General features: G+C 40.1%; 1 protein-coding gene across 2 annotated transcripts; it reads left to right on the top strand.

The window, feature by feature from the left end:
* The first annotated feature begins 44,382 nt into the window (after nt 1-44,382).
* NDFIP2 (Nedd4 family interacting protein 2) lies at nt 44,383-93,197 on the top strand. 2 transcript variants are annotated; one of them, XM_086611468.1, is made up of 9 exons: nt 44,383-44,500; nt 64,698-64,854; nt 66,376-66,503; nt 70,375-70,434; nt 73,547-73,634; nt 82,720-82,844; nt 85,971-86,037; nt 89,674-89,779; nt 91,368-93,197. In XM_086611468.1, exons 1-8 carry the CDS (start codon nt 44,465-44,467, stop codon nt 89,775-89,777), a joined length of 765 nt encoding a protein of 254 aa, XP_086467594.1. In that variant the 5' UTR covers nt 44,383-44,464; the 3' UTR covers nt 89,778-89,779; nt 91,368-93,197. The 2 variants fall into 2 exon arrangements, with proteins under 2 accessions (XP_086467594.1, XP_086467584.1); XM_086611458.1 differs by lacking the exon at nt 70,375-70,434 and having other exon boundaries at nt 44,408-44,500.
* The last annotated feature ends 13,252 nt before the right edge of the window (nt 93,198-106,449 follow it).

The following is a 106,449-nucleotide window of genomic DNA, read 5'->3' as shown; positions in this document are numbered from 1 at the left end:
GAGAGGTCTCTCGGCCTCCCGGGTAGTGGGGAGAGTGCTGTGATAAGGACACGCGCCGTGGAGAAGCGGAACGGGAGGCAAAGCGAGTGCTTTATGGGGGTGGGGACTCCCATAAACGTTTGCAACTGACAGAAAAAAATAATTTTTTTTTAAAAAAAAAAGGCCGGAATAAAATATTTCTCTGAAAGCATGGAAGTTGGCAGCGGAGTCCCACGTCTTCCCGACTCCAGGCCTGTGTGGGGTGGGGCGGGATGGGGCGCTGCTGAGGGTCGGCGGGTGCCGACACTGACCTGCGTGTGGTGGTTCTGTGGTGTTCAGGCCTCGGAACATGGACCCGATGGAGGAGCTGAGCCCACGGGGCTGCTCAGTCACTCCTAGAGGCAACGGCAGCAAAGGTGCATGGACTGGTCCCCCAAAAGCTGGTGCCCACCAGTGCAGGGTGGGCACCAAGAAAAATTAACGTATGCTGATGCTTTTGCCAGTACCCTGGGTTGACCAAGCTCTGAAAGGAAACGTCCACGGTGAATGTACCTCAGTCAGTTCAGAGGGCTTCTGAAAGACAGGCTTCTCACCTGCGCTGCTGAACGAGGCGTTTTGCAGAGTCAAACAAAAGCAAGTATTTCAAGGAAATAGTTTGCTCTGCCTTTCTCGAGGCAGAGCAGAGGACTCTCGAGCTGCCTGCCTGGTTTTCTCAGATGGAGAGGAACTTCAGGTAATTGAATTAGATTAGATGGCAACCGTGGTCTTGGCTGGCTTCTCAATTTATGAGCATCCTGAAGTCCTACTTTTGTCATGTGGAGTCAGGATAACAGCAGAAGGAGCCTTCGAGATCCAATCTCAGTTTCATCCTGCCCATGGGAACCCACTACGAACCTCTAGTACTTGCTTTGTTTCAAAAAGCTCAATTTTGCTGCATCTGTAACAGAGCAAGGGTCATTGGCAATTACGACCCTTATTTACAATTTTCCATGCCACTGAGAAGCACTTGACCTCAGCAGAGAGGCTGCTAAAAAATCCAGTATCTGAGACGGCTAAATAAGAGCTGGCGGAGGCTAAGGCTGCCTGCACTCGATTATCTGTAGCTTGATTATCATTCTTGAAAGTTTGTTGAAAACTGGAGTAGCAAGCCAACCAAATAAACTGCCAGCCTGGTAGGTACTTCAGTGGGGACTACTCCGTTACAAGATATATTTTGGTTTCCTCGCATAGTGGAGAGTGAACAGCACATCCAGTCAGTAGACGGGAAATCACCAGAGCCTGAAATTCTCTGGAGGCTGCTCTGTAGCCATGTAAAAAGTCCTTGGCTCACAGTCACCATCTTGTAAGCCAGCTCCTCCTGAACATGTAAAAAGGCTCAGTAAGCTTGGGATTCTGATAGGTCTTTGAACGGACAGGCACATAGAAATTAGGCATTGTGAGAAGAATCTAAATTTGGTTTTGGATCTGGTCCTTAATCCTTTGCAAAAGCCAGTGTCTAGTGGAAATAATTCAGGCAAGCACTGTGTCTGTCCGCTTCACTCTCATCTTTGTAACTACCTTTGGTCCTTGAATGTACAATGGCCAGCAAGAACACACAGTCTCTAAGGCTTCCACACAGAAAATTATGGATATAATCATGATAGCAACTTCTCTATGTTTGACATTTCATTTTCTTAACTGCTTTCCAGCCATTCAGAAGCACAGAGCTATAAGTAAATGAAATTTGTGATCACCAAAACGATTTCACAAATGCATTTTATGCGCTGCATAAGACTTGTCTTCATGTGGTAATTTTTAAACATTACTGTGTTAATGAGTATGCTGTTATCACACTTCTGTGGTGATATTTGGAGTATCTATAATTAATAAATAAGTAAATGAATAAATCAAAGCTGCTGACCCAATTCCAGAGTTCGCAGACTTGAAATCTTAAGGCCATATAAAGATTTAGATCCCATGTCATCAGAAGTGACTGCAATGTTCTGTAGCATCTTTTGAGCAATTTTCATTTCATTTCATGGCAAGAATTAGAGGAGTACAAAGTAAAACTACTTATTAGATTGAAGGAAACCATTTCCTCTGAAATATAAAGCAGCTACTATCCATAAGGTCGCTTCTGTTTAAGACACAACATCTTTTGGTTCTTAATGACAATTTTAAAGCACAAAATAAGGAATAGTCTTTACTTAAATCAAACTTTATTCACACGTGAAATCAGTACTTTAACTGAAAAAAATCCTGAAGATCATGTTTTGTTTAATGTGACATAATAGACAATCTGTGCAAAGAGTCAAAGTAATTAACTTCTACAATGTCATTTTTCCGTGAGACAAATGAGTTTCTATTTATCCTATAGCTGTTCAGTGTAAAATTCCTAAGCTGTCCAAGGAAAAGTAAAACATACCCTAAATTTCATCCCTACCTGTACAATTAAAGCCCTGAAGAAGATAACAAGGAGAAAATGAATCTTTGAAAAAAAATGGAAAGCAGCAAAGGAAGAATTGAACATGCTCTCCTTAGGTTTGAGCGTTTAAAAAATCAGTTCCTGTTGCTAAATGATAGTGATATTCTATATCGTGTGTATGATCTATGGATACCAAACATTAATAGGTACTAAGTAATAGAAATCTCAAAAATACAAAAACAGACATGTATATTCTGTGGATTAATATAAAAAGTGCATTTTAGCTTCAATAATCTTAAAATACAAATAGATTGTTCTGATAATAAAGTAATACAAATCTAATTCCCTTATTTATTCATGCATCAGAATTACAGATTCCTAACAGCCCTTTTGGCTTATACAAATGTTAAATTCTTCTGAGTAGCATAGATGTTTTCATATATAATAACTCCTGAAGTTATGGGTTTGGTGTGCACTTAGTTTGCAGTAGTCTTACCTAACTCGATTTAGTGACCTTTGTTGCCTAAAAATAATGGGTTGTATTTATTTACATTTTTATTTTTTCACCTACTCATATGAGAGCTGAATGTTGCCAGCCGAGACAGAGACATCAATCCTTCGTTCAGTTTCTGGGATTTTATTTCCACTGACTCCTCTCCAAAGCCATTGGACTTGTGCTCATAAGTAATCTTTGTCAATGTGTCAAACTGCGACTTTTAAGTGTTAGAGGTTTTTCTTTGAAAGCTGATGCTTTCTTAGACGTCCATAGATCTCTTTTTAACTCAGATTTATTCCTTTAATTTTTTAATATGAGAAAAGTAGTTGTAGAAGTGAATAACTTTTGAGCATATCCATTTGCCAAACTTATTGTACCTTCGTTAATTCTTCTTCTTTTTTTATTTGTGTGTGTTTATTTTTTTGTTTTAAGTGAGTTTAAATTTTTTTTGCAGCTGCCAGACTGGTCTATGGCATTATGAAATTCTTCAGTCTATCCTTCTAACACTTCATCTTTCTATTTAGGAAAATGCAATTGCACTTGCAATTGGATTTAAGCATTCGTCTTTGATTGTAGGTTTTCTACTACTGTTAAATGTGATTCTGGTTTTGCATAGCAGATGTAATGCACCAGTTCCAGACATGGGGCTTCTAGTGTCTCCCAGAAAAAGCATTGAAGCATTACAGGCCTCAGATGTATCGGAGTGGATGATCTGGAGATCAAGGGTGCCATGTCCTTCCAGTGTACCACCAGATGACCTCCAGAGGTCTCTTCCAACCTCCACCATCCCACGATTCTATGAAAGGCTTTTGGCAGAGTGTCCAAGAGCCACAGGTGTTTGAAGTATTTGTAGCTGGTGCGTGTAGCATTTAGCCTGAGATTGCAAGTCACAGAATAGAGCGTCGCTTTTCTGAACTGACATAGCAGTTATTCAACAGGTTTTCTTGAAAGCCAAGGTCAGAACAAGTTGTTAGAGTTGAAAGTCAAATCAAACTCAGTGTTTTTTATTATTGTTTAAATATAGAGACATTATCAGTAGCGGATATTTAACAACTTGTATCACGCTTCTGAAGTCACACTATGCTAAGTCTATATTGTGTATCTCCAAATGGCCTTGTGTTTTAAAAAATAAAATAGGTCAGTTTTGTAATACAAGATGCTCGTGTTGTGGAACATCATTAGCTTGGACTAATGCGGGGACAGCTTGTTGTGTACTTGCTCATTAGCTTGTGCTAACGCAGGGGCAGGATTGCTCCGCTTTGCCAATAGCAGCAAAATTAAGCTTAGGCTCTGCTGATGCCTATGGGAAGGATGACTGGGAAAGGGCCCAGGGTGTAATTAATACCTCCTCTTCTTCTGAAACTGTGGTGGAGCAGGAAAGGAAAGACATTAACTCCTAACTCTGTCCCTGTGACACCCACCAGCAGAGCTTCATCTTCCAGAAACCTTTTTAGTGCAGTCAGCAACTACTAACTGTGTCATACTGGTCTGCGCGAGCAAACGATTACGGGGCAGAGCCACACCTGGATTTGTGCCTTCGCATGGGGCAGGTGGCCGCCCAATGTTCCTCAATTCCCTCGGGCAAAACGCTGCTGTGACAGAGGTGGATGCGAGGCCCTGGTGCCTTGCAGGGACGCGGTGGCTCCATGAGCCTGGCTGAGGCTGGAGGCAGCTGTGACACCGATGACGATGCTGCGGTCTCAGCTTTTGTGTCATGAAGCACATGCAGCGTGTGCAGTTTACTGCTAGGGAAGAGAGGCTGGATTCCTAGTAATTAAGTAGGTCCATCCCAAATATTATTTCCAAACTCCCGTCTACTGTGCGTCCTATACACCAGCTAATGCTCTGCCCCATTTTTGGCCATAAGCCTACAGTTTTGGGCCACTTTGCACAGCATGTGGACTGTTGACTCCTGGAGTGGGACATTTTGAGTTGGTGCTACCCAGTGTATTTTGCTGTGCAAATCTCACGCAGAAATAGAAGACAAAAGTATCCTTTCTGTTCCAGGTGTTACTCATACACAAACCATAGGAGGAAGCAAGCAGGATCTTGATTTTGCCCTTCCTGCTACCCCTTATGCCCAGCTCGCCTTCCTGTTAAACTCAACAAGTGTAGAGAAAAATTATTTTTCCATGCCAGCGCTTGTGGAGGATACACCATGCTGGAGATAAGGCATTCCTGAGCCATGGGATGAACCTCTTTTGCCTCTGAGATGGCTCAGCTATCTAAGATCATAATTGAACTTGTAGTAAATGAAAATAATCATAGAATCATAGAATGGCATAGGCTGGAAGGGACCTTAGAGATCATCTAATCCAACCTCCCTGTCATGGGCAGGGACACCTCGCAACTAGATCAAGGCTCTGTCCAACTTGGCCTTGAACACCTCCAAGGAGGGGGCATCCACAACTTCTCTGGACAATTTATTCCCAAGTCATACCACCCTCGTACTGAAGAATTTCTCCCGAAGATCTAATCCAAATCTGTTCTCCTTCAACTTAAACCCATTTCCCATTGTCCTATCAGTGGACACTCTTGTAAAAAGTCCCTCCCCAGCCTTCCCGTAGGTTCCCTTCAGGTATTGGAAGGCAGCTATTAGGTCCCCCCGAAGTCTTCTCTTTTCAAGGCTGAACAATCCCAGCTCCCGCAATCTGTCCTCGTAGCAGAGGTGCTCCAGCCCCTGGATCATCTTTGTGGCACTCCTCCGAACACGCTTCAACAGATCTATGTCTCTCTTACGGTGGGGACACCAGAACTGGATGCAGTATTCTAGGTGGGGTCTCACAAGAGCAGAGTAGAGGGGGAGATTCACCTCTCTCGACCTGCTGACCACGCTGACCACGCAAGAACAGTCTGCAGTGGCGGAATGTACTTGATCCATTTATCTTGAAACCACTAATTTAGTTTTAATTACAAATAAACAGTCTTTGCAGTTAAAACTGAATGCCAGCCATTGTTGAACACTGCTCTGACAAGCCACGTGACTAAGCCAGCAAGGATGGCCTCGTACTAGAGACGTAAGAGTTCCGTGTTGAACATACTAGAAGCACTGTCAAAGAATTTTAAAGGATACCTCCTGCCATATTTGGGGTGAAAGTTGCATTGTTTACACTATCTGTTCTTCACTATAGACTACTGTGTTCGGAATCACGAAAGGTGTAGCTGTGAAGTCTTGGTTGTGTGAGTTCTTCCTATAGAAATATACAAATAAATCGTTCCGAAGAGGATGAGGCTATCTATTTTTTATTTCCAGTACTGTTTCTTTTGAGGGAGTTGTTCGATTTACAATTAGACAATTAAAAAGGTCATTTAAATCTTCTTTGCGAACAATTTATTAGATAAACTATTATTTTAACGTTTTCAGATTGCCCACCACAGAGATCCAGATTTCTATAAGTGGTTGGACTATTAAAAATTACTGCAATATTACAAATATTGAAAAAGAGCTGCTGTGCAAGGCATTTGTATATTTTTCAACTGTCAGATCTTGGAAAAAATCTTTAAGGAAGCTTGGAAATAAAGTATTTTTTCAACCGATTTAATTTCCACTTGAAGCAACTTTTAATTTTTCCCTGTCGGGAAGCTGGCACAGTGCGGTGCTTCCCGTTCCTGTTCTCTCTGCGGTGCGCAGACCTCAGCCCCGGCGGCAGCGTGGTCAGGATTTGCCATGGACAATGCTGCTGCAGAGCCAGAAGAGGGAGCACAGGCATTGCTGCTGCGCTGTAGAGACAACTTGGGATATTTCCGCGAGGAAAAATGCTAAATCTATTTTTAGAGGAGGTATTGTACAGTTCTTTTCCTCCTTTAAAAAAAATATATATTTTTAATAAGATTTAATTAAGGGAAGATTAAGAACTGGATCTTTTCATCAATTCTTATCAAGCAAAAAAAAACCTTTGTAATTTTATGAATGGCTGGTGTAGTATTTTAACATTTCTAACACCTTTAACAGAGTATTTTTACATTTTCTTCTCCAGCCACTGAGGAAGGTGAAGCTTATCAGAATCCAAGTATAGTTGAAGAGCCTGATTCACTTCAGTCTAGTATTGGAACGTGTCTTTAAGCATGTCATTGTATTTGTATTCTAACTTCAGATCATGTATTTACTCAGTAATTTTCAGATATATTTGTATTAAAGAGGTGATTTTAAAGACACGAAGGATACATACATTCTCTCCAACTTTTTAATAGTAATTGTTAGAACTTGTGATATCTCACCTCTGTCATAATTTCTTCTATTTCTCCGTTGTTCTAATTTCTCATACCTCTTAGATGTTCCTGACTTTGTAGAGAAAGTCATTGGAAAGTGCCTTGTTGCACCCTGACAATCATTTCTACATGAAACGCCGCCCGGCCGGGAGCCAGGGAGCGGGGGCAGTGCCCTCCTCCCTTCTCTCCTCGCTCCTGGGCGAAGCACCTTTTCCGGTTCCTTTGTCCTGACTTAAACAGGGCAATTCGCAGAGGCACCGATTGGCTCAACCCCGAGGGGAATGGGAGTCCGATCTGGTGGCCAGAACCAGGTCTGACCCGGTTCCAAAACCAGGGAGGACACAGGGAGCAAAGCCCCTCTCCTGCCACCAGAACCCACTCCCCACCCCACCCCCCTCAAACCATGACACATGACTCGTGTGAACCTTTTTTTAAGACTTCCCTGAATAAAATTAAAATGTATAATATCTGTGATGGCTTTGCGGTCCTGAAGGTTTATGATGCACTGGGTGAAAAACTGGCTGAACGGCAGGGCTGAAAGGTTGTAGCGAATGGCTGGCATAGTAATATAAAGTAAATGAAGATTTTCCATCTTCCGCACCTGTTACAGAGCATTTTGACGTTTTCTTCTGCAGCCACTGAGGAAGGTAAAGCTTGTCAGAACAGATGAATCACAGTGGGTGAAGGGATGGTGGTGGCTGTAGTTTTTCTGAATTTTAAGAAGACTCTTGTTAAATGCTGATACAAGAACATAGAACTTTCTTAGAGGCTAATGAACTTTCTTAGAAGCCTCTTTCTTAGATGCTTTCTTGAGAAGCTCAACATGAGCCGGCAATGTGGGCTTGCAGCCCAGAAAGCCAACCGTATCCTGGGCTGCATCCAAAGAAGCGTGGCCAGCAGGTCGAGGGAAGTGATTCTGCCCCTCTACTCTGCTCTCGTGAGACCCCACCTGGAATACTGTGTTCAGCTCTGGAGTCCCCAACACAAGAAGGACATGGAGCTGCTGGAGTGGGTCCAGAGGAGGGCCACAAAGATGATCCGAGGGCTGGAACACCTCTCCTATGAAGACAGGCTGAGAGAGTTGGGACTGTTCAGCCTGGAGAACAGAAGGCTCCAAGGAGGCTTTCTAGTAGCCTTCCAGTACTTACAGGGGGCCTACAGGAAAGCTGGGGAGGGACTTTTTACAAGGGCATGTAGTGACAGGACAAGGGGAAATGGCTTTAAACTGAAAGAGGGCAGATTTAGATTAGATAGAAGGAAGAAATTTTTCACTCAGAGGGTGGTGAGGCAGTGGAACAGGTTGCCCAGAGAAGTTGTGGATGCCCCATCCCTGGAAGTGTTCAAGGCCAGATTGGATGAGGCTTTGGGCAGCCTGGTGTAGAGGAGGATTTCCCTGCCCATGGCAGGGGGGTTGGAACTAGATGATCTTTGAGGTCCATTCCAACCCTAACTGTTCTATGATTCTATGATTCTAATCTGAAACTGAATTACTTCCTAGAAGAATCAATAACTATACAAAGATTTTTTACCTGCTGTTTACGCAAAGATGTGCAGGAGTTTGCTATATAAAAAAAAGATGCCGCACATCTAATACAAGAAACCTGTTGGCTTTTTTTCCTCTAGGAAAAGAGGAATGAAGACACACACAGAGAAGATGACAATCACATTTTATACAGTTCCATAAAGCACTCTGACCTGGCCTGTTCTACAAGGATTTTTTTGCATCTAACTTCTGATTGTTCTGGCAAAATCTCTTTTTTCCTTTCCTCTCCCCGTATGGCAGCCCATCATGTATTTCAGACACGTGGTGTAACAGAAAAAAGCCTCTTCCAAAAACCCTCCTCTTTTCCCAGTTGAGGGCTCTCCCAAAATACTCACGGATATAGTTCCACTGACAGAGACTCTCCTACTCTAGCTAGGCATTCAGAGGAATGTTCTGGGCATGGTAATGGCTAGCCTGCAATGCAATGCAATGCAATGCAATGCAATGAAATCTCTTGACAGGTTTTGCAAAAAGAATTGGGTATTGATATTTGCTTACTTTTTTAGTATAGGCATCTATTTGCTGGGAGGGTTAACTCAAAAAAACCTTGTGCACCTTCTAAGGAGTGAAGCTGGCAGAATTTTAGGTATATAAATGCTCTGGTTTAAGCCGTCCGGCAACTAAACAGCGGGCAGCAGCTTGCTCATCCTCCCCCACCCTCAGGGGATGGGGAAGAGAATCAAAGGGGAAAACGGAAGGAGACTCATGGGCTGAGATAAGAACAATTTAAGAACTGAAATAAAAGAAAAAAATAATGATACAATAATAATAAAAATTATAATGACATAGACAAACAAGTGATGGGCAGTGCAATTGCTCACGATCTCACCATCTGCTGACCAACACCTGTCCTGTCTCTGTCTAGTGATGCCGAAGAAGACAGATCCCAAAACATCAAACCTCAAAGAGAGAATGAGCCCCAAAGAGAGTGCCAGCTTCCCAGAGGACCCTCATCTATATATTGGCCATGATGTTGTAGGATATGGAATATTCTCTTGGCCAATTTGGGCCTCAATCGTAAAACTAAGCTCAAATCCTAACCTAGGAGTTGTGGGTCTGTTGCTCCTGCCATGCTCCCTCCCAGCTTGTTGAGCAACTGCACACTGGCAAAACATGGGAAGCTGAAAAATTCCTTGAGATCTTAGCAACAGCTACAAACATCAGTGTGTTATCAGTGTTCTTCTTATAACAAATCCCATATGAAATCCAAAACACAGCACTCTTCTAGCTACTAAGAAGAAAACTAACTCTATCTCAGCTGAAACCAGGACAATAAGTCTTGGAAATGTAAGAATAAACACAATTTGTACACAAGGATTTGACATCTTATCACTCATAGTAATGTGTCCATAAAGCTGTTGGCTCAAGAAACCTTGATGTGTTACAAATCTGAAACTAAACACTTGCACCAGCGCTCCATAAATATGTCGTTCAACTAAAAATAGAAATTACTGTCATCAGCAAAGGGTATCCACGAGGGAATGATATTTCCTATAAATACACTAAGATACATGTGGTTTAGTTTAATCTGAAGAAGATGTAAACAACGCAAAGGACAGGGCTTTGAATGGAGGAAGTAGGATGCATAGAAAATGTTCAAGGGAAAGTTTCTGCTAGTTAAAATCCTTAATATTATGCTTTGTTTAAAAGAAAAAAACCCCAAACAACAACAAAGTTTCTCGTTTGTTGAGCAACTGTTACATTAAGAACTTGTAAAATCCTATCCCCCAAAGAAGTCAATCAATTTTGCAAAGAATTTCAACAGCAACAGGATTTCTTCTATACTCATCTTACATTTTCAAATATCAGTCTCTGGTTTTAAGTATCTAAATTTTAATTTTCTGCCTGAGATACCTGAAAAGGGGCACATTTTCAGAGGGTGATTGCTTAGTATTTTCTGATTGTAGCACTTTCTCCAAACAAGGCACATTTGTAACTCAGGTGAGTGTTCCAAAAACGCATTCAAAATAATTGTTGATGTTTTAAAAATTGGGCCATGGAGTTAGAGACATAGAAATATTTTATAAAGAATAATTTATTTGCCTGCTATAACCCTTTTCATGTTTCCATATTTATCAGTAATCAGAAAATGATGGCTAGAAATTAGTTTGCTATTGAGAGAATTTTGGCAAAACTCACATAAAAATAACATCAGAAGTTTTAAAGATATTATTGAGGATAATAGTATAGATAAAAATACTGATAATAATTCTCTTTACAGTCACAGGTTACAACAGGACTTCCACAGGAATAATTCCTTTGAATTTATTTGCCATGAAAGCATTGAGACAAAGTACATAAAGGGAACTCTTTCAGCTCTAGAATTTGACTCATATCAGCATTTCATATAGTCTCATTGGTTTAAAAACCAGTGCTCCTCACTATTTATTCCAAGAGGGTGAGGGGTACAGAAAGCCGGTGGATAAATGCCGTGTCAGATTATGAGGGAGCAAGAGGAAGACCCAGCTTCACTGACTGAGGAGTTCTCAGCTCTGGCATGTGAGGAAAATGCCAGCTGGCTCTGAAGCCCAGCCAGATTTAAACGGGTTAAATTAGTTCACGTATTTGAGTCAGTTTGTATTGGAGTCAGCGGGCAGCCTCAGCTAAGGGCACTAAATAATTTTGGAAGAGATAATCTAATTGTTCTTTGGCAAAAGCTATAAAGCTAACTAAACTGTAACTTCAGTGGGGCACGGTTAATCTCCACACACACAGACACTAACCAATTCAATAAGTGAAATTAAAGTAGTGGCATCTTAGCATTTAACACACTGCAAAAACCTGCAGCCGTTTTCTATTGATTTTCTCAAGTGTACAGCCCAAGATTATGTTGGGCTGTATGTAGCCCAAGATATGCGTAGCCAAAATAATCCGATATATATCAGATAATTGTTCTTCTAAAGGATAATGAGCGGGAAGAGAAGACAAAGGACTTTCATATAGCTAGACAATCAAAAAATTGTTGGCCAGATACACTCTCTACACTTGGCTTTTTTTCACCGTAATTTTGTCATTTTCTGGTTGGTGGAGGTCATACTTCTGTTTTTTATTGATCCTCAAAGGCGTGTTTGGTTTTGTACAAATACATAGCAAGTAGCCATGTTCCTGCTCAAACAATACCCAAAACATTAGCTGCTTATAATACTTTGAGGCATACATGAAGCAGTAAAGTACAAGGCCATATTGGGGAAAAAGAAATATATCAAAAATGTATTTCAAGAAGAAATTTGAATGAGGAGGGAAGGTTATTTGGCTCCTAACAAGTTACAAGCAGTTCAAAAAAAAATCTGTAGCACCACCTATAATAAAAGTGACTGTATGCATCTCCTGGTGCTCAATATACAGTTATGTTTTTGACTGCTTTACAGCTAGGCTCTGCCAGGAAGCAGCAACCGTGGGATGCTCCACAAGGGCAGGGTGGCTGGCAGCTGGGAGTGATGGTGGGGCTGGAGGTCTAGCTGTCTCCAGGCAAGCCCAGAATGATGAGGTAAGTCCAAGGTCAGGGTCCTGGCATGGTGAACAAACAGATCAGGAAAGGATTCTGGCAGCCATCCAAAATAATGATATATTGCTGGTTTGGGTTTTTTTAATTAGTCAGTGTTTCACCTCAAGAATTGGAACAGTGTTGTTGCCAGCAACATGCTTAAATGCTACGTTGCTGTTTTCCTCCTTGATTGTTTCTATTTTTTAAATACCTACAAACTCCGGATGATGCTGAGAACTTTGTCAGTCACTGTGGGAATGCATACCAAAAGACTGCAGTGGAAAAGCTTACAAGCTAAACAGAAAATACCAGTATTATTAGCTCTGTTTTCCAAATGAGCAGCAGAACTTGCTCAAAGTTATACAAGAAGATCTGAACTCAGTTTCGCGATTTCTGTGCAAGATGGGTCTTCTGTCCATCACGGGGCTGATGAGTGGTCCAGGTTCCCTGGTAGTGATGAGCAGTTGCGTATTCCTGGCTGGAAGTGCCCATGACACAGAACTGGTGTCAGTACTGGAGGGTTTCTGTGCTCTGACCAAACTGGGTGAAGCATTTTTGCTACTTGAGCAGAGGCGGACTGCAACGGTAATATTTACGTTATCAGACCCAGGCATATTTTCACATTCCTCAGGGCAGATGCACTGTCAGCTACGAGACACAGGCACGTGCTGGCATCCATATCTACCCATAGGCCCTCATTTCTGAGGGAAAGAAAGAGGTACTGAGGCTGGACGGAAAGCAGAGAGCCACTGCTGCCTCCATGTCTGTTCTCTCAAGGGTTCAGGACCGCATGGCATGACTCCAGCAGGTCAGCCCAGACATAGGCATGGAGACTTACATGTCTGCTTGAGTCCTATCCTAAACAGAAAGGCTTTTCAAATTGAGGCATTTCCTGCCATCATTTAACCCTCAAGTGCCTTGTTTTTCCCACTACCATATAGTCCCGTCCTGCTGCATGCACTGATCACTGGGCAATGTGGAGCATCAATATTGTTATTTCCAGCCAGGCCTTTTCCTCAAATTTCTGTGAGAAAATGTTACGGTGATATTTGCAGCGACCTGGTCCTGAGTAATGCAAGAGCCATCACTGTGCATCGTGCAAGAGGAGCAAACTGTTGAGTGGTCATAGCTTGATCTTGAAAAAACACATTGCTTTGTAGCCTCAATTTATTTTACACATACACAGTGGACTTCCAATTAAATGCAAATGAACTAGCTGATTTGTTTAATAACTGTGTGTAACCAAACTCTCCAAAAGGTAAAATATTTGCATATTTTTCATCTTAACAGTATATGCTGAAATTGAAAATGTAAGAATAGATGCTGACATGTTATCTTTGATGTAGAATATTTCTAGATCTCGTAGTGTGTTTTGTGCATTGGTGCTGCCCTGCAGATGTTAAAAAAGTGAGCTAATTTTGGAACAGTTTATAGCCTATAAAAGCTGTAACATACTAACTTCGCATCTCAAATTAGCCTATAGAGGTTGGTATGTACATGTGCTATTAATTAGATATAATATTTTATAAATTTTAATGATACTGTAAAACAGTAACAAAAAGTACAAGTAGCATAAGTGATAGTAGTTTATTAAATGCATGCACATTTGTCATGGTTTGAAGTGGGGGGGGAGATCCGGGTGGCGGAAGCTGTCCATCAGACCGGACTCCCATCCTCCTCGGGGCTTGAGCCAATCGGCGCCTCTGCGAATTGCCCTATTTACGTTAGGACAAAGGAACCGGGAAGATGTGTGCCCTTTGCCCAGGAGCGAGAAGGGAGGGGGGCACAGCCCCTGCTCCCCGGCGCCCGGCCTGGCCGGCGGCCCGGGCCAGGACAGTGCCTGCCCCGTCGAGGATGGCCCCGACGGAGCCGCTTGAGGAACTCGGGGAGAGCCCCACTACCGGGGTGCCCACCGGGCCGAGTTCACCCAGAAAAGACTGAGATCTGAGAGAAACGGCCACACAGATCATCAAGGTCAGTGAAGATGGAACGGAACAACGTGTGCCGCGGCTGAGTCGCCCTTGCAAGAGGCCCCTTTGCAACCAGTCCTCGGTGGAGCAAGCAGAGACCCACTCTCAGCCCGTGGAGGATCCACGTCAAGAAGAGATGCCAGAGCCTGAGTACGGTACGCATCTAGAGTCCGTGGGACAACCCCCACCGATGGGGAGGTGTTTCATTAAAGGAGATGCCTGAGCCTGAGACTGTTGTGAATCATGGGCACAGGTCGAGGTGCATTTATGCATCTAAGTCTGTACGGAGATGCATTTAAGGTCGATATGACAACCCACGCCAGAGCGAGTGGCAATAACTCCTTAGAATTCCAGGACTGGTAAAGCCCGCACTTGGGGCAATCCGATGGGGTAAGGATTGCCTCTGAGTCGGTAGGACCTCACGCTTTCCCCGTGAGTAAGAGATCCACTGGAGCAAGGGACAATGGTGTAAGGACTCCTTCTCCTTTAAGAGAAGCGGCAGTAACAGCATGGAATGAACTGACCTGCACTCCCCCATTCCCTGCCCCCTGGGCCGATGCGGGGAGGAGGTAGAGCCGGGAAGAAAAGGCGAAGGGGGGGAGTGGTGTTGTTTTTAAGATCTGGCCTTGTTTTCTTGTAATCCTCTTAAGTAACCATTTTTGTGTGCTTTTCTCTTTGTAGGTAGCTGTTAATAAACTGTTTTGCTTTAAGAAAACAGCCTCTTTTGCCCAGGACCGTGGTTGGTGGGTGCTCCTCTGTTCCTGTCTCGACCCTCAGCTCTTTTATTACATTTTTCTCCTCTCCATTTTACTGGAGTGGGAGAGCTGCGTGGGGTTTAGTTGCCGGATCAGCCTAACCCACGACAGTCTCTTTTTTTGGTGAGACTGTTAAAATCACTGTTGTGATTTTAAAGTGTCTAGAGATCCCAAATGACTCTGGGCTCTGAATAAATACATTGTATGTGATGGTCCGTGCTATTAAGGCTGTAAAGTGCAAACAGAGAAAAGGTTAGAAGAAAAGGAAAAAAAAAAAAAAAAAAAAGACAATAGAAACAGATTTCCCAAAGCCATAGACCAGCTGCTTAGAATATCTTCAATGTGCTGAACATTTCTAAGTCCTTTAAGACTTTCCCGGTCAAAATGGAATCAACAAATGAAATAGCCGTACATTTGTAATGCACCCTTCATCCTGGACTTAGCTATTTTTAAGCCCAGCTCAAGTCAGTAAACTTAAGCTTTTCCTGTCCTACAAGTAAACAGGTTCTGGAGCCCTTCGAGAAGGACAGCTGACCAGTGCTCTGCATAACTTCCTACACCCATGGCACTCTCACGGCATCTTTACATTTCATGAGATTATGCAAAAAATGCTCTCAGTTTTGTGTCTCACCCCAAAGACTGCTGGCTTATGCCCTTCTCATAGTAAGGAAAGGATCCACTGCTGCATCGCCCTGTTAAGTGTTGAAAGGGTGCAGTGGATAGAATAACCATTTTGATTTAGTCAAAGAAAGTGCAAAGGTATCTACTCTGCAGATGTCGAAACACCAGAGCTGGCACCATCTGTTTTACAGGAAATTAGACCCAAAGAGTGCACAGCAGTCATTAAGTACATCACAAGATTGGACTTGAGAACCTATACTTTTTTTTTTTTCACTTTAGACTCCAAAATAAAACTTTTTTTAAAAAAATATCTTCAGTAGTTCAGTAGTCAAAGACACTTCTCTTTGTAAGGAAATACTTAGTTGACTAAAGCTGCAGTAATGTAGGCATCCACAATACTACCATTTTGCACACCATACTTAACTCCTTACTTGCCGTTGACCTAAAGGCACGTGACATTGACAGGAGTTTCGCTTCGATACACCTAGCTTTACGTCTGTAGCGTCAGCAAGAAAACTGTGAGACTACAACCAGAAAAACTTGTTAAAACTGTAACAAGCTGTTGCACTTGTTACAAGTTTTGGTTACACAGTAACATTTTTGTTCAGCCTGGAGAAGTGACAGCTTCAGGGACAGCTAGCAGCAGCCCCCAGTGCCTGCAGGGAGTCAGGAAGGAGATGGAGCCACGTGCTTCACAGTGGTGCGTGGTGGATGAGGAGAGGCAGTAGGCACAAACTGAGACAGAACGGGTATAAGGAAGATTTTTTTCCCCATGAGGACAGCTGGGTGAGGGAGCAGGCCCAGAGAGGTTGTGCCATCTCCATCCTCAGAGGTGACCAAGTCTTGACACAACCCTTGAGCAACGTGGTATGACCTCAGTGAGCTGAAGGCTTGACTGCAGACTTACTAAGGTCCCTTCCAGCCTGAATTATCTTGTGTATTTATGATCTAAAAATTCACAAAATTTCTAGGGTGAGATTAATTTGACCTATTTATTGTGAGTATTTATGTTAACCGAGACGAATGGTGCTATACAACTGCCTGTTTCTTCGCTATGAAGATAGCCCAGACAGCTAACTCAGATCTAATTGTCAACATGTTAAGAGTCCAAAATTAGGTAAGGTGGATCCCATCCTGGGTGTCTGTGCTCCCTGAAGGGCCCAGTTGGATACCAGGGAGCAAAAGGAAAAAGTTATTTCTGTACAGTGTCATACAACAGTTACAACACTTGCCTCAAAAGAAAGATATCTGAAATCTGGGCTGTATTCCCCCAATTCTTATTTTTTTAAATCCAAATCCTCATTGATAAAAAACTAATTAATATGTAGAGTGAGGATTTTTCCATCTCTCTGTTTGGAGGCTCCGGGGTGACCTTATAGCGGTCTTCCAGTACCTCAAGGGGGCCTACAGGAAAGATGGGGAGAGGCTGTTCAGGAGGGCCAGTTATGATAGGACAAGGGGTAATGGTTTTAAAATAGAGGGAGGTAGGTTCAGGTTGGATATTAGGAAAAAATTTTTTACTATGAGAGTGGTAGAACACTGGAACAGGTTGCCCAGAGAGGTGGTGGATGCTCCATCCCTGGAGACGTTCAAGGCCAGGTTGGACAAGGCCCTGAGCAACCTGATCTAGTTGGAGATATCCCTGTTCCTTGCAGGGGGGTTGGACTAGATGACCTCTGAAGGTCCCTTCCAGCCCTAACCATTCTATGATTCTATGATTCTATGATTCTCTCTCTTTTCTTGTCTGATTCTCTCTCTGGGCCCTTATGCCTTGCATGGGGCTGGGCCCTCTGCGCTGTGCTCTCTCTTCCAGTGACAGAGCTGTGGCTTCCTCCTGAACAAACCGCAGGGCCAGCTCTCCCTGTTCCTCAGGAAATGCTCCAGCTGCTATGAAGCTTGTCTCAAAGCCAGCAAAATTAGAAATAGCTCATTTAGGTGCTTCTGCTTGGACTTTGATTTGTGGCAAAGGGAAACATTCTGATTTTTGAATTGAATTGTTTGAAAACACCTTTCTTCATGTAATTTGTAAATTGGCTACAGAAATAACATTCAGGCTATCACAGCACCTTGCCCCTTTTTCCAGCGTAACAGTAACTCTGACATCATCTGTTTATACATACATTTTGTAGCTATATATATAGACATTAAAAACACTGCTACGTTTATTTATGTTATGAATAATGTGTTGGCAACAAAAAATACAATTAAGTACATCAATAAATTATCAACAAAAAATACAATTAAGTACATCGATAAATTATTATAGGCATAATACTGTTGATTTTTCCCTTGAATATGCTATTCAGGTTATATGTGTAAAATGTACAGTAGTTTTCAATCCATTTCAATGTCTGGATCTCCTCTACAGGTGAAAAATACCCCAAAGTTAAGCTTGCTAGAAGCATCCTTCCTGTTCTTGGCTATTTTTATTACAAATAGTCCACAAATCCCATGGTGTGTCAATACCACTCTGATTCCTAGACTTTTCAAAACTATGTTTTTAGCTTAATTATAACCAAGGCTTTTCATGCCTCGTTAGTATTCTGTGCTTTTGCACCTTTGGCTTGTTTTTCATGTGTATTCATTATACCAAGACACTTCATGTTGCTTTTCTTCTATCACTTTGCATGTTAGTACCCCTTTCCTTTGTGATTCAAGCAGCAACATCTTTCCTCTTATTATTTCAAAGCAAGAATGTGATACTGCATTTGAAAGTGTAGGTGTTCCTGACACAGCTCTTGCTTCTACATGGTGTATTTTGTCTTCAAACATTAACACCCCAAGGCACATGCGTGATTGAGCCTGGGGAATGTGTATTTCCCTTTGAAGTTTGCTTGCATTGCTAATTCACAACAGGGAGCAAAGTTAAGATTTCTGAGCACTGAAATGAGGACTGATTACCATTCTTTTATTTTTGGCATCTCATCCAGAGACAGGTACGTTTGGTTTCCATAATTATTGCAAACTGTAGGCTTTGTACTTGTGGGCAGATTAATTTTGTACTAGACTGTTACAGACAGCTCAAACTTAGAGACTGATTTGCATCTATTTTGCTAAATTATTGTAAGGAAAATACCTCCTAAATAACAAAATTGGTAAAAAATCATATCCGCTGAAATAACATGCTTGTTGGTGTATACAATATAGATTAAACAAAAAATACTGAGTAATAAATGTGACTCCCGTGACTCATAGAAATTAAGTGAGTGCTTAACTTTTAGGCCTACTATGTGTCTCAGATTTTGCTAGTTTGACTGCTTGCATTGATTTAAACACTAGTTACATATGCAGTCCTACTGCCAATAGAAGCTGAGAACCCTCAACACCTTTCCATAAATGTTCAGCTCTCCTTAGGGTTAGGATGCTACTTGGACTCACGCGTGTATGTCTCTAGAATGAGGGTGTATTTCATCCTGGATTAGGTTGTAAGGGATAGGACTTGTTTGCTTGGGCCTATTCTTGTTATGATTAAGAGGAACAGAAAGATAAAGCTAGGAAAGAATTGTTTTAAAACATGAGTGTAAACATAACTGCCCCCAAAGTCTTTAACAACTGAGTAGATAAAATCACGTCTCAGATACTCATCCAAATAATGTTGCTTTCCTCCTTCACTTTGTGAAAATGCTCTCCTTCAAAAGTTTAATTGTCTTATTTTTCTGTCTTCAGTCTTGAAAACACTTATAGATGTTCTTTCTTTTCAGACATCTCAATAGAAATGGCATAAAAAGTACTGTTCCCATGTAAATTTTCCACTTGGGAAAACATGCAGGATAAGTTTTGATGCAGAATTACCTGAAAGAATATTTGAGTTATATTTTACAAATTTCCCTCCTACCTGCTTCACTCAATACCCACACTTTATTATATGTCAGAAGATCTTCTATATTATGTCATAGATCTGTCGCAGAAAGCAAACACCATTCAAAATTATCTTTTTTATTGGAGTTACTCGGCAACATTAATGCCGTCACTGTTGCAAGGTCTTGGTTGGAACATCTGCCGTACATAGAAGTCTTTTTGTACTAACATGCTTTAGTTATTTGCCTGAAAACTGCTGCAGAAGAGTCACATTTCTTTTGTAGGAATCATATTTATCACTTTGCAAAATTAATTACTGTTATGTCTCCAGACTTTTTCTTTCAAATATTGACTCTTGACCATGAGTGGCCCAGGAAAAGATCTTGCTAGCCTAGCCTTAGTTTTTTTCATGCTGGTATTGTTACAATTACCCATTTAGGACTAAAAGACTTCTCTTCCTCCTTTACATTTTCTTACAACTGTAGTAGGTTAAATAACTGAATGTATTTCCAGTAGATATGCACAGATGAAACTATTAGGATTTACAGCAGTCTTTATTCATGATTTTTACCGACCTCAGTCCAATGATTAATTTGAGCCATCTCTAGATATGGAACTCTGCAGCTTCTCTTTCCACTAAACCGAACCAGTCAGTACTTTTGTGGACATATGCTAAACGATCACCTACTTGAATGGCAAAAATGAACACAGGTAGTATTAAAATGTGCTCTCATACAAGCCTTCTATTTTTCTCATTAAAAGCCTGATTAGTAAAATTGATATTCATGTCTTTAGTTATTAAGGCAGACATTGCTCAAGTATCGAAGCAATTACTCCCAGTCAGTTGCTTATCCCTTCCCTGCACAATATATGCTATGATAAAATAGAAAGTGACTGTTGATCAGGACACTATCACTCCAAGTCCTATGACTATTTGAGAGATGAGGGATGTTTAGAAGCATGGATTTCAGTCCTGATATATATGGAGAAGCTCACTGAACAGTAAGCTGGAGCATCTACCCAGATTTTTCTGTCTGGCTATGAATAATAAAAAAATCGTATCAGATTCTTGCTTGTATCATTTAAAAAAAACCACAGTATTTTTATAATGACTGTGACTGTTACTTATAATTTCCATTAAAATGTCCTAATAACCTGTTCAGTTTTGGTTTTTGATGTTGCCCAAATAAAAAAATCCAGAAAATTAATATAGTGCGTTTATGAGAATGTGTAACCATTTTATGCACCTATTTGTAATGCCTCTCTACATTTGCCAGTTACTCCTTTTGTAGTAGAGTTACTGATGTCAGACACGCATTTTGAGTTTCAAATGGAGTTTGGAGTCTCAAAATCAATGTGCAGCTCTTTGCACAGCCTGAACATGAAGACTTCTAGATGAAAAAATGATAATCGAGATCTCAGTAGTTCTTACATACATGAAGTATCCTTATTAGCCTGTTTGACCATGGTACAGTCTATAAGGAAGTTTTCAGAATAAACATTAAACATTTATATGCTTTGGGAAAAATAATCTCCGTTTCAGTTCTGCTTACTTCACTTGCGTAATAAAAGGATAGATTTTACCCTGCATGTCACCTCAGGGAAAAATAAATAAATAAGAAAAACCTTTCTGAAGAACAGAGAAAAATATACTAAATATTTTCCAGCTCCTTTTCTGTCTGTGTTTGCACAGCTGATGTATTGAGGCAACTCAACTGGAGATGTAAGCACAACAGGCAGCCACTCTAATAATTGTACCAGATGCTTAAAAGCTTCTCCTCAAAGTTCTGCTTGGATTTTTTTTTCCCTTTATCTGAGGGATCCTGAGGCTTGCTGCACTCTCAATAGGGAGCAGTGTCTTTTTACTCGCTTACGGAGGAAACCGATGCCTTAATCTTACCTTTTGCTGCCGTTTGGCTGCTGTCTTGTACAGTATTTTAGAACTGAAAAACCTAGTTTCAAGATCTCATGTGTAGATAATTTCCTCCTTAAATTGATACCAGAAGAAGTAGACAGCTCTGACAAAATATACTTTTTTTATTTTTTTTGAATAGTGAATCAGGAGGAATAGGAGCTCCTTTTATGAATTTTTGCAGTCTTCATCTAAATGGAACTTCAGAAAACTTTGAAATTAAATTTTAAATGAAAATTATTAAACTCAAGTTGAGTCAACTTTCAGATTACAATTGCCAGTTACGGGAGAATTAGATATGTCCTCATTGCCACTTTCTGTGGCATACTGTACCACAGTACACTTTAATATAGGTAGACCACTGTTTTCTTTCTCAGATTTTCTAAATACTAAAAAGAAGTAACCTCAAAATAATCTGAGGACTGAAAGAGTATTGTTTTCTTAAAACATGTGATTAGACTCTGACCCTACTCTTTAATGACAATTAAATCTAGGAATTTTCCTGTCCCTAGGTTTCCTTTCATACAATCCTGATGGTAGTTCTCTTGACTAGTTCTCTATCCTAACATGCCGCAACCCCATCAGTACGTCTCATGCCACCCACTCGTGCTGCTCGTTGCCCGAAGATAACTGAGGAACTAAGGATACAATCCTACTTACCAATGAAACCGAGAAGTTCACAAAGGTAACTATGTAAGAGTTGTCTTTGGAAAATTCGTGACGTTTTGTCACTCAAACCAAATGACGATATGTTTATTTTTGCTAGAAAGCTTAAACAGGCATGAAGAGATGCAAATACTTGGCTGACTCACCTTTCTTCCTTTTTATATGGATTCAGTCTTACCATGGACATCTCTGATTTTTAACTTTTGAACTAGCATTGTGATCTGTTTTTCCTTTCCTTTATTGATCTACTATGTTGTGAAAAGGCTCCAAGTTTCAACTGCTGTGTGACAGAGACCTAAATCAATCATAAACTCATGGAAAATAAGGTGGGAAGTGACTCCCAGGAACTACCTATGCCAGTGTTTTCTGCCATTGTTATTTATTTCCATCAGAAGCAATCGCACTGGTGTCAGTGGACTATTTAGAGTGAGATATTGTTTAACACAAGCAAGAGAATCACAGTCTGGCTGCCTAAAAGGTACAGTCCAAGGAAAAGGACTGAATCTCCACAGTACTGCACCAGGCCACGTCTAACATGGGGTTACACATTAACAGCTTAATGTGTAATCCCACATCTAAGAAACTGAGGTGGTGAAAAGCTGGAAGGAACATCCCCATGTAGTAGAGAAGAAATAATGGAAGGTCTTTTCTCACTGATACTAGTAAAGAAAGTGGCTTAGGCTAATACTTTCCAAATGGGAACAGTAAAAGAGAAGGGAAAAAAAAAAAACATGAGGCCTTGTTTTTAGAAATCCTGAGCACCTAGCAGTGCTTACTAGCCATGCCTGCGTTAGCAACTTAAAAAGACTGATAAGAATCCTCAGGCACTGTAATGTAATGGTTTATATCATTAAACTCCAGGTACAATTCCTTGGAGAAGTCTGGGCTTTGCCTAGCTTTCTAACAGTTCCCAGGCATGGTTTGGGTAATAACATGGATAAGACACCATTCCCAACAGGCAATTTAGGCCAGAACATCCTGTTCTGGAAAGCCTAGTCACATAGGTATGGGAGTGGGGGGCTGCTCCATGCCAATTGCCTTTAGTGCCAAAGAACAGTCCTTGGTACATTTGATTTCTTAATATAGACCAGTCAGCTGATGTGGAAATTTCCAGATGCCTGACAATTCAGAAAGTCTGATTGCTTAAGTTCAATGTATGGATTTAGGGCCTAATTGTAGACCTATTTTTAAAAAGAAGTTGGCCTGAACAACTGGACAAGTACAGTGCAAAGAGTTCTTCCTTAATGCTGAAGGAAACTTGATGGCTAGGAGACCTGCCAGCTGCCAGCTGGATCACTCCCCTCCAGCATTGTATTGGCTTTCCTCTCCTCTGGCTGTTCAGCAAATGCCCAGAAATGCTCCTTCCATTGCCCATTTGTACATAATTTATGCACATGGAAAGACTTAGGTTGTCACCAGCAAACAGTTGTGACAAAAATAGCAACATGACTGACTTGACTTGGTTTGCTTATACTCCTCCACTCTCTGTGTTACAGCCCCGTGTTTTCAAGCAGGTTATGTCTAAACACTAGTTGGTGAACCAAAAACTGTCAGGCTGCAAATATGTAAAACAAATCCTCGTGTTAGATGCTCAAAGAGGGGTAAAAAAATCCACTGCCCCAAATTCATTCCTTGAAGTGCACAGCTTCTTCTGGCTTTAATGAACCACAAAAATATCAAGGGGATAACTTGCACCTAAGTACTTCTGTGTTCATAAATCCTCAGATTGCTTTAATAAGAAAAACAGTTTTGTCAGTACTTAACAGCATTGCATCGGACGCTTCTACTTTAGTTTTTGGTAGGTATGAACTGTCTCAAATTTTTAGTTCTGTTAAATAACGCACATTTTTCAGCACTCACTGCAGGCCAATGATCCTTTAAAAACCCACAGTGGAAAAATGTGCAGGGAAAGTGAAAGAATCAGCCTGTTTCCTGGGAAAATGACACATGAGCATGTCCTTCCTTTTCAAACTATTTACTATTTCAAGGTATTCTGCACGAAGGGATGGAAAATTCAAATGACAATTACATTCCTATAAATGTAATGAAAAGAAAAATATTCACTATTCCAAACATAAATTGGTACTTTATTTTGTAATATTCTTATTCAAATGTTCTATCCACAGAAAACAAAGCTATTAAGAATCTTTTATATAAGAGATGGTCTATCACAATTCATTTTTTGAGCTAAAGCTATCTGAAGAATAATTATAAGCATTCCATCTGTGCACTCCATCCCCAGGTAATTCTCAATTAATGCTTGTAGGTATTTAAATTGCTTTAACTTACTGATATTCATGTTTACAGGCTGGTGGCTAATATAATTTGTCAGTTTATAACAGTAAGTTTGGTTTTCTTCTTGTTGAACTTAAATCCTTTTTCTTAATCCAATTCCACACCTTATGTAAAGCCAAATTATTAGCATATCAAAAAAGACAGTAGAACTCTTCTGTGGCTGTGATAGGCTGAAAAACTTACCTTCTATTAAACCATTTTTTCAGCAGTCATTTTAAAGAGGATAGAGTATATCACAGAGTATGCATGAACTATTACAAAATTGAAGAGAGATTACCCCACCTACCTTTATAGTACGTTTTTCAGTTTCAACCATCTAATTTTGTAATTCAAATGATATTTGAGACTCCAAACTTTTCATCAAAACCCAAGGCTATTTTATGGGATGTCATGATGTTATTTTTTTTTTCAGATTTTATAAAATCAATATATTTCACAGTATTTTCCATGTTTTTCTTGCGTAGCTGACAAATGTACAATACTTGATGCCGCAGGGGTACCTCTATTCTAAATCCCATATTGATCTTCCTTTCTCATTTCCTTTGATTTGGGCATAATGTACTAAAGATGGCGTTAACGGTAGAGACACTATGATAATCTTTCGATTTAATCTCGTCACGCTTTCTCATAATTTGGTATGTGTTATTGTTCATCTGTTCCACTGAGATATTTCCAGACTACAAAGTCTCGCTTGTAAAGTCTTTTTGTTATCTTATGCGTTTAACAATTCATCAAGAGATTTACCAGTATCTGTTATGTCGCTATTCCCAAGAAACCTAATTTCCTCTTTCATCTCTTTTAAAAATTATTTCTCCCATATCTGCTTCCAGAAGAAGTTGTTTGCTTTTAAGATCATGAAGAAATGTACTCAAATCTTCCCTCAATTGTTCTATAACTGTATTCTTTGAAAGGAAAGATGCCCGTTTTTGTTCTTCATCAAAACTTCTCCAGTTCAGCGGAATAAGTTCCCATATTCCTTTTGCCCTACTCCTTCAGAGAGCTACATAAGCAGTGCTTTTACTACCAGCTCTTCACTGGCTCTTTCAATACCAGACCCAGGATGTCTGAAAAAAGAGAAGACCAAAAAGAAAGATGACAGCAGTCTACACAAACAGGGTGGACAGTGTGAATAGAAATCAATTGCTCATTGCCTTTTCAAGAAAAATAAATAAGGGGTATCAAATAAAGGTGGTGGGTGACAGATACAAAAACAGAAAAGGGGATACTTCTTCACACAATGTAGAACTCTTGGCCACGTGGCACCAGAATATTAAAATGTCACAAGAGTTCAAAAAGTAACCAAAAAATGTATGGAAAAAAAGCCTACCAGGGTCTGTGAGATATAAAGATGGTGCATACGGTTTGTACCCACAGGTTGCTGGGGCTCTGTCACTATATGCTTGTCTTGTTCTTACCCTCTTCTCTGCACATCTACTATTGGCAGCTTTTGGGAGCAAGATCCTGAGGGAGCGGAACATGTTGTGTGACCTAGAGGCCAAGGCTGTCCTCAGCCTCTCCTCTGCCTTATCATGTTTTCCAGAGATTTTGTTTCTGAAGGCATATGATCTTTGAGGCACATCAATTATCAGTTGTTCTTTTCCAGTCTTTATCAAAACCCTGTTCATATCGTTCCTGATACCTGACGGCCTCCTTGTTTGCATCAAGATCAGCCATAACATGGACACGGTTTTAAAATCCACAAGCCTGTTTTATTAATATTACCTGATATCCCTATCTTTATTTGGATTCTTTCAAAGCACCGTATTTTATGAGAAACTCAGCTATTTTTTTTTTCCATTCTTCATTGTGCCAAGGAAATTCTAGAGGCACAGGAGCGAGCTGTCCCTGTGTGCCGGAAGTCGAGCCGCCGGGGTAGAAAACCAGCTTGGATAACAAAGGAGATTTGGGAACATCTCAAAAGAAAAAGGGATGTCTACAAGTCTTGGAAGAATGGGCAGGCATCCAGGAATCAATACAGGGAGGAAGTTAGGGCATGTAGGGAGATAATCAGGGAGGCAAAAGCCCAATTGGAACTTAGACTAGCCAGCTCCGTAAGGGACAACAAAAAGTCTTTCTATAAATATATTAATAACAAAAGGAGGGCTAAAGATCACCTCCAGCCCCTACTGGACTCAGGGGGTACGTTAGTCACTAGGGATGAAGACAAGGCTGAGGTCCTTAATGCCTTCTTTGCCTCAGTCTTTAATACTAAGGTCAGCAGTTCCCAGGTGAGATGGCCTTCGGTGTCTGAGTGCAGGGAGGGAGAGCAGATCGAAGCTCCTGTGATCCAAGAGGAACGGGTCAAGGATCTGCTCCTTCGGCTGGATGCCCACAAGTCTATGGGGCCTGATGGTATCCACCCGAGAGTCCTGAGAGAGCTGGCGGATGTCATTGCCAAACCCCTGTCCATTATCTTTGGGCAGTCTTGGCTCACTGGGGAAGTTCCGCTGGACTGGAGGCTGGCGGATGTTACCCCCATTTACAAAAAAGGGCGGAAGGAGGATCCGGGGAACTACAGGCCTGTCAGTCTGACCTCGGTGACAGGCAAAGTCATGGAACAGGTTATCTTGAGTGCTATTAATGAGCACGTACAGGTTAACCGGGTGATCAGGCCCAGTCAACATGGGTTTATGAAAGGCAGGTCTTGCCAATCAAACCTGATCACCTTCTATGACAGGGTGACCCGCCTGGTTGACGAGGGAAGGGCTGTGGATGTATTTTTCCTGGACCTCAGTAAAGCCTTTGATACAGTTTCTCATAGTGTTCTGGTGGAGAAACTGGTAACTGCTGGCCTGGATAGGTACACCCTCCTTTGGGTTAAAAACTGGCTGGATGGCCGGGCCCAAAGAGTGGTGGTAAATGGGGCTAAATCCGGCTGGAGGCCGGTCACCAGTGGGGTTCCCCAGGGCTCAGTGCTGGGTCCAGTTCTGTTTAACATCTTTATCAATGACCTGGATGAGGGGATTGAATGTACCCTCAGTAAATTCGCGGACGACACCAAGCTGGGAGGCTGTGTCGATCTGCTCAAGGGTAGGGAGGCCCTTCAGAGGGATTTGAACAGACTGGATCGTTGGGCTGAGGCCAATGGCATGAGCTTTAATAAGGCCAAGTGCAGGGTCCTTCACTTGGGGTATAAAAACCCCAAGCATCGCTATAGGCTCGGGGAGGAGTGGCTGGAGAGCTGCCTGGCGGAGAAGGACCTGGGGGTGTTGGTTGACTACCGGCTTGATATGAGCCAGCAGTGTGCCCAGGTGGCCAAAAAGGCCAATGGGATACTGGCATGTATCAAGAATAGTGTGACCAGCAGGAGCAGGGAAGTGATCCTGCCCCTGTACTCGGCACTGGTGAGGCCGCACCTGGAATATTGTGTCCAGTTTTGGGCCCCTCGCTTTAAGAGAGATATTGAGCTCCTGGAGCGAGTCCAAAGAAGGGCGACCAAACTGGTCAAGGGGCTGGAAAATAAAACTTATGAGGAGCGGCTAAGGGAGTTGGGGCTGTTTAGCCTGGAGAAGAGGAGGCTGAGGGGAGACCTGATTACGGCCTATAAATACTTGAGAAAAGATGGTGGGGAGGTAGGGGAAGGGCTCTTTACATTAGTGATGGGTGATAGAACAAGAGGAAATGGGCATAAGCTTAGTCAGGGGAGATTCAGGTTGGATGTTAGGAAGTATTTCTTCTCTGAAAGGGTTGTCAGCCACTGGAATAAGCTGCCCAGGGAGGTGGTTGAGTCCCCATCCCTGGATGTGTTTAAGAATAGGGTGGATGAGCTACTTGAGGATATGGTTTAATGGGGATTAGGGATGGTTGGACTTGATGATCTCTAAGGTCTTTTCCAACCTAGAAATCTATGAATCTATGAATCTATGAATCTATGAATAAGGCTTTTTTTTTGCCACTGCCTTTCAGAGCCTTCTGGCTTTAGAGTCAACTTCTCTTATTAGTATTCTGAGAGACAAAAGTGACCACCAGCTGGCATCATAATATTTCAAACCAACTTCTGAACTTATAATTTTGCATATTTAAAGCACATTTATAAATTCTACATATCTAATATAGAAAAGAAGTCTATATAGTCTATATGAGTAATACAAGCTAAAGATGTTCCTTAAATATGAAATGGCTGAGAGGCAAAGGCTATTAGACCAGTGTAATTACTGTTCATAGCCTTTCCTTTTCATTAATACTTGTTTGGAATCCAGTCAGATTCCAAGAAGGAATACTATAGGACCAAATTTTATTATCCAACAAATCCCAGGAAAAAAGATATTTTGCAATGGAGCAAGATAATGGCTAGGCAACAGAATCTGACAGCTCAAGTCCTAGACCTTCTCAGTATTTGTGCTCTCTTGCTAGATCTCTAAAGTTTACCATTTATTTGATTTATAAAATATGTGTGAAAGTAGTGTTGTAATTTTCATGATAGGCCAAGAATAGAAATGAGGCAAGACCTGTGGGAGAGAGATTTTCATTTACTAGATAACTGCTAGTACTGTGAAAAAGGCAAGCTCTGAAGCATGAAAGTCTTTTTTCAGGATATTATCTCTCCCTACATACCTCTCCTCCTTTATGTAACATCCGCATAATTTAAAATGATTAATTATTTGCCTGGGCATTTTTTTTGTAATAACAAATTATTAATGGAATTAGTTATGGATCCATAGAGTATTTTACTCATCTGCTGGGTCTTTGTTGTTAGCCTGTTGCTGTTTCATTTACTAATCATTTGTTTCTGTGACAATTTAAGCCGGTCTGTCCATTTTTAATCTTTGAGAACTCTAAAAAGGAAAAAAAGGTATCTGAGAAAGATAATTTTACCAATTAAAAAATTAATTGCTACTGTGAGCTCCTTGTTTGTTTTGTAAGAAGCTGCCGTGAGGGCTTCATGAGCTGGGTGGAGAAGGAAGAGAATTAGATAGAAAAGATGCAAAGAATTGGTTTAGTTGCCTCAACTTTCAGTTGCCATCTCAAAAGCCCTCAGGTTTCTCAGACAGATGCCATGCAACACATCATAAAGCTCAGGTATCCCCTAGGTTCTGCCAGCCCTATTGGGATGCCTGGAGTATCCCAGGGCATTTCAGATGACCCTCACCTAGAGTCTCAAATGATGGAAAAAGCATGGGATTTTTTATTTGTTTCTTTGTTTTTTCAATCTAGCATTTCCTGTTGATTTGGTAAGGTGTGTGGCACAACTATAATGTGAAGGGAGACAATGAAAGAAAATATTTACAGCAATTCAGCCTTACTTTCCCATGAACTGGGGCAAGTCTGATAACTGTCAGAACGTAATAGCGTCTTACAATTACGTTTCTTTAAATTCCACTGGTCTCTGTTCTGATTCATGGGATATCTACTCTATTCCAGAAAATAATTACTTAAAAAAAAAAGTTTTGGAGCAATAGTGCAGCTTGCTGACAGCTGAGAATTTATTTCAGAGAGATTTGTGAATCCTGTTTTTATAGCTGCTTCATGCCTTTGGGCATATCAAACAGTTAGGGACACACAAAGTATCTGGCCCTTACGGTTCAAAGATGTTTATTTTAGCCTTGTTTATTTTAACCTTAGGAAGTGCTACTATTGTGGTATTAACTGTTGTTGCAAAAGGCACTATTATCTTATTCTAGGCTCATTTAAAAAGAAAAGACAGTGATTCACTGAATGAATTATTCATACTTCGCTGAAGTGGCAATGTGTTATTGTACCAAGATACAGGAAAATATAAAACTGTATTTGTTCTTTAGTTTTGGACACACTGATATTTTTAAAAAATCAAATACTAATGTGTACTTTGGCAAAAGATCTTTAGCATTTGTGCCTCCCTCTGAGAAAAGGTGATGCAAGAGCTTTCATCCAGCCCCTGTGCAGGCAAGGACACTGTTTCAGGGGAATGCCAGACAACAGTAGCTCTTCTATAGTAGCCGGGGAAAGCATACTTCCCCTTACAGTTAGCTGCTAAGTAACCTTGATTTTATCCTCTTTCCTTTTTTAAGTACCCAATTCTGCTATATTGAGGGGAATGAGAGCTTTTGCAGGAAATTTGCTTTTGTTCCACAGAAATTTACGGGAAGGAAATGGTCCTTCAGGAAGAGTTCATTCCTGTGCCTTTATGAATTTTTTATAGCAAGGTTCCCTGCAACAGAATTTCCACTACGTTTACCTGCAATTCACACATAACCTTAAACTCTCATTGCTGTCAACTACGTATACGTGTGTTTAGCTGTCTAAAAATCAAGGCAGACATTTAAGATCCTCCTATGGCCTTTCAAGAATAACTTCATGTGCTTTCATAAAACACGCAAAAACTTCTATTTATGTCTTTTTTTTTTATTCATTGCCACTTTCTTGATGAAATATCTCATGTTGAGGTGCTGCACATCAGATGACTCTTCTGTTTTGCTCTCATAAAGGGAAACTGGATAGTTTGTATCCTTGTCTGTCTTACTGTGAGAGAAAATCAGATTATACCTCGCACTTTGAAGCAAAAAGAGGAGAAAGTTGTGGCAGATTTTACGTTCTACAAGAGATACTGAGTCATGGAGGGATTATTCAAAAATCACAAGCAACTGTTACACTCACTTTCCTTTGCTTTGTTTTGTGAAAACAGCAGAGAGCAGTTGTGGTTCTGCATCTTTTCTTGGTTATCGTGGACAATTTTAAATCAACCACAGATTTGGAGGCAGGTATTCCAAATCCTGAACTCTGCATGACATTCAGTACAAAGTCAACATATAGTGGTTTATTCTCTTGAAGAACCAAGTCGAGCACTTGCCTGTGAATATTCCAGCTGTGGTGTACATATGCACATATTTAAAACATATTCTAGTTAGCAACGTCTGTTGGGATTGTGCTTGTGTCCAGAATATTGCCAGACTTCTGTACAGAAGACATGAGGAATGAAAAACACCTAGTCACCAGTTAGTGGGTTTTTCTCCTATTCATGCTGTTGGGAAGTAAGCCAGTCACTCAGTGTTGGGGCCATCGACAGACTCTAACTCATTGACATTTTTGCCCAAGTCACTTGTTTTCGCATAGAAAGTCTTTTTTTTGTGGTTTGGTTTTTGGTTTGTTTTTGGTTTTGTTTTTGTTTTCTGGTATAGGTATTTAAGTCTTTCAGATTTAAGAGCTCTTACAGCATGGCTATGAGACGATGATCACATAAATCAGTTCTAATGGGATTTACAAACACAGGCACTAAACATAATTATTCGCCTTTAGTGGCAACAGTATTAATAGCGAAATGAATTAGCAACTTGATTTATTGGATATATTAATTTTTCAGATTGGACAATTGTAGTATAAGAGAGTGTGGTATCAGCCTCTTTATCCTAAAAGATAAAGGATACTAGCACTGATTTCCTGAATACTGACTGATTCACTAATATTCACTCTGACATATGAATTGCTACATTTTTCAGTAATAAATGTAGGTATAACGTTTAGAAACAGCAGAGTTACAAGTTACAGAAAAGGTCTGCTTTTTCGTTTGCTAAATCTCAATGTTGTATCAGTTATCTCTACCCTGGTGATAAGTAGCCTTTTCAGAATCAGTAGAGGCTAATTCTGAGACATATCCCTAGACTCCAATTACAAAAATATCTCTCTCATATTTAAGCAGTACCTTTGTTTCTGAACAACAGCCTGAAAAGCTATCTTTTTTCTCTCTTAGCTCTATTCTTATGGGCATCTGGTTCAGATGGAGTTAAGGGTCTTCTAGCTCATTCAAATATCTAAGTGCTCTAAATATTTGTGCCTTGGTAGGATTCTAAATTTTTTGTGTTCATTGGCTTCTTTTTCTAAAATATATATGAGGAGTTTATATGAAGGGAGCTTTCTTCCATCTGAGTGCTCACTCAGAGTTATGACTGTATCTCCAAAAACTGCTGAAGGAGGCAGAAAATTGAGGTTGTAAAAAGCAGTACAGCTATACTGAGTCAGACAAAAAAAAACCCACAAACATTTAGATCAGCATCCTGTCTCTGACACCAATCAACAACACATGACACATTCGACAGTGCCAGCATGATTATACATTGGGTTCTTCAATGCTTCATTAAGTCTTGTTTAAAGTTAGCAAAGAAGCTCTTTTTACAGCCAACTGAGAGAATGGAGTAAATGTGGACTCCACCTGAAACAGATTCTCCACCCTTGGAGATACCCAAAATTTACCTGGGCAAGGCCTAAGTAATCTGATCTAATTGGGCCTGCTCTGAGCACAGAGTTGGACTACTTGACCTCTGCATCTCCCTTCCAACCTACATGATTCTGTGACTCTGATGCTGTATTTAGCATCCATGAATCCACTGCTCATCCTTCGGTAGGAGAAAAACAAATCCTTCTTATGCTTATCTGGGATCTTTCAGTTAATGCAACGAGAATGTCAAAACACGCATTTGGTAGATTTTCAAGGCACACAGGGTATAGCTAGATGCCTACACATGAGCTAGATTCCTAAGCTCCCATTACAGTTTGTGGAAATCAAATAAATAGAGTCAATAGTTGCACTAAACTTTAAGAATCTAGGTTGCCGACATTCTCCACAAACTTGATACTAATTTGTTGCATTTAAATTACAGGTTAGGTCAAGTCTGCCAATTTGGTGTGCTACAACTTGTGCAGTTTATGTGGGTCACACATGCTTTATGCAGAATGGGGAATTTGCTGCTTGTCTAATTAAAGTCTTGACAATCTAATCAAAGAATTATTATTAGTCTAGGCACAATGATACTAACAATTATAATTCAAATTATCCAAACATTATAGCTTATCCCAATAAAGATACAGTATAAACCAAAATACCCAAACTTTCTAGTAATTGTCCCTTTCTCTGGTATTATGCTCACCCTTTCACTGTCACTCTGGTGACACAGAGATCATGTCCTAAGGTTGATGCCTTCTGCCTAGGGGGGAGGGTGTCATAGAATCATAGAATGGTTAGGGTTGGAAGGGACCTCAAAGATCATCTAGTTCCAACCCCCCTGCCATGGGCAGGAACACCCTCCACTACATCAGGTTCCTCAAAGCCTCGTCCAACCTGGCCTTGAATACTTCCAGGGATGGGGTATCCACAACTTCTCTGGGCAACCTGTTCCAGTGCCTCACCACCCTCAATGTAAAAAATTTCTTCCTTATATCTAATCCAAACCTGCCCTCTTTCAGTTTAAAGCCATTGCCCCTTGTCCTATCACTACACGCCCTTGTAAAAAGTCCCTCTCCAGCTTTCCTGTAGGCCCTCTTTAGGTACTGGAAAGCTGCTATAAGATCACCCCGGAGCCTTCTCTTCTTCAGGCTGAATAGCCCCAACTCTCTCAGCCTGTCTTCACAGGAGAGGTGCTCCAGCCCTCAGATCATCTTTGTGGCCCTCCTCTAGACTTGCTCCAACAGCTCCATGTCCTTCTTGTGTTGGGGACTCATGTCAAGTCATCCCTGGAAGAGGTATGATGTTGAGGGGTTCCTTCCTTCTCTTTTCTGGAAATATCATGTTGGTGTTGATGGTTTCTTCCTACTTACTCTTGGATCTGCTTAGTGTCATTATTATGTACTTGCTAATGCTCCTTATTCATTGGTTCACAATTCCATATTACATCCAAATCTACTATGTATAGTATGTTTTACATGTATCAGATACCTCTTTTTTGTTCTTTTTGTTTCTCCTAAATTGTTCTAGCCAGCTCCCAAGGCTGCATTCCTTTGGTGGCCAATAACTGACTACTGCTGAATTGTTTATGACCCAGGGGCCTCTGTTATCATCCCATGTCTGCATCTTCAAGGCTCCAGTTATAATCCTCTGCCTGTACTTCTCTACACTGCATTTTTATTCTAACATCATAGATAGATCACTAGAGAAAGAAAAACTACAAGTTGTATCTACTACTTATAAAAACGTATATTACAATAAGCCTTACACCATTCAACTGTACAAAGCTAAGCCAAGGCTGATGAAAATCAGGTAAGTCACCTGGTTATCAGACAACTGCTGTTACAGCTAAACAAACGAAACCCAACCTCCAGGCAAGTCAAGACAAGACCAGATGAATCTTGATGTGTCCTAAAGCCTGTGTTGTCAGCTTAACACAGAGCCTGCAGCCCACTACTCATAATGGTGGCCCTGAACATGCTGGACTGTAACGCTGAAGAGCCTGCAGAACTGTTCAGCTCACCTCGTAAGAGATGTCACCACTTGAAGAGCCCAGTCCCACCTATAGTGTCCTGAATGTGTTTTGAATCCTGGCGATGCATTCCTTGATCTTCAAGGAGAGTGAATTATTAACATTTTCTTTACCTAGTTCTGATAGTGCTAAGATCAAATAACGTTTGTAAAAGTCATCCTGAAAAGCACATGGTTGGCAAAACCGTTTTGAAATGCAAATACTATGGTCTTATCTACACATGCACTACCTCTGCGAGAGCTCATATGTCAGAATGACTGGTACATTATGCATTTGGAAGCAGCTTCTCTATCACTTGTAACTCTGATGTCCAAATGAGCCCAACAAATACCATGCTTCCTTCATGACTGAGACATTTGCCTCAGAGTAGGAACAGTCGAGACCAGCAAGTCCTTCCAAGTGCACATTTGTGTGCTAAGCTAAACAACATTGTATTGCTTGTTGACACCTGAGTTGCAGTCATATTCCTGTAGTACTTGCTGGCTTGTCACTATACCTGCTACACCTAGATTCACTTCTGCTGGGATTCTTGCATGAGACCCAGATCTTCATCTCCAGTTGTAAATATCAGAAAAAAATGCTGGAAAACACTATGGGTCCCATTCAGATCACAATTCTGGGCTTCACTTCTGTTGAAACTTGGTATGGTATATATCAAAGGCTAGGAAATTTGGTATGATGAATGCCCGAGTCTGTCCTTCAAATGGAGCTGGGACATGGTCAATGGAAATAAGATCCAGGAAAGCAATCTTAGATCCATAAGTATATGGAGAAAAGGACTATTCCTTAGGTCCTCTCAAAATTTCTCAAAGTATCAGCCAGCATATTAGGCAACATAGTTTCTCACATCTGTTGGTTTCTAAGTTTGCAAAGGCTCTTGCAAATCATTTTTCACCTGTTTCCCCTCTTGTCTGGTGCCTTCTCTTCTTTCTGAGACTTAACATTACCTGCAGATTTTACAGAGGTTCCATTTTTAATTCCCACCATCTGGCTTCTTATTATATTTGTCAGTGCAAACAGCTTAATGGCAGTATCATCAGCATATGGTTCAGCACTTCCGAAGCTCCCACTGCACAGTATTCCAAATGACAAGGAAATAAGCTCACTTCTTACACAATGCAATTATTAAGTTATAGACTTATGGCTATAACATGCCCTATTCCTGATCCTCAATTACTCATTCTGCTTTCTGAGATGGGCACCTGCTTGTTTGTTTTTTTTTTCTATTACGGCCACATTGCTGAACTAGTATGGTGGCTGATGCCAACAAGGGTTTCACCTCCAAGAGAATACGGCTGGCATGTGAACATTGTTCCAGAAGTACGGGAGACAAGTCTCCTATGCTTAGATTAACCTCTGAATATCCTTTCCCTCTTTCATCTTCTCCCCGTTTTTCCATGATGAGCAAAATTAGCCCTTAAGTGGCCTTTTCCTCACCTTTCCAGCCAGAAAGGGCTAATCAATGAGACATCCTAAAAAAAGAAATAAACTAAATAAAATGAGCTCCAGCACTAAGATTAAGTACCTTCTGCTATTTTTCTGAGAAACTTACCCTCTGCACACCCCATGGGTCACCTGCCAGCTTCCTCATCTTGTGCACTTCCTTTTCATGTCTGAATTCATTCAGGAGCTCCTTGCTCCTCCCAGCAGGACTTCTGCTGTCTTTGTTTGATCTCCTACTTGTTGGGATGGACTTTCCTTGAGCTTAGAGGAGGTGATCACTGAATATCAATCAGCTCTCCTGGATCCCTCTTCTTTCCAGGGTCATATTCCATGGGATTCTTCGAAGCAGCTCTCTGAAGAGGTTGAAGTCTGCTCTCATGAAATGGAGGCTTGTGGTCCTGCTTTTTGCCCTGCTTTCTCCTCTTAGGATCCTCTTCTTCCTGGATCCATCCTAGTCATATCGCCACTGCAGTCATGGCTCCCTCCAACTTTCATACCCCTGGCTAGTTCTTCCTTGTTTGTAAGTATCAAGACCAGGAGATCACCTTTCCTTGTTGGCTCCTCAAGGCTGAGAGAGCTGGGATTGTTCAGCATGGAGAAGAGAAGGCTGAGGGATCCCATCCCTGAAGGGAGGGAATGAAGAAAAGGCAGCCAGGTGCTTTTCAGTGGTGCCCAGTGACAGGACCAGAGGCATTTATCTTAGAATGAGATGAATTGCAGCAGGAAAGTGCCTGTTTTTCTCCACCACTCACTATAAAAACCATCCAGATACCTAGATCTGATGCAGACATCCGTATCAGAAACATCTAAATTTAGGTAAGCTAACCGCTCTGTTGTGGAATAAACCTGGGTGACACAGCTGACTAATATTTCAAGGTAAGTGTTCCTCCTTTCCTTTAGCTGAACTCACATAACAACGTGCAGGACCAAACCCTTACTGAACTGCTGAGTTTAGATCACCTCTGCACATTCCCAGCAGCATTTAAGACACTCAAGCATAGCGGTATCTTTTTTTTTTTTTGCCTCAAAACTGATATGAATGCTCAAATATCACACACGAAGCTATATACATGCACCACACAACCGAACAAAAGCTAGCTTCCGTGGAAATTATCATTGAAGATTATTTCTCACAATTCGTTTTTACTTTCAGCCACTGCAGTCCTAGGCCAGCTCAGATGTTGATGGATACTTCCACTCAGATTCAGAGAACTAGGCATTTTTTCCAGAAAGCTACATGCTTTTGAAAACAACAGTATGGAAAAGTCTTGAGCAATTTTAATTACAGTTGTGACTATGGGTTTGCATTTTACCAATTCCCGAGGTGCATCAGGATAAAGTTTGGGCGACCGCCTCTATTTTGCTGAAATAGTACAGTGCATTCCGACAGTGGGATACATGTTGTTTGGCCGTCAACGTGCCAGTCCAGTGAAATAGAACATTTTTCTAAATGTCTAACAAGTTACCTGTTGAGGTAAGCGGCCATATTCAGACAGTTTTAGCTGCCATCTAAGCTTGTGTGTCTAGCTAACAGGTGAACACTACGCATGCCAGAAGTCCTCTGAAAGTCACTTGAAGGGCTTTGCAAGATACCGAGTGCTTACTCAACAGGAAACTGGAGGCACAGGGCCTGAGACAGGATTCAGGCTGAATCAGCGTTGGAGCTGGCGAGGTTTGGTTGGCGATATGGTGATGAATGGCACGGTAATGCTCTATTTTTGTTTCTCTTCTGACTTAACGTTCAAAGGAGGCTAAGCTAGCATTACAAGGAGCCACTGGAACAGTGCAGCACTCTGTGGTTTTTAATGCAGTTGCATTACAAAGATAGAATAAAAGGGTGGTTCCTAATCCAAGAGGTTTATAATTTCTGCAGAGCTTTATTTTATAGAGAAGAAAATCAATTTGGGCATAAAGCCTGCTCAAGAACTGTATATATGAGAAACATATATAATGATGAACAGACTGGAAGTTTTTTAGAACAAAAACATTACCTACTATGCAGGACAGTGTGTCACGGCACATCTAATTTGAATGATCAGCATCATCTTGACACTGCAAAGATAATTTTCACTTTATAGCTTTTTCAAATAGATTTTTATATTGTGTTATAAGTGTTAGGAGAAATGCCAACACAGTAGACTTACTGACCTATCAGTAACTTACCCTGAATATATACTCAGATTCCCTCTGTTCCTGTAGGACAGAGATGATGCATTGCAGTTAATATTTTAAAGCAATATTGGCACTACAAGAGCACGGGTTACTTGTATATCTATTACTTGGTCTTTCCTCTTCTAGTTGTGTAACAAAATGATTTTCAGATAACATCCAGGCTTTTACTGTTTAGAGTTTTTGCATACTTATTCTCATATAATTTCATTCAAGGTGTTTTAAAACAGAGGCAATATTCACATGGCTCGCAGAAAACTTAGAAGCATTTTTTTTAAACAAGTAGCTTTCAGGTTAATGGCTGAACAAATATTTGAATAAACTATTTCCTAAGGAATACACATTACGTCAATTTCTACTTAAACATACTTTATTGATAGTACAAAAATTGCAAGTATTGCCAAGATCAAAGTGTAAATGTCTTGCCCACACAGGACTTCATAATAGCAATGGATGTCTTCCTGCAGCATCCGTCTGTATTGAGTTTCAATGCACAAAGCATATTGCCATCTGTATTTTCTACCATTTCCTCTATTTTTCTCAACAGACCTCAAAGGTTTGGGGATTTTTTTTTTGTTCTTTATTTTTCTAACTGTAAGTATTTTCTCACATATTTCCCACATTCTTTCATAATTTGGCATGTATTTACATTCTTTATTCTGCATTTCTACTTTACTGTCATCAGTTTTATTGACTTTGCCTGACTTCTGCACATTCCATTCAACCCCATTTGTTAAATGGGAACTTCAAAGCCATATGGGGATTTTTTTTTTTTTTAAACATTGTTTATTTCCATAACAGCACACGATAGGTACTGTCAAGACTAGTTTTTTAACATCAGAGCTGTATCTGAAAAAACACTGAAAAAACATACTATACACATTTTAAAAAACTGTAATTAATCCAGGTGGGGTTTTTTTTTGGGGGGTTGTTTTTGTTGTTTTTTCCTTCAGGCAGTGTCCACCACTGGTGTTTGTTACACACAAATAATTAAATTATTGCATGTTATTACAAGGCATTTTCCAAAAAATAGTTATAAAGAGAGAAGCCAGCTTTAAAGAGAACAGTTTCAAAAACCGGCACACACGTGTTTGCTCCTGTGGTTCTTCTGCTTTGTACTAACTTCTCTCAAAGGACACATGCCTCTCCGAAGAGGTGAGACTTAGCAGATCCTTCTCACTCACTGTCAGACCCTCCTCTGTCGCCTGTGTGAAACGCCGTCAGCCTTTGCATTCATTCCTCATAGCAACGTCCAGTTTGTGTCACATTATGTGGAAACAGGACTTTTTAAGAAGAATCCCCTCTCAGAGACAAGTACAAACTGCCTCAGCCTTTATTTATGGACTTGGTACCTCTGGATTCATAGCTCGCTCCACAAAACCGGCTAAGCAATCATCTTGCAGTGGCAGCTTGCTAGGCTCTTTTTTTTTTTCTTTTTTCTGTGAAAACAGCAAGCTATACTAAAGAAGCGGTACTGCTGCTAATACAAGCGTTGGCTCCCTGAATTTGTCTGAAGTGTAGCTATGTCTGTTTGGCACATAATGTTCCTTCATTTCTATGGTCTCCTGTTTTAACCGTGCTCGTGGCCAGCACAGGTAACTCTGCGAGTTGTCAGGGAGACAACAGAGACACAGGAACCCGACCACACCACCATTTTAGACCAAGTACAGCCATGCACAGCTGTGACCAGCTTGGCAGAATATACCTGAACTAGTTCAAAACTGTCTCTGTGACTAACAGGAAATAGTTGTGGCAGTACAGAGATCTCTGCAGACTGCAAAATCCATCCTAGACCAAGGCAAATATTTGAGATGTTTCCCACCCTGAGCGCTGTGCTCCAGTAATGACATTTAAAGCTGGTTCACATATATTCGCACGGTGTTTGGACATCTCCAAGGACCAGATTTGCAAGTCTAAACACATGTATATACACACTGAATAAGGATGACAACAATGTAATTGAAAATCCGTATTCAGCTACGAAATCTCAGAAGTAGCCCAGTGTTCCTGTTAATGATGGCCGTGGCATCGCCTGTGTTGCCTAAAAAAGGAGAAGAAAAGATGGAGAAAACCAAGCCAACCTCCCGCTGTTTCTTTCTAAGAAGTTCAGTCCCAGTGGTTTCTGTAAGTCAACTTCCTGCTTCAAGCAGCTATCTAAACCCATATAGAGGTCAGAAATTTTGTGCAGTTTACATAACGAAGAACACAGAATTAAAACTAAACAGTTTATAAACAGAGTTTGAAAACAGCGAGGAAAACAGACAGAATCAGTAAATTCACAGCCTGGTTTCAGATTGGTCCAGGAGTAAATTAGGTACATTAATTTCTGTAGATTTACATTTGGAAAAATATATTTATTTCGCACTGGCATTATCTGTATTAGAGCTTTGAAAACCAATGCTCAAGATGCAAAAAGAAGTTAGAAAAACTAATTTTTTTTTGTTGTTCAGTTTTTGGATAGAAATGTACAGCTTTTAATCTAAATTATTTATATGGTACAGCAAGCAAAATAGGACAGCAAGAATAACATTTACTTAAAATAGTACAAAAAACGTAGAATTGTAGAATAACATAAATATGCAGTATTCGTTTTATGTATGTCTATTAAGATAAAATTAACCTACTTCTGGAATCTACCTATTACGTAAGTTCCATCAGAATCCTTAAAAATTTGAACAGCCTTATGCAGGTGAAGAAGTGCAAAGTGAAATATAATGCTTCCTTATTTGCTGGCCATTTATCAAATAATGAAAAACAAGTTTAGAATTGCTAACAGTCTTGCGCTGCTTGCTTTTGTGCAATTACGTTCAGACTTGCCTGAATTCAGATCACATCCTTCAAGTCAAATTTTTGCAGAACTGAGCTTACAACAGTTGTTACTACCAAGAAGGTTATTTTCTTGGCTCATTCAAATTGTTCAAACTCGAGCAAAGTTCAAACTGTTGTAAACTTGCTGACTAACAGCAGTTAAGTTTCTTCTTGCCTAAAACAAATCTGAAGCAATACTTTTTTTTAAAGGTCATTTTGACACAATTTATGCTTCCTTAAATACAGATCTTTGACAATAAACAATTTACTGCGGGATCCAGAAAACAGTGATAACCATTACTATCACTGTAGGCTCTTAAGGTTTAAGGTGGTCAAACTGAAACAGTAAATCTTAAAGCTGCTATTAAAGTCTTAGTCAACAAGACTTGTTCGTCTAAGTAATAAAGTCCTAACACTTCTGAGATACACATTTCTCACATTTAATATATATTTTGTACAAGACAGTATGAGAGACATGGGCACACTGGAGAGAGTCCAACAAAGGGCTCCCAAGATGATAAAGGGACATCTCTCCTGTGAGGAAAGCCTCCGAGACCTGGGACTCTTCAGCCTGGAGAAGGCTCGGGGGAAATCTCATCAATATATACAAATATCTGAAGGGAGGGTGCACAGAGGACAGAGCCAGGTTCTTTCCAGTGGTGACCGGTGACAGGAGCGGAGGCAACCAGCACATACAGAAACACAGGAGGTTCCCTCTGAACATCAGGAAATACTGTTTTTGGTGGTTGTTTTTTTTTTTTTACTGTGAAGGTGACTGAGCACTGGCACAGGCTGCCCAGAGAGCTTGTGGAGTCTCTATCCTTGGAGATATTCAAAAGCCGTCTAGACATGGTCCTGGGCAACAAGCTTTATGTGGCCTTGCTTGAGCAGGGGGGCTGGACCAGATGACCTCCAGAAGTCCCTTCCAACCTCAACCTCTCTGTGGTTCTGTGATTTAAAGCTGTCTTAGTGTTTGCCAATTACTTTGCATTATAAATTATTATGCCATAGTCAAAACCTGTGGAACCAGAGAGTTAACTTAAAATATACAGATAACACTATTTTGAAAATACAAAGATCAGACAGAAATGCATGACCTTCCTTTATTAGTCTTCTACCAGTACAATGACATAGCTTCCTATCCAGTTACATACTTTAAAAAAATGTTACAATATTCCAGAAAGAATAAGAACTGAAAGATGGACATATTTAGGGTCTAAAATAGCCACACTTTCTGCTTTGATGGTACATCCCACAAGTGCACTGAAGAAAAAGAAGCTGGGTCTCTCTGCAGCTCATAAGTTTTATCACCCATACAAAGTTTGCCCATAACAAAACTCCCTCCCCATACACACCTTTACTACCTCTACTGAATCCACCTCTGCCTCTACTGACTCTTTTCTCAAGCTCTATGGAATTTTTTCTAATCTCCCTATTAAAGACATTCTGGTTCACGCCTACTGTCCTTTCTTCCTTTAAAAGAAGTGGTTTGCACAAGTTCAAAACCAAAAGTTACATCTTAATAAATGCTTATGCAATTGTATTCCAACATTTACAGACTGAAATGCTATTTGGTAGCTATTAACTAGTGCCCAAGTTGGCGTTTCTAGGAGAGTGTATTCCCCAGAGCTGAGACACAAAAAAACCACTTACAAACCCCATGGAGGTCAGGTGACATTTTCAAAATTTCAGATTAACACTCCATTTCTGATTTGCATACCATTTTCAGGAAACATCTTCCTGGGCTGAGATGTCACATGCAACACCTCAGAAACAGTTTATTTTGGGGAAATTCATTTCTAACAATACAGAAGACACTAAAAGTTAAACCTATTACATGAATGGTCCAAATTCCATATCCTGTGAAATCTGGTAATAAAATTTAAGAGATTTTCCTTCTATTTGGTAACAGAAGCACAGTGTAGGTCTCTGTACAAACTATTCTTAAACTCAGTATGACCTCTACTAATAACTGTTCCTTTTAAGACACAGAATAATTAAACATAGAAACTTTCATTATGTGTAGAGGGAAAGAGGAAAAAAGAGGAAATCCTGTCAGGAAAATAGTAACATTAATCCATTTCTAACCCATATTTCTCTGCCAGCTTTGTTTACTAACTACTAGGGCTTTTGATGTGCAACAGAGTTCTTGTATGAGCAACATAATAAAGGCAATGAACAATAGCACAGGTCTGAACTTCCCAAACTTGTTTTGTTTGGGTAGCATTAGTAACTGCTGCATTAGTCAGATATTAGCAAGCAAGGTCCTGGGCTCACGCAGAAAGCCTCACGCTTCCAACTCCTCCTCCCTCATAACCCTGTGTATCTTCACTCCCACTCCCATCTAGAAGAAAAACTCTGAGCTCACTCTCCACTTCTCTGCCCTTCTCTGCGCACATACTGAACTCCACTCCCTCCAGTTCTCACCCAGCTTATCAGTAACTATTGCTTGCATGAAAATGCTTACCCTGCTGCGCAGGTCAGCACCCCCACAAACAAGCAGCCTGGATAAAGGCGATGATCTGGGCTGCGGGATAAAGTTCTGTGTGTAAGGCATTAGTGATAGCAAGAAGCAGCTGTCATGAGAGCATTTACCTTGCGGATCCGTTATACTCCACTACATGTACAAACATTCCTCTCCATTGCAGCTAGCAGCTGTATATACAGCTATTTCAAAACTCTTTCATATCACAGCTATGTCTCTGGCAGTTTGGGAATCTAGGACTGAGTCATCCTCATCTGATACGCCACTACGGGTGAAGGTGTTTTTCACTCTTTTTACCTCAGGAGGTCATAAACATTTACAGTTCTAGAAAGACAAGAAGAAACCCACATCTTGTCAGTGAATGGTGCTTTGCCTTCAAAGGAGCAGAGGGCAAACAGGCTCATGACTCAAAATTATTTTAGGCAGGTGCCTATCCACACTCACTCTCCAGGCCTCCAAGACGTCTTCTGTGCCGTATGTTATTTTCTCACCTCATGGAGACAAGGATCTACACAAGGCATGGATTTGGGACCAAAGAGCTTCACAGAATAGTACTGCAGAGAAGAGCAGGGACAGGCCTGAGGTGCAGGCACTGGGTCGCGCCGAGCGCCATGTCTGCCACCTGGGCAGCGGCTGACGACGGGCAGCCAGCATGGCCAGCGGGCTCAGCGCCGCACAACGTGCGGGCCAGCACAGCTGGCCCGGGGCCTCGAACAGCCCCCGGCCTAGCGGGCAGCGATGCCCACGGGCGAGACGCCACAGGCCAGATCGAAGGCTCAGCAGCAACAAGGGCAGACGAGCGACGCCGGGGCGCCAGAGGAAGGCGGGGCGGGGCGGGGCGGGGCGGGGCGGCACGGCACGGCACGGCCCGCGTGCAGCAGCCAAGGAGATCGCCCGGAAGACACGGCCCCACCGGCCGGGGCGGGCCCGGCAGCAGCTGCGCGCATGCGCATCTGCCCAACGGCGTCCGGGCGCAGGGCCGAGGGGCGGTCCCGCCCCGCCCCGCCCCGCCCCGCCGCTGTGCGTGCGGCGCAGCTCGCCCGCACCTCCCCCGGCGGGGGCGGTGCGCCGGGACGGCGGTGCCTGGGCCGGCGCCGGCTCCGCCTCCAGGGTGGGCGGGGGGCGGCCCCAGCGGGGGAGAGCCGGGGCGGCGGCGGTACCGGTCGAGCGAGCGAACGAACGAACGAACTAACGAACGGGGGAAGGGCCGAGGGGCCCGTCGGAGGAGCTGCGGCAGCCCCTGTGCGTGTTGCCGGCAGCCAAGATGGATCATCACCAGCCCGTCAGCCGCTACCAAGTGGTGAGTGCGGCGGCCGCGGGGCGGGGCGGGTCGAGTCGGGCCGGCGCGAAGGAGGGGGCGACCGGGGCGCCCTTCTCCCCCCACCCCTCGGTTCCCACGCGTGGCGGTGAGGCAGCGACCCCGTTGGCGTTTCTCCAGCGCCGGTACGGGCCCGAGCTCGGCCTCCTCCCCTCCCGTACCCCGGCGGCGGCGGGGCTCTGGCGGTCGGGCCTTGCCCGGGCGGCGCGGCCCCGGCGGGAGCTGCCCCTCCACCCCCGGCGGCTCCGAGGGAGCGGCTCGGCGGCCTCGGCCTCGCTGCCGGCCTGCCCGGGAAACCGCCTTTGCCCGCCCCCCTTCCCCTCCCTCCCACTCCCCCCTCGGCGCTTGGTCGCGGTCTGGGGGCGGCGGCGGGTTTTCCCGAGCGCGTCCCCCGCCGGTGAGGGGGCGGCGGGGCTCTCCGGAGAGCGGATGGAAGCGGGACGGCGGCCGGCGCCTGCCCCAGCGCGGAGCGGGAGAGGGGCCGGGTGAGGTACCGCAGGTTTTAGTCCGTGTCTGCGAGCGGAGCGGAGGCTCTGCTCCAGCACCGTACTGGGTTTAATGGTTCGCGGCCGTCCGGCACGGGGGTAGAGCGTCATGCGGGTGTGCGTGTTGTCGTCTTTAAGCCAACGCGCGTGTGTGCGCACACATGCGCCCGCGGGGGCTGCCTCGCTGGGATGGGGTGGATGGGGCTGTAAAACGCGGGATGGGGTGGAGGGGGGTGTAAAACGCGCCGCGCTGACCTTCAGCGGGCCGCTGCGTGTGTCTGTGTGTCCGTACACATACACAGACACACACAAACACACACACACGCGAGCGCACCGGCTTCACTGGAAATCCGTCTTCAGCCCTTTCCAGTTCATTGAGTCCGATTTAAAGGTCCGTTCTTTCCTTCCTCCCTCCTGAACTTCACGAGAGAAAGGAAAATTTAGGATGCCAAGACACTCATTCTGCTCAAATTGATTGTACTGCTTTGTTTCTTGTTGTCGTTAGTTTGACATCATATACGTTCATCTTGTGGTCATTAGCTTAATGCCAATTCTACTCGAAATATATAAGCTTTTCTGGTGATGGGTTGCAAAAATTAATTAGGTGCAGTGAGTCTCCTCAAAAGCTTCGCTTTTATCCTTCAGCTTCTTGGACTTCATGGCTTTGCTGTGCATCTAAGTTGTACTGTAAAAGTCTGAAATCCTTGCTACTATTTGTCTATAACTCAAATTTCTGCTACCATCTTCTAGGTAAATCCTGAATCATTTATCTTACTGTTTGTGTTTTACGGCTTGAGCAGTGAAAACAATGTTCCCAGAAGTAATTGCCTTTACTTCTGTGCATATGTAGAAGTAAATACTGATACTTAAAATTCAGGTTGTTCCTAGGCTGTGATCTAAAAAAAAGTAATAGGAAATCCCTTGTAATACATTTGGAATATTTATTTTGATAGTCTTACAGCGTGGGAAGTTTCTGTATGCTCTTGGATGATGATATACTGGGATTGTCGTATAGCTGGTGAGCACAGCTAGCACCCTGCGACTTCTCAGGAGTGATGTGTGCCTGTAGGATGATAGTGGGTCGCCAAGTGCTTTACGGGTCAGTGTCTTCCAGCACACTTCTCTTCCTGCGCTGCACTACCATAACTTAGGATCAGCAGAAGCACTCAAGTCATTCCTCCTCCTTTGTGACGGAGAATGAAAACGCTGGCAGAGCGATTTCTGAAGAGCCGACAAGTACTGTCCTTCATGAGGCCTGAAGTAACCTGGGTATGTTTGAAAAGGCCTTAAAACTATATGCTGTTAAACTTGAGACAAATACAAGGGAAGCTTTTTAATTCCGTTACTCAAAAGGAGTAGAAAAAAAACACAGTAGGATGGAACGAAGAAATCGCTTGCCTCTGTAATATTTTTATGTTACCTTTGATTAGGAACTTCCAGCGATGGTGCTGGTGCCCAACTTTTGGGTAGATGCTCTGGTGCTGCCTTCCAAAAGGGCTAATCTTAATATTTGACAACAGGAGTTGGCCTAGTCAGTTTCCTGTGCATATGAATCTTTGTGGTCAATTTATGTCACTGGATTTTGTTATGGAAGTGTTCTCTGAAGCCGTCGCAATTACAGCACCATTGGATTTGTTGTTCAGTCACAATGAACAGGCTTCCTTAATCTCTCATGTACTCCAGAGTTTAGAATACGACCTCACAGATTACTGTCCCATAGGAAAGACGGGTTCTCTCTGTTTTATCCGACTGCTAGATATTGAGATTTTTGTAATGTTATTTCCTTACTGTGTAGGATCAGAGAATGGAAAGAACAAGGCAACTGCAGATAGACTTAATTAGCACCTGATTATTCAAGCATGTGATCTTAAGTGTTATGATGTATTTGCTTATGTAATGGTTGTGATAGGTAGTAAGCAATAGATTATTGCAGATTTTTATCGTTGTGTCCTCATTTTTAAGGACAAAATATAGGAGAAAAATATGACTGAATGTGGCTGATACCACATTAGTTTTGTGGACGTCCCACTCCCTAGTGCTAAGCTTGTGAAATCTGACCAGTTCTGCTATGCTCACTGTAGGGTTTTTTCTTTTCTTTTCCATGAATCACAGCAAACACTTTTTTTTTTTCCCCCCCAGTTGCTCTCATTCTGCCTTTGCTTCTAACGGATCTGGTTTGCTCTATTCAGGGCATATTCTTCTAAATAGAAAGAATTATAGGTGTACATTATTCTCAAAAGAATTACTGCCTTGCGTTTCTGTTCCTGGCAGGGACAGTAGCGCTTCACTGAAGTTGAAGGAGCTGTCTTGCTGCTGCCTCTTTTTATTTGTGGTTTCTTCAAGTCAGTTCAACTAAAAGACTTGAGGAACGGCAGGCAATTCAGGTTTGAGCTTTAGCACAACAAGCCACTTTTATGACTTCTTGGGAGACGGAAAACGTCTGATCATAAAGCTAACCCTCTGCTTCTCTTGTTTTCTGTCTCTGTCAGAAATAGCACTAAAGCTTCGTTCTAATCTTGTTCTTCCTCGTGTGTCTCTGTTTTAAATGAAAAGCAGTTTAAAAATGTACAAGCCAGGCAAGTGTTAGAAAGCTGGTACTGGGAATTGCAGCAAAGTAAGCGTTGCAAGCAAAGAGCAGGCGGTCTGTCCGTCAGCATTACGTAACTGTCTGCCGCCGGCATGTGGGATTTGTATTGCTCTCTGCCCCTCTGTTTTTGTCCTCTCTTCCTAGGGCAAAAAGACAGCTAATTGATGGGTAAGAATTTGTCATGCTTCCCTGCCGGAATATGGCATCAGAAGTAAACGAGCCAACCTTTCTTGTCTTGCTTTACTTCCCCCCCCCCCCTTTTTTTTTTTCCCCTTAGTCACTTGCATACTGCAATCCTCTTGGTAAACGTGTCTTACATTTTACGTTCCTTACAGGTACAGTCAGTCCGGTTGTGTCGTTTCCTTATTGTTGTATTTTTTTTTCTTCTCCTATTCTGCTTGTTGTTGGATGAGGGGACTGAGGGATCAACTTCAGGAACTGAGGGATCAACTTCAGGAAAATTATAATAAATATCCTTCAGTGATCGTTCTCCTGATTCTTTTTACCTAGTAGCTCTTTGTCATCTGACCTCAATTTGTGTGTTACTATCTTGTCTGAAGTGTCTGCTCCTAGCCCAGCTTGTTTGCAGAAAAAGTGATTTGAATGACGGTTGATGAATCTATACTGAAGCAAAGAAAAAGAAATGCAGCCGTTTTCTGTGGTGTGTAAAACTGGGTGAGCAGTTAAGTGTTAAAGCCCAGGATGGCCTTTTTTTTTTTTTTTTCCTGTGAAATGTGATTTTCCAGGTAACTGTAGCAGCTGGGCTTGGTGGGGTTTGTAAGTGATGTGTGATGCAAGACTCTGAGACTGTAGTCTCAGCTATTGTACAGCACTGTACAGAGATAAAGAAATTGTGATTTTTTTTTCTTAAAGGTGTATGAACCTTGTACAAATGTATGTTGTGCCTGCTTTTTAGAAACAGGGTTAAGAGATGAAAAATGCTGCTGTAAACACTTGATTCCAATCCATTTGCCTGCATAATGCTGCATGTTGTGAATAGTTTTACAGTTACCTTAGATAAGGCTCAATTTTCTGTACCTCAGCTCCATTGTCGTTGACTCTTTCCTCTCACAATGCTACCTGGTTCAAAACCTTAATCAAAGTCGAGTTGTCTTTGTAGCTTTCAAACACATGAAAGTCAACCTACACAGGAAATGTGCACAAAGAAAAATCTCTTCCTCCTTCCTTTCTTTTCACAGGACTGAGCCTGGTAGTGATTGGCAAATAAAACCCCCAATATTGTTTGTTCTACTCCTTTGATATAAGACCTCTAGCTTATATCTAGTGTATTTTCTATAGTGTTTATTGTCTTTGGAGAACTCTTATGGAATCGGTGTTACTGAACAGATAGAGCTAGCTTACCTTAGGGAAATTCTGTTGCTTTCCACAGATCTGGTGATGGTGTCGTAACTGGAAGATAAAAGGGGTTTATGTTTATAGTGCTGAAAATTATTGAGTAGAGATGTATTAGGTGATAAGCTTTACTGTTACTTGCCTGTGATGGTTACACTGATATTTTTAGTGGTACCAACCTCTTAATCATTGAAGATAAAATTTTTCAGTGCACTGGCTTTTTGCATGTGAAGCACCTAGCATAGACCTTTAATAGTTTAGAAGGGCGAATGAGGATCTTCTGAAATGACGTAAATGAAGCTTTCAGAGAATGGGCTGTCCTTGCATCTTAATTGGTGGTGTGTTTTTTTTTAATTTAATAATAAACATTTTAAATTTTGAATTTATTTCTATAATGTTTTTACCTGTGACAAATTTATCTGTTAGTGTTTTTTCTCTTGAAAGAATAGCTTTAGTATTTTTATAAACACTTTTCCATATTTTTTATGAAGTATCTTGCCACAAATGAAGAAGAAAAAGGTTGAATGTTGAGTTGTTTGCAGATACAGTAGTGATGCAGATAACGCTTAAAAAGTAGTACATTTTACAATTTTTTCTACTTTTTAGTTAAGCTTTTAAGCATTTTAGTGTTTCATCTGAACAAGGAAATAGACCTGTCTCTGTGTGTTCCTACCAAGTCAAGGTGATGAGGTACTGAACAGGCACAATCCTTTCTGTCTGTTCCCCTTTGCAAATTTTCAAGCAGAGTGGTCTAACTTGGTGTGTTGCCAGCACTGTCTTTTTTTTTTTTTGATCTGTCTTCTGGAGGGCCACAGATCTAACAGCTGTTTCACAGGAAGAACCGCTGACTTGCTGGTACAACAGGAGTAACAGCGACTACAGCAGCTTTCTGGTTCTTGATGTGGGCACAGGTTGTGGCATGTGGGCAGTTTCTTTTTGGCGTGGGCACAGAGGGATGTAAGGTGGTTTTTATCAGCCTTGCACACAAATTGGTTTAGTTATATAGGACACCAGTTTTACTGTGCTGAACAATGTAAAATGAGGAGTGAAAACCAGCCAGACCTACCTGGGTTGTTCCACTTGGGTTTTTCTCCAAAGGTCTTGGTTGAGTCTGCATGAGGGTGCTGCGGAAGGAGAGGGTAGGAACAGGACTGTCCTTTCTGGTGGCAGCAAGCTGTTGGTGTGGCTGATCCTCTCTTGTGAAACTGTAGGGTTTTTAGATTCTTGAAAGACGCAGAACGCCGAAAGAAAGATGTACATGATGTGTGCAGTGATGCTACGTCCTGTAATGTAAAAGGACAGCTTCAGGCTGTGGCATCTATACATGCCACATCCAGTAAGTCTTTTAATCCTGTTAAAACAGGCAGAAGATCAGGAACAGGAATGAAATGCCTTCAAATAGCAGGGTTAGCAGTAGTCAGCTGTGATGTGGCCAAGCTGGATGTTCTTTTCATGTTACTTCAGAAAAAAGAAAATCTAAGCACTCTCTCAGCTTGTTCGTATCTGAAAAATGTGGTAGGAACCACATCAGGATCATCTCCGAAATCAAGTGCTATGTTAGTACAAAATGGTAATAGCAGTCTTCTAGGTGGGAAAATGAGGTACTTCTGATACACAGCTAATTCTAGGCTTCTTTTGAAACTTCTTCCCAGTGCCAGTGTTGACAAAACAAGGAAGATGTGGCAACTGGTGAGATCATCACACCTAACTTTGAGAGATCTCAGTGCTCCATTTATAGTCATAGATTTGAATGTTGTGTTGAGTTTCATAGCCTCAAACCTGCTTCTAGACTTCAGGTGCATCAGCTACATTGGAAAGAGGAATGAACAAATGGACATAAACCAGTACACCGACAGCAGGCAAGCTGTTTTCAAACGGAAAAGAAAAGTAATACTAAGAGTTTAGGATTAGAAAAAAAAACAGGTTGAAAAAAATTGGCAACTTGTTAGGTTGGAGAGACACTGCTGACTCTTCCTACTGAAATGGAACTATTGCACAGACAAGACTGTGGGTTTGAGCTGCCGCAGGCTTAGGTCTCCCACTTCCTGCACAAGCCCTGTCACAGCAAGCCGATTTTAGTGAAAAGGGCACCCCCTTTGCCAGCTCTGTGTTTAAGGAAGAGGACTCACTTCTTCTGTTTTGTGGTGAAGTCATCTCAGACGTGCACAGCCAAGGCTTGCAGCACGTGTCAGGATGCATATGCCTTATGACTTTGAGATTTACAGTGAAAATGGAAAATATATTTCCATTTTAACATTTCAGTGTTTATTCCCCTTAAGCATTGTTTCCGATATCGTAGGCTAAGATTAGCCTAAAACTGATATAGTGTAATTTACTTCTCAGTCACTCAGTAGCCAAAACATTAGATATTGAGTCACCCACCAACTCCATGCCTAGCTGTGCCTCCTCCAACTGTGTTTGGAATGGACAAAAGCGTTTAGAAAACAAGCCTCCAAACTTTGAGTGGTGTAGACACAGAAAAATGTGATCAGGAACCTGTATGTTACTTTATTTCTGTTTGTAGTCCCATTTTTCTTTTTCTAAAGTGACTGTTCAAGGTGTTTGGCAGAGATTTGTCATCTTCTTTCTTGTAAAATGTGGCTTGCCAGTAAAAAAAAATATGAGGAAAACTTTTGATCTCCAGCTATTGTATGCTAACTGAATATATTCATAAATGTAGTTTATCCCTCTTAGCTTTGAACAACATTTTACCTTTTGACAGTAATGCTATTAATATTGACTGATTATTGTAGGAGAGGTCAGAATCATGTCCTTAGTAAAGGTGTATATGTAGCTTGAATTATTAAATGTGGTTTTGCTTTTCCCTGATTAATCTGAAAAGATTTTGTAGAGCAGCCTTGAGGGAAAGTTATTGACAAGAGGATGCTTACCGTATCAGTTATCTCCTTATTGCAGAAAGCAAAGATTTGAGCTTTTTTTTTTGTATAGCACAAGCTCATGTTTAATTATTGCCTTGGTAATGGTTATGTAGTTAACCCTTGTCATCTTTGAGGAGTGAGTGATGCTTTTTGTAAAGCATGAGACCATCTGGATAAGAGTCCTGGGTGATACTGAGGCCAATCGTCCATTTTGATCATGGTACTTTGAATCAATTATTGTATTTTGGAATTTAAGGGAAACAAGGTATTTTTAAGGAATGTCCGGAAGCATTAAGACTCTTAATAGACACTTCGGAGTAGTGGTCACAAAATTGACTTTGATCAAATGCATAGAATAAGTGATTAGGAAAAAGACTTGCACAAGCTGTTTACTCTTAAAAAATGTTTCCAAATTCTAGAATGAACGTGCACAATTTAAACGAGCAGGCCGCTAAAGCCCTGCAGTGCAGGACCACAGCTGATGACGAGCAGTCTGACCTCATCTTCCTTTCTCACATACCTCAATGTCTGCTATTTTTTTTTTATTTGAAATACTTTCTATGGTTTACAGGTAGATCTAGTTTGGTCATCTTCTACTCTTCTCTGAAGAGCTAAGCTTCTTAGACTGCTTTTTTTTTTGTTTTGTTATTGTTGGTTTTGTTTAGCTGCCTTATAAGCAAAAAAGCCTGACCTGCTGGAAAGTGCCTGCCTCTAGATGTGTGCATTATCTGTCTAGCAACTGAGAGATCCAGGGAATTGTCCTTTGGGCCACATATTTTGTAGGCCTGCTTTAAAATGCTTAGTTGACACTCTTCAGCTCTAACAGTAGGGTTGAAAAAACTTGATACTATCTGTTGAGATATAAAAATGCCTTCTTTAAAGAAAGGGCCTTTAACGTTCGTTGTTGTTGTGTGAGTCGTGTTTGTCTTTACTGCTAAACTTTATGAAAGCTCTGAGTCCCATAGTGGATGGGAGAGAAAGAAGACTACAAATCAGAATGAGAATCTTTTCACTAGAGCCTGTTCTTCTGCATGCGATGCACCACAGTGTGTATAGTTGGTATTGTGTATGTGTGTGGGTTTTTTAAGCCGTTGAAATTTCTGTCTCTATTATCTCTCTAATGATTTGATTTACTGCTATCTTAAATTGAGGAGCTTAAGTACTCCATTTTCCAGTTACTAAGAAAATGAAATATGCTGAAAAAGTCAGGCACAGTTGACCCTCTAGTAAGAATAAAGAGGGTTTACTCTTACTGATTAATAATATCCTCCAATTTATGTATTTTTAATTAGTGATTTCATTTTGAGCTAACCAATACTGTAGAGTAGGAAACTGTTCTTGCTTGCATAGCTTTATTCAAATACATGTTGTCAATGAAGTTGAGACATTTGAAGTTTTTCTTAAGAGTTTTACTGCAGAATTTTCGAGGATGCTTAGTTACCTGTGATATAGGAGACATAAACTTGAGTAATTTTTCCCTACCTCCCTCAAATCAGACACTTAAGGTGAAACTGTATACTCCTTCTGCGGTCCAGGTACCACAATACTTCTCCAGGAAGGCACTCCTCTTTTTCTCTATCCTTCCCCCTGTAAAATGAATTTGCCCTTTTTAGCATCTTCTTGTGTTATCTTCATTAGGAAGCATTGTGCATGAACCTTCCTGCTGTACTTGGGCTCTTAAGTGAAACATGCATAATATATTTAGAGAAAAACTCAGCTTTTTCAATCAACATTGAATTTTTCAGCCTGTATGAATGTAGGCTAAAATGGAAGCTGGAACCAACTGTTGAATATTGAGTTAGCTCTTGGTGAGAGCCCTTCCCATTTCTGAATTTGACAGGCTTTCCTATTCCTTCTTCTTTTACAGTTTACATGTTTTGTATGTTCTGTGTGACTTTAGAGCAACCGGGATCTGCTTTCTGTACTGATTCTAGAAAGGTGCTGGTAAGTAAAACCATGACCTTTCAACTTGCAATTCTTGGAGCCGTCACTGATGGTTTGCTGGAGCTGTTGGTTAGTGACAGCTGCCAACAAATGCTTATAAAACATTATCCGTCGTCAGGGAAGGTAGTGAGAATGAACAGGAAGCACCATTGTGTGAAACCTGGGACCTGCCCATGTGTTGGATACTGTAGGCAGTTTTGGGGTCTCACAAGAGGAGCCTAGAGGAGCTACAGGAGATAAAGGGGAGCAGCCTTCTTAAAAGTGGCATCTGAAATGGGTGGTGGCAGTTGGAAGTGATCGATGCTTACAAAGTCACCAAGGAGGTAGACAGAGCAGTTGTGGAGCTGTTATTCACCAAATCGTGCAATATTAAGACTGGAGAACACTCGCTGAAACTGGGTTTGAATCACAGAAAAGATAAGGAGAAGCGAACATAAGCAGTTTGATAATGCACCGGACCGTTGAGGCTGATAGTGCTGGCAGATTCAGGAACACAAATTCACACGCATCAAATCTGTTAACAGATGCAAATGCAACAGGCAGAGATGTACGCTTTGCCAGCCGTAATATAACGGCTGCGAACGTTGGGGAAGTCTGTGGAAAACGGAGGGCAAGTAAGTAGCAAGCAAGGCCTGTGTGCTCTCCATGTATCTCCTGACGATTGTGTTGGTGACGGAACGCTTCTTTAGACTGACCACCGATCTGAATAACATGCCTCTGTTTGATTAATGGGTCTGTATTATACGCACTTACGTCTAAATAGAAGGTCTTCAAGGAGGAGAACCTCATTTTGTATTTTGCTTATAGAATTTCAACCAGTCCTTCAAGCTGTTTTCAAGTTACCATTTGACAGACAGAAGGGTACATGGTAATCTTTTTCATAACTTCTAAGTTCTAGAAGAGCTCAGAGTAACTCAGAGTTGCAGTACTTCATAGTGTGCAAGCTTTGAAGTAAGCTTTTTGCCAGCTTTTGTCAAGAAATATTTTTTATACTTGTGCTTAAAGATTTGAAAAAATGTTGGTCCCGATCATCATCTGGATTAGCATTAGAAACTTCAGGCTTTTGTTGACAAATTCCACAATTAATTTCTATAACATGCAGTAGGAAAAAGCTCTTGGAAAATACACTTGATTTATAGTTTTACAATCACTATGAAGCATATATCTGTTTGGATCATACCAAAATTCCAGTATTCAGAATTATTTCTGAATAATTTTTTACTAGAGAAGAAATCTAAAAAATAAGTGGAGAGAAATGAATGTATTTTAAAGGATAACTCTACATTCCTTGTGGTGTTAGTTACAGTCGTCTTTGAAAGAGTTCTCATGCTGACACGTGGTGTGTTACTTCCTTTACTAATAGCTCCACTTCTGCTGTTAATGTGGGGGATTGGAAAGAAGAGAGGTGTCTTAGAAACCATAGGGAATAAATGCAAATGTGTATGTTGTGCTGTTAAATGTGTAATTGATTGTTTAAATCTGGACTGTAATCCATGAAAAGTGAAAGAGTGAGTAAAATGTTCTGTGTAGGGTTGCCATTGGGATGGAAATAGAGATCTATCTACACACACATACATTTTATACATAAAACTTTTTTATATTATTTTTTTCCTTCACAAGTTCTGATCAGCATTGTTGTGTGGAATTTTTGTGGGTTTTTTTTCCGATGTTCTTACAAGCATCCTCAAAAAAACAACTTGAAAAATCCAGTAGGTTAAGGCTCTCTAGTTAAAGAGAACTGACTAAAATGATTTAATTATCACTTAAGTGAACTGCATATAAAACACCTTCAATTGCTATAGATCACTTAATTTTTACATGAAGAGTCTCATTTTAGCAGAAAAGTCATTCTGTTGCAACCTATTTTTCAATAACATTCAGTATAAATCTCTTTGGATTCTTTTTGGTAGAAGTTTGCCTCCAGAGGTTGTGGGTTTCCATGGTACCTAATCTTATTTAGCAGACACACTTGGTGTTTCTGCACAGCTGTGGAATGGCAGCAAAGGGCTCCTGTTCTGCTTTCCTGCTTCTAGTGCAGATTTTACACCTTTGACCTTCTAACCTATTGACTGCTGTTGGAAACTTTCTGCAGGGATGCATCCAGGAAAAAGAAAAACCAACCCACTCCACTGTCAGGAAGAGCTATTGCTAGATCTGAGTATGGAATAGCTGATGCTTGCCAAGCAATGGGACGATGTGGAAAAAAAAAGATGCGGATCCATTCTGTGCAGTAGGGAATTCTGATCAAATTTGATCAGTTAGTTTTGAATATGCAAAAAGTAGCTGAAAATTGCTGGACTCTTGTGTTTTACTGGAATGTCCTGAGGTGCCTTATAAGCTTAATTGCATAGTGCTTTAGTAGAGTTTTTATGTTTTTATTGATCTGAAGGCTGCTCAGTCTCTAGAGGATGATGTTTCTCTGGAGTGTTGTGGCTGTGGCCAGGACTGTGTTTCAGGAGAGGTTGTTTGGTGCTGAACTGCAAATGGCTGAGAATGTAACAATCTGGTCTGCACGGATTGGTGGTAAATTGGTGTTACACCAGGAGTTTGAAGAAAAAGGCACGATGTTGTTGTAAATTACCTTATTGGTAAAGGATAAAAACTGATTCGGAGGAGAAAGGTAGTAAGTTGAAATGCTATGTGGTTTGGTGTTTGTTTTTTTTTCTCTAGAATTCTTGTATTTTACAAAATGGTAAAATACTTTCAGAGGCCATTGTGGATATGTTTTCTTCCTGATATAAACGAGAACATTTATTTTGTAGAAGGATTTATTTATCCCTTGCACTCTTGTAATTCGTATCTAAGTGTAATGAGAGACGATTGGTTTTAGTTTTGATTATTCAGTGGCTACTAGTGACCTACATTAGGGCTGATTCGAGGGCTGGAGCACCTCTGCTATGAAGACAGGCTGAGCGAGTTGGGGCTGTTCAGCCTGGAGAAGAGAAGGCTCTGGGGTGATCTTATAGCAGCCTTCCAGTACTTAAGGGGGGCCTACACGAAAGCTGGAGAGGGACTTTTTACAAGGGCGTGTAGTGATAGGACAAGGGGCAATGGATTCAAACTGAAGGAGGGGAGATTTTGATTAGATCTAAGGAAGAAATTTTTTTACATTGAGGGTGGTGAGGCACTGGAACAGGTTGCCCAGAGAAGCTGTGGATGCCCCATCCCTCAAAGTGTTCAAGGCCAGGGTGGATGAGGCTTTGGGCAACCTGGTGTAGTGGAGGATTTCTCTGCCCATGGCAGGGGGGTTGGAACTAGATGATCTTTAAGGTCCCTTCCGACCCTAACCATTCTATGATTCTATGATTGATCTTAGAACTTGAATGGCGTTTATGGGTTAATCATATAGGTTTTATGGATTTTTCCAAAAATAAACCAGTAATAGTCAGTAGTGTGAGCTGTTGAGACTATTATGTATCATTCAGAAACAATGGGGAAACAGGTCAAAGCTGTCTCCAACATGAAGTACTTTTGCAGCAAGTTCAGAATTAAATTTTCTTTTGAGATTTCCTTTGGTCCTTTTTCCTTGAAAATTCCAAGATTGGTACTTAGCTATGTACAGATGAATAAACCTATTTTTAGACTACTGAAGCTGAAAACATGCAAAATGTGATTACAAAACAAGCATTTAATACACAGCTTGTATTAGTTCAAGTGAAATTGTTTTTATGTAGGTAGATGTTTCTGCTTTCCAGCCTCAATCTCTTACGAGTAGCGCCTCATTTTTTTAGTAGAGTTTTACAAATCATTACAACTAGGCAGGTGTAATAGACCTCTGAATTTTTCCACGAATGAAAATATCAGGTGTAACATACAGAGAGAAGAAGCTTCCTGAAAGCTTAAGGAAGATGATAGCAATTTTCTTTTTAACTTGCTGTTGGTTACACCTCTAGTAGTTAGTATGGTAGAATTTTGGTGGAATAAATACCTGTGAACCAGTATGGAAGATATGATGAATCTAATGCAGAAATGTTGGAATGCTTTTTGCACAGGCAATCTTGAGGTGAGTCTTTCATACTGTTTCCTCCAGCACTAGAAGCTGCAGTAAGTGGCTATTTTTGGTTGACCTTTTGGCATAGTCTGAAAAACTGTCTCCATAAAACCAAAGTGTTAACTTTTGCAAAGTAAAGAAGATGAGTCTCTGTTGCGAAGAGTGTTGCTTTTTGTGGAGGAAGCATACCAGCTGACTGGTTTGACATACAAAGGTTGGACTTGCATATTAGCTTAGTTGTCTCCACCCTTTTACTTAAAGCATCCCATTAGGTCCAGCTTTACAAGTTTCTCTTCATTGTATTTTTTCTAATGCAGTTTGAAAGAAGCCATGAACTGCTTGGTGTAAGGTCAAAACTGGATGAGCCAAGCTTCCTCAAAAATGTAATATCATTGGAAAGGCTAGAGAGGAGGACGTGTTAATGGTGCTCGTAACTAACGATTGCTAGTGAGAATGCTGTGCAGCTCTGTGGTGCCCCAGACAGAACCGTCAGTACTGAAACTTAGGCAAAAGCTTCCTTGTGCTGGGTTTATATGGTGAGGTTTTGGTACCAGGGGAGGGGCTGCAGAGATAGCCCCTGTGAGAAGCTGCAAGAAGCCTTCCCCGGCTCCAAAACCATTTGGACAGGTCTCTGACCACGTTGGACCCCCCATCCCCTCAGGCCGGGGCTGAGCCATCAGTGCCTCTGCCAATGCCCTATTTAAGATGAGAACAAAGGAGCCTGAACAGAGGCTGGACCTACACTGAAGAGAAGTGGGAGGCAGAGGGCTGTCCACACTGGGCCACTGCCACTTGACTGGAGATAGCTGCGGCGGTGTGACTTGGAGAGCTCCAAAGCGCTGTGCTCCTCGGGTGCCCGCTGGGTGGAGTTTGTCCTGCTGCCACTGTTGATGTTCGTCAGGCTGGTCGGGCCCAGCATGGCTGCAGCGGAGAGAGGACTGAGATGTGAGAGAAACGGTCATGCAGGCACCAAGGTCAGTGAAGATGGAGTGGGAGGAGGTGTGCCGGAGCTGAGATTCCCCTGCAGCCCATGGAAATTAATGGTGGAGCAGAGATCCACCTGCAGCCTGTGGAGGACTCCACGCTGGAGCAGAGATGCCTGTGCCTAAGGGAGGTTGTAGAGTGTCTCCATGGGAAGGACCCCACGCTGCTGGAGACTGACAACGAGGCAGAGATGCATCTGAAGTCCATGGAGGACCCCACGCCAGAGCGGGTGGCTGCATCCTAAGAAGCCATGACTCTATGGAAAAAGCCCAGGCTGGAGCAATCTGATGAGTAAGGATTGCATCCTGTGGGTAGGACTCATGTTAGATAAATCTGTGGACTATATCTCCTTTCAGGAGGGCATCCTTTGGAGCAGTGGAAAAGAGTGTAAGGAGTCCTCCTCCTTTAAGGAAGGAGCGGCAGAAACAACATGGGATGAACTCACTTGCAGCCCCCCGTTCCCCTGTGCTGCTGGGGGGAGAAGGTAGAGCCGGAAGAAGGGAGGTGTGGGAGGGAAGGTGTTTTAAGATCTGGCTTTGTTGCTTGTTATCCTCTCAAGTAACTGTTAACAAATTAAATTGATTTGTCTCCAAGCCAACCTGTTTTGCGCGAGGCCATGGTTGGTAGGTGATGGTTCTTGTCTCAACCTTCCGGCCTTTTGTTACATTTTTCTCCTCTCCACTCCATCGAGGGGTAGGCGTAAGTGAGGGAATGTGTTGGTAGCTTAGCTGCTGGCTGGGCTAAACCAAGACATTCCCTAAAAGTCAGACTTTGTCAAGGCTGGTAATAAAGGTGTAAAAGGAAGCTGGCTAGTTGTTTGGGTTTTTTCCTTTGTATGGCAGTATGTTCTTCATAATTTTAGGCTACAGTAAAGAAGTGATATAAATAGCATGAAAATAGTGTATATTTATAAAGATCTTTTAAAATGCTTGCAGAATGCTGTTGAAGTTGATGATGCTTTCAATAATTTTATAAGGTACTGATTTCTGCAGATTGTATTTTATGAAATGGGAAACAAGCAGCTTCTGAAGTGTGCATAAAATCAGGTAACAGAAATAGCAAGTGCTGGTTAAGTGTTACGCAATCAGTATGACTAGGGCTGGCGTGTGCTACTTCTGTGCACTTTATCAGAAAACATCGTTCTCGTGTATGTATGTTAGAGGTGACAAGACATCTGATTATATCCTTTTCCCCTGATTTAAAAAAAAAAGACATATTTTAATAATTTAACTATATTGCCATCACAAATGAAGCAAACTGTTTATCCAAGAAAGCAAAGTTTTGTAGGTGAGACAGAATTACTATCTGCAGGTAAATGAAAAGTGTAAGGAGAGAATGAGATCTTCGTCCTAGTTTAAGTTTTTATTTTGGAAAGCTTAAAGAGTAAAAGCATCCACATCGGTCCCCTCAGTAAGGGTGTCTGTACCAAGGACTTTCTTGTGGTTCATGTTCTTTGTAGGCTGTCAGCTGATTTCAGGCATTGCATCTGATTACTTTGGAAATAATTACACAAACAAAATAGCAGACTTCAGGAAATAAATTACAGGAGGAGATGCAGTACTTCTTTAAAGAAATGATTCCTAATATAAAAAAAAAAATAAAGGTAGCTGTATTTTCCACAATATTTTGACACTGACAGGTCTGACTTCATTTTTTTAAGCTTCTTCTGAAATGAAATCGTGAATCATTGTTCTATAAAGCTTTTCTGGGAAAGAAACTGAAGGTAGTATAGGGTAAAAATCATATGAAAGAAACTCATGTTTTTTCCTGCTCTGTACGCTGTCTAGTAGTCACCATGAGGCTTTGAGTCATTGTGTCAGAAGAGCCATTGCTCCTCAATTGAACTTTGAATTTTAAGTGTCCTATCATAGATATTTCTTGAGACAACAAGTGTCATGACTCTCGAGCCTGTAACATACGGTAGTTCAAGGGCTGTGCAAGCAGGAATTGAAATACTTGTGTAAACAGTTTGAGTAATGTGTCTGATAATAAAATATTTCCTTTTTTTCTAATTGTAAAGCTCCATATAGTCAGCCAGATATCCTGTATACAGGCTAAGATGTAAAGGGGAAAAAAAAAAAGTCCGTGTCCTGCTGTTAGAATGTTGGGGTTCGGGGCAGGGGTAGATACTAATTTACAGTTTACTGTGGTTTAATAGTTCTTAGCAATTGTTTTGGCCATAATCTCGGCAAAAGCAGCTGTATCACTCACTGCTGTATAATGGTTCATGGGGGGCCTGGGAGGGGGTGGGTTGATGAGCTGTGAGTTCTGCTTAGTCCTTAATTAAAAAAGGAGGCAAAATAATCTTGGATACGTTTTGTATCCTTTTAATGTTAAATGCTCTTTCAGGTAGCATTTAAGTGCATAGTGTAAGTAATGCCTTGAAACAGACATTTTTTGTTCCTGAGTGTTTTTAGCTTGGTTTCTATGGCAATGAAACCTATGCAGTGTCAGGCTGCTTCTTCCTCAGTCTCCAAAAATAACTTCTAAATTTACCAGCCAGTATAAGCCAAAATTAAACAAGAAGGGGGAGGCTCAAAGGTAGTTGAATTCCTACTGGTTTCTAGCAAACTGGTGACTTTGCAGAGGAGAATCAGTGCCCTGTGAAGATGAGGTGGAGTTGCTACAAGACATAATGATATAACCACCACTGTCCACCCTGCTGGCATAGGCAAAATTTCCAGCTTGCCGGAACAAGTTCTGCTGCAGTTGTGGGTTTTTGTTGTTTTGGTTTGTTTTTTACCCCAATGGAGTCCCCTGAGAGCAGCTGAAGTTACTGCCTTGAGGAGAGAGTAAGAGACAGGACACTTGAACGAGAACTAACAAAAGCTGGTTTATGTTCATGGAACAGCTTGTGTTCATTATTCTAGCTGTAAATACTTAAACTGCTTAATATACTTTTCATAATTTTTATGATGGGGTGTTCCGTAAGCAGCATTACGATTTTTCTTCAAGTTGCTGCATCAGGATGACCTTGATGCCTTTCAGAATTTCTGAAGGGTCTGTATAGTAAAAGACAGGATAAATAGTAAAGCTTCGTCCCTGAATTTAAGTCCTACAAAATAAAGACCTTTTGAATGCACTAAAGGGCATAACAGGACTCTTTTGTATGGAGCCCTTAGGATGGAATTTTTCTGTTTCCTAATTGCAGTTGCTATAACAATTGAATGACTTGTTAACTGGGTCTTTGAAAGCAAGAAGTCTCACGTGTGTGTTCTTCTCCCATCCTCGCATTACTATCTATCTTTTGTGACTGTTACTAAGTTACAGATAATTTGAGAAAGGTAACTTCAAGAAATCATGTAGAAGACCAGAAATTAGTTTCCTCAGTAATGGCAAAGTGGGTTTTGAGCAGTAATATACTCTTTGACCAATGAGCTGCTGCAGATCTCCATGTGTCTTCAGGGTAGTGATAGCACATGCTATGGCTTGGTTGCAAAAAAAGTTGCAGTGATTGATGTGGAGGGCGAAAGGAGAGGAAGAACAGGGGTAGCAGACAGAAATCTATTAACTAGGCTTTACTTCTTCCTCTGCTTGTAGACCACATTGTTGTGGTGAGGTAGTCAGAACTACACACACATCCCAAACGAGAGCGGGTGTACCAGCCGTTAGTGTAACACTATGCCGGTAACGTTCTGTTATTTGTCTCATTGCTAATGAAATTACAGGTTTATTCAAAAATTGTTTTATTTTAGCTATATCCATTGCAATACTAGATTTTTCTTGTGAATGATTGTGCTTAATTTAGAACCATAACATTTATAGCTCCCAGGCTGTTTTTCTGACCTGCTCGACTGTTTTAGAATCGAGTGTTTTGTCTTCTCACTTACTTTCTGTATCCCTAAATATATTAGGTTATTTTGAAGTGGTTTTGTTTTCTTTGGCCTTAACTACTCTAAATGGCTATACATATTTCTCAGCTTACTACTTCTGGATCACTGATTAGCCATTAAATGACCTGATTGCTCAGTACCCAAAGCCCCTCAATAACCCTATCAGTTTCATTGAAGGTGACTTCTCCTTAATAGTACTGTGCTTGTGTATATATATGTTTACATATGTATGTGCATATATATGTAGTTTATATGTATAGAAAAACCCTTTAATCTTTCTAGGGATGGGTCATCTACCGCCTCTCTGGGCAACCTTTTCCAGTGTTTCACCACCCTTGTAGAAAATGTCTTCCTTTATATCTAGTCTGATTCTACCCTCTTTCAGTTTAAAAGTTACCCCTTGTCCTGTTGCAACAGGTCCTGATAAGAAGTTCGTCCCCATCTTTCTTAAAGGCTCCCTTTAAGTACCGAAAGGGTACTCTCAATCCCTTCACCTCCAGCCTGTGTTGATACTGGGGGTTTCCCCAACCCAGGTGTAGGGCTTGGCCTTGTTCAACTTCATGGGCCCACTTCTCGAGCTTGTCCAGGTCCCTCTGGATGGCATCTGGTCCCTCAGGCACATCAACTGCACCGCTCAACTGGTGTAATCTGCAAGCTTGCTGAAGGTGCACTGGATCCCACTGTCTATGTCATTGATGAAGATATTAAACAGTACTGGTCCCAATACCAGCTTTCCAGGTTCCCTCTGAACATCAGGACACACTGTTGGATTTTTTTGTTTGTTTGGGTTTTTTATAATACAAGGGTGACTGAGCACTGGAACAGGTTGCCCAGGGAGATTGTGGGCTCTCCATCCTTGGAGATACTCAAAAGCCATCTGGACATGGTCCTGGTCAACTGCTGCAGGTAGCCGTGCTTGAGCAGGGGTGTTGGATCAGATGATCTCCAGGTGTCCCTTCCAACCTCAACCATTCTGTGAACTTTTATATACTCTGGATATAAGACAGTTCTGGTATGAATGTTACGCTACTGAACAAAGAATTTAGCATTCTTCTGAGAATGTGGGTGTTTTCCAATAATCTGATTGTACTTTGCCTATATAGATGTGTTTGTCTTTATACTTTGCCTAATGTAAATGTGTTCTTAATATTTTTGTTATTGAAATGAAAAAATATTCTTCTGTAGGGTGTTCATAGAAACTACCAATTGGAAGCTACAGAATTCTTTTTTCAGATGTGTTCAACTTACCTGTTCTCTGCGTTTTAAATGTGATGCTTCAGTGTTTGACTTCTAGGCATCTTGTAGTTTACACTAGTGGGAACTAGCACTTTTTTGTTTAATGCTGATACTCTTCTTAAAGTTTGATTCATATTCTAAACACTATCAGGTTAGCTAAAATAATCAGAAATACCTTCTGTAAGAAAAGGTATTAGTTGCTGGATCTGAATTCCGTAGTTTTAATACACATTCTTGCTTATCCAGACTTTTTTTTCTGTAGATGCTTAATTGGACATGTCCTTTTAAAACTGCATTTTAAACAATGAAGCAAACCGGAAACTTACAGTTTTGCAGAGAAAGGGTTCTTTCCAGATTGTAAAGAAAAGCAGAATGTTTTGAAAAGTCTCAGAATTTGAGTGGAGCTCTCTGACAAGATACAATGGTATAAAAATCCTGGTTATAGAGTGGAAATGTGTCTTATTTTTTATTTTTTCTAAATTAAGACAGTAAAAGATAGTGTTGCTCACCTGTTGTATTTTGAAATAGGTTAATACAGTTTGTGAATATATTTAAGAAAAAAGTAATACTGTTACAATATTCATATAATAGTATTTTATAGTCAGCATTTTCCCGTATAGTAAGCATTTAAAACCTCAGATTTTTAAGACTCTGTGAACATCGCTGATGAGAAAGAATGCATTTCTGGGGGAGTGGGAAATAAGTCAGTTAAGATTAACTGTTTGCTTAAAAGGATTTAACTTTAAAGTAGTCATGTGCTGTTTTGTAAATAAGTTTTGGTTTTGTTGAAGAGTAATCTCTCTCTTTGAAGATGGTTCTGCAAGTACTAGGTTGTCATGGAAAGTATTCCCTGAATGCATCTGAACCTTGTGTATTTTTCTCCTCAGCTCCACAATGAGGATGACCCCCCAGAGTCTTCAGCAGCTGAGCAGCCTTCCACGTCTACAGAGACTCCGCAGACTCCCCCGACAGCAGCCTTATCTGAAGCAGATACTTCCCCTCCACCTTACTGTAGCATAGCTGTAGAAGCAGCTGCGACCTCAGGTATTTTTCCTTACGTAACAGCTTGTCAGGGAGGAGAGCGTGTGAAGCAGCGCTTGGTTCAAAGTGGTACGGTGCTGCGGGATTTTTCTTTTTTTTTTTTTTTTTTTTTCCTATGCACACCATTCCAGTATCTTTCTAGCTTTCATGCACAGCCCTTTGTCTGGCGCCTTCAGAAGAAGGGCGCTTCTGAATTACACTGATTGTTCCAAATTACTAGACTAAATGGGTGTTCATTAATTAGTGTAATAGGTTTTATTTAAGTCTGCATGTAGTTGAGTTCCACGTTTAATCTACATCTTTGAGTAGTGCTTCATTATTAGACCTCATTAGCAATTTTCATTGCCTCTTTATAAAAAAGAAAACAAAACAACAAAGCACTGATTTGTCAAAACTCAGACTTTTCAAGTGTGTGTTATTATTTGATGAAAATATTGCCATGAAAAGATTCATTTTACTTTAAAGACTCTTCATAAAACTTCTTGTGGAAAATGAGTAACTGGTGTGTGGGTTTTTTTTTTTCTCCATTTGTTCACTGCTGACTTTCTCATGAGATTATGACTTTTCTTTGGGGTACAGGAGACTTAACAGCAGGCAACATCAAATTCCTTGTTTAAGCAAAGATGCTTGGATTTCCGTCTCCTGTGTGACAGAAAATATTTTAAAAGTAATATTCAACCTATTTTTTTTAGTGTTGATTAAAGGAGCAATTTTCTGTCCCTGTTCTTTGAGACAGTGTTTGCAAGTGTGATACGTAGCTATGCAGAATCATCCCTATATATAACATCTTTGTGGTGCTGTGCTGACAAATCTTTTTACCATGTGACCTGTGCTGACGAATCTTTACCATATAAGCAATCTTTTTGCAAACTACTGCTGGTTGTAGGAGGAAGCTCAAGGTGTATTTTAAATAATTTTTATTCATTTTGTTAATAATTCTATTCTATATACTGATACTTTACTTTAAGAATGAAGTCTGTGGTCCATTTTGGTAGAAGGAACATTCTTTTAAAAGAATGTGGTGAAATTGAAATCTTGGAAAAACTGATTTTCACAGAACAACTGGAGTTAGCAACAAAGCCATGCTAATAAAAATACAGCATGATTATTACCAGACTTAAGTAACTAATTGATGTTGATAATTAAAAGTTTTTTTTTTTAGGATGTTTCAGCACATGTCTCTTGTATGATGTGATAAAAAGCCTGTGGCTGGAATGCCTAGGGATGTAACTCAACAAATATAATTTTTTGTTCATAAATTTGTTGGGTCCTTGCAGCATCTACGTTAAGGTTTCTGCCTTGAGTAACAACTAGAAGTACCATTAAGCTGCTCACTATATTTCATTTTATAAAAATAAAGTGTTTTTTTTTTTAAACTTGAAAGAACTTGAAATACAAATATTGCCAATTTCAGCCTCTGTTGAAAAAAATACACTTTAAAGTTCAGTAGTTATGTGCATGTAAACTTTAATATTCTTGACATCTTTCTGGCTTAAAAATGCATAACATCTTTATTTTGAACAGAAACACACAATGAATTTTATCCTGTACCACCTCCATACAGTGTAGCTACCTCTCTTCCTACTTATGATGAAGCAGAGAAGGCCAAAGCTGCAGCAATGGCAGCTGCTGCAGCAGAAGTTGCCCAACGAGTAAGTGATACAGTTCTGCTTTATTTCAGTTTTGCGAAAAATTGAAAAAATTAGGCTAATCTAATTATTTATAACAATTGGGCCCATATTGTGGCCTGTTTATGAAAATAATGGTGGGATGCTGATTTAAATATTTTGAACGCTTAGGTTTAATATAGGTAATGTAAGTTAGTTGTGAAGTAATGGAAGTGTATCATATTCACTCTTAGGGCATAGCTGCTCTCTAAACAGCTTAAAAAGCCAGATTTTGTCCTGTTTTAATAGTTTATTCAGTATTTTGTAATCTTTTAATTAGATATCCACTACTAATGTTACTTAGAGTTATTGCTGAAATTTAGTGTTTAAGATGGTAAAAAAAACCCCAAACCCTAATGAACAAAGTAGATGTTTAGATAGGAAGGAGAGTTTCAGCAGTCTGGAAGGGGCAAAACCCCAAATAACGTAGATCTTTTTTAAAAGGCATAGTCCCTGTTGTTTCTTTGAAAGCTTCAATACTGAAGTTCAAAGGAACGTTCCAAGTATTTAAAACAAACAAAAAACCCCACCCCACGAGTTATGGTAAACAGTAAATTAAGTAATAGGTATGTATTCAGCTCTTATCGTTTTGTAAGAATTAAAATTATAAAGAATGCAGTCTTCAAAATAGAAAGTTGATATCTGCAATTAGTGTTAAATATTAGTTTTGTAAGCCAGTGTGGAAATTCTGCAGTTTGGTAGTATTGGCCATAATATACTATACCCAAACTAGACTTCCAGTGCTTTGACTAAAAATCTCCACCTTGAGATCAAATGTGATTGCGTTTGAGATTCATTTAAAATCTTACTGACTGCAGCGTGCTTGTGACTGGAAAAAACGTTCTGCCCGCCTAGCGGGAGGCTGTTCCTTCCTTGGCTGCTGTGCAGTAATCACAGTGCACAGCTCTCGCTTTAAGATACGCACAGCTACAGTTAAAGCGGATTTGTGTAACGTGGCCAGTGAAGGTGTTGCACAAATCCGTTTTGCTAAATGCAGCAGGGAACCGGGAGCATTTGTGTGGTTACCTGCCAAGTTCCTGCTATGAGGTGATGATCTCCAAGGTGTAACCTTTTGACTGCTTTAACAGGAGCATGGATTCTATGTAGTCTGTTGTTACCACTTGTCAAATTAAGTAAAACTTTTGCTGAAATAGTTTTCTGAATGAAACCTCAATCTGAAATTACAAGCCTTTAAACTTACTTGGAACATTAGCAACCCAAAGCTGAACTTTTAGAGTACCATTCCCAGTCCTGTGACACTTCAGGCAGGACATGTGCAACTCTCTTGCAAGATACTTGTTGCTTTTAACTTTGTGTGTGTAGAACCCTGTGGGGTGAAAGTTTCAGACATACAAGCAATCTTCCTTGACTTGAATTTCACAGAGAAGACCTCAGCCTGGACTTCAGCCAATTTCAAGAATAAAGCTAAGAAAAAAAAAAAATTAAAAAATCAGTGGTTTTTGCCTTGTCATTTTAAGCTTTTTTTTTTTTTTTTACTTTGGAGAACTTTCTCACATGTTCAGGGCACTATGTCAGAAAAATCTTTTGCCCTTCCTCAGAAAATCTGCCTGGTTTTGGCCAAATTACAAGTTTTGAAAAATGAGTTTCCATAGTTGATACATACAGCTTCAAATTTAATAAATGTGTGGAGATGGTCTTGCACGAACAAGTTTAGACGACTCACAGCTCTGAAGGGAATGGTACTGCAGGTGTGCAGTGTTCTGTATCGGAGTTAGGATTATGGGACTAAAAGTAGATACACCTTATGACCACTCTTGACTGCTTTTGGTGAAAACACTGGAACTGAGAAATAGGAATTTCTGGTGTGCCCTGAAGTAATTTTATTATTTTTGGCCTTTGGTTAGAAGTGAAGAGGGGAGCCACTTGATTTCACGGCAAAGGGTATCGACAGTAGATGGAGGGAAGAAGGACAACGACTTTGAGCCTCTGAAGCTTATGTGTTGTCGGAGAAGCGTGGTTTTGGTTGGGCAAGGAGGTAACTGGCTAAAAGTGAACACAAGCAGAGATCAGAGAGGACGGATTCAAGTCAAAATGAGAAAAGGCAAGGGTGAATGGAGAGCAGTGGTACAGAGGGAATGCAGAGAGATTTAAATGAGACACAGGAGGGAGAAGGATAAACTGAGATTATTGGTGGAGAAAGGAGCTGGGAGTGGGACAACATGTGGTGCTGGGAATGGAGCTGAAGCTGATGTGTAAGAAAAGAAGAGCAGGGAGGGAGAAGGAATGTGGAGTTAAGAGGTAAGCAAGTAAGATATGGTGACGAAGTGAGAAATAAACTTTTACAAAGTCTGCTTTTCCAAAACAGACAATGGAACTTGAAATTCAAGAACTAGGTGCTGAAACCACAAGAATTTCACTTATGAAAAATCAGTACGAACACACCAGCATTTCCCCCAAAGCAGAGATTGGGCAAAAACTTGTAGACTTATGGCAGTATTAAGTTAGTATCAGAAGCCTACTCAGTGTACCTAAAAGCTGTATGCTGACTGACTGCTAAAGATCTCAAGTTTGATAGAATTTCTGCTCGGTTTACTTCTGTGTTTATTATTTTCTTTTTTTTTTTCCTTTTTTTTTTAATGCCACACGCATGCACACACACAAGCTATATTAAAGAAACAGTATTAAGGTTGTTAAGTTGAGATTTGGAGAAAAGGCAAGAAGTGCTGAAGTTGAGTTCCAGTTTTGTAGATGATCTTAAAATTATGTGCCAACGCAGTTTTAATTAATGCCATTTTAATTACCTTACCATGTGATACTGCCACGAATCCTTGCCTTATTTAATACCTCTGATGGACTTAGACTGGGGTGGACTAAGACTGTGTAATAAGACTGTTTTAATGTGGCAGATGACTGGAATAAGAAAGAAAGGTTTTGTTATGGTTACAGTGGTGGTTTGCCATCTTGAGGGGAAGGATTTTGATCCTTAGCTCTGAATACCTGTGGAAGAACAGATAAGTCACTTAAACTTTGCTCTACTGGTATGTAGTTGTTTCCTCACTTTCACTGTCTTGGAGATGGCAAGCAGCAACAGCTGCAGGCAGTATCTGACTTGTATATTACATACTTTGCAAAACATACACAAACAATATAATGAGTAGTTTTTTTAGTTTTTATTTTCAGCCTTACGAAATTAGTGCTCTTAAGAATGTGAAATCTGATATGATCTGTGCCTCTAGTTTCTTACTTGTAAAATGAGGATATATTGCCACTTCGCTGCAATAATATGAACAGTTGGAAAAAGTTAAATGTCCTTATGTTACTTCGAGTGATACATGAAGCTGATAATTGTTTCATGGTATAGTCCAAAGCATGCAGCAAAGGCTTCTACAAACCTACTCATTGAGCAAAAGAGAAGAAAATGATATAAAAAGGCAGCACGTTTATTAAACAGCTTTCATATTTTTTCCCCTGACTTATGTAGGGATCTTAAAAAAAAATTAGTGTGATTATAGTAAAGATTTCATCATAGACCCTGCATACACAGATTGTACAATCTAAACGAAACATTTACTGAAACTTTCAGTACTTGTTTTGTAGTCCTTTGTGTAGTTTGTCTTACAAGAATACATTGTGCATAAATATTTATTTCTTTCAAGTGCACCCAGATAACTCAAGGTATCAAATAAATTGTAGCAGCCCTATGTCATGAGTAGTAATAGCATGAGCTACCCTTGCTTTTGGTGTTTTCAAATTCTCAAGGTCTTTTTTGAAAGGTTAATTTAAATGGACAAAAATACTACTAACAGTTAAATGACTTGTATGTTGCAATGAATTGCTTTTACTTAATGCTTTTCAGTTGCATTTGTCTTATGTTTTTCTGTTTTCACATGCTTAGCACGCCCAGTTTAGGGAGTCTAGGAGTCTGTTTGATGAAATATTCCTCAGTCGTCCAGAGGTATGGTACAGTTCTCTCTAGTTTAGACTTTATGAATTTTCCTGCTGGCAAATAAATGCTTCTGGAGTTCATTGTGCCTTTTTCCCCCACCATAAACTGCTCCGTATTGTTTTGTACGCTGAAGATATAATTTAGGGGGTTTGTTAAGTAATTTGACCCTTTCCTCAGAAGTTTTTCTCTGTAAATCCACTGCGTTGAGAAGAGTTATATCAGTTTAGATATCCAGGAGGTTCTTGAAAACTCACTATTTAATTAAAGGTGGTTGCCTCACGATATGCATACTAAGTTTTGATTTGAAAGAAGTTAAAAAACATTGGGGGCAAAACCAGTCCTCTTTTTGCAGAATACTGCAAAGCACTGTTGTTTCAGAGGATTTAGCAGGTTTGATACAATAGATCAACAGATTCAATAGATACAGTATACCATTTGATGTTCTTTTGCTTAAAGAAGTTACTCTGATACATGCTATTTATGTTCATAATACCTCTTGCTGTAGATGTTTCCCTGGTCATAGGAACAATAAGTTTTCTGTTTATACAGATTGCAGCATATTTAGCAAACAAGAAACACTGTCCGTGATCCTTAACATGTCTAAATTTGTCAAAAATCAGTATGAGATATGCAAGTATTACATATTCTATGGATTTGTGTGTGCTGTCATATGACATTCTTTTCATTAAAATATATACATTAAAAAATATAATTATTCTCATTGATAAAAATGTCAATGTCTAATAGGATTGCTATGAAATTATGTTTAGTTCTAAGCATCAGCAGAGAGGACAATCTTTCTTCATTGTTCCTTTTCGTTCCCCAATGAATGGTGGCAAACAATTATATTTTTGACACCAACTAGATCAAATGAGAACGCCGTGAAAGACAGCTGATATTAGTGGGGCTGGAGCAGTGGCAAGTTAGTGTCTTCTGTCTGCAGGACTGGTGATAAAACCACGTCATACTAAATGATGTAGATAGGGGCTGAACATGATTTAAGCGCAGGAAACTCTTCCTTAAACCTTCTGATAACTTTCATATGCTGATTTTTGGAGACAGTAAATAGAACTTGGTTTAATATAATTCCCTCTTGACGTGGAGTGTGATACATTACCACTTGTTCACACTTCTGCAAGTAGGCACTGTTGCAATATGTCTGCTCTCATATCCCTGGGTTATATATTCACCTGTGTTTCTCACACATGTAAGCCTTAGAGAAGGCTGTGCATATAGAGGAACCTGCTAAACTTGTCAATTTAGTTGAGCAAAATTTTCTTATTCTGAAGCAACATTTTGCATAGAGTGTAATTCACCAAATGATTTGGAATGCTAGTATGAGGCACAGTATTTAGCAGACAGTTTAAAAAAAGTCCAAAAAATTATTGTATATGGGGTTTTATAGACCTTCAGAAATTAAAATTGAAAGTATTTTTTTTTCTGTCCTGACTGGTAAAGGAACTTTTGTGACATACTTTTTGGAGATCAGCACATTCCAATGTAGCCCGCCCTTCCCTCCTCTCTCATCAGTCTTGTAGCTGCAGCAAAGTTGAGCTCCATCAACTAATGCTTTCATAGTCCCTTAAGATGGCTGTTTAGGGACATCTGAAATTATGCAGAGTCGAGTTATAGCTCCTTAAGATTGTTGTTCAGCTAGTGCTTTGTGCTTTCCCAGGTATCATCTATGTGAATAGCAGTGTTTTTGAAGTAATTTATCTGATAGTTAATCTGAAATGAAATAGCACAGCTGGAATTTCATGGCTATGTTATGAAGAGTAATACTGGTTACCTTGAGTTGGTGTCGTTTGTTCTAGCACATTTTTAACAATAATCACCATACCCTGGTAAATTATTTTGCTATGTTGACAAAGGTGAATGTGTCAATCACATAAGAGCTTTAGATCACTGTGATTGTTTAATGCCCTTTTAGTTATGAACTTATTATACAAAACAACATTTCGTACAGTGACTGAATAGTATGTTAAAATCAAAAGTACATTATTTCAGTAGTTTGCTGTGGGTGAAACAGCTATGTACATCTCATTTGAACTAATCTCCTTTGATTTCATTTTTTTTAATAGGTCACTTCTTATATCAATTCTAATATATTAATTGGAGAAAAAAACAGGGAAAGAATGTTACTTGGGCTCATGTCTAGACCGTATTACTGCTGCTACTGGCAGCATTATTTAACTTGCATCATCCTGAATTGTTTTGATGTTACTCATTTGAGTATAAAAATGGTGTGTTTAACTGGTTTTGCCGTTTTCATCAGGCTCTCTTTAGTAACTGCTGCCATCATGAGAACTTTTGCATTTCCCGGTATACAGTTGCAGCAGTGTTTTACTTGTGCACAGGACTGCATAAGTAAGATCTGCCGAGTTCTGTTGAAAATCAAGTACAGAGGGGAAAAAACCCAACTCCTACTTTCAGTATTTTAAGATCTAGTATTTTGATACAATGGGAGAAACCTTTGGATCGTTTTGACTGACATCTGTTTACTTCTGTTTGACTTTAAGTACTGTGCTTTTTGAATTTAGCAGACTTTTAAACACTTTTAATGTGCTCGCGCCCTCTGGTGTCCGTAGAGGTTTTCTTTGCTTTGCATACGTTTTTCTGTGGGATATAGGATAGTCATATTGCATCAGCAATTTATTTTAAGATACTAACCTTATTTTAAAACTTAATTCTGTATTTTGTGAAGCTTTAAAAGACTTTTCTGGCTGGAAAAAATAGAACATACTACATTATGATTTTTCAGAAAAATATTTAATAGCTTGGTAGCATATCAAGATAGTTATAGTAAAAAAAGCTTTCTGTTGGTTTTGATTGTCAAAGTACTAATCTGAAATAATTTCTGGCTTCATTTAAGATGAATAGGTAGTATGTACATATCTTCTACAGAAACTTTTCAGGTGAATTTGGGCTCTGTCAATATAAGCAAAAAATAAGACTTGGTTTACAGACATGAATTATTTTTCTTTTAAATTTCCTTGATGTTGGCGTGTTACAGAAATGTCAATTTTCTTCTAGCTTTAGAAACATAATTAATACTTTAATCCTACAGATAGTTATTCTAAAATAAACTTTTCACTAAATTATCACTAACCTGTAAATCCAGGAAGAAGAGTATCCACCACGGGATGATTTCAGTGATGCAGATCAGCTTAGAGTGGGCAATGATGGCATCTTCATGTTGGCATTTTTCAGTAAGTTATCTTGTATCCCAGACCTACTGAGGTATATCTTAATTGTACCTTTTTTCTATGGAATATAAAAGATAGCTGTGATAAACTGCATTAATGTACTCTAACGAATGGATTTTTTTTACCTGTACGCAGATATAAACACTTCCTGTTCCAGATGTAGCAAATATGTTGTGCTTTTTTTTCTGTAGCATCTGTCACAGATGTGGCAAAATCACAGTAAATGTTTTGAGGCATAACAAGGCTGCGCTGTTAACTGTGAATTGGGAAATTCTGTTATCTTCTAGCTGACCTAACAACTTGAATTAAAGACTGGATCCCAGAAATCTGGCAATCAATTTTTAAGTAGAAAAAAAATTAGAGAGAGAAATGATGTGCCATATAAAATTTGCTGGTGTTAATGTAGTGAATTAAATATCTGTGGGTGGATTTTTGGAACAAATCCAACCATGCTCATTTTCAGGTTGAACTAACCACTAGCATATAAAAATGTGCTGTCTTCAGGTAACGCCTGATTGCAACCAGCACTACCGTAGCACTTCTTCAGGTACTGCGTGAGCGCGCTGTGCATGCTTTATCCTGTGTCTTAAGTACTGCATCGAGCAAAATTAGATTTAGCCACTATAAGTTACTTCTGGAAACAAACTGCTTCTGTTTTGCCATTCGCGTATTTCTTTCTAGTTTCTGATGATATTTTCCATTTCTGAAATAAACGTGTTTGGCAACCTGGATGGAACTTGGTGTTGGGGATGTAGCTGTTCTTTTCAGTATTCATCAGGATGAAAGCTGATTGTTTAGTCACTGAAAGCTCCTTTATGTCTTTAAACTGAGACCTCATCTTAGTTCCTTTTTCTTCAATGTCTTCCACAGTCTCTTCATGTAACTGTTACAGGTGCAGGTTATGGAACTTTCACAGAAGTTTTTTTCATGTTGACATGCAATGTACAAAGATAATAAGGCGTTTGCATCTTGGGATAAAAATATATGTCTACCTCACGTAGCAAATATATAAGTACATATACAGGGTAAAAAAGTGAGTTTTGTAGTCTGAGCTCTTTCTGTAGTTGGACCGTAAAAAGGGTATGTATTCTTGGGGGGGAAAAAAATGGTATGGCTTGGTTTTTAATTTCCTTTTTTTCCTCTGCCCTATGTGCTACATCTTGTTGTACGTCAACCTATTTAGATTCTGTATTGTGTGAACTTGTTCTTGCTTTTAAACCCTGGTTCAGGCCTTCATCAGCACTGCACTTGGAGGTCAAGTGGATTGTTGAATATGTTTTAAGTCCTTAAAATCACAGCTGAAAACAGACTTGTTAGCTTGCAGCTAGGAGCACAGTAGAAAAAAATCCTGCTATGCAGAAGCTGAACTGGAATCAAAGACTCCAGAAACACTGCAATGATACTGAGAAGCAGTCGGCCAAAACTACATGCCCAGGACCTTGTGTACACCTTTAAAGATTGCAGACGTTTACCTGGATAAACTGGCAGCTTTCTCTTCCAATAGCTGTTTAGCTGAGCGTGACTGCACAGAGCACTACTGTCACACATTTGACAAAATCACTCTGTAGCTCACACTTTTTCTTGATGATTCTGGGACTGTTACTGCCAACTTTACTCGCCTATGAATGAAAGCATGAAACAAGTGCTTACACATTGCAAGATATTTATGCAATTGTATGCTGAATTGGAATCTGTGTTGGCTGTCATAGATACTGGTTACTTATGGAAATTGATGAAGTTCACGTGGTGTTTGTGTTCATAGTATGAGGAGTTCACAAAAACTTACAGCATTTATAGACCTGTAATACTAATTTTCAGTAGTTTTTCTTAGGGAAATTGGAGAACTAAATGAAAAATGAGCTTAACTTCATAAGACTAGGTTTAAATAGTGGGTGGTGTATTCCTGTCCCTCTAATAAGTAGATAAAAGTCTCCATAAAATGGATATATGTAGATTTAAGAGAACAGGAATTAAAATGAAGTTTACAGTATGGCTATCTCTTGGGTTTTTTCAGGGTGAGATATGTTCAAATGCTGCAGGTAGAGGTGGCAGATCACAGAGAGCCTAGAATAAGTTCCCTCACTTAGTTGAAATGCAAGAGAACAGTGTCAGGAACTGTGCTATAGTGAGAGGAGCATGGAAAGAATGACTCGTTCCAGATGTGCTCTCCCACCTCCTCCTGTGGCTGTTATGTCCAGCGTTCGTAGAAAGATCTTGGGGCAGGGAGGAGCAGGCTGCCTTTGTTTGAAATATAAAACAGTGAAGTTAGCTTGTCTTAATTTCATTTTATTCAACTGAAGTATAATAAACAAAGCTTTTTACTGAGCTTACCTGCGTATTGCAAGCAACTAGCGATACGTAGCTACCATCTAGTGGTAGCTGCCCAAGTTGCATGAAATTGCTGTCTTGAGGCCGTCTAGTGGCCAGATCTGTTTGTTTTAGGAGCTTGGTGCATGCAAGTTACCAACCTGTTTCCTGTCTAAGTTGTAAAGTACTGTTCTGTTTAGTATAACTAAATAGAATGAGAGAACATACTCTAAGGAATAAAAGTCCTTTGCGTCAACGGGTGGGTTTTTTGCTCTAGTACTTGATTCGGAAACTTATTAGAAAAATTTGGTAAACAACCTTTTTTTTTTTTAACATGGTGAAATCACATGTGTTAAGAAATTGGTGTTGCTCTTGAAATTTATGATTATGTTGGTGAGCAAACAATCTGCTCTCTAATTAATGGTCAGGTCTGGTGTTTGTCACTTTCTGATTTTGAGGTAAATGAATGTATTAGTGAATATATTAATTTTGCTATTAATGCAAAATGCAGCAAATTTTGCTATCAGACCACTTGAAGTCTTTTTTTCTATTATATATTTTTAAGTGAACTGTGCCTTATGCAGCATAGTATAAACTTCTCAGAATGCCAGAGGAAGTTGTTAATAGGTGAGTTTCTCAGAGGTGGTGTTGTTTTGTTGTGTGGGGGATTTTTTGTTTTGTTTTGTTGTGGTTTTTTTTTGGTATGCATAACAAAAGGAATTTTTGAGCTGGTTCTTTCTATTTTGAAGACAGCTGTAATGGCTATAGAGCAAGTAACTGTCACGACCCAAAGTGTTTGGTTTTCATGCTTAGTCTACCTGTAGTGGAAGTCTTTTGAATTGTGTCTGATTGGTTCATCCTGGTTGGTTACGTAAAGGAGGTGTTTTGGGCAGTAATAAAAGGCTTATATGATTTTCCCTTATATATAAGGAGTGCTTTGGAAATACCAACCACCCTTTTCACCTGTGGGCCCCAAAAGGAATTGCAGAGCTCACCTGGATTCTGTGAAACCATGGAAGGGAGTTTTGGGTTGTCCCTGCCCCCTAGGAAAAATGAATATTAATTTGAACTTCACGGATGAGAAGGAAGAAGTGGAGAAAATTGTTTGCTTATACAGCCGAAGTTTAAGTTCTCATATGGAGATCTGATTTGTTCTTTTTGAATGGGCAATTTAAACACTGCGTGTACAACTCACACCAATAAAATCTCACGATGTAGAGAAATGTAAGTGTAAATGTTGTCCCAGATGCTATATTGGCACAGATAATAACGATACCAAAATTCTGTAAAGTAGTATTCACATGATTTTCAAAGCTCTTTTAGATGCTTCAGTCAGTCAGCAAACTGCACGCAAGCTAGGATATGTACTTAGGGAGTTTCAAGTGGGCACAAACTGGAAGGCAGAGTTGTAGCACAAGGTCAGGGTTAGCACAGCCTCCTGTTGTACGCTTCCCAAGGAGCGGTAAGCATGGTCTAAATTTCTAGTGGAAGGATTCGTCTGTGTGAATTTAGGAAACCTGACTTCTGTTTGTCCACATCACGACTGTTATCCAGTTTTCCCTTAGTCATGCAAGAGAAGCTGAGGGGAAGTCATTTGACTGAAATTGCACATGTTGGAAGGAGATAAAGGATCTTTTTTGGGAGTGCTTGATTCCCTCTGGTTATCAGAGGAGCCTGGCTGACCTTTGTATACAATCACTTACCTTCCTTCTTTATGCGAAAATAATTTGACTTACATGGTTTCTCCATACATGTTGGATATAATACAAAATAATTGGAAGCAGAGTTTACCAACAAGGGTAATGAAGCAGTAGAAATAAATTACCTAGCGAAGTGTTTGAACATTCATCACTGAGTAGGAAAAAAAAATAAAATTGTCTGTTGAAGTTGATAGCAAATTCTTCTAGTGATCGTCATGAGACGTCAGGGGAGCCCCTCAGGAAGGAGCAAAAATGTGTCCCAGTTCAAGAATGGATTAAATTCTATGCAGGAATGGGAAGAAAAATTTCTAATAGTGCGTGAAGATCTGGAAAGTATTATTTATTGCAGTGTGCTCAGTAAACCTAGGCCAGGTGTGAAACATGAAGCTTTTTGATGTTTGCAGTATATTAAAAGAATAAGTCATTAGACAAGCAAATCAGGGAATAAAGGATGTAACTGAGCATGGTTGCTTTTTTATATATAGTTGTCATTATATACTTATCACAGGATTGAGCCATGGTTAAAATTTGGAACGAATCTAGATTTTCAGATCAAGTTTGGTGGCTTTTTTCATGATACTGAATATAAGCTTAAGACAGGTGATTAATGTGTAGCTATGGAAAGCTAAGTGAAAAAGATTAGCAAGTGAAGTGCAAGAACAACTGAGGAAAAAGCAGATTTGTTCTAGTATGCTTGTGATTATTGTTGCATCTTCTGATGTGTTGCAAAATGTACAACTCAAAACCTTTGCATGAGATTGCTTTATAACGTGAAAACTTCGTTAACTGTAAATTGTGAGAGTAGAATGAAAAGATGTGTCAATATTGCTTTGCATCTTAATGCACGCTGACAAAAAGCAGGCATGAATTAATAAAATATTAATGGCAAAGTACAGCTTCATACATCATCTTTGCATTGCCCCTGTAGTTATTGGAGAATGAAGAACAGCAATGTATATAAGCTTGTTTGTCAAAACCAGTTTGAATTGTTTTACTCCAGCTTCTTTGGAATTGCTGACAGATAAGACTTTTGATTTCTAACTTTAACTTTTGAGATGAAAAATCCTATGCTGACCACTACCCCTCAGAAGACGGCTTTGGGTGTGGAAATAGCTGATGGATAACGTTACTTTACATGTCAGTTTCTAAGACTTATACGACATTTAGAACATCCTGTGCTAAGTATTTTAGCCAGGGTTATCTTACTGCAAACCATAAAGAGAAAGAAAAGTGCAACATAATTGTTGTAAGTGCTACATTGGATATCAAGAAGACTTTTTGTTTAAAAAGACCCTCCTCCTTCTTACCTATTTTTCATTATGAGTTTTGTTGTCAGGAGGAAATAACTCTAATGGTTGTATTATTTTTATGTGAATTACGTTAATATAGTAACACACTGTCTCCTCTTGTTATCACTTCAGGAATTTCTAAAACTCAAAAAATCTTAGTTTTATCAGTCTCACTTGTGTGTATGATGTTAGAGTAGCAAAGAAGAAATCATGGTGCCAATGCAGTCACTGTGAGTTTCGTCTAGATATCTGAAATTTATTAAAAGAAAGGACAATAGTTGAAAGTCGGGCTCACGTATGAATCCAAACGCTAGCAATCTCTGGGATAGGAAACAATTCTTGCTGCAGAGTGGTTAGTCTTGCAGTGGGTGTCTAGAACATGAACATAGAACCTGGCTGCGTGAAGAGGATGGGCAAACAAAAGTTAAGATGCTGGTTAGACTTTCTATCTGATTTTTAGGAATGACTTTCTTTTTTATGGTAGTCCATATTAATGTCAGACCAGGAACACACACAGCAGTGTCATTTATATTTCAGAAAGTGGGTGGATGCAGGCAAATAGTGCAGGATTGTGTATGTTGCAGCAAGAAGCTCACACAATGACTTAGTATCTGTAGATACAGAAGGAAGTAGGTACATCTAGAAAAAATAGTAAATCCTTCCTTTTACTAGTCTCTCAGCTTACCGTTGTATTGTCTCTCTCAGCTTGGTGGAAAAACTTGTACTGTGGCTTCTCTGTGGCACTATAGGGATGAAAATTACGGATGATTTCTATTGCAATAATTAGGTGAGGCAGGAATTACACAGAAAATAACATTAGTAACTCTTGCCAGGTGCAGCATAGGCCACAAAGCTCAGACAGCTTGCATGACTGGCAGAGATATACAAGGAAATCATCATAGAAGAAGATAGTGAAGGTAGATGAGGCTAATCTTGATGTGGAGAAAAACAATTGGAAGATTTTCAGCCTGCTCAGAAGCTGGACATGCATTTCTGAAAGAAAAGAATGGATTTTGTAACCAGAATGACACAATGAAAATGATTTTCAGAGTAGCAACAAGACAGAGGGGAGGTGAGAGAGAAGCAATGGGAAAGACTGAAAACATGTAGACATTGAGATGGACAATAATAAGTTTGGTAAAATGTTGCAGCACCAAGGCAATGTTGGGACAATCTCCCTAAAATGTTGCCTAGGTTTTACAGAGGTTGAAGTGATACATTCCTCGTACTGCTGAAGACAGGGAATTTTGATTAAGTCCTCACTGCAGAATTTTTCTAGTGGATGGTTATAGATAGATACTTAAATAGTGAGATTTTTCTTCTGCGTGTGGTTCTGTTGAGATGTGTGAACTTACATAGTTTGCAACTTCTGTATAGTTTATGCCTTTTCTTTCCCACTTGCCTTGTCTGCTTATGTAACTTGATGGAACAGCATACTGATTAAAGGAAAAAAGCTGTTGTGAACAACATTGGAACATGCTGATGCCTTTACCTTCAGGAGTTGGGCAGGCAGCTTAGTGTTAAATGTCCACCTAATACTCATCCAGTCACTGTAGATTCTATTTTGAATATTCCTTTAGGTCAAATTGAAAGGAGAGTAGAATTGACAGTGTTCAACTTGGATTATAAGAACTAATTTTTTTCCCCCTCCTATTTTTATGATTGGGAAATCTCTAATTTTTATAATGCAAGGACAAATTAGTTCAGGTGTTACAAAAATCCTTGCTTTTTATTATATATCTGTTAAAATTATAAGTATTCTGGGAATTCCTCTAGTCTGCATAGTCCATTAGAAACATGGCTATCTTCTGTCCTGTCTTTGGAGCCCCAGTTGAAGTCACCCTTTGTAGCTGGAGTAGGGGGGAGGAAGGGAGAGAGGAGTAAGCTGAGATGGGAACAGAGATACTTTGAAGAACTAGCTTCTGAATTCCATTGCTCTTAGAAGTGTGGTGGATTTGGAGAGCTTACTTAAAATAGGGGAAATCTGTTTTCAGAACAATGTATCCAGGCTTGCTCAAATGTATGTGCTTTTCTTGTGTTTTGGAAAGACTGGTAAATGTTAGGTTCACAATGTTGTTCTTATGGAATAGAAATGCTGTCTCTCATTTTGTGGGTGTTTTGTTTTGTTTTGGTTTTTTTTTTTTTTTTTTAAATTTTCTTCCCCCTTCTCTTTCTCTGCATATACCAATTTGGATCAGTGTTTGTTCAAAGTTGTTTGTTGGTGTCTTTTTTTTTGTTTGTTTTTATGGCTGTTTTTTTTTGTGTTTTGGTATGAAAAAAAAATAAAATAGGAATTAGCATAAAAGCAAGCTTTCTCATTGCCACCATCTGTTACCTATGGTTCTGTCCGAGGCAAGATGTTTTCTCACTTGTACAAAAAAACCTGTGTTGATGTAAAGTCTTTCAAAACTTCTTTTGGAACTTCAATTTCTTTACAATTCTTGGAATCCCACTGCAGTTTCACAGAATAATTTTGCATTCGTGGGCACATCATTGCATCTTTATGTGGATTGTTGGAGGAGTTGTAACAAGGTTTAAAATTACAAAAAAAAGTGATTGTTTATAGATTATCCTCCCAAATTGACTTTTATTTAAGAAAATTACTAACCAATTTTCTGTTCCTAATATTTTACTGTAAGTGTTAAAACTTTTTAGTAAAAAGACAGACTTTTTTTTTTCCTGTGGTGATTTAATGTCTGAATTTTATGTAAGTTTTGTTTTTTCCATAACTTTGGGGATTTAATACACTAAAGACTTGCGTGCAGAAGTGTTGTTCCCCTCTGCCCTGCCTTCCATTCCTGCTTGCTTCTTGAGTGATTTTTTTTGTGTGTGTGTGTGTGTGTGTGTGTTTACTGTGGGCTTCCCTGATGTTTTAGGTTTTCCACTGTCTTGTCCTTTCCAGAACTCCTGAATTGTCTTTTTCCACCATCTCCTGCAGCTCTTCTGTTTGGTGGTTTTCTTTTTAGTTGCCTTCACTTACTCCCAAAGCTCGGACATCACCTGATTGGGAATTCCTACGTTTGACCTAATGCATGCAAACTGAAGTCAATACAGATGATGTTGTTAATAGCCAAGCACATATGCGGATATGAAACTTTAAGTTGTAAAACTACTGGGAGTTGTGTAAAAGTGTTAACTGAAGTACCAGTGGTGGTTATGCTCAATGTCCTTTTTGTTTCTTGATTTCTTAAGCTTCTGTTTAAAACTTCCAAGGCTCTTATATCTTATGCTTGAATGTAGACCTAAAAGAGGAGACAGTAACCAATGAAACATCAGCTTCTCAACTCACCTGCATTTCTATACTATGTTTACAGAGCAAGAGCGGATACTTTTATTCTGTTCGATCCAAACTGGATAAAGCTGAATATGCAGCCTTGATACATGCACGTATGTGTGCATATAACTATTTTTTGGTTATAAAAGTGTAGCAAGGTTGTTTTTTTCCCTTTGTTTTAATCCAAGTCTTGTATGTTATAGTCCTTTGTTTACATTTACCCTTCATGTCCGGTGTCATCTGGTTAGATTTCTGTAGTGATGTAATACGTTCTTTTATGTTGGATTTTTCTCTTGTTTAAAGTAGTAGGTTCCAGCCTGTTTACCATTTGCTTTGTTATTAAGTGACTATACCATGGGGAATGTCTGGGTTCAAAGTCAGTCTGAAAGCCTGAATTACCGGAAGGGAATTACTGACCGTGTAAGCATGTCCTTATTAGTTTAAAAGTGAAATTCGTGTTAAATCTGTTTGCTTAGCTATACAGATTAACAGAAGCTGCTGTTTCTTTTATTTTATAGTGGCATTTATTTTCAACTGGATTGGATTTTGTTTATCCTTCTGTATAACAAATACCATAGCTGGAAGGTATGGTGCAATCTGTGGATTTGGTCTCTCCCTGATCAAATGGATTCTCATTGTACGGGTATGTTTTTCGATTCACACTGTACAGTCTGTTTGTAGAACCAAACCATAACAATTTTTTCAAGGATATATAATAGTGGAATTAAAAATGGGTGTATTAAATTCCAGTGCTTAACAGAGTGCCTAGAATTTTCTCTAACTTTGAGTAGAGAATTTACTTGCTGTATATTCATATATGCTTACTGATGGTGAAGCTTAATCTATTTTCATCTGACATAGCATTTTACATTCATCCTTCTACTAAAATAAATGCAGAATGACTCATTATTTGCACAAGCATTTAAAAGCATACAGAAGAAGTGGAGCAAGTACTGAAAATATCACTGGTATTATAGTGTCTTACGTGAAAGATTCCTACATGGCTCAGCCTACTGGGAGGTGGGGGAGCAGAAATCAGAAAACATTTCTTCCTTGTATCTGATTCTTTTATTCTTTGTAAGATGCATACTGAATCAAATCAAAATTGAATATGAAATTAGTCATGTTTTTACCATTTTAGATGCTCAATTTCTTGACATTTTCACTGCAAGACTAGATACTTTTCAGAAAGGTATGTTAGCCAAATGGAGGTTACTTGGCTAAGTGGATGCTAGATGAAACATAATGATTTGTTTTGGATTCTACAAGTCTGAGACACGACATTTAAAATCTCATCCTGTCTAATGAAGAAAGAGATGTTGGATAACTTGGTGATCTTCTATGCCCTGCCAATTCTGAAATTTTTTTTTCTGTGTGCTAGTAACTTAACTTGATTTGTTCTTTGCACGGTAGTACAAGCACTGTAGAGAGAAGAGATTGCATGGTCCTTCCTGGACATGTCCTGCATCCTTCTTAGAGCTGAGGGTGGTTTTGTTGGGGTTTTTTTGCCTTCCCAGGGCTGAGGAATGCTACTGGACCAGATGTGGTTCTGGTGTATTTAGTTGGAATTCAGGATTTGGGGAGGAAGTTATCTTAAGGGAATGAGTGAGAAGACATGAATTTTTCAACTATGCATTCACTGGGGATGTTTTCAGCTTCCCTTGAGGCATACTAAACAGAGGGCAGAACTTGCTTATTGTGTCATTTGTTATTTCTGTTTGCTTAAAAATGTGCTCATAACAAACACAAAAATTAACATATGCTAAACTTCCTTGAGGAATTACTGTGTTCTAGACTATATTTAAATTCTTTTGTCTAATCTGTTACTAATTTTAAAATACTAGAGCTGACCAATTCCAAGACCTCAGGGATGGGGCTTTTTCATAGTAAAGATTATCTGTCTTGTCTCCCTTTCTAGAGACAACAGCAGAAAGCTCACAAGGTGTATGTCGACAGCTTTGTTTTAATGGTGACACACAAGCACGCATGTGTGCACAAAATTGTTCTGTTCCTTTGTTTCAAACTCCTCTGAAGGTTTGTGCTGCCCTTTTTCACTCAGGGCCAGTAGTACAAAACTTTATATAGTGTCTAAACAGTCCGAGTTCACATATGCTCTCTCTGTACCAGTTTTTACTGGGAGTGGAGGGGAAAGAACAAAAGCACAGTTTTCCTGTTGGGGGAATTCTACAGCCATGGCTGCTTCTGCCTAAAGAGAGTGTGAGAGTAATGCATATAGACCAGTATTCAATTGCTGGTTTCAGTAAATCTTCTTTCCAATCAAATGAGACTGTAACTTTAAAAAAAAGTATGTTGGTATATGTTTAGAGAATTGAAAATACTGACTATCAAGTGAGGTGGGATTAATAATGTTGTGAACTTCTGGAGAATTGAGTATTCATTTGATATTTTAATGAAATGTCAAAATCAGAAATACTTATTCTGCTGAATCATGGAAGGGCTAGCATTTATATAGGGATAATGTAAGCACCAATTCTTTCGTTCAACTTAGCAATTTTGGGTTTTGATTCTTTTTTTTCCTTGATTGCCTATAGAAATGAATACAGTACAAGATTAAACCTTTAAAGAATTCACGAGCTGGCTTTATTCTGGAGAAAACATGTGGATCTCAGTGTACAATTACTTGAAGAAAAAAGCAGCAACTATGTCTAGACTTCTTTAAGTGTTTTGGATTTTTATCTGGTTGCATATATGGCCCACTATTCTCTCTTCTTCCTTTTTTTTTCCTCGTTTCTTTTCAAAGAGTAAACAAATTTACATGATTTCTTAGTTAGTACTACTGAAATATCCTAGAAATGGCAAATGAGAAACACTGTGGCAGGACGCAGTAAACCTCCTGAGTGATAGTTGGATGGGAAGCATAGGAAAAGCGTGCAGAGCCACTAAATAGGTTATTTTATTCCTTCTGGCAACTTTTCACGCGTCTCCCCATTCCTACTTCTTATGTGAGTTTTGGAGGCATTTGATTAGCCTTTTTATCAGTGAAGCATGCAGTCTGGAGTCTGGTAAAAGCACAGATACCTGTCTCCAATACCATCACACCCTGCCCTCCAGCTGCCTCCCACATCACAGGGAGGACAAAACTGTCTGCCATGGTCACTAACAGGAACAGTTGAAATGCCACTTCAAGGTTCATTTAGTTGCGTTCAGCTCACTGCTGGGAACTGAGTGCTGGTTTGAAAATGAAAAGACTTTAATGAGTTGGGGGTCTTTATGGGGCTGGTATTCTTGGCAGCGATTAACAGTAGGGGGTATACAGAAGGTCAAAAGCTCCTCTTTTGAGGGGTCAGCAGAACATCCCTGTCTGATAAGATTAAACTAATGTGGCTTTTGGTGTTAATATCTAAAGCAGCAGGCTGCTGTAATGTGTTTGGGATGGCAGGCATTGGGGGGAAAAAAGAAAATTGACGAGTGGTGATTCATTATAATGGAAAACATCGCATGATTCTCGCAAGTAATACAAGTTTTTTATGTACATGTGTATCTTATTTTTTATATATGTATATATACACACACTCATATATATATATATTTTTAGAGATTTGAAAATAACCTTGCCACAGACCAACTGACACTGGGAGTGTTATTTGTCTATTAAACGGATGCACAAATACAAGTTTAGCATTTTAGTTTAATATATTGCTTTTATTTAAATTTGCTTTTTGCTCTATGCTTTCTGTATTTACATAATACATTAAATGTGTCTTAGTCGTCTGTCTTACTGCAGCTGAGCCTTGTGTATGAATTTCAGTTTTCAGATTACTTTACTGGATATTTCAATGGACAGTACTGGCTTTGGTGGATATTTCTTGTACTTGGTAAGTGGCAGTTTTAAACATTTCTGTTTTGATGTGGAAGTACTTAAAGATGAATCATGTTGATTGTAAGTAAGAATTCTGTAACATGTTCAGCAGCTGAAGAAAAACACATAGCTAATAGTTTTGTGTGGTGTTTTTATTTTCATAGTATTCATGAGGTTATTGGTTACTATAGTGGTGATATTGTGAGAACTGTGGACTAGTCAAATAACCTTGGGCTCAAAAATTTTTTTTCTGCATATGTGATGATGTATGTACCTGAGACTTTTAATTTGTGAGTTTTAAACTGCTTCTACTGATCTAGGGACACAGAACAATGTAACGAAACTTTGGCTTTATGTAGAGAACATACTGAGAAGTGAGTGATATGTAGTACTTACACATATAAACCTGTATGTCAAGTAGTAAATTTTAAGAAATGTGTCTGATCCTAGGAAGATGGAGTCTGCTGTCTTGTGCATAGGTCACAAAATGTCCTTTTCTAGTCCTTTGAAATGCATACTGCATCAGTAGTTTCTCAGTCGGACAAGAGAATGGCTTCATGCTTTCTGATCACAGTGCTCCCATGATGTCAGCTTTCTCTTCAGAGGTCTGTCTGCCTGTGTTCAAAGTCTTACATGCATCAAATTCTGCTCCTCTGTCTGTTTCTAATTAGGATATACCAAACTCCAACCTTTTTTTCCTACAGTGGATTTTGTAATTTGAATCTGGAGTTATTTTCTTTTGCAGAAGTGGATGCTACTATGCATTTTATTTTCTAGCTCTGGAAGCGTAGTAGAGTGTTGCTGGTTCAGTAGGTGGCACTCTTCCCTTTGGGTCGGTTGACTCAAATGGCTGACAGCAAATGCTAGAACGAAATTTTGAGTAAATCTAAAAAAAACCCCGACACAGATCCTGGCTGTTTGTGACTTGCTATTTATCTCACAAGAAATGCCAGAAAGCTTAAACGATGTTACCTAAAACTTTCTCTGTCTGCCTTTTGGTAAACTTAATGCTCAGTTTGCTCGACTGTTGTGCACCTGGTTGCTTGAGGTATGTAGAAACAGCAAATGTTTAACGTGTCACAGCACCAGTCCCTTGAATGCTTTCGTGTTTGAGGTGATTGCATTCAAGTAGGAAGTGAAATGACTCTTCACAGGTACAAACATCTCCAGATAAATCTCTTTAATTAAATCAAACCCTTGTGGTGCCTGAGATTGAGGTTTGACCCTTTTTTCACTTGAATGAAAATAGTGTGTTCTTCCCCTAACATTTTCCCCCACTGTGTTTATAGAAAAAACTGTGCATTTGTACTTCCTCTTTTTACTAGTTTTTTGCAGCACTTGTTCAGAATTTAGCTCAGTTAAATTTAGGAAAGCCTTATTTTCAGTCTTAACTGCTTGATTTTGATTTTTTTTTTTTTCCTTTTGCTTTAATTCACAAGGTTTGTAATATGCCTTGGAATAAAAGGCACTGAGAGGCATGCAGTGTGCATCCAGAAGTCCCTTGTCTTATGAATGTTTTGCATGAAATACGCCGACAGTGTTTTTAAACTGATAAAGTGGATATATAGAGATTGCTAGAACACCATAGAAGGATTTAATGCAACAGAGCTACTTAGCAGGACATGGAGGAGTGTTATCAAGTCACGGGAGCACTGCCAACCAGATCTGTATTTCATTGTTTCGGATAACTTTCCCATGAGAGCACACAAAGTAGTGTGTCCTGTGTCTCTTCGGAAGTGAATGAACTGAGTTGGATTCTTTCTTTTACATAGACTTTTGACATACTTGAGCCCACCTGTTGCCATCTTCTCCTCTCTTCTGGTGTTTACCTATCTGTTTCTGCTCCCTTCCCTTCTTTCAACATCTGGAAAAATTTGCTCATGCTTCACGGAAAAGTGAAGTGGTCTACTTCCAAGGAGCTGTCATGTACAGTGAACAAATTGGAGAGAGACAATTCTGATTTTTAAATTTAAATGTTAGCCAGTGTTTCTTTTTGAGGAACACAATGGAAAGTGTGGTGTTTTTTTTTTCTTCCCTAAACAGAGAAATATAAAATATGAGTTGAACTTGGACTGGTTTTCCAACACATCTAATGCCGAAAATATGCTTTCAAGCACCTTAAGAGCTGCCTGCCCACCTTTTGCTGTTTCAGCTGCTTTTCAGTTGAACGTGGGACTGTCTCTGGTAATGTCTGGGTAGCAGCTTTTGTAGTAGACTTTTGATCCAGATTTTGCTGCTTTCTTGTCTGTGCAGAATTCACCTTAATCACAGAAATGTGTCTGGCTTAGGTCGAAGTTCCACTGGTTATCAGACCATTTTCTGTTGTGTTTTTTTTTTTTTGTTTGCACGTCTGTCCTAATGAGGCTTTGGTTTAAGAAAGCAAAAAGTTAAATCACGAGCAAAAACATTTAGAGAAGAAATGACCACAGGAAAAAGTCAGGATCTCAGCCAGGACAGCAGGAAGAAAAAGTACATCACGTAGGAAAATACCAGTTTAACCATTAGGATGTAAGAGAAAATTATTAAATCCTTTGCTAAACTTGTTAAACCTCAGTTTAGATTTTCATTTGAACCTTTGGAATCTTAATTCATATGTGTATATATACACATAAGCATATATCTTCATGGTACTTCTGTGTTCATTTACTGAGGAGAATTGTTCTCTAGGCTTGTGTTTTTCTCCACTGGATGTGGAATTCAGGTTTCAACCCCCCAGCTCTTTGGGCAGATTGTTTTATCTCTGTTGGATTCTCCCTGATCCAGCTGATGAATGGATTAATCTGTTTGAAGTTTACTTAGTGGAGGAAAATGGACAAGAGAGCTGTGTCCACTATGCAACAAAGTGTTTTTCTGGGTTTGTTTGTTCAGATGTCCAGTGAATCTCTGAATTGGTAAAATAGTATTGACAACATCATGTTAGTGATTTCTGTTGTTGCAACTGTAACTTCTGAGAGACTATTCTGTATCTCTTGTTCCTCTTGTCAGAGCTGAAATATTCTTTCCAATGCAGTTAAATTTAAATATTTAAAAATAATTCATAATGTGGAGTTGACCAAAAAATGTAATCGTAACACATGTTGAGTAATTTTCTTTGAATCAACTGTTCTTCTTCCTCCTCTTGGATAGGTGCATTTTCCTGGATGGTTAAATCTTAAGCCATAATCTACTATAATTTATTTTTGACTTGTTGCTAAAGCAATCTGAACTATCTCCCCTCCTCCCCTTTTTACTTGCAATATGTTTATCTTATACATTTCTGAAGGTACATTTTGTGGTTCGACTAGTCTTCTAACATATTAGTAACTCATTTTAAGAATTGTACTTGAAAAGAATGTTCAGCTTGAAAATTCAGTTCAGAATTCTATTCTCTTTTTTTTTTTTCTTACTTTTAAGTGTTTTCATGCAGTCTTTTTATCAGATGATACTTGAACCCCAGAACGAGTGTAAAATTTTGGAAAAGCCTTCCATAAGGCTATATCCTTATATCACAAGATGAAAGCAGGAGTCTTGCTTGTGAAATTTGATTGATATGTAAAGATCTTGCTTTACTTAATATAATCTAGGTTTTTAAAAATGATTTTAAGAAGAAGGGTGTGGGATAGCATGTACTTAGGTTGATATACTTCATTTTGTGCATTTTCTACACTTTCAGGACTCCTCCTGTTCTTTCGAGGCTTTGTTAATTATCTTAAAGTCAGAAATATGTCTGAAAGCATGGCAGCTGCTCACAGAACAAGATTTTTTTTCTTGTACTGAAGGTAAGCAATTTTTAGCAATCTTATCTTTCCCAGGAAAACAAAGAAGAATGAAATACTTATATTAAAAATAAATAATCAAACTTCTGTCACAAAACACAATTTGCATGGTTTTTGAACATCCGCCATGACTGTTGTATATATTCTGCATGGACTTGGAAATATCTGAAGTCTCTTAAAGTCTTGAAACTTGAAAGTAAATTATGCATCCTCGTTCCCTCCAGTCCTCCCTGGAACTAACGTTCAGTAACAAAAACTAGGAGGAACCGGTTGTTTTTCCTAAGCAAGAAACAGTATCTGCTGCCTGTCAGGATACTGTCTTTTGTGTTGGAAAACTTGTTTTAATAGTCAACCTGTTGTCAGCAAGTTAGGAAGCACTAATCTGCCTGCATATTAAATCTGATTGACATGGGTCTGAACGTGCAAACAAGAGATGAGCATTGTCTCTCTCCACGTAACTGGATTAAGACAGTCATGTACAAGTATGATTATTGTGTATACCACAATGTGCTTTATATATCCTTCAGGTAGCTGACTAATCAGTCTGGCACATATACGCTCTTTTTTTTTTTTTTTTTTTTATTTTCACCATACTTTTTATCCGTTAGGTGGATCTATTGGACTTCACTGTGTAACTGAAACCAAGGGTCTCCATTTGTGTTCAACTTTTTTTCCTCAACTGCATGACGAGATAAATTTAAGCCTAGAAATAAGTACTGTAGTGTTTTCATTACTCTGCAGTTTACTTAAAATGCTTAAATAATGTATTTTGACCTGAGGAGCTGTTTACTGTAATGAAGCAGGTTTTCGAAACTTTTCTCCTAAATTGGAGAACCTAAATTGGCATCTATGTGGCAGCATTTCCTTTTTACAGTAGTTACATGTCTCTCCTTTTTTTAGAAATATGGTAACCTCTTCAGAATACCGAAATTTGTAGAGACAAGACTGAAAATATCTGTTAGCTTGCAGTACAATAAAGTGTAAAAATACCATGTAAAAAATAATTGTTAGGGCTGATTGGTATGTGAAAACTGTAGCTTGAAGAGAATGATGAATGTAGGATAACGTGGTTTGGGATTCTTTGCTCTCCTGCAGTTAAAATTCTGCTTTGGGACAAAACGCTATTTAATTCAACATTAACTGAAGTTAATGAGTTGTCCTATGTGAGTTCAGTGGCTTTGGATTTTTTCTTTAGCCATAAGCATCACTAAGATGGATGTGTGGGCTAATAAAGTATGTGCAGTGTTTTTTAGAGAGCTGGACGTGTAAATATTATTTTTTTGAAGCACCTTAAGTACTGAAACAGGAGGTTCAAATTAATTGCTATCACACTTAAATCATGGACAGGTAACTTCCTCTACAGTGACTATTAGTTTTAATAACAAGTATTACCTCTACAGTTAAAAAATATTCTCAGATGTTCTTTTGAAATTGTAACAAAATAGCAGTAAGTTTTCACTTTCTTCTGCCATCCTGATGTGGGGGAAAAAGGCTGCTGCTTTGCTGCTTCTGGGTTTAATGTCAGTTAGCTACATTTGCTTAGAGTGAGTCGCTGTGATGAACTGAAGTACAACTCTTTCTTTATCTCCAGACTGCATCGAACAGACATTCCTTTCCTATACCAGTGTGAAACTTCCAGATGATCTGTAACCCTCCGAGTTACTAGGATAGAAGACTACTAAAATCTGAAGACAAATTAGTGAAGATACGGCTTCAAAAATGAATGACCGGATGGTTTATGCTCAAATGCCAGTTCCGTCATTCTAGTAAATATTTATAATTGCTGCCTTTTTGTTTTAGCACATTGGTATATGTGCTTATTAAAAAGATAGTATTGAAGTAAGAACGAACCACCTGTTAGTATAGATTAGGTGCAGTCAGACTCGGTTCATCTGTGCTTGTTGTATCTGAAAGATTTTAAGTGGTAGCTTGTTTCACAGCGTGTATGTACCACTAGCTTGTTAATCTGATCTTTGAGTACAATGGAATGCATTAAATGATTCAGATTAACCAGTTCAGACAGTTTTTCGTATGATTTCAATCCATCTAATGATTGTGTAGAACATTTTTAAGTTTACTAAAACTCGAAGTTCCTTGTCACAAACTTGTATTTGCCAATATTTTATCAAATTCAAACCAATGTACTGGTTTGCTTAAAACTGATACTACACTTTAAGTCCCCTGTAAATAACTCTGCATAGATGACTGTTTGAATTGCTTCTTAGGAAATATGTCAAAATATATTTTGTAACAGCATATTCTCTAAATTTTGTTTAATCTTAGAGCTACGTACATATTTTCTTTGTTAATTGGCCATTAAGGGTATAGTTACTATTAGATGTAATTTTGGAGGTAAAGGCATTGAATTGTTTGTCTCATCCTAACTTTCCTCTCATGAATTATTATTAACTGATTTGGGCTTGAGCCTGAAAGTCCTTTATTTGTATGCATGATCCCATTAAAGGATAGAATTTGTTCATGTTAGCAGGGATGGACAGCCTGACATCATTAGTCCTTGGTTATACGGTTGGATCCTTGTAGGTGCACCTTTGTTCTTGAAACAGAGTATTGCAAATGTAGTCTCTGGGTTGTAACACTGGCTCTGTTTGAGAAGTCTTGAGTTCAGTATAAATGCAACATCCACCCTGAGGACTTCTCAAAAAAATTTCATATAGCTATCTTAGAACGCTTGTTTAGAATAAATACTTTGCCATTTCCTAAGCATAAACTAATTTAAATGTATGGTAATTTTGGAAATAATCTATGAAGGAAAAAAAAAAATCTTACTTTTAAGGCTCTGAAAGTGGAAAAAGTGTGATGCACTTCTCCCAGTATTCATTTAAGGTGTACCATTACTTTCTTATAAATATCATCTCTTTAAGGGGTACTGTCTACTGTTCATGCATGTGTGGTTTCCTTTACAGTTTGTGAATTTATGCTTCTCCTTAAGTAGGAGAATACATCTCAGTCCTTTGTACAACTGGAATCTTTGTTGTGAAAGTACATTGGTTGTTGGTTGCACCTTTGGGGAAAAACAAAGTACAAATACTTTCCTCCAGTTTTTCTTTTTATAGTAGAATTCTGCCTTTTTATTACTAACATTAAAACCAGTGAGGTTTATGTTGTTTTAAGGTAGTGCTGTATTCAGTTTTGTATCTATAATGAGTGTTTAAAACATGTATATGTAAACTGGTCACGTTATTAATTTTCTTAATCTTTCAGAGATACTGAAAGTGACTAAAACTTTACAGGCACCTCCACTTCCCAGCTTTTTATGCAAAGAATAAAATCAAGTACTACACTCAATATCCGATTGGGATTTCCTTCTAAACTTAATCTGTTTGTTTCTGTGTTCTTTTGCATTCATTGTCCATATGAAAAAGAAGCAGATAATAAAACATTGCTTTGTTTTGCTAATTAAGACTTAGGCTTTTGGGGTTTTTTTTTGTACTTTGCATTGAAAAATGTACACTGCAATATTTGTGTCAGCGTGGAATTACAGACAAATTACTTGGTGAAATAGATGCTAACCAATCCTCTCTACTCTTCATCTCATGTTTGGCAACAAACTGTAAGGACACTTAATTTAATGAGTTAATAGAACTGTGCAAAGCATGCAATATTGATTCATTTTCTATGTTTGCCGATATCAGCTAGTACTATTTTCCAGCTATATCAATTTTGCCAAATGAAGTAGCGGTCTTCTGGCTGGTTTATTTCTGTTTGCTCCACTGCATTTTATAGAAAGCTTCATACAGATACTTGGTTTTGTGGTGTGTTGTGTTTTTTTTTTTTTGTCTGGACTCCTTTGAAAAACTCTTATCTGGACAGAAGGAATACGTAGGGTTAAAAGTGTACACGTTATCTAATCCTCAATAGTTGATGCAGCAGTTTGATAGCCTGAAATCTCATCAGCAGGAGGAAGGGAATTGGGACACTGTTTTCAAAGACTCTGCAATCTATTCCAGATGTGTCAAATGCTGCATATTTTCCTTGCTATTTCCTGTGAGCTTGGTTAGGAGCAGCTGGCTCTGTGGTTTGGAGACACCTGGCCAGCTTTACTTTGTGTCTTAGTCCAGGGCAGGGGGAGGAAGCTCCAGTATCAATGCAGTTGACTGTAAACAGATTTTGTTTGAATGCGAATAAGGCTTTGAAGTTTGGGGCAAAAACAGCTGGGGGAGGGGACACAGGGAGAGAAAATTCCATTTTATTCGAGCAGCTGGCATGAAGGTAATGTCTTTAGTTTTGTCATCTACTTTTTTTGATGTGGACACCACAGGATGATGGACATCTTGAATATGATTCAAGTAGCCTGTGACGCATTTCAGAAATTATCCATCGCTCATGCTTCCAGTCCTCTTAAGGAGAGGAGGTTGTCTCCAAGCTGTCAGTTTGCTGTCTTGCCTAGGGTATGGACATAGTCCTCATCCTGCAACACCTTTTAACTTGGTTTCAGCACCCTAATCTTTCTGAGACTACTTCCCTCCCTTTGAAGGATGACAACAGGTGAGGAAAAGTGGCTTTATTAACATGCTATCATAACATCAGAAAGCTTTTAATTTCTTTTTTCCACTTTTTGAGAATGTTTTCCCATAATACTATGCATTAGTCCCTCCCGTGTGGTTGCTTGCACTATTCACTTGAACAAAAAATTCATCTCATGAAATTACTATTGCTTCCTGGACTTTTGCACAGAAGGTGAATAACCTCTGGTATGGCAAGAGATCTCTCTCAATAAGGAAAAAAAAATAAAATCGCTTTTTAGCAGGATTAAAATTAGCAAATGTGCACAGCTACCCAGGAACAGTAGAGTCCAGTGTATCGTTTGTCCTGTGTATGTTGTTCTTTTTCCGCCATCCCAAGATCTTTATCTTTTTTTTTCTTTATAGTTCTGAGGATACTTTTACCATCTGTATCTTCTCTACTTAGCATATCCTTTCCATTTCCATTTTCCTTCTCCTGTCTCTGTGCACTTGCTGTGCACCCTGCCAGGACAAGCAGAAGGCTGCCCTGCTGCATGTTGGCTGCAGTTAATAAGTAACCCACCTAGCGATTTCTAAGTTTTGTTTTTCTTCTCCTTCTCTTCAGTGATGGTTTGTATTTTCATACATCCAAATTTTACAAGTAAGCCAGCTTTTTAAAATCAATGAGTCTCAGACAACTGAAAATGCTTAAAATTGGACCGTGCCATCCACCTGTTGGATGTATCGCATGTGCGAGTGGAATTAAAACTGGTAGAACTTATTTAGGTGTGTTTTCCACCTGAAGCGTCTACGTGATCAACTTTAAACGTTTTTCTGATATGTAATTGTTTGGGGTTTTTTTCCCCTTCCCAAATGAAAGAAGAGTCACCTTTCCTGGATTTTTGTCTGTGGTGTATTTTCTGCATAAGGAAACTTGCATGCAGTGAGGCTTGCAAACAGCATCAGCTCTCCAGCTATTGTTCGTATTTTTTTTTTTTTTTGGTCTAAAAGAAAGGTATATATTCAAAAAAGTTTAAAATTTTTGAGTTCTTTCATACTGAGGGATAGTTACAGTTATCCCCACGTTTTTACATCTATTCTTGTAGTCTTCACTCTTAATTTTTCTTGTGGCCAAAGAATCACCGTGTTTGTAGGGGTATCCTTAGTGTAAGACAAGAAGTTGTTCATTGGGTCTTCATTACACATGGCTGCACAGGTGCCCATCCTTAATTTTCGAGATTGGTGGTGTCCCATGACTTCCAAATGCCCAGTTTTGTCTGCTGCTGCTATAAATTGTTTATGTAGTAGAGTAACTATAAAGCAAGCTTCACTTACTTGTGTTCATTAATTGAGTCTTGTAGTTCAATGTAATTGCAGTAGTGGTACTGGCCAGTTCACTTCTGCTGCTGTTGTACGTAGCTGGTGAGAGCTCGCTTCTGGTGTCTGAAGTCTTAGGTGTATTTTTTTCCATTAGTGGTGACCAGGTGTTTGTGTGAGCGAAGTCTGTGGCTCTTACTGGTGGAAGCATTACTGGAATAAAGCCAGTGTTAATCATCATGTAACTGGTAGCATGAGCACCTGTGGGACTCGTGCTTAGCTGGTCTGCTCTTTGAGTCTCTAACTAATTTCTAATTAATAAATTAATTTGACACTGTCCCTTCAGCTTCCATGGAAACTCTTGATGTGGGTATTCATCTCAAAGGATGATGAGTTGGTTTTGATGGATCAAATTTAGCTCTGTACCTCTTGGAACAAGGAACTTCTGAAGAACAACCTTGTCAGTTCACTTCTCTGTGCACAGAACAACGGAAATAATTTCTGCGAATTAAATTGATAAACCAACTACTGCCGTTTCTACCCAAAACGTCAATCAAATCCACACATTGAGGACAGTCTGACACTGTTAAGCAAAACCAGGAATCTGTATTGTAAATGATTCTATGAAATAATTATCGGCAGTCAGTTGTAGTGTTAGTCTATTTTGGATTCTCAAGTGCTGCTGTTTTTTCCCTGAGGAGTCAAAGTTTTGGGTGTTACTGTGTGGGTTTTTTTGTTGTTGTTGTTTTTTTCTTTTTCAGGAAACTCGCAACGCTTATTCCAGTTCTACTGGTGTTCATGACAACATGGGCATATGTTAAATGCAAGAAACACACCAAAATTTCGTGGTTAAACTTTTAAGTGCATGCATTCAGGAGACTTAAGTAATTCTGACTGGAAGCTGACGTGCTGCATTGGACGTGGCAGGTTACGTATGGCTTCTCTGAGATCTCTGCCGGATTCCTCCTTCGTGAGGGTGGTGAGTGAGTGCTGCTACGCAGCGTGCGCTGGATACGTCACAGGTTCAAGCTGAGATTGCTGCGTGTTAAGCTGGGATTCACGGTGAAGGGAGCAAGAGAAACAAGGGGAGGAGGAGCTCTTGGACCTTTAACTCTGGGTTTGCAACTGCTGATGTAGCAGGTGTTCCTGGCAACGTGATGGGACCACATCTGAGCACAGTCCTCACCCCCTTCTTCCCCAGTTGACCGGCCACTGTGCGTAATTTTCTTTTCTCCTGGAGACAACCGGAATGGCACACTCTCCTCCCCTTGGACAGAGAGGAGGAGGTCCCAGCTGGCTGTCCGCATAGGTGCTTGGCCAGCAGCCATTAGCCTAGCTGGCCCCATGGGAACTGCCTCCGGCTCTTTCCCTGCCTTGCCAGCAGGAATGCAATCTGCAGCTGTGTCTTTGGTTATAACATCTGCATGGCGTATGATGCCGCCTCAACTCTTGCAACACTGAGGTTTACGTTAACGAAGAAATCAGTGTTGTCAACTCTGTATTTTGTCGCAAGTCTCGAGATGCTGGGCAGCTTTCTTGCCATTTCACTTAGTGCAGTAGCTGCATGAGGTTCAGTTTAGGGTGGAAAAAGGTATGCTTGCTCCCAATGTGTTTTTAAAAATCTTTTAGATGAGTGTGATGCATCGATCCACCCACTGATCTTGGGTGGACCTCTATAATTGGTGGTCTTAAAAAGGCACTGAGATTTGTGACTGGCTGCTTAGGAATTACCGTTTTACTTCTGAAACTTGCACTTTTTTTTTTTAAGAGAAACCGCTGCTTTCTAGAAATGTTATCTATACAGTTACAGCAACACCTGTAGCAGGAATATAGCCCAATACACTAATCGTTCTTACTAATAGATGATGCCTAATGCAATACATTATTTCAGTGAATGAAGAATTTCAAGTATCATGTTAAATTTTTCATGTTGGGGTGTTTCGATTTTTGCATTTAATTTGTATGAAGTTTTTTTCTTCGAGGGATGTAGACAGCTAAAGGGTGAATGTTGCAGTTCTCAAAGGCTGAGTAGTTTAATTTGGTGCTTCTTAGAGGGTTGTGCTTCTTCGAACTGTGAAAGTGCAAATTTCTTAGGGAGATTTCAAGAGCAATGAGTTACCAAGCATTTATGAATCAAATTGATCAAGAAGGCATACCCAAGAAATAAAACAGAAGAAAAAGAACTAAAACAAAACAAAAAACCCACAACCAAACAACCCAGTCTTTCAGCTTTGTGACTTTCATCGTGGCCAGTCGTGCAAAACTAACTTTAGTTCTGCAAAGTCTTGCCTTGCAAATCATCAATGTTAGTAAAAACTCAGCAGACGTAAGTGTCCTTCCGATTATGCTCTTACAATTCAATTTTTATTTAGTCTTCCCACAGCTAACATACATACAATCCATTATATAAAAATTCCCTACAAAGAAAATTAATGCTCTTATAAGTCAAAGAAGTTATATGTCCTACAATAATAACTTAAAATTTTGTGCACTTGCAGAAAAATGTCTTTGGTAAGGTGTTGGGTTTTTCTTTTTGCCTTCTTGATCAGACTCTTCAACAGGATGTTGTGAAGCAAATGCAGTTCTTAAAACTGGGTTTATATGTTAACTCTAAGAAGTATGCGCGATGCAAGATGCATAGTTCTTGCCTTCCTCAAATCTCTTGAACATACATAATGCAAGAAGGTTCTTCAGCTTTGACTCTGTAGTATAAAAATGAATAATTTTAGAATATGGGAAGATACATTGTTCTTAATTTGATTTTTGCTTTCAAAAATAATTCCTACATGTGCTGCCAGTAAATGTTTTCACAAAGCAGTTTTTATATGTTTGTAGTTATTTCCCTGCGGCTTTTGTAAAGTCTTTCTCATGATGATATTTAGGCCATATAAGTACTATATATAGAATTTGATCTCTGTGCCTATAAAGTGACCTACCATATTTTCTGTGCATGCAGTATACGTTTCTGTTATGATATCAAGAGATAAGATGGTGTGTGTGGGTTTTTTTTAAAAAAAAAAAAATCTAGTGAAGCATGCTTTTGGTTTGCTTTGGAAGTTTCAGCAGACCATTTATTATTTCTGCATCTCGGCCCTAAACTGTAAATTACAGTGGTAATGGTGATTTTTGCGTCTTTATTTCCTTGGGTTTTTTTTTTTCTGTTCTGGTTTTTGAGGCCTATGTTAACACTTGTGCAGTGCTTAGTGCAGTCCCACTCCCCATCTCTTTTAGAGCTTCTAATTATACCGCATCTGTGCTACACAAGCGATTAAACAGCTAGTGTGTGTGATTTAATCCGGATTTGGGGCTTGTGAAATGCATAAAATGCAATCCAGTAGTATTGGTACTTCTAATTAGTACCGAATTGTTTTGTCCTTCGAATGAGAAATCCCACAGAGTTAACTCCCAGCTATCCAGCGGCAGCGTATCCGCATGATGAACCAGCGAACGCCGCGGGCTGACGCCTGTGCTGGTCTTGTTTGGCCGCCAGCTCTGTGCTCATAGTTTAGTCCTGGCGACTGTACTGCCCTGAGCTTTGACTTAGGTTTGAGTTTGAAAAAGTTGTCAGGGCCACCCTGTGTGCCGGATCCTGAGCTCGTCAATCCTCTGCAATGGAGCAAGTGCAGAGCTGTCTTTGGTTTCCTAGGCTGTGTCTTTAGTATCTGGACTACTGGGAGATAATTGTGCAGAAATTTCCATGCGGACCCAACTTGGTTCTCATGTGGCTGGCTGCAACTCGGGCGAAACAAATTTGGTCAGGCTCAAGCTTATGCCTTTAGGGCCACTCTGAGCATCAGCACTCCTCAGCACATCTTGAGTTATCCATATTAACAAGATCTTTTTTTCTTAATAGTAGGAAATTAATATCAGGCTCAACAATTTTGAGTTCTTTTATGAACCTAGTTTTACGTTTATTGCTCAAGTATACAACAGATTGAAGCTGAGTTCCTGCTCTCAGGGTCATTTATATGTTGAAGAGTAAAGGAAAATCTCCTTCCCTGAGTATCCCGACTCCTTTCTGAGTGCTATAGCTAGGTTAAAGGGTTGGGTACCCTCTTACCTGCTCTCCTTTGGATCAATGGTTTCCACGCTCACCGTGGCATCAGTCATTTGGGTTAGATGAGACCACAGGAGATAATGTGGTGCAAGCTGCTGTTCAAAGCAGGGCCAGTGCTGAATTGAGACCACGTTGTTTAAGACTGTCAGCTGGGTCTTGAAAACCCCGGAACTCAGCAATTCCCTGTACTCTGCGAGCATCCCAGTGCTTTGTTATCCTCATTTGTCATCGTTGCTGACAGAGTTTCGCAGAGCGATGTGCTTGGTGGCTCCTTCTGCAGCACCCTAGAGCTCCAAGCATCCTCCTGGCTGGCAAATCCTGACATGAGGAGGGATATAACCCATGTCTCTGGGTTGCTGAGCAGATCTGCAAGCTGCTCGGCTGTCAAGTGACAAAGGAGAGAAACCATTTTGAGAGGAGGAGTGTCCAATCTCTAATGAATTGCCCACATTTCCAATTCTGAAAAGGGATGGTGGGTCTTCCACTATATCCTGCCAGCTTGTTTAAGTGTCTTAGTACTCAGAGCACTGGATGCTGTCTATTCTCTTAATCGTTTCTAAAGCTGTCACTTCCATGAGGCCTCTTCCTCCATACACGGCACCTCTGTTCTCCTGTGTTTCCTATTTCAGACTAACAGTAGTTTTAAGTATCTGAATCACTTGGAGCAGGATTCATGTCATCTAATTTCATTTGCCTAAAAATTTAGTTGTCTAGCCTAAGCTATTCGCCAAGGATTACTCCAGTCAGATCAAGAGATGCATCTGCAAATGATACTTTTTCCACCCAAAGCTCCATGGCCAAAATGGAGTCAATGAATCAGCGTTGAAAAGTATTTGGGCTGCAAACTGCACCTTTCAGTACCTTTAAAAAAATGTGCCCTGCGGGTTCTTAAGAAAACAATAGCTTTTGGTCACACTGGAGCTTGCTGAAGAGTTACTCAGTTATAGGAAAGTTGCTTTTCTTTCTTTGAAATTCAGTTAAGCAATTTTCCTCAGCTTCCACTGTTCCTGCCCTTCAGGCACATCTGTCCTGTGGCTGAGGATACCACAACTTCCAGAGCTGCCAGTCCTCTGAGTTCCTCCAGGATCCTGCCTTGTTTTTGGCAATAGACTTCAGTCTGTGGCATTTTGAATGGAATGGTTTGAGCTTTGTGAAATCCTGGGGTTTTTTACAGACTTTGTTTCACAAGTAAATAAGGGTCAGCTGTTCACTCCATTCTGATCCAAGAACTGAGAGGACATAATGAAGCAAGTATGCAGATGTCAAATTCTTGTTTCACAAAACATGCTGTTCAGCTGTGGGACTCCTTTCCCCAGTATTTTGATATATTGTTGTGATTAGAGTGGTTAAGTTATTTACAAAGACAAGAAAAAACGATTTCCCTGACCAGGCTCCTTTTTTGTATGGCTTGCGGAGTTTGTATGGCTTGTGGAGGCTGTACATTTTCATGATAGAGCTGGCAAGGTGTGTTAAGTGCCACACAGCCAGCTGTTAGTCAAAATTTGTCATGTTCGCAGCTCGTTTACCTAGTTTATGAACAGCACCTGTAGCTGTTAATTGGGGATTCATTGCTACTTAGCGATTTTGAGATTTTTGAGAGGTCACCCAAGTGCTCTGAGACCTACAGCCCTGTTTGATTCTTGAATCCTCTCCCTGTGAAAGCAAGAGCTCTACCAGTTCTGAGTCTTACTTAGCAGCTTGGCCTGAAGAATAACAAACTCTGCAGCAGGAGTGCTGCTCGGTGGCTAGACAACACTTTCTAAATAGGGTTTAGGGACTTGCATGGTCATGAATTAAACCAGTTTTCTAAGACAGCCTGGGACTCTTAGTACCCGGCTAAATAAGTCAGCTGCGGAAAGGGATCCTTGGTCCCCAGGCAAGCAGTGTGGTGGCTTACATCCACGCTGCTGTGACCCAGCAGACCTGTGTCAGGCTGGCTTCATCCATGCTGCATGGATCCACACCACATGGCCTTGGCTGTTGTTGGATCTGAAGCATTGTTTTGCATTTCTGTTGTAGTTAAAAACACCTGAAATGTGCCCTATATTGCAGCTTTTCAGACAGGTGCTTTCCTAGCAGGAGGCAGGCGGCCTGCAAGATCTTAAAGTGCTCAAGGGTTCAAAGGCTGCTGAGATAGTGTTTGGAGGACTGAGATGGTAGCAGAGGAAAGAGTCGAACCTGGTGCAGTATTAGCCATGCTGCCTTTTGGGAGCTTCCTCTGGAATAATTTCTTGCCAATACTGCATCCAAGTTCAGTCATGGGGAGAGACCTTAGCTAGAGCAGTCTAAAATAGCACCAGGGAATGACCTAACAGCTAAGCCGTGCAGAAGATCTGGGCTCCAGTGCTTGCATTCAGTCCCTGACTCCTGACATTGAGCAATGTGAACATAACCTTAAAACCTACTTGCTTTATGCTGCATATTTACTTAGCTGCAAGCTCAACCAGATGAAAATCTGGAAGAAGCCTCTATACTGTTGAAGAAGTTGTGTAGATTCTCTCTCTCGGCTCTTGGAAACTGATTGAGCTGCTCCAAACTAAGCAGGGTTTTCTGGAGAACTGGAAGGCTAAGCTTGAACGTTTTAGTCTATTACACGAAATAAGAAGCAATCCAAGACGTAGCGGAACAAGCTGAAGGACTCAAGCATTTAATTGCAGCCACCGGGGAACAGGAGGGTCTGCCACCGCTTGAAAGATCAAACCTGCAGTCGCCACCACTATACAGGTTAAGGCACTGTAACTGTGTGACTTCCAGGCAGGTAGCAGAAGGTGCGTGTTAATATTTAATTTTCATCCTGTGTGGCGTCAGAGTGCCTCCCCGCTCCCGACTCTGCTCTGCGTCCCATCTTCTGGCGGGCTGGTTTCCGTACAAAGGAAGGGAGTTGCAGCGAGCTCTGAAAATATCCCTGGATCTGAACAATTGTGAAAGGAAGGTGTGTTACCGAATACGCTCACCCTGCCCAGCCGGAGAGACCACGTTTCGGATAGCTTCACAAGCTGTAAGGTCTCAAATCCTGCCAAAGTTAGCACGTAATCTTTGCGTTTTTAAGTGGTCCTCTTGCTTTCAAAGAGAGGAGGACTTAAGAAGAGAGGCCTCTTTTGTAGGACTGGGTTTTAGTCTGATTTTTTTCTTTGCAAATCTCAATTAGTGCTTTTGCTTAAAAAGAAAACACAGCAAATGTGGCTCGTTTAATATTGTCGTCAAGTTTTCCTCCTTTGGGTTTCTGTACAGAGGTACCGAAAGGATTGCCGAGCTGTTGACATAAGGGTAGATAATAACTGGTCGCTCTCCGAGGGGCTGGATGGGTATCTGCAAGGTAATGCTTCACCTGAGCATCACATTCAGGCCTGGTGGTTGTGCCCACCCAAAAGGATCAATAAAAAACTTTTTTTTTTTTCCCTCTTTACTGTTGTTTTACTGAGAGGAGGCTTCCTGAATTCAGCTATACAAACTTTTAATGATTGACTTATTTGCAAGGCTCCTTTCTGCATTGGCAAAAAGCATGGATGGGAGGGAGCTCCTTGTGCCCTCTTCTCTCTGTCCTGTCCCCTCTCTTCTCCGTCCTGTCCCCTCTTGATGGCACCTGACAGAGTTGGAGAGAGCTTGACCTGAACTCGCCAGCCATGGAATACAGTGGCTGGACGTGGCGTTTCTACACCTTGCTCTATCAACACCAAAAAAAAATAGACACCTTGTAGTGAAACTGGTGGTGTGTACCGTCTGCCTCAGCCAGTGGGAGACTTCTCAGGCCTGAAGTCAACAGCTCTTGCTAAACTCTGAGGCCCACGCTGTGGTTGACATAGTGATAAAATAGCGTTCGCAGCCTACGGCATGCTCTCTTTCACTGCTTTTGAAAGGTATCGTGTGTCCGAGCGCCAAAAAAACAATGGGTTTGGATCTGGTGTGTCCTGCTGTACAAGCAGAGATCCTGGCGTCTGTCAGGATGAGGGATAACAGCATGTGCTCCTGTTTCCTCTTCCTCCACCTGACACACGGAGAGTTGTTTTTTTTTTTCTTCAAACATAGGAACCTATAGATTAATTTCTCCATACAAATAAAAGATACTTTCTTGAAATAATATTTATTGCATGTTAGTATTCTTTAGGCTTAGTGTTTTCCCAAAAGGGGAGATTAAGAACTAGAACTAGGGGCAGGGAAAGCCCCAAACCTGGATCAAAATAGTTAACAGAAATGACTGAAAAAGATAGTCAAAATGTAACATTGCATGTTCTTTGAAACCCAGATGATCTCATACTATGCAAGACAATTTGGCAAGAGAAGTTTCTAATGAGTAATCCAGTTCATCATATGATATTTCAGTAAATACTGAAAAATGGAGTTATTGCTCAAGGTTATACAGTCAGGTGTTTTTTATGAATATATTCATGAGTTAACTTCTATGGACAACTCTACTCAGAATTTGTCCCACAGATGGTTAGCTAAGAGTTTTTATAGCAAATGTCACCAGTAAACTTCAATTACTTTTGCTGTAACAGAAAAGAGTTCATAGACTGTACTGATGACAGCTTAGTCTTCCTTTTCGGACAGATTTGAAAGACATTTGTACTGCCACAGTGAAGATGAAATGTATATATTACATATGCTGTAAGGAGACAGGATACGTAGAGAGAAGAATAAACAAGCATCAATTAACATCTGGTTTCACCTGAGGCAGGTGTGGGTTTCACATCTTGGACTTTGTTCTGTTTTCGAGTTCACGTACAGGCTTTGTGAGAGACCAGATGCACATGTTGGTTGCGAGCAGAGTCCACCTTTCACGTCTACGGTGCCTAAAAGTGCGTAGTTTAGTGCTGTATGCAGGGAGAAGGACAAAAGCATCCACGTTTGTCTTGAAGTTGTACTTAGAAAGAGTAAGAAAAATGCCCCTTTTGAAATCCACAGCATCCCTCCCTGTTCCACTGGTTTTCCAGTGAGCTGCCCTGTAGGAAGGCCCATTTGCAACTCTGTAAAAAATTGTCATTACAATTTGCTTCCTGATATTAGGAAAACATTTTTTACCATGAGAGTTGTAGAACACTGGAACAGGTTGCCCAGAGAGGTGGTGAATGCTCCATCCCTGGAGACGTTCAAGGCCAGGTTGGATGAGGCCCTGAGCAACCTGATCTAGTTGGAGATATCCCTGTTCCTTGCAGGGGGGTTGGACTAGATGACCTTTGAAGGTCCCTTCCAGCCCTAATCATTCTATGATTCTATGATTACACCTGCTATTTGCCTACTGTAACTAACAAAAGGTACAAGAGTGATGATAGCCATTTGAACAAGTGACCTCGAAGTGCCCAACTTTGGTCACAGGGCGGTTCAAGGTTTGCGTACGCGTCTTTAGCTTGAAAGTTGAGTTCAAACATCGGTTAATTCAGCATGTTGGAAGGAGCCTGATAGTTTATTTGCGTGAAACCGCTGCATAGCTTGGCATGGGAAGGGAACAGCAGCCAAGTGGCGGGTCAGGAGTGAGGTCAGCTGGCAAAATGGGGAGGAAGCTTGCGCAATACCTGTCTGCCATCAGTTTGGCTCTAGCTGGCGCTGATGTCTCTTGCTGTCAGGAGATCTGAAGTCACCCACAAATCAAACAATATTAAAGAAACACACGGTGCATTGTGGATGTTTGTGTAACACTGTAATACAATTAGTTAATTCTATTGACAGAAAATGCTTTATAAATGGAAATGGGAGTCTGAATTTGGGGGAAAGGAGGTTGATGGGAGATGAGGTTTTTTGGGGGTGAGGGGAAGAGGAATGCACAATGAAATTCATTCCTCTGGAAGGTCTCCACCAGGTGTTTTGGTGAAGTCCTATGGAGGAATGTGCAGTAATAAAAAATGGAGGTTCAGTGAACAAACCAGGAGGCAAGAAAAGATTTATGTCCTTGGCACCTCAGGCCAGTCTCCGTATGTCGTTAACATCAGATGGTGAGAGGAACTAACTGTATCATATGCTATTGCACAGCCTGTATTTTGAGCCTCTCCTGTTTAAAGACAGCTTAAAACAAGTGGAAAAGATAAAATTAGAATTTTCCTCAAGTGAGAACAGATGGCAAAGTTTTCAGGCTCTGGAAGGCAGAGGGAGACTTCTCTGTGGCCAGGAGGAGGTGGGATGAGGAGCCCTCCTTAGGGCACCATATCACCTCTTGCAGCAGGAATGTCTAAATACTCCAATAGCGTGCTTTTTGTCACAATAACTTACATTTTAAGTAAGTTATTGTGACAAAAATATTTTTTAGGTAATAAATTACTTAAAATATTATTTTAAGTAATAGCCACTTACATGGCTATTACTCCTGATGACCCTTGGTTCGTTAAGTTGTGTTTTCCAGTTCCTTCTTCAGCAAGACTTGATGCCTGTAATGTGATACCATCAAGCATCTTCTTCTTCTTCCTTTTTTATATATTCAGGAAATGTGAGAGTTCATGATTGATTTTTGTGGCATCTAAGTAGCTCTCAGGCAGTCTGTCTGCCCAGTCGGTACCTCTGGCTTTTCCTGGGCTGCGGTGCCGGAAAGTGAAGGAGCCATACCGGACATCAGTGGGACCCGGAGGTACCTTGTCACCGATGCCCAGAGCCTCCAAATAAAGCAGAGAGGATGCTTTTAAAACAATTAGCTCAGGAACTCTGCAGTTCAGCCCTATGTTTAATTAATTTATTAAAGATGTGAGCTGAGTCGAGTTCCTTAAAAGCCTTAGTTGCAATTATTTTCTTTTAAGACGTGAGCCTTTTTAAGTCTCTGAAACAAACGAACAAACTCATTCCACTTCCCGTTTTGTCCAAAAATTTTGTCACTAGAGCACCTGCCTGGGGAGGCTTCCATTCTCTTTTCACCT

This window comes from Tauraco erythrolophus, chromosome 1, assembly GCF_009769465.1.
Source record: "Tauraco erythrolophus isolate bTauEry1 chromosome 1, bTauEry1.pri, whole genome shotgun sequence".
NCBI lineage: Eukaryota > Metazoa > Chordata > Aves > Musophagiformes > Musophagidae > Tauraco > Tauraco erythrolophus.
Note: the sequence above shows the minus strand (reverse complement) of the source record. Positions and strands in the feature narration are given on the sequence as shown.

What these genes read in the sequence shown, in the direction of transcription:
- NDFIP2 (XM_086611468.1), top strand. Translation starts at nt 44,465, where the DNA reads ATGGATCATCACCAGCCCGTCAGCCGCTACCAAGTG. An exon ending in AGAAGCAGCTGCGACCTCAG is followed by an intron (nt 64,855 to 66,375) that starts GTATTTTTCCTT and finishes TATTTTGAACAG; the next exon opens with AAACACACAATGAATTTTAT. An exon ending in AATGGATTCTCATTGTACGG is followed by an intron (nt 82,845 to 85,970) that starts GTATGTTTTTCG and finishes TATGAATTTCAG; the next exon opens with TTTTCAGATTACTTTACTGG.